This window comes from Panicum virgatum, chromosome 6K, assembly GCF_016808335.1.
Source record: "Panicum virgatum strain AP13 chromosome 6K, P.virgatum_v5, whole genome shotgun sequence".
Taxonomy (NCBI): Eukaryota; Viridiplantae; Streptophyta; class Magnoliopsida; order Poales; family Poaceae; genus Panicum; species Panicum virgatum.
Genome location: NC_053141.1, coordinates 6,691,362 through 6,830,805, shown reverse-complemented (window position 1 = coordinate 6,830,805; position 139,444 = coordinate 6,691,362). Strand labels below are relative to the sequence as shown.

The 139,444-nt window shown below is 46.7% G+C and overlaps 14 protein-coding genes and 2 non-coding genes across 19 annotated transcripts; 7 read left to right on the top strand and 9 right to left on the bottom strand.

Annotated features, from left to right (window-relative positions):
* Positions 1–4,366: 4,366 nt before the first annotated feature.
* On the top strand, positions 4,367–5,260 carry LOC120711496. The gene is made up of 2 exons (XM_039997052.1): positions 4,367–4,642; positions 4,714–5,260. Exons 1-2 carry the CDS (start codon positions 4,492–4,494, stop codon positions 5,028–5,030), a joined length of 468 nt encoding a protein of 155 aa, XP_039852986.1. The 5' UTR covers positions 4,367–4,491; the 3' UTR covers positions 5,031–5,260.
* A 541-nt stretch (positions 5,261–5,801) lies between these two features.
* LOC120711495 (MOB kinase activator-like 1A) lies at positions 5,802–9,736 on the bottom strand. The gene is made up of 7 exons (XM_039997050.1): positions 9,568–9,736; positions 9,076–9,124; positions 7,902–8,010; positions 7,625–7,718; positions 6,581–6,714; positions 6,298–6,461; positions 5,802–6,181 (listed from the first exon to the last, which is right to left on the bottom strand). Exons 1-7 carry the CDS (start codon positions 9,588–9,590, stop codon positions 6,107–6,109), a joined length of 648 nt encoding a protein of 215 aa, XP_039852984.1. The 5' UTR covers positions 9,591–9,736; the 3' UTR covers positions 5,802–6,106.
* A 3,646-nt stretch (positions 9,737–13,382) lies between these two features.
* LOC120711494 (40S ribosomal protein S3-3) lies at positions 13,383–15,757 on the top strand. The gene is made up of 5 exons (XM_039997049.1): positions 13,383–13,571; positions 13,661–13,980; positions 14,977–15,031; positions 15,108–15,239; positions 15,381–15,757. The coding sequence occupies exons 1-5, from the start codon at positions 13,542–13,544 to the stop codon at positions 15,528–15,530; spliced, it is 687 nt and encodes a 228-aa protein (XP_039852983.1). The 5' UTR covers positions 13,383–13,541; the 3' UTR covers positions 15,531–15,757.
* Positions 14,219–14,388, top strand: LOC120639378. The gene has a single exon (XR_005661383.1). It is a non-coding gene; the product is annotated as a small nucleolar RNA snoR143 (small nucleolar RNA).
* On the top strand, positions 14,584–14,752 carry LOC120639377. Its single transcript, XR_005661382.1, has one exon. It is a non-coding gene; the product is annotated as a small nucleolar RNA snoR143 (small nucleolar RNA).
* An 830-nt stretch (positions 15,758–16,587) lies between the features above and the next one.
* LOC120711492 (probable polyamine transporter At1g31830) lies at positions 16,588–20,489 on the bottom strand. Of its 2 annotated transcripts, none has more exons than XM_039997047.1 (2): positions 20,220–20,489; positions 16,588–18,422 (listed from the first exon to the last, which is right to left on the bottom strand). In XM_039997047.1, exons 1-2 carry the CDS (start codon positions 20,220–20,222, stop codon positions 16,944–16,946), a joined length of 1,482 nt encoding a protein of 493 aa, XP_039852981.1. In that variant the 5' UTR covers positions 20,223–20,489; the 3' UTR covers positions 16,588–16,943. The 2 variants fall into 2 exon arrangements, with proteins under 2 accessions (XP_039852981.1, XP_039852982.1); XM_039997048.1 differs by lacking the exon at positions 20,220–20,489 and adding an exon at positions 19,722–19,859.
* Positions 20,490–36,145: 15,656 nt separating this feature from the next.
* Positions 36,146–41,651, top strand: LOC120711491. Its single transcript, XM_039997046.1, has 4 exons — positions 36,146–36,316; positions 36,399–36,493; positions 36,582–36,975; positions 41,116–41,651. The coding sequence occupies exons 1-4, from the start codon at positions 36,237–36,239 to the stop codon at positions 41,393–41,395; spliced, it is 849 nt and encodes a 282-aa protein (XP_039852980.1). The 5' UTR covers positions 36,146–36,236; the 3' UTR covers positions 41,396–41,651.
* A 7,659-nt stretch (positions 41,652–49,310) lies between these two features.
* On the top strand, positions 49,311–52,893 carry LOC120711490 (acyl-CoA-binding domain-containing protein 1). Of its 2 annotated transcripts, none has more exons than XM_039997044.1 (4): positions 49,311–49,467; positions 50,056–50,173; positions 52,413–52,475; positions 52,621–52,893. In XM_039997044.1, the coding sequence occupies exons 1-4, from the start codon at positions 49,456–49,458 to the stop codon at positions 52,695–52,697; spliced, it is 270 nt and encodes an 89-aa protein (XP_039852978.1). In that variant the 5' UTR covers positions 49,311–49,455; the 3' UTR covers positions 52,698–52,893. The 2 variants fall into 2 exon arrangements, with proteins under 2 accessions (XP_039852978.1, XP_039852979.1); XM_039997045.1 differs by lacking the exon at positions 49,311–49,467 and adding an exon at positions 49,492–49,853 and having other exon boundaries at positions 52,621–52,887.
* Positions 52,894–52,995: 102 nt separating this feature from the next.
* On the bottom strand, positions 52,996–54,402 carry LOC120711488. Its single transcript, XM_039997041.1, has one exon. It carries the CDS (start codon positions 53,709–53,711, stop codon positions 53,124–53,126), a length of 588 nt encoding a protein of 195 aa, XP_039852975.1. The 5' UTR covers positions 53,712–54,402; the 3' UTR covers positions 52,996–53,123.
* Positions 54,403–54,529: 127 nt separating this feature from the next.
* On the bottom strand, positions 54,530–59,636 carry LOC120711487 (protein MET1, chloroplastic-like). Its single transcript, XM_039997040.1, has 6 exons — positions 59,423–59,636; positions 59,148–59,336; positions 55,350–55,516; positions 55,129–55,213; positions 54,964–55,032; positions 54,530–54,837 (listed from the first exon to the last, which is right to left on the bottom strand). The coding sequence occupies exons 1-6, from the start codon at positions 59,522–59,524 to the stop codon at positions 54,667–54,669; spliced, it is 783 nt and encodes a 260-aa protein (XP_039852974.1). The 5' UTR covers positions 59,525–59,636; the 3' UTR covers positions 54,530–54,666.
* Positions 59,637–59,773: 137 nt separating this feature from the next.
* On the bottom strand, positions 59,774–66,974 carry LOC120711489. 2 transcript variants are annotated; one of them, XM_039997042.1, is made up of 8 exons: positions 66,667–66,974; positions 66,461–66,529; positions 65,183–65,212; positions 61,853–61,885; positions 60,779–60,849; positions 60,539–60,620; positions 60,179–60,268; positions 59,774–60,085 (listed from the first exon to the last, which is right to left on the bottom strand). In XM_039997042.1, exons 1-8 carry the CDS (start codon positions 66,754–66,756, stop codon positions 60,053–60,055), a joined length of 498 nt encoding a protein of 165 aa, XP_039852976.1. In that variant the 5' UTR covers positions 66,757–66,974; the 3' UTR covers positions 59,774–60,052. The 2 variants fall into 2 exon arrangements, with proteins under 2 accessions (XP_039852976.1, XP_039852977.1); XM_039997043.1 differs by lacking the exon at positions 65,183–65,212.
* Positions 66,975–89,864: 22,890 nt separating this feature from the next.
* Positions 89,865–95,167, bottom strand: LOC120711486. Its single transcript, XM_039997038.1, has 5 exons — positions 93,787–95,167; positions 93,045–93,616; positions 92,718–92,937; positions 90,300–91,642; positions 89,865–90,216 (listed from the first exon to the last, which is right to left on the bottom strand). The coding sequence occupies exons 1-4, from the start codon at positions 95,065–95,067 to the stop codon at positions 90,323–90,325; spliced, it is 3,393 nt and encodes a 1,130-aa protein (XP_039852972.1). The 5' UTR covers positions 95,068–95,167; the 3' UTR covers positions 89,865–90,216; positions 90,300–90,322.
* A 1,797-nt stretch (positions 95,168–96,964) lies between these two features.
* LOC120711485 lies at positions 96,965–99,250 on the top strand. The gene is made up of 2 exons (XM_039997037.1): positions 96,965–97,293; positions 97,505–99,250. Exon 2 carries the CDS (start codon positions 97,507–97,509, stop codon positions 98,962–98,964), a length of 1,458 nt encoding a protein of 485 aa, XP_039852971.1. The 5' UTR covers positions 96,965–97,293; positions 97,505–97,506; the 3' UTR covers positions 98,965–99,250.
* Positions 99,251–101,820: 2,570 nt separating this feature from the next.
* Positions 101,821–106,214, bottom strand: LOC120711484 (pentatricopeptide repeat-containing protein At1g07590, mitochondrial-like). Its single transcript, XM_039997036.1, has 4 exons — positions 105,718–106,214; positions 104,966–105,071; positions 103,574–104,023; positions 101,821–103,256 (listed from the first exon to the last, which is right to left on the bottom strand). Exons 3-4 carry the CDS (start codon positions 103,892–103,894, stop codon positions 102,006–102,008), a joined length of 1,572 nt encoding a protein of 523 aa, XP_039852970.1. The 5' UTR covers positions 103,895–104,023; positions 104,966–105,071; positions 105,718–106,214; the 3' UTR covers positions 101,821–102,005.
* Position 106,215: 1 nt separating this feature from the next.
* Positions 106,216–107,817, bottom strand: LOC120713183 (pentatricopeptide repeat-containing protein At4g22760-like). The gene has a single exon (XM_039999188.1). The coding sequence runs from the start codon at positions 107,815–107,817 to the stop codon at positions 106,216–106,218; it is 1,602 nt and encodes a 533-aa protein (XP_039855122.1).
* A 2,593-nt stretch (positions 107,818–110,410) lies between these two features.
* Positions 110,411–119,869, bottom strand: LOC120711482 (protein TOPLESS-RELATED PROTEIN 2). Its single transcript, XM_039997035.1, has 25 exons — positions 119,276–119,869; positions 119,002–119,181; positions 118,800–118,913; positions 118,562–118,720; positions 117,668–117,848; positions 117,460–117,586; positions 117,266–117,375; positions 117,029–117,167; positions 116,836–116,945; positions 116,661–116,730; positions 116,444–116,517; positions 116,267–116,362; positions 116,094–116,189; positions 115,703–115,830; positions 115,351–115,585; positions 115,081–115,248; positions 114,525–114,629; positions 114,304–114,453; positions 113,371–113,481; positions 113,110–113,289; positions 112,709–112,837; positions 112,077–112,172; positions 111,752–111,937; positions 111,175–111,350; positions 110,411–111,096 (listed from the first exon to the last, which is right to left on the bottom strand). The coding sequence occupies exons 1-25, from the start codon at positions 119,353–119,355 to the stop codon at positions 110,880–110,882; spliced, it is 3,417 nt and encodes a 1,138-aa protein (XP_039852969.1). The 5' UTR covers positions 119,356–119,869; the 3' UTR covers positions 110,411–110,879.
* Positions 119,870–139,444: the final 19,575 nt, after the last annotated feature.

Here is a 139,444-nt window from a genome sequence, read left to right as displayed (position 1 = left end):
CTTAGGTATGTATGTTTTTCTTTATTGTCTCTAATTCTTAGGTATGTATGTAATAGGTGCAAATGCCCCCTCCCATTTAGTTGGGTTAAATGTGAGCCCGTTGCCACAATGACTTTGATATTGTAATTGCACTCTCTCGCATGGTGCGCACCTAACAAATTGGATAAATGGAGTCATCTCAGGTCCGATACTATATTGCTAGTAGACACTCCCATGATAAATGTTTCAACGGTATAAAATAATTACTTTTTCATATCAAGAAAATGAATTTTTAAAACTATATGAACTCTGCCTATACAGTTTTAGACGGTCAACATGAGACAAAGTGTATAAAGACCACACATTCCTATAGTGTAGCATATAGCAGCAAATGATAACTTTCCCTCATCACTCAACCATAAGGAAGTAACAATCTCCCTTCTTCTCCTGGTTTGATATCTATGTATGCAAGTTATTTTTTACGCTCCAACCACCAAGAACATTGTAAAGCTCATTGACAACAACGGGCGGAACCAGGGGGCGAGCAGGGGCCATTGCCCCCCTCCCCTAACACCGGTGAAAATCTTTTAACACCCTATCTATATTCTAAGGGATTATCATGTTCTTGCCCCTACTTCGATATCCAATTGTGATTTTACCTCCACTTTTATTCTGTTTGTGATTTTACCTCTACTTTTTCAATATAAATCCTCCGTTTACCTCTATTGATAACTCCGTCTGTTGCATCAACAATTAGTAGAATTTTAAAAAGGAAAAAGCCGCATGGAATATGGAGAAAAGACCAAACTGCCCATTATCCCTTCCATCCCTCACCTTGCGATGGTTCCTGACTCCGGAGCCCGTGCTCTCCCCAACCTAGCCAGCGAAAGCGATGGCGAGCGGCGGGGGCGTGGGCCCGCGGCGGGGCAGGTACGGCCTGCGTGCTCGGCGGGTCCCACCAGCAGGGGCAGGCGTGGGAGGCGCGGCCAGGTGCCGATTTGGTCGGATCCAGATGGTAGGTGCGCGGCTACGGGTCCGTCGATTCGCTCTCTTCTCATGGAGTCACAGAGTAAATAAATAGCTGCGCAGAAAGTCCTCCCCTCCCTCAGGCCCTGTTTAGTTGCATCCAAAATTCCAAAACTTTACAAGATTCCCCGTCACATCGAATTTTTCAACGCATGCATGAAGTATTAAATCTACACGAAATAAAAAACTAATTGCATAGTTTGCTTATAAATCATGAGACGAATCTAATGAGCCTAATTAATCTATGACGGGATAATAATTACCAAATACAAACGAAAGTACTACAGTGTTTTACACCCTAAAATTTTTGCAACTAAACACGGCGTCAAATGCAGTCCTGTACAAATTCATGAGCTAAGGTGTCTTAGATCCTGTACAGATTCACGAGCTAAGGTGTTTGAGATCGATGTTAATCTGGAGCCTGATATTGTTGTCCTCAACTTCTACGATTTCTCAGGTTGGGTCATGGTTATATTGATGGATGATAATAATCACTCTGATGTTGAATGCTATATATAGACTAAAGAACCAATTCACTTTTGGAACATTATCCTCACACCTGTTCTGTTGGAATCGTCAAAGTTGTTCTCTTACTTTTTTTCTTCTTGTTTAGTGTTTGTGTGGTGTTATATAACGGGGTGTTAATAGGGCCTCATGTTATTTATGTGCTATTGGTTGGAAAATTTCTTTTAAACAATGATCTCCAAATATTTCATGTCAAACAGGGGTAAAATCGTAAAATCTTTATAAAAGTAGGGGCATATTCGTAAGGGTAAACTTGTCTTTTGTAAGGCCATTTGATACCGTTATCTGTTATTCACAGAGTAGAGGTAAGAAGAAGATTCGCAGTGAAAAAGTAGGGGCAAAATTACAAACAGAGCAAAAATAAGGGTAAAATCGCAATTGCATTTTAAAGTAGCGGCAAGAACACAATTGCCCCGTTAAACATACATGTTATCAATGCAACGATTATTAACGGTGCATGTGATACTCATCTAGCAAGGCAGGCAGCTAAATACTTTATAGGCCAGGTCTCGAAAACTGCTCGACGCTCGCGCGCATGACAAGTTTTGCGTCGGCTTCCTGCAGGGCTGTAGCGGGAAATGCTGCGAGCCAGCACACCCAGCACAGGCCAACACCCCGAGCTTGCCATACAGTCATGCAATTTAGAGCAACTCCAAAAGAATATGTATACTACCCCTAATATCTTGTTTGGGGAGAAAAATAGAAAAAAAGCACTCCAACCAATCCCCCAAACCTCCCCCAATCTATTCGGGGTGCCAAAAACAACCTGGCGACCATGTAAATCTTAGCACTCTGGTTCCTCCCCAATCCCACAAATCCCGCCCTCCTCTCTCTGTTTCCCGGTCGCGCGAGCAGCCAGACCCTTCCGGCGCGCGCGGCGGCGGGGCGAGGGGTGGTGCCAGCGTGTCAAAGGGACGCCGGCAGGGACGGCAGCGCCGACGGGTCGAGGGGTGCCGGTGGGGCTTCCAGCGGCCGCCGGCAGGTCGAGGGGTGGCAGCAGCGGCATTGGACGATGGACGCCATCGACCGTCGGGGCACCATCGTGCTTGCCAACACCTTCTTGATGGCCGTCGTGCGGGCCATGTCGATGGGTGGCAGCTACGGGGCGTCCTTGGTCGCGTGCTTTGTCACCAGCGTCGTCGGCGTCGGGTTCGGGATCGCCGGCTTACCGCTGTGCCTCGGCTGGCATGTCATGTTCGCCCTCGGCGTCCCACCGCCGTTGGTCCTCGCCACCGGCATCCTCACCAACGTCCTCATGCTCTACAGCCTGCGGGTGTTCAAGGTGGCGGGCATCTCGTCGAACTGCACCTTCCTGGCCGCAACCGTCGCCATCGGGTCAGTCAGGACGCTGTCCATCTTCGTGCCCACCTTACTCGCCGACCGCCTCGGCCGCCGGCCACTCCTCCTCGCCAGCGCGCCGGCATCACTGCATCGCTCTCCACACTCGGGACCAAGCTGCGCCTGTGTGGTGATGACTGACGACAACCGCCAGCGCAGCGGCATGCATGGCATCCGTGGTTTCGCCTGTCATGGTGCTCTCGATCGGCCTGGGGCCTGTACGCCAGCGCAGCTGTGGTGGCGTGTGTGTAAGTGTGTTCGTCTACGTGCAGCTGCCGGAGATGAAAGTCCGGAACTTGGACATAGGCTCTTGGCCAAGTGATCATGAAATATTGAGTCAAATGCCAAGCCCAAGTAATGGGTCCAATTACAATGACGTGGCCAGTTTTGAAATATTAAGGATAGTTATTGGCATTCTGCTGTGAGTTTATACATTTTTGGGGAAAGAAAATTTTAGCAAGTCCCCAATACATTGTTTTGGGGGATAACATTTCAGCAACCTCTTGGAGTTGCTCTTAGCGCTTGAAAAATAGGCAATGCACATGCATATGATTGACGCATATATAGGCCATTAGGCACAGTAAGCAATTGTTATTCTCAAATGCCAATATTCACTTTTCTTTATCTTAAATACACATAGTACAGGCTCTCGTGTTACGTTAAATTGAGAGGACGCGGAATTTTTCTCGTGGTGACATCTTGAGGCTGTTTGGTTGGTAGCCATAATCTGCCACCAGAGTGTGGCGCTCGCCACAGCTCCGTGGCCAAGGATTTGGCCGCCACAACCGTAGCAAGAAAATGAACTAAGGGTTTGTTTAGTTTATTTTGCAAAAAAAATTTGTAAAGGAATCTTGGTCATTTGAAGTACTAAATGAAGTTTATTTGCAAATTTTTTTGCATAAATAGGTTGTAAATCGCGAGACGAATCTAATGATGCTAATTAATCCATGTTTAATCAATAATTAGCGGATGGTTACTGTAACATCACTGTTGCAAATCAAGGATTAAGTAGGCTCATTAAATTCGTCTCGCGATTTACAGCCCATCCATACAAAAAGTTTTGTAAATAGACTTCATTTAGTACTTCAAATTAATAAAATTTCATTGCAAAATAATGTGTTTACGGTGTTTTTGCGTTTACATGTAAAGACTAAACAGATCCTGAACATGTGGCCGCCATTTTTTACGTGCAAACTAAACACTAGCCCACCATAAGGGGCAGCCGCATGTGTGGCGTGGCGGATTTTGGCGTGCAACCAAACAGCCTTGGAATCCGCACGAAGAGCACCAAGCATCACGGCCGTCGGGGCTCCATCCAGCCGCGACGGACGGCCGGATGGGAGTGGATTCTCCGAGAAGGAACCCACCCACCCCCATCCATCGGTTCCCGTTCCGCCGCCACCCCCGCTCGATGACAACTGGACCGCGCCGTGCCCACGCCCCCCAATTCAAAATTCGAATCGCGTCCACAACGGCCGCACCGCCGTCGTCGCCATATAAACCTGCCCCCCCCGGCACCACTCCGATCCCCCCCTCCGCCGCCGCCGTCGCCGCATCCCCAGCCCACTCCAATCCCGCCCCCTTCATCCCGACGCGCCACCGTCTCCGTTCCGCCGGGGAGCCATGACGAGGGGCGGCGCCGGAGGCGACATGAAGTCCTTCTTCCGGCAGCAGAAGGCGCACACCAAGCCCACCGGCGGCGTCTCCAAGAAGGCGGCGGCGGCGCACCACCACCCGAAGGCCGCGCCCGCGCTCCACGTCCACCCGGTCTCAGGTAGCAGTTTCCCCGTCCATCCCCCCACCCGATCAGATTCGATTCGGACTGATTCGTCTCCGTCACCGCAGACAACGGCGCCGGCGAGAGGGGGCGCCGGCAGGAGGCGGAGGAGGAGCGGGAGCGGGCGGCCCGGGAGTTCTACATGGACATGCGCTACGGGCCCTGCCTCGGCCTCACGCGCGCCCAGCGCCTCCGCCGCGCCGCCGCGCTCGGGCTCGCCCCGCCGCCGGCGCTCCTCGCGCTCTGCGCCGCCGACGACCAGCCCTGCCTCTGGGAGGGCCGCGTCTACTCCTCTCGCTTCGCCTGCGTGCTCCGACCGACGCCATCAAGCAGCAACCGCGTTCCCCGTTCTCTGCTTTCCGTCGTCTACCGCACTTCGTGGTAGCACTACTAGTAGTTGTAGCCTGATGTGTTATCTCTTGGATCATGGTGCCAACCGAAAAGCTTTTCTGTCTCCTGTGGATCTGTGGTGGCATGGTGCCATGGCATGGGAAGTGATGTGTTATTTGGTATCTCTTGTGGCTTGTATTCTTGTCTTGTGTATTACTGTGAACCTGTGATCAGCGCGGAAATGGCAGTGTCTTCCATGTGTTCTTGTCACATCGGCACGGCATCTCTTTCTTGTGTTCTATTGCAGTTGCAGCAGCTTTCATTGGATGCAAATGCGATGAACTTTTCATTTTTTTTTGTGCTGGGAATAATCGCTGTTCGCGTTAATAACATCCGGAAATGAGAGAACAAACCTTTGGTACCTGACGCTACGATGGGTAGATGAGTCTGATGGGTTGCAGAACAACCAGCAAAACAATTAAGAGCCCGTTTAGTTATTAAAAATTTTCATCCAAAAATTTTCGTCTCCCCTTTGAACACATGTATGAAGCATTAAATATAATTAAATAACAAAACTAATTACACAGTTTGGATGTACACGACGAGACGAATCTTTTGAGTCTAATTAGTGCATGGTTAGCCATAAGTGCTACAGTAACCCACATGTGCTAATGACGCGGTCAAAGGCCTCAAAAGATTCGTCTCGCGGTTTCCAAGTGAGTTCTGAAATTAATTTTTTAATTAGTGTTCGAAAAACCCTCCCGACATCTGGTCAAACATTGACATGACACTCAAAAATTTTCACAAAAGGGAACTAAACACCCCCTAAACAAACACTGCATGCATACTGATTGGACCAAACTGTTTTCTGTTTTTCTTTCTTAGCACCTCGCGCAGCTGATACAATCTTTTCTTACAGGCACACTTACATGGCCAATATAGGAATCAGGGAGAAAACACGGGTACAAGCAAATACAGCATTAGCAATGTCAAGTCTCCTTTCTTTTTATATGCCTAATAACTGGAACAACAAGCTCTATGCCAGTGAAGTATTGTCACAAACAGACTAATATCTCAGCCATCAGCATCGAGAGCTCCAGATCCGTTTTTAGCACCGTCCGAGCATTCCTCTCAGTAAGGAACGATGATGGATTCGATGAGCTCCTGGAGTGGAGCCAACTCCTTTTTGTCAACCAGGCCAAACTCCTACATCAGAAATGAAGGCATGTCAGTTTTTATGCCACTTTCCTTTCTACTTGGCCAAGAAAGTAAGCATGCAACCCGAAGCCAACAGCATAACCATGAGTAATGAGGAGACCTACATTTGTGAACAGAATGAAGTGCTTGAAGCAGGTGTTAAGATGAGCCTCCTCCTTGAGGCTGACAATCTTCTGAAAGTGAGAGTGATATATGTGGGCATAAACACGAAACAGGCGCTTGAATATTGTCTTCACTACTTCCTTGAAGTTTGGCGGGAACGGTGTGCCTTGACAAAGGGAAACCAAACTCCAGATCAGATACCAATATACCATTCTTGATTGCTCCAACATCATGTGTTCCTAAGAAACTGAGAGTGCACCACAAATCCACAAGAAAGTACCATACCAAGTTTTTGAGGAAATATGGATTCATCATCAAGTTGGCCTTCAATCCAATCCATTAGATACTCCACATATTTTGGTGCTGATACCTCTATGGGTTTCTTTATCTGTACACCATCAGCCCATCTGTACTCATATCTGCATAAGACTCATGTCCATTCAGTCATGATGCCCCCTAACACTCAACTAATTCTGGAGAAAATGCATTAAGTGATTATGGGCACCAATTTATAATTGTAGTTAAAGAACAAAATAAGACTAGCTATCAATGTGCCTGAACCATGACCTTTATTTCTTTTGGGTTTCATCTCTAGCCTACCCCAACTTGCTTGGGAAAAAAGGCTATGTTGTTGTTGTTGTTGTAGTTAAAGAACAAAATACTTTACATGCCAAATGCTTAGTCACAAATAAAGTCTTTTTGAAATGTCAAATGCTTAGCAGAAAAAAAATGTCAGGGTCACTATCTATTATCAAGTTTCAATATAATTATAGCATGCATGTGAAATGGGTCTGGCATTGCAGGAAAATCCAAATGTAAAACCAAAAAAAATGTGAGGCATACATTTATTCAGTACATTAATCTTTTTGAACTATTGAGCTAGTATATCATATTCCTAAGCTAAAAACTTCCTGATAACTAATAGATACATAAGTGCTAAACCGTTATTCAACAACAGAACAGTTTTACTACATTTCAAATACGATATTTCCAACTTGCATAGCCTCTCTGCAGAAAGAGATTAATCAGTTTTCGAAGACTGCTGATACTGTGTCACTGTAAAGCCAGAAACAAAAAACGAGTCGCTACTAGATAGTACTAGTAGCAAATATAGGATGGATAATCAATTAAACAGGCCAATGGTAAGACCAGATCATATGACACTTAGCCTCTAAAAGTCAACATCAAATAACAGCCTTGTGAAACAGTTCCTCATAGGTAAAATTGCAATTGTGCGAACAGACTAATCACTGATAAACTTCTTGGACAATTGTTTCATATTTTCTAATTTTGACAATTCAAAAGAATAAAATTTACAGAAAGGTTTACTTTGGGCCAGCAGTCATTGTTGGGCAGCTCTCAGGTGTGCAGAATTCCGTGAGCGTACCATACAGCAGATTAACCTGGTTAAAGAAATCCACAGCTGCAATTTGCAAAAAAAACTAGTTAGCTTCAATGAAATAATTGAGTTTCAGAAACATCAGAGATTCCTACATGATTCAAAACTAAGCCCCAGGTCACTGCTACATTCAACAATTCCCGGAGGGAAAAAAAATGAAACATGGCAAGTGCAAGTAAAGGTGAAAAAGAAAGGGAAGGGCATTACTATTCACAGCAAGCCATTCATTAATGTCCTCTCCAGGAGGCAGCCTCACAGCTTCCCTAAGGTTCCCACTGCCGAGAGTGGCATCTATGTGCTTTCGGAGCTGTGCACCCTGCAGACAGAAAGGAAATGTCAAGGTGTAATTATGGCTTAGCATTTGTGCATTCTTTTTGAGTGGCGTGTATAACATGCAAGCTCTGCAGAAGAGTGGATAAAGGCCTAGAAGTTTTCTCATCATAGAATATTTAAGAGCGAGGGGCATGTACTGAAAATTGAATGTGATAGAAATAACTACTCAAAGTCTTCAGTTAACAAAGTTCACAGTTCAAGAACCAATATTGCATGGGTTAGCACCAGTATTCATTTGCTATAACAAAACAACCATAGATGAGGGACAACATCATGTATTAGACCTTTCAATGAAAATATAGTGCAATGGATTTAATTGGCATATGGTATGGTAAAAAAAAGGATTATTGGTAGCAGTGTGTCAAAATGTTCAGTACAGAGTGTTTTGGTATAGATGAATACACCAAAATACTTTTCACTCATCTGAACAGAAGTTCAGCAATATATAGATAACTCTCTGCTAAAGACAATAAGGATGCCAATCAAGCAATATGTCCTTTGTTATGGACATGGCTGGAAACAGAAGAACTGAAGTAGAAACAGATTACTTAAAGCTTGTCTACTTCCAGATGATTCTGATCAGATCCATCAGCAATTCATGTTTCTGAAGTTAGCCCCAAATCCTAAACAACCCAATTGCATTAGCTCTATTGCATACTTTTTGAACGACAAGCAGATCCCGCATGACTGATGACCCCTAAATAATTCGTGACAACTGACCAAAAGCCTTGATGTAATTATCATTACTGTGGGAAACGGCCCAGAAATGTAACAGAGAGACAGGCACCTACACACATTGCTCACATATTCAGTCATGCTCCTACCAATTGCAACAGCAGTGCCTATCCAAGCTACCACGCGTGATCAACTGATCATCCAGTCACATCGAATTCTGATCGATGACCCAGAGCAGTGTGGGCAACTGCCACCATCCAAGAAACACGCCTTGCATGTGATGTGCCTCGCCAAACAATGGCACAGGTACAAGTAGTTGTTGCTAGTACAGCCTAACTGCCTAATGTAGGAACTGGGAGGCCGAGATTCTTACCTTGCTGCCTGACGGAGCGCTCTTCTTGGGGCGGAATGTCCTCTGGTTCCTGCCAAAAACAACGAAACCACTCAGAGCGATTGCATCGGAACTCACAAGGCAAAAAAAAAAGCAGAATCTCGGAGCAACGCATGGACGAAGCAGATGACAGAGCCCAGTGGACTCAGCACGATCTGAAACTCGAGACCATTTTTGCCGGTGAAAAACAGAAATCAAGCCCGCGAAAACGGAATCGAGGACAGCGGGAGCTCCGACACTGATTAGGGGGGCATCAGAACGAAGCAGCACCCAGCTGGACAACGGATCAAGCAGGTGAATTCCCCCTTCCCCCACAAACCCCCGAGCCGGACCCCAATTCCGGCGGCGGCGGCGCCGGATCTCGCCCTGCCCAGCTCATCGGCAGCGAACCGCCCTAGTTCCCCAGCCCCGAAACAAAGCAAAGCGACGAAGCAGGAGGAGAGGGGGAATTCGGTCGGGATCGCGCGCGCTCACCGTCCGAGCCCGAAGAGACTCATCCCGCCTCCTCCCGGTCCGCGGCGCTCCCCCTCCCTCCCTCGATCCGGCGCGGGGCCGAGCAGCGGCGACGGCGACGGCTGCTGCGACTGGGGGAGGACGAAGAGGCCGAGGCGGACTGCGACCTGCGGGGCAGCGAGCCAGCCAGGCAGGCAGGCGGGTGAAATGAGGGGGCTCGGGCAGTCGGGCTCGCCCGCCCGTCAGAGGCCGCGTGGGCCGGCGCGGCGCGCGGCGGCAGGAGGGCCGTCGGATCGGGTGAGCGGACGGCGGGGCGGCGGGCGGAGGCGGCTGGCACCCATGATCGGCGGCCCCACCGGTGGGGCCCACGCCCGCCCCCGAGAGAGATTCCCGGGTCAGATCAAGATCTATCTAGGTTTGCGTTGCGTCCCGAACCGCGGCCGCGGCAACGTGCTCGACGCGATCCACTGTAGCGCAATCGTGCACGGGTGCGCCAGTGCACCGCATGGATGGACAACTTTTTCCCCTGCTTCGAATTTTGCTCTATCGACTGTAATTGCTTCACGGGCTTATCTATATATTTTCTTTGAATTTAGCTCATACTTCCACTAAATGTATATTGAGATCGTATGTACTATCATGTAATACTGGGATGATTGAATCTATCTATCTTCGAAAAGAATCGAAAATGTTTCTCACCTAAATCGGACCGTCGAATCTCTCATGCTAGACTCACATGCCAGGGTGGAAGGAGGTGGGAGCAGTGTAGACCCATAAAAATCACAAGTTAGAGAGTATTTTTGCACCCAAACTTTTTTTTTTTCACCTGCCGCAGTTCTACCCGCCCGGCCACTCGCCGCATACCCGCTCCAAGCTCCCTCCAGCAACCCATCCCGGCTCCGACCGTTGCAGTGCCCTTGTCCCTACTCCTGCTTGCTCGACCATCGTGGTGCTTGCCCTTAACCACCTCATCATCCTCCGCCTGGCTGCTTCTTCCGGTGATGTCATTGCTATCACCGCCACCGGCCGGTGCGCTGGTGCTACCGATATCGGAGATTCGGAGCACGAGGACATCGTCAAGCGGCTCGAGCAAGAGCACCCAACTCTCTCAGATCCTCCACTGCCGCGGATACACCCGCCGGGATGCCATCACCATGCATCACCCAACCCCGCCGCGTCGCCGCCGTCTTCGTCTCCAGGTTCCCGCACCAATACCTCTTTCGGTTATCCAGCGCGCTCGCGAGGGCATGTTTTCTTTTTGTTACGCAGAGGACGTGCATGACTTCATCTTGCGGATATTTATTATTGCACTGTATTGCTCCTGGATCTACCCTATGTGTTGCTTTTGCTTTGTGTTACTGTCGATTTGCGGGTTGCAATTTGCAATTAAAAGAATTTTTGAATTGGAATTGGAACTACCTTTGCATTTAGAAAGGAGACTGCCTGTCAGATTGGAAGGTTTTGCAAGCTATTGACAGCTTCGGATGGCCCCATTCATTTCTTAGCAGAAGTGTCATGCAGAACAAGCTTAGAAGGAACTATTTTTTTAATGAAATTAGAAGGAACTGCTACATGAGGGTGGTTAGGTGGTACTTCCTGTTTGACCAACTAGTCTCAATTTTGAATGAGTTTCTTCCTGGTTGCTCAGCTAGCTGCTGTCAATTTAACAGCATGGGATTCTATGTTGTTCTTTTTCCTCACTGCTAAAGTTATTTCGTCACTGTGCTGTTTACTTCCTTTAAATACCAAACATACATGTAACTGATTTTGTGATTTAAGAGCACTTTTGTTTGTTATTTCAGAGAAGAGTAGCTCAGGAGCTTGGTGTCCCACTCGGGGATGAAGTTAGTTATACAATTCCATTTGACGACAGAACTTCAGAGAGAAGATCCATAAAGTAAGCCTCATAAACATGCAGAAATACTGCACTCCAAGCTCAATATCCACAGGAGGTGTGTCTTGTAATAAACTTTTTTATCCATAGAGTGTTTGGAGCAACCAGTGTTAAAAGGGAAAAATAACAAAAAAAACATCTGTAGCCACACCAAATAAGATATTAGTTTCCATGGAATACTAAGTATGCTACAAGATTTTTATAATAAAACTATTCAGATTTGTATTTTAGTGTTCACTAGATATATTTGAAAACACATACTTGCCGCGTGTTTGCTCTACTTAGCCTATTTCCTATTTCAAAAGCAAGCATGGCTGTTTCATCGGCATGAAGTGAACTTAGGCATCGAGGTTAAACTTTGATTCAATAATATAATCAAAGAAAAAAAAATCGTGTTCAACAGTATATTACATCCGTGTCGCACCTACATCTTGCCAGTTGAATAAAACTATCCACAAATTTACGTATTTAAATTTATTCTGTTACATCCTTTTTTTAGATCAAGATGAAAAGTGGCGGACCGTTACAACAGTGGATCCAAGAGTTGAACTAAGAGGACTTATTTCTCCTTTTTTTTCTCCCTCCTCTCCTTTTCTTTTCTTCCTCCTCATTTTTGTCTTTATCTTCTTCATTCATGGCTGAAAAATATTGGAAAGGCTTCATAGGATGCATGGGGTAGGGGGTAGGAGGCTCCGGTCCCTTTGCCACACTTTGGATCTGCCCTTGGGCCGTTGGACAGGTAGCCATGGACTTCACAACTATTAACCTAAAAAAATTGAGAAAACAGATGCTAAAAAGGTCGCGTGGCTATTATTTATTGCATTATTGCATATCTAAGCTTATATACACCATGTGGACTCGTCCATGTGGCTTACGAACAGGTCATGTTCGAGATTCTCAAATCTTACATTATATACACCATTTCTTTTGATGTATTACATCAATTATATATTGTTTAGACATACGGGCTATAACATGATCTCTGGCAGCTCCATAATAAATATATCACGATAAAGTATTTATTCTAATACTATTTTCATAGATTATGGGGGAGATGCTTCTACATTTCCCTAATAATCTCATCGTAATACAACTAACTTATTGGAGGAGCGGAAATTCTTCCTTTATTTGAGAGGAGTCGGGATGAAGGGCGTGTTGGTTGCCACGCCCGCCACAAAAACGAGCTGCTGCTTGGTTGGTTCTTTAAGTGCGGCACGTCACAACTTCCCCGTGCACACTTGTGGCGCCAGATTTCTCCACCACATCTTCGGCGGCGCCACAGATGTGCTATGGAAATTTATGGCGGGAAACCAAACTACCTTGAAATATTAATATAAATCAATAATTATTGGAGAAAGGGAGAAGTATTGAAAGCTAGTGGAGTATGTGTTTTTAAATATTAATAATTTGTTGGAGAAAGAGATGTGGCTAAAGATGCTCTAACCAAATGTAGCATATTGCAAAGGTGGTGGGTGTGTGGAATGACATTAGTGTATAAAGTCTTTTTGCTTCGAAAGCATCGTTTGACGATTGGAATATAGAACCATCGTTCTCAGCATTGCATAAACTTTTTTTTATTAGACGTCAAAGTTTGTTCTCAGCATTGCATAAACTTTTTTTTATTAGACGTCAAAGTTTGTCCAAGCTCGCCAACGTAAAATTTTAGCGACGTTATTTGGTCTTCATGTTCAATTCAGCCAGGTTCATTTGACACCAGATTTTGACATGGCATAATTTGGCTTGGCCGAAGTATAAAAATAAAAGGCTTCACTTGCATGGTTTTTTTTAGATTAACTTGCATGGGCTAGTAATTCAAAAACAGACTAAATTGTACTATTCGCTTGAAAAAATGACCCTGCAAAGCCCAAAACACGAAGCCCACAATCGCTCTCGATTACTCACAACACAAATGGGCCTGAACAGCCCACCCACTCCCCAGCGCAACCAAACCCTACTCCGGCGCGCACCTATAAAATCCCTCTTCCACCTTCCCCGCCTCCTCTCGCGCCGCCACTTCCCTCCCGTTCCACTCGCCCAAAACCCTAGCGCTCCCCACCGCTCGCCGCCGCCGCAGCGAGCGCCTCCTCTTCCTCCGTCAACCATGGCGACCCAGATCAGCAAGAAGAAGAAGGTACGCGAGCTCCTCCCGACCCTATCGCCATCCTCCCTTGCCCCCCCCCCCGCATCGATTGGATCTGACAGGGGTGGTTGCCTTCGCAGTTCGTCAGCGATGGTGTGTTCTACGCGGAGCTGAACGAGATGCTGACGCGGGAGCTCGCGGAGGACGGCTACTCCGGCGTGGAGGTGCGCGTCACCCCGATGCGCACGGAGATCATCATCCGCGCCACGCGCACCCAGAACGTGCTCGGCGAGAAGGGCCGCAGGATCAGGGAGCTCACCTCCGTTGTCCAGAAGCGGTTCAACTTCCCCGAGAACGGCGTCGAGCTCTACGCCGAGAAGGTCGTGAACCGCGGCCTCTGCGCCATCGCCCAGGCCGAGTCCCTCCGCTACAAGCTCCTTGGAGGCCTCGCTGTCCGCAGGTATAGCGTGATGAAATCCGCCCTATTGTACCTGCTGGCTGTGTTATTTGCTGATTTGTATGCAGTTGGTAGATATGTGATTTGCGTAAGATGCTGCTCCGAATAGTATATGGGTGATGCACGAATTTTGTGCTTCTGCTAGTGAGATCTTAGCTGCAGATGCTTAATTTTGATGAACTGTTGATTGGTTTGTATTCTAGTTATGTGGAAGTTGTGAAAATTGTGATGAGTAGGATTATTGCACCATCGATTTATGTTCTGCCTTCAGTCCTTGTTGGTGGGATATTGTACTGGTGCAAAAAGGAAATGCTACTCTTTGAAGTGGCGGCGGCCAGACAACCGTTGGGACAGATCCACAGATAAATGACTAATCTCCTGTTGTTTGTCTACTAAATCTGTCTCACATTTCTTCAGCTCCCTTGAGCTAATTAAGTTTAGAAGTTGAGTTTATTAATTTTTTGACTGAAATAGTCTTAAGTGTGCTTTAAGTAAGTTCATGGTTCATAGTTTGTATAGACCTTGTTACAAAATCAGTTGCATCATTTATCATGTTTTGGTAGTAGTGTATGTGGTGTATATATGATAGCGTATGATTTCTCATTTTTGCACCTGTATTTGTTGTTTCCTGCCTTCTTTTATGATAGTGGGAAGTTATGCTGGTGCACAGATGAAATGCTGCTCTTGTAGTGGCGGCGGCCAGACAACCGTTGATAGATAGATCCACAGATGAACATTCTTTCTGCTGTTTGTCTACTAATTCTATCTCACATTCCTTGTGATGTCAATGTTAAACCACATGTTCCTTTTTTTACATGAATTTTTCTATATAATATACCGGTTAGTCAGTAACTAGTTCTGTGCTCTTGGATTATGAAATGTTGTTTTAATGCTAATATTGTGTCATTTGTAATCCTTGTGTAAAATGTGACAAGGTTTCTCTCCTGAGTTTATAGTGCAGAGTTTTTTTTTTTACTAACATACTTGTTTACATGACAGGGCTTGCTATGGTGTTCTTCGCTTTGTTATGGAGAGTGGTGCCAAGGGTTGTGAGGTGAGTTTTACTTGTTTTACCTAATTCATTTTTATATTAATTATGTATCTCTAAAGTTGTATGCATTCTCGTGTAGGTCATTGTGAGTGGAAAGCTCAGGGCCCAAAGAGCCAAGTCCATGAAGTTCAAGGATGGCTACATGATCTCTTCTGGTCAGCCTGTGAATGAGTACATCGACTCTGCTGTCAGACATGTCCTTCTCAGACAGGTTTGTGTGCTGTACCACCTTTGTGCTCTATTTTTAGTTTCTCGTAAGGCAGGACCATTTAGCTTGCTGGATTGCTGGTCAGTTAAACTTCTTAAATGTTCTGTTGTTTCTCAAAATGTATCATTGATGTGTGTTGTGCAGGGTGTTCTTGGCATCAAGGTTAAGATCATGCTCGACTGGGACCCGAAGGGCAAGCTTGGCCCGGTCACCCCGCTGCCAGACCTGGTGACCATCCACGCCCCCAAGGAGGAGGATGAGCTGCGCCCTCCAGTCCTGGTCCCAGAGCTCTAAGCTCCCAACATAGTCCATGAAATGGCAGTTTGAGCAGTCCTAGCTAGGTTTCTATCTCATGACAAGGGCAATGCGAAGACACTTGGTTACCTTAAGCTTTGTGGACAGAGGCTATGTATTGGTTCTGTGTTACTTTCGTTTAAGCTAAGTTTTGCCGAAACAGCTACCTTGATATGTACTGGATGTGAAATTATGGTTTCTTGTTCTCAGTGCTCTTCCTTTGACAATCTCGTCACATGCCTTTGGCCCTTAACACCTCTGCTTCTAAGGTGATGGGGTCAGATGCGAGATTGTTGGGTGCTCGACATAATTCTGGTTTAGGTTTATCGGTCGTTGTTGAACATTGCTTGGACACAGTACTCGCGCGTCGCGCCTTTGTTAGCATCTTGTGCGTTTGGTAGCAAACATTGGCTGATGCATCCACATTGCTTTTTTTTTCCCGGAGGAGCAGCTGGTCTGTATCAGTTTAGGCCTCGCTCATTTTCTAATTTCTGCTACTGTCAAAGCTCTCGCTTTCAGAAACTATCATTACCTCATACGCAATAAAGGCGTAACACAGAAACTTTGTATACTGTAGTACAATTATGTGTTCCTTAAAGAGGCTTCTGCAGTCTGATCAACGTTCTCCATCAACGCGGACGAGGACTGGGTGACACCGGGAGCCTGATGGAGGTTCACATCTCCTCAAGCTCGAGTACGAGGAGGCAAGATCAATGGCGAACGATGACAATTAGGGGCCGGACGGATCACCATGGCTTGGAGCAGAGATGCCAAGGAACGCCCATGTTGGGATGGATGAGGAATCCCTCATCACCCTAAGCTCCATGGAGAGGGCGAACAGCCGATTGGAGATGGTTCTTGCCATGTCCATGAGCAAGCCTCGCGGAGAGCCCGAAACTATCGCCGGATGAAAACAGACAGAAATGCAGTATGCTCTAAGCATTTCCGACCTGGAGGATGGAACAATACAACCAGGAATCAAGTATATCAAGGATGACAATTAGCAACCAAGTATCAACCGCGGTATCTAACTGCAGTTTCAAGAGTATGTCATGTATTCGGTTCTGAAAGGGTTCGCGATGTTCTATTCTCATAGTCATTCTCACAAGATCCCGATCCTCACGTCTATTTTCCCCTAAAAAAACCCTCATGTCTATCAACAGTGTAGCGTAAGTGCAGGAATAAACGGCAGTCCACAGCTGACGACACATCTAAATCGAGCTCCTTTTACCAACACTGGCTTTACATTTTCAGCTGATGCCAACATGTTATTTGATAACACCATGATGACAACGGAAAGCAGCATTAGACACGAGATCAGCTTCGGAACTCATCAGTAGATACAACTCGTCAAACCCAGTACATTCCATCCTACAATTGGGAACTACACCTCCAGAGCACGGCACCAGCGAATCAGAACGTGAGCGGGACGGTGTCATTTTCAGCAGCTTCCTGCGAATCAGACAGATCAGGCAGGTCCGCACTGATGGAGAACCTTAGCCACCGCTTCTTCTCCACGTACACCAGACACGGCTGCAGCACGAACCCGACGATCATCGCCATGATGCTTACTGCCATCACCTTGAAGGACGCGAGGGCCATCACCACCACGATCAGGAGAGCAGGAGAGATGATCATCAGGACAGCACCAATGGTGCCCAGAGGGATCTTGTACGGCCGCGAGGCATTCGGATGGGTCATCCTCAGCTTGATGAAGGCGATGAACTCTAGGATCATGCCAAAACAGTAGAGGTAGTTTTCGGCAGCGATGATCTCCTGGAAGCTCATCCAGGACAGCAAGATCACGCCAAAGGCGGAGAACAGGATGCCGATCAGCGGGGTCCCGTAGCGTGACCTCCTGGCGAAGAACTCAGGGAGCATGCCGCGCTCGGCCATCCCAAGGAGCTGGTAAGAATCGCTGCTCATTTCAGTAAGAAAGTTACCCATGTTTGACAATGCAGCAGCTCCTTGAATCCATGAGTGCAACCAGATGCCACCAAGAATTCTTGCAATGTCTGAAAAGTACCCATCTGACCACTGCTCCCGAACAACTGGAATTGCTGCTGTACAAGTGATCAGAGGGTAGAGGTATCCCCCCACCACTAGAACTAGAGCATAAGAAAGAGCTCTTGGGAGGGTTCTCTTTGGATTCTCAACTTCTCCAGCCAACGTACTGATCGAATCCCAATAGTTGAGGTTCCAAAACAGTGTGTTCAGATACAAACCCCAATTCACACTCCCCAAGTCCATTTGAAGCCACCTTGAAGGTTCAATCCGGGGAATAGCTATCACTCCCATCACAAAGAATGGAAGGAGAGAGAACACCCCAAGAAAGACTGCCACCCAGCCAACTATGGTCAGACCTCTGTAGTTCATGTATGTAAGTGCAACTGTGAGGATAAGCACCGCCAAGGTCCTTGGGAGCCCACCTCCAAGAGCTGGAACACTGGACTTGACATAGTCAAGAAAGAGGACTGGATATAGAGCATTGTCTATGACACCACTGAGCCACTTCGCCCAGCCTTGCTGAAAACCCCAAAAGGGGCCAAGAGCAGAAGAGACCCAGACAACATAACCACCATTCTCTGGGAACATGGTACCCATCTCTGCAGTGATTAGAGCTTCTGGAATGCTCCATATGAGCGCAAACACAAGAAATCCCACAATTGCTAGCAGTGGCCCAGAAGCCTTGACACTATCCTCAATCCCAAAGGGCCCCCCAGAAACCTCATAGAATATGAGGAAGATGAGGGGAACCATGGAAACCTTGGGAATGCCATGGCCTCCCTTGCGCTCGTCGCCCTCATTGACACTGTTGTACTTGAAATCAAGACGATCCCCCATTGGAAGACAGGCTGAATTTGCACGTGTTATTGCTGTGTTCCTCAATTTCTGCAATCGGAAAGCCAGACAATCAGTAATATGCAAGGCATAAGGTTGTTGCTTGTTCCAACATGCAAGATGGATATGATGAACATAAGTAATGATATGTGGAAAAAATTGATGCATTTCATTTCTGTATTCCGCATGCGAGTACTTTCTTATTTATACATTATACAATACTAAGATCAGGCTTTTATAGTATGTTCACTGGAAACAATGGGGCACTAGTACTAGTCAGACTGTACAAGTCCTAAGAAATCAAATTACCATTTTGGACATTGCAGAAAAATATGCTCACTCACACAACATTCCATCAAAGATAAACATTGATAATAAACATCTAAGTGAAATAATGATCACAAAAAGCTAATATTAGTTTCGAATTTCTACAAAATAAAGTGGTTGATTTGACCTAATATTAACAGCCTTGGTCAAGATATTATTAGATTGTGTCAATCATATTATACTCACTGCTGCATAGTTCAGGCGAAGGATCCTAGCAAATTTGATATGCCCTGAAGGCCGAAGGGGTCAGTTAAAAACTTAAAAAATGTGCATGCACTCAAGAAATTAGGCTGTGATTCTGTTATGGGTTCATAACCGGAAATAAAAGGTGGTTGATGTGCAAAATTTCTGGGATAGAGCAGAGTGAAAAAAGGGCAGTGACAAAAGGGAGGGTGATATGCAAATTATATTGAGTGTCATGAATGCGACTCTACATCATGGTAAACAGAATTTCCTGCCCACATACATTAAACCTACTTTGAATGGGAGTTTCATTCCAATTAATTATAGTGCCATGTTAGCATTTGTGATGGAATTTCCTGCCCACATACATTAAACCTACTTTGAATGGGAGTTTCATTCCAATTAATTATAGTGCCATGTTAGCATTTGTGATGATGTGACAAAGAGATAATGCAGAGAGAGGGAGAAGAGAGGGGTTTCATCTAGATGAAGCCACATGGGTATTATTTGCAACAACATTTACAATCTTCCATGTGTTATCCATGAAAAAAAAAACAATGCATTCCAGTCAACAATAAACCAAATGCACGTATGCTTGTGTGGCACTCTTGGAAACACAAATAGGTAACCTCCCAATAGGATTGGCCTAAGGATCACATCAAAACACTATAATAGAATGAGAGAAACCAAGAATCTCTACTATACTACAAGTACAGCAATGAATGCCAAGCTTTACTTCATAATTTCCGCATGGCATAAGAGAATTTACTGTGCCTACAACTCAGTACAACGTGCCACACAGCTCTGCAAACTGAGAGGATGGGAAGAAACACATCTGACCATACTTGGCGCAGAAGTTTTTTTTTTTAATTTAGCTGGGATGAAGACTGCTGACTTTGCGCAGGGTTTAGAAGCGTGGAACCGCAACCGCTTTCTCCCCAACGCAAAGCCGGAATCCAGAAGGCGCTTTGCTTCTGTTCACAAAAGCGAAGCACTGAAGCAAGAAGAAGCACCGCCGCATCTTCCGACCCGACTTTGCGCGGAAGGAATGAAGCGGCTGTGAGGAAACGGAAGCCGAAACGGCGCCGGATCAGGGGTCGGCCGGGGCGGGTGGCGCTGGGCCCGATGCGGCCGGCCGGTCGCGCCGGGATCGGCCGGGGAGGCGCTGTGGATCGCACGAGGCAGCTCGATCGGGATCGGGGAGCACTGGACTCGAGGAGGCACGCACGATCTGGGGGCGGGGATTTATTTATTTCAGCAGGTAACAACCGCGCAGGAGAAGGCAGCAGCGGAAATCGGACGGAGAGAGGGGTCGATCATGAGTCCGGACATGCTCACCATCTAGCGCCGGGCGGCGGCCCGCTTGCTCGGCGAGCGGGCGAGCGGATCTACGCCCGCCCCTCCCCCTCCGACGGCGCGAGCGCGGGCCCCCCGTCCCGCGCCTCTCCCCCCGTCCTCCCCCTCCCGGGACGGAAACCGAGCGCCCGGGGTCTGGAAGAGAGAGAGGGCGGCGAGGCGGAGGCGGAGGCGGTGGAGGAGAAGAAGGCACGGCAGCAGCAGGGCAAAGGAGCTGGGGGGCGGCGGCCGGGTGGGGGAAGTAGTAGCCTGGCCCCACGAGTCAGACGGGAACGCGAGGGGAGACGACTTTTATTTCAGTATTTTTTTTATTTTTTGCGCGGAATGTTCGGGCACGCGGCATGCGCACGGCGGGCTGATGGCTCCGCCGCGCCGTCGGGCTTGGTCTGGGATGGCATGCTGCTGACCGAGCCAAGCATGCACACACCTCCGCGCCATGCACGCGGCGCGCGCACACGTGGCCTCGTGCGCCTCCGGCTGGTGACCTGGCGAGCTGCCAACGTGTCATCCCATGCCAACAGAGCGGAAATAGGCGGCACACCGCCCGGAGGGAGTAGGAGAGTGGAGAATCTGTCGCGCGCGGGCCGCGTGGGGGCGTGCATGCCCCGCGCTAGCCACGGCCCATGTCCACGTCACTGCCCTAAGGCTGTCCACAATGGCAAGAGCAAGAGCAAATTTGCTCTTGCCTCGTTTCCCACGCTCTCTCTGTCTACAGTGCCAAACAGTGCATCTACAGTGTCAAACAGTAGATTTACTCCTCCATTTCCTCCTATCGCTGTGGACGGTCTAAGGCCCTAATCTTTTCCTCCTTGTTTTAGCAATTCATTTTTTTTCCTTTTTCTTAAAAGAAATTCTCTCTCTTTCTCTCCCTTCTCTCTCGTTATCATCGAAGAAGCCCAGGGTCGATCGATCAAAGGCCCTTTTGCATGAATTTGCGTGTCGTCTGCCCATGTTACAAAACATAACATTAAGGGTGTATTTAGTTCCACCCCGTAAACACAAAAAAACCGTAAACGCATTAAAGTGAAAAAGAATCTTTCTAATTTGAAGTACTAAATGAAGTCTATTTATAAAACTTTTTACATGGATGGGCTGTAAATCGCGAGATGAATCTAATGAGCCTACTTAATCCATGATTTACAACAGTAATGCTACAGTAACCATCCGCTAATTATTGATTAATCATGAATTAATTAGCATCATTAGATTCGTCTCGCAATTTACAACCCATATGTGCAAAAAAATTTATAAATAGACTTCATTTAGTGCTTCAAATTAAAAAAATTCGAAACGCAAAAAAAATTTGCGTTTACAACCTACCGAACTAAACACGGCCTAACATGCCATGCGCCCCACGAAACTGACATAAACATGGAAATGCCAAATCACTTGTACTCCTGTTCCGTTAGGCGGCGCTAATCGGAATCTAGGCGCTGACCCTTATCCTAGAGACTAGTCGGGAGTAATCGCATCTAGGCGGTCCTAGACGTTTTTCTAAGCGTTTCACAAATACACGTGTATACACGTATTACATAAAAAAATGAAAACAAATAGAAGACTACGTATAGTCTGTATAGAGATGCATAGAAAGTCCCATCAAAAACAGCCCAGCCCACCTTATCCATTTGCTGTCCTATGCATCTCCCTAGTGCTCTGCTTCCAGCCGCACGCCCGCTCCCGCACGAGAAACGCGTGCTCTGCTTCCAGCCGCGAGCCGCCCGCCTCCACCACCGCAGGCCTCCTCCCTGCCGCCTCCACCGGCTCCTCTTCCTCGGGATCTGCACGTGGGACCTCACCGGCAGGAGCAGCTGAGCAGGGCGACCGGCGCGACCTCACCGGCGGGAGCAGGACGAGCCTCAGGCTGGAGCAGGGAGGCTGGCGCGCCGTCGCAGGCGGAGCCGCCGAGGAGGACGTGCGGGAGCGGCCGTCTGCAAGCGGGTGCGGCCGTCTACGCCCGCCTAGGGGTCCGACTGTCACATAACAGTCCAAATAATACCAATCAAGTGCACTAATTAACCTTTTAACTTAAACCCCCGCTACTGCACTTCACCAGTACACCCAGACTGCCTGCTATAACCAGGATCGATTACACGGGAACTCTCGCCAAAAGACGAGCACAGGTGATTACAAGCAACAACAGTTTTCAAATTTAACTTACAACCAGAGTTAAACAAAAGTCATCAAATTAAGTTACAATTAAGTTTTACAAGCCAGGGTTACATTTCGAATACAGAGTTCAAACGCAGCGGAAAGTACAACTAGTTTGAAACAAGCTTCAAAAATACCATACGATAGATAACGTCGATGACAAAAGACGAGCTTCACATCTTGCCCACTGATGTGAGGCTCACCTGCCTGCACTTCACGGTAAAGACGGATCCCACTCGACCGTCCAACCTGGAGGAAGAGGCTGACCAATCCAGGACGCACCAATCTCTTCGAAGTCTTCCGGAAAATAGCCTGCTCAGAAGGGTTACAACCAAACCCTGAGTACTCTAATACTCAGCAAGGCTTAACCATCGATGGGTATACTTAGCCCATTAACTAGACATGCACAGCTCTTTGGCTCTGGAGTTATTTTGCTGAAAAGCTACTAATACTGGATCCTTACTTTCAATATTTTAGCTCCAATTGTGTTGCTAACTAGAAACTAGGTTTGCCTAGTTCTCTAGAGCATACATGGTTAATCATATTATCTTTTCAAGAACATCAACATAAATCCATCTTTTCTCTTTCTGTCCTTTCAATCCTTACTACGATGCGACGCATTGACCAAGGCTCTCATATCCGCGAGTCACGGCGAATCGATCCGATTTAACCTTGCAAGGTGGACCTAACTCACACGACACGTGAAAACCCCGTCGGGCCACACACGTCAACTGTTCCCATAATCACCCCGAAGTCTGAATCAAGCCCGCAAACACCCGGATGATGAGCCCCGCACGTGCGAACGCCCGGTGAACCCGTGGGCCACTTCACCATCCGTCAACCCTACCCAGCACCACAGGTCGAGACTCAGATTCCGACACAATTAAGGTAATGAGCTTACCGGTTTCGACTACCTCCTACTTCCGGCATGTGGTAAGTACTGTTCAATCCTCAGTCAAAGGGCCAACAATGGAACGGTCCTCAATCGACACAGGCGGAGACTCAATTTTCTTTACTCAACAACCATGTCCAACTTTCCCTCTGCCCGGTCTCCAATTTCCCTTCTCATTGCATTATTTCTCATAACACTGCCTGAAGTAACAACCCTATATCTCGCGGGTGACAGGAAATCACCCGTCTTCTACCGCGTTTACTTAAGCATAGCGGTGCTAGCGATAACTGCACTAGTATGACACTGGGTATTCTAGATTATGCATCTATGGTTCCAATCAATTCCTTGAACGTAAATGCACAATACCTTAAATACAACATGGAGTAATTAAAATAAGGGATATGCTCCGGGGCTTGCCTTGCAAGTCAGCGGGGTTAGCAATTTCTTCAGGAGCGTGCTCGACTGCGTCCTCCTGCTGCTCTCCCGCTTGCGGCTCCTGGATCGGCTCAGCGATCAGCTCGTAGGCGACTTCGGGTTCAGCGTCTATACGAATAAAATATGCCATGCAAAAGTTAAAACGGTGCAATGAAATGATGCAAGGCACTCAGGATGCAAAACACCAATTAAAAGAAAGAAACGACTTGACAACGATTTATTAAAGATTCAAAAAAAATACGACAAGCAATCAGAACCAAATATTTCTCAAGGGTAACCTATTTTGATCCTACTGCAAGAACAAAGGTTAAACTGAAACCAAGCCAAAATTAAAATATACAAAGCAGAAAGTAAATTATTTTGGCCCTAGCATTATAAATTGAACAACAACAGATCCACGAACATGCACAGAGGCTATGCACCTTGAAATTTTTCAGTGGACTACACATGCAAGGAGTAGGTTACCATAAAATTTTCAGTATTTTTAGACAAACCAAACAACCGATACAAAATAAATTAGCTTAAACGTAAACCATAATTTTAGCAAGGGCAAAAGTGACATTTCGCCTGCACAAGTATTTTTCTTCTAAAGATCTCGATTTTAGAAAACTAACAAAAATTTATTTTGCATTTTTAGGATTTTCACCGATTTTATACAAAATTTCAATGATTTTAGCTGAAACATCACAAAAAGAATAAAAGAAAAACTATCCTTAACCCCCCTCTCTCTGACCCGTGGGCCCCACTTGGCGGTGGCACAGAGAGAGAAAAGAGAGGGGGCTCCCCTGCTCTGCCTGCCTCGGCCGCGCGGCGGCGCTGGGCCGGCCGGCCGGTGGGGTAGCGCAGGCTGGCCCACGCGCAGGGCTAGCACACCCGCAGCCGCGCAGGGGCGCGCGTGGGGGCAGCCCAGGGTGGAGCCAGGCGGCGGCGTTGGCGTGGCGGCAGCAGCTCGCGGTGGCGGCGGCGGCGGGGCCGTTCCGGACGTGGCGGCGGCGGCGGGGCTGTTCCGGCCGTGGCGGAGCAGGAGAACCGCGGGATGGGGCAGCGCGACGGCGAGGGAGGCTCGGCGACCTCGGGGCGTGCGGCGGCGCTGCGGGAGCTCGCGCATGGCGGCCCCGCGGCATGCGCCGGCGGCGAGTAGGGCCTCCGCGGCGGCGCAGCGGCGCTCCGACGGCGGCAAGGACGGAATCGAAAGAGGAACGGCTCGGGAAGCATGAGTGGGTCGCAAGGAAGCTCACCGGGGGCTCGATTGGAGCGGAGGGAGGCCGGAAGGTGGAGCTCGACGGGAAGGGGGGAAGCTCGACGGCAACAATGGCGACCGGCGGTGGCGCAGGCGCTGATTCGGCCTAGGGTTGGCTCGAACGAGCTCAGGAACGGGCGGAGGAGATGGAGGGCGAGGTGGAGCGGCTTGGAACGCGAGGAATCGAGGCACGGCGGCGAGAGGTGGCCGGAATCGGCACCGGCGCGGTGAGCGGCAGGGCTAGGGTTGCTCGAGCTCCACTGCGTGCTCTGCACGAGCGAGGAAAGGGGAACGGGGAGGCGAAATCCAACTTGGCGAGCTGAACGGCAACGGAGAGCGCTTAAGCGGTGGTCGGGGTCGTCGGCGTGACGCGTGGCGACGCCAACGTCGATGGCCGGCGGTGAACTGAGCAAAAAAATAGGGGAGTCACAGTTGACCGATATTGAGTGATTTTTAGCCGACTTTGACCATCCAAAGCTCCAAATTTTTCATTGGAACATGAAATTTGGGGAAAATAAAAGTTGTAGAGGACGAGAAAATCTACAACTTTGCTTTTGGGCGAAAGTTGAATTGAAGCTCGGATCAGAGACAAAAACACGATCGAACACTGCTAAATCGATGTTTACCGCGCGAACACAATTTACACTAACGACAAGATTAACTCCTAATTAGCGAATCTAAGCTCATGATTAGCGCTCAGTAACACTGGGGGTGTTACAGCCTTTCCCCCTTAGATGAATCTCATCCCGAGATTCACGCATGAGGAAAAAAATATGAAAGGCGAGCAGGTTCGAAGATGTAGTACCTGGATGAGCGCTTAAAAAGTCTGGATACTTGGATCTCAGAAATTCCTCGTTCTCCCATGTAGCTTCATCTTCGGTGTGATTACTCCATTGAACTTTGTAGAATCGATTAGTTGTGCGACGAGTAACTCGATTCTTGCGATCAATAATCTTGATAGGATGCTCAGGATAAGTGAGATCAGACTCTAGTTGAATTGAGTCACTATCAATAGCTTCAGTTGGAATTCTCAAACACTTCTTCAGTTGTGACACATGAAAGATGTTATGAATTGCCGAAAATTTTGCTGGAAGATTCAACCGATAAGCTACAGGGCCACATCTCTCCACGATTGGGTATGGACCAATGTACCGGGGTGCTAATTTTCCTTTTACTCCAAATCTTTGAACGCCCTTCCAAGGTGATACTTTTAAGTATACATGATCACCCACTTTAAAGACGAGTGGATCTCTCCTTCTGTCAGCGTAGCTCTTCTGCCGAGACTGCGCGATTTTCAAAATTTCTTGAATAAGACGGACTTGTTCTTCAGCTTCTTGAACCATGTCGGGGCCAAAGATAGTTCTTTCACCTGCTTCTGACCAATTCAAAGGTGTTCGGCATCGACGACCATATAATGCTTCAAATGGTGCCATTTTGATGCTCTATTGATAGCTATTGTTATAAGAAAATTCAGCTAATGGCAAACATTGATCCCCTTTCTGTGGATAGGCTAAGACACATGCATGGAGCATATCCTCTAAAACCTGATTGATTCTCTCTGTTTGACCATCTGTTTGAGGGTGGTAAGCAGAGCTGCGAATCACACGAGTTCCTAAGCAAGCATGCAATTGTTCCCAAAAGAGAGCAGTGAATTGGTTTCCACGATCAGAGATGATAGTCTTGGGTATACCATGCAGGCATAAGATACGCTCAACATATAATTCAGCATATCTTTTTGTGGAATAACGAGTACTGACTGGAATAAAATGTGCTGACTTGGTTAGTCTATCAACCACAACCCAAACAGAGTCATAGCCCTTCTGAGTCCGAGGCAATCCGACTATGAAATCCATACTAATATCTTCCCATTTCTATTCAGGAATACTTAAAGGCTGCAGGGTTCCTGCTGGCTTGATATGACTAGCTTTAACTCTACGACAGATGTCACATTCGGACACATATTTAGCGACCTCTCTTTTCATCCGAGTCCACCAAAATCGTTGTTTCAGGTCCTGGTACATCTTGTTGCTACCAGGATGGATAGATAGTCTGGAAGTATGAGCTTCATCAAGAATTTGCTTTCTGAGTTCAAAATTCTTAGGTACCACTATTCGGTTCTTAAACCATAACACATTCTCACTATCTTGGTGGAAACAGTTTACTTTCGGATCTCCTTCTGATAATCTTCTCTGAATTTCCTTTACTCCTTTATCTTTCTTTTGTGCTTCGATGATCAGATCACGAAGAGTAGGAGTAAGTTCTAGATAAGCCAATGTGCCATGGGGTACAATGCTCAAGTTCAGCTTTTCCATCTCAAAACAGAGAGACTCACTCAGGGGTATAGCAGAGAGGCAATGACAATGAACCTTGCGACTTAACGCATTAGCAACCACATTTGCTTTTCCTGGATGGTAGTGCACTTCGAGCTCATAATCTTTAATCAACTCGAGCCATCGTCTTTGACGCATGTTTAGATCAGATTGGGTGAAAAGATATTTGAGGCTCTTGTGATCTGTATAAATGTTACACTTCGTGCCCAGAAGATAATGTCTCCTGATCTTCAAAGAATGGACTACAACTGCTAATTCCAGATCATGTGTGGGATAGTTCTCTTCGTGATGCTTGAGTGATCGAGAAGCATAAGCAATCACCCGATTCTCTTGCATCAGAACACAGCCAATTCCGGTGCCTGAAGCATCACAATAGACATCGAACGACTTTGTGGTATCTGGTTGAGCTAAGATTGGTGCTGAAGTAAGTAGAGTTCTTAACTTCCGGAAAGCTGCCTCACATTGGTCACTTCAATAGAATTTGGTACCTTTCTTGAGAAGTTCGGTCATAGATTTAGCAATTCTAGAAAATTCCGGTATGAAACGACGATAATAACCCGCTAAACCTAAGAAACTTCGGATTTCAGCCACTGAGGTTGGAGCCTTCCAGTTCAGTACATCCTGTACTTTACTGGGATCAACAGAGACACCCTCAGTTGTGATAACATGACCTAGAAATGGAACTTCCTTTAGCCAAAATTCGCACTTGCTGAGTTTAGCATATAGCTGATGTTCCCTGAGATGCTGGAGTACTATATGAAGATGTTGAGCATGTTCTCCCTCCGTCTTGGAATAGATTAAGATATCATCAATGAATACCACGACGAATTTATCCAGCTCTGGCATGAACACCGAATTCATGAGATACATGAAGTAGGCTGGAGCATTGGTTAATCCAAAGGACATGACCAAATACTCATAAAGACCATAACGAGTGGAGAATGCTGTTTTTGGTATATCTGATGGCCGGATTTTGATTTGATGATAACCAGATCGAAGATCTATTTTCGAGAAGAACTTGGCACCGGCTAATTGATCAAAGAGAATATCAATGCGAGGAAGAGGATATTTGTTTTTGATGGTGACCACATTCAAAGGTCGATAGTCCACACACAATCGTAACCCATGATCTTTCTTTTTCACGAACAAAGCTGGACAACCCCATGGTGAAGCACTGGGTCGGATAAAATCCTTATCCAATAATTCTTGCAATTGGATTTTCAATTCAGCCAACTCACTAGGAGTCATTCTATATGGTCGCCGAGATATAGGTGCTGTACCAGGCTGTAGTTCAATCACGAACTCCACATCTCGATCGGGAGGCATACCTGGTAATTCTTCTGGAAACACATCAGGATACTCACCGACCACCGGAATTTCTGCTGTACTTTTTCCTTTAAGGTGATTGATTGCATTGATGGGTAGTTCATGCTTAGAAAGATGCATATCCAAAATACCTTGTGTGGAAGAGTTGATTCGGACAATGCGAGATGAAGTATCAAGGATAACACGATGTTCCTCCATCCAATTCATTCCAAGAATGATATCTATTCCTTGGTTTGGAAGAACAATGAAATCGGTCTAGAAAACTTTCCCACCTAGGTCAAGGGATACACCCGAAACACATTGACCGACTCTTAACGGTGCACCCGGTGCATGAATAATATATGGTCTTTTCATGTGTGTTACTTGTAAGTTGAGCCGTGCTACGCACGCTTCGCTGATAAATGTATGAGATGCTCCGGAATCAAATAACACAACAACAGGGCGCTGGTCAACGGAAAACATACCCGTCATTACTTGAGTGCCCTCAATAACATCCTCCAGTGCAATGTAGTTCACATGACCCGTTTTGATAGGTACAGTCTTCTTCTTATTATGTTGGGTACTAGAAGTTGAAATTGGTGTAGGAGGCTGGTAATTGACTTGTTGGCGTGGCATGGGACATTCACGTGCAAAATGCCCAGGAAGCCCGCAGTTATAACAAGGATAGTTACTGGGGCGTACAAACTGCGAAGCGGAAGGTCTCTGCCCTTGCTGTGGTGCTGAGAGATGTGGTACCCACGGCTGTTGCTGTGGCAGCCTAACGACCCAACAGCCTTGCTGCGGTGGACGACTTGGAGCCCGCTGACTTCCTGTCTGTACTAGCTTGTACCTCTGGGGTGCACTGCTGGAAGATCCAATAGGTGCCTTCCTCTTTTTGTCGGCCTTATGAGCTAAAGTAGCATCTTCTTGAGTAATAGCCTTATTAACTAGCTCGGTAAAGTTGGCACATGTTGTTTGAGCTAGTTTTTCCTGCAGCTTGGTATTCAGTCCTCTCCTGAAGCAATCCTGCCTCTTTTCATCACTATCCACATGAAAACCACCATACTGAGCTAACTGGTTGAAGGTTTGAGCATATTGAAGAACAATATTGTTTCCTTGCTTCAATTCTAGGAACTCTGCCATCTTCCTTCTCATCAGACTAGTAGGAATATGATGGGCCTTGAATGCTGCCACGAACTCATCCCAAGTGAGACGCGCACCAGTGGGGAGTAGAGACTTGTGATTAACCCACAATATCTTCGCTGGGCCTCTCAGCTGTTGCGCTGCAAAGGCTGCCTTGTCTACTTCTGTGCAATTGAGGATACTGAACTTGTCCTCAATGGTGCGAATCCATGCATCGGCTTCAAGAGGATCATCTGCCTTGTAGAACAGAGGTGGTTGGGTGACCAGAAAACCGACATAGTCCGTTTCTGCTAGTGGTGCTTGTCGACCTCTGCCGGCATTGTTTTGCACCAATTGCCTCATCAACTCGGTCTGCTCATTGCGGTCAACGATAAGAGCCGCAATAGCTTGAGCCAAGGAGAGAGGTGGTTGTGGCTGTGCTCCGTGATTCTCATTTTCATGGTTGGCAGCATGGTTATCACTCATCTGCAAAATAACCACCCCTTGGTTAGCCATTCCGCTATCAGGACTAATTCATGCAAATAAAGAATGTGCATATCTAATATGAACACACGGCATGAATCATTTCCCTTGCGATATGGTTCACCAAGGGAAGAATAAACTGACTTGCTTTGGTTGAAACCGCATCAACTCAACTTGAACCGCGGATTGGTAACTCGGGGTTGCACAACTATTAACTACGAAGCAATGAAAATAACATTTTTGATGAGACGCAACCATAAAGCAACAAGACGATCAACCAACTCAAATATGCCAGATGCATGCACGTTCTATCGTTTCTTACCCAAGCAAGTACCAAATATGGTATACGAAGACGACTAGTGGCACAATTACATACTCTCCCTACATATACTAGTCGTTCCTACGATCAAGGATTTCATAACGCGCTTAGCGAACTTAGTGTTCCTGCAGACAAACCAAGACAACAAGAGAGATATAATTATCCATTTCTAGACCCTTCGTGCCAGCACACACGAACGACCCCCATATGTCCTACGCCACACGGGTAACGCATATGCAGTTTCCCACATATTCACCCATACATTACCGTCCACTATAGAGACGGCACCCAAACGTTCGACGCTGAATGGACAGCACTGCATATGTCATAACAACGTATTCACTTCCTGTACACTCGCCTTACGGGACATCCAAGGGTAGACGTGTCCCAAGGGTCACGGTCATGGCCAACCGCATGACAGGTTTACATCTCGTAACATTGCCTTACGAGATGGCCGTGATCACAATCACATGGTAAGAAATCCGCACTCCATATCAGGCGGCAGATAGCGACAGGCTCGTTTGAATTGAGCCTTATCACATCATCGTATGCTCATCATACGGGACCCGCGCACGTATGAAACACGTGGGCTATTCTAAGGACTACTAGAATGCTTACCTTGCTTACCTCAGCGTAGGTGCGTCGTTACAAAATAGGAGTTGTGCACAAAAGTAAGGTTTAACGAGAAGTAAATGCTGGAAGTGCTGGAATAAAATAGATACTTAGATGCCACCTAACTTATACACATAATTAGGGCATACGAACTATCTATTCTATTCCTTAGTGCATCTAGCGTCAACTTTTCGAAAAACCCAAAAAATTTTGCAGTTAAGCACTCAAGTAATCACCCCCCAGTGCAATTAGCTCTGATGCCAGCTGTCACAGAACAGTCCAAATAATACCGATCAAGTGCACTAATTAACCTTTTAACTTAAACCCCCACTACTGTACTTCACCAGTACACCCAGACTGCCTACTATAACCAGGATCGATTACACGGGAACTCTCGCCAAAAGACGAGCACAGGTGATTACAAGCAACAACAGTTTTCAAATTTAACTTACAACCAGAGTTAAACAAAAGTCTTCAAATTAAGTTACAATAAAGTTTTACAAGCCAGGGTTATATTTCGAATACAGAGTTCAAACGCAGCGGAAAGTACAACTAGTTTGAAACAAGCTTCAAAAATACCATACGATAGATAACGTCGATGACAAAAGACGAGCTTCACATCTTGCCCACTGATGTGAGGCTCACCTGCCTGCACTTCACGGTAAAGACGGATCCCACTCGACCGTCCAACCTGGAGGAAGAGGCTAACCAATCCAGGATGCACCAATCTCTTTGAAGTCTTCCGGAAACAGCCTGCTCAGAAGGGTTACAACAAACCCTGAGTACTCTAATACTCAGCAAGGCTTAACCGTCGATGGGTATACTTAGCCCATTAACTAGACATGCACAGCTCTTTGGCTCTGGAGTTATTTTGCTGAAAAGCTACTAATACTGGATCCTTACTTTCAATATTTTAGCTTCAATTGTGTTGCTAGCTAGAAGCGAAGGTAGAGTTCAAAGCCCAATCCACATTGAAGTCCGATTTATTCGCGAGTCCGGTTCGGACTGTAGGAGCAGGCCTCACGAAAACGGACGCCCAAGCCACATACGGGCTCCGTTTTGGGCGTTCTATATATCGTTGGAAAGATAAGGATATGCGTATTGGTCATGTCACATACGCCCAAGCCACATACGGGCCTTGGTCATATGCGTATTGGTCATGTCCTCATCACAGCACCACAGGTCGAGACTCAGATTCCGACGCAATTAAGGTAATGAGCTTACCGGTTTCGACTACCTCCTACTTCCGGCATGTGGTTAGTACTGTTCAATCCTCAGTCAAATGGCCAACAACGGAACGGTCCTCAATCGACACAGGCGGAGACTCAATTTTCTTTACTCAACAACCATGTCCAACTTTCCCTCCGCCCGGTCTCCAATTTCCCTTCTCATTGCATTATTTCTCATAACACTGCCTGAAGTAACAACCCTATATCTCGCGGGTGACAGGAAATCACCCGTCTTCTACTGCGTTTACTTAAGCATAGCGGTGCTAGCGATAACTGCACTAGTAAGACACTGGGTATTCTAGATTATGCATCTATAGTTCCAATCAATTCCTTGAACCTAAATGCACAATACCTTAAATATAACATGGAGTAATTAAAATAAGGGATATGCTCCGGGGCTTGCCTTGCAAGTCAGCGGGGTTAGCGATTTCTTCAGGAGCATGCTCGACTGCGTCCTCTTGCTGCTCTCCCGCTTGCGGCTCCTGGATCGACTCAGGGATCAGCTCGTAGGCGACTTCGGGTTCAGCGTCTATATGAATAAAATATGTCATGCAAAAGTTAAAACGGTGCAATGAAAAGCAAGGCACTCAGGATGCAAAACACCAATTAAAAGAAAGAAACGACTTGACAACGATTTATTAAAGATTCAAAAAAAATATGACAAGCAATCAGAACCAAATATTTCTCAAGGGTAACCTATTTTGATCCTACTACAAGAACAAAGGTTAAACTGAAACCAAGCCAAAATTAAAAGATACAAAGCAGAAAGTAAATTATTTTGGCCCTAGCATTATAAATTGAACAACAACAGATCCACGAACATGCACACAGGCTATGCACCTGGAAATTTTTCAGTGGACTACACATGCAAGGAGTAGGTTACCATAAAATTTTCAGTATTTTTAGACAAACCAAACAACCGATACAAAATAAATTAGCTTAAATGTAAACCATAATTTTAGCAGGGGCAAAAGTGACATTTCGCCTACACAAGTATTTTTCTTCTGAAGATCTCGATTTTAGAAACCTAACAAAATTTATTTTGCATTTTTAGGATTTTTCCTCGATTTTATACAAAATTTCAATGATTTCAGCTGAAACAAAAAAATAAAAGAAAAACTATCCTTAACCCCCCCCTCTGACCCGTGGGCCCCACTTTGCGGTGGCACAGAGAGAGAAAAGAGAGGGGGCTCCCCTGCTCTGCCTGCCTCGGCCGCGCGCCGGCGGCGCGCCTGCTCGAGCGCGGCGGCGCGCCTGCGCGAGCGCGGCGGCGCTGGGCCGGCCGGCCGGCGGGGTAGCGCAGGCGGGCCCACGCACAGGGCCAGCACACCCGCAGTCGCGCAGGGGCGCGCGTGGGGGCAGCCCAGGGCGGAGCCAGGCGGCGGCGTTGGCGTGGCGGCGGCAGCTCACGGCGGCGGCGGCGGCGGGTCCGTTCCGGCCGTGGCGGAGCAGGAGGACCGCGGGATGGGGCGGCGCGACGGCGAGGGAGGCTCGGCGACCTCGGGGCACGCAGCGGCGCTGCGGGAGCTCGCGCATGGCTGCCCCGCGGCATGCGCCGGCGGCGAGCAGGGCCTCCGCGGCGGCGCAGCGGCGCTCCGACGGCGGCAAGGCCGGAATCGAAAGGGGAACGGCTCGGGAAGCATGAGTGGGTCGCAAGGAAGCTCACCGGGGGCTCGATTGGAGCGGAGGGAGGCCGGAAGGTGGAGCTTGACGGGAGGGGGCGAAGCTCGGCGGCAACAATGGCGGCCGGCGGTGGCGCAGGCGCTGATTCGGCCTAGGGTTGGCTCGAACGAGCTCGGGAACGGGCGGAGGAGATGGAGGGCGAGGTGGAGCGGCTTGGAACGCGAGGAATAGAGGCACGGTGGCGAGAGGTGGCCGGAATCGGCACCGGCGCGGCGAGCGGCGGGGCTAGGGTTGCTCGAGCTCCACTGCGTGCTCCGCACGAGCGAGGAAAGGGGAACGGGGAGGCGAAATCCAACTTGGCGAGCTAAACGGCAATGGAGAGCGCTTAAGCGGCGGTCGGGGTCGTCGGCGTGACGCGTGGCGACGCCAACGTCGATGGCCGGCGGTGAACTGAGCAAAAAACAGGGGAGTCACAGTTGACCGAGATTGAGTGATTTTTAGCCGACTTTGACCATCCAAAGCTCCAAATTTTTCATTGGAACATGAAATTTGGCCAAAATAAAAGTTGTAGAGGACGAGAAAATCTACAACTTTGCTTTTGGGCGAAAGTTGAATTGAGGCTCGGATCAGAGACAAAAACGCGATCGAACACTGCTAAATCGATGTTTACTGCGCGAACACGATTTACGCTAACGACAAGATTAACTCCTAATTAGTGAATCTAAGCTCATGATTAGCGCTCAGTAACACTGGGGTGTTACACTGACTACCCCCCTAGGCCAGGCGACGGATCTCGACTCGCGATTAGTCGCGCGGAATCGCGCCTAGGCGAGCGCCTAGCGGAACAGGGCTTGTACTCCCTCCGTCCTCAAATGTAAGTCATTCTGAAGTTTTTAGATTAGATTATGTTTGTGTACAAAAGACTCTCCTACCCCTAATTATTAAGTATTGGAAATGTGCTAATTAAACTAGCATGCTATTTTCCATGCACCTCCCACACATGCACCTTCCCCTACATGGTTGCATGCATATTTTTTTATTGGGGAAAAACCGAAAATGATGCGCAATTAAAATGTTTGGATCCATTCTCAACCTAGAATAATTTATATTTAAAGACAAATTTTAAATCCCAGAATGACTTATATTTGAGAACAGAGGGAGTATGTCATATTGCACAGAGATGGGCAAGCAAGATTAAAATAGAAACCCAAAACAACCATCACTAGGCCCAAGTTCATTACAAACTACTAACAAAATGGAATTTCAAGAATCCCCCTCTGTTTAAACAACTATCTAAGCAAATAATCTGTTTCCTTGCTAGTCAATACACTATCAGTGTCGAATAATTAATACACCACTCAAAGCAAATGCTACTACCTAAACTTATCTGTCCAGCATTATTGTTCAAACCAAGTAAAACCCAGACAAAACCATCGAAGAGCCTTAACTACTCAAACATCCCAGTCTCTCAGAGCCTCAAAGTAGTAGCAAATTCTGGATATAAAAACCTTTAGCAAAGGTTTATCCACATAGCACACAATCAAACCTTGGCACTTTCTAGTATGGAAATAAACTGTTAAAAATCAGACCGAGGCTAAGTTTGCTTCGGTTTTGTGATGCCTCGTTCTTGGTGTTTCTATTATTGTTGGATTTGTACAGTTCACTTTGTTTAGTTGTGTCTTTGTTGTACTATTCAATTGATGTTTTCTACGTTGATTTTGTAACGCTCAGTTTAGTATACAGTCATAAATAGTTATATCTCACATCAAATCATCACCAACCATCAGCCAGTCAATAATATTTTTCTCTCACATCAAATCAGCACTAACCACCAGCCACAATCAGTCGAACATAGTGATACTATCGGTTGCAGGAGCGGAGCGGGATCGGTTCAGTTCGCCTCATGTAAATCTTCATAGTAATTATTACATCTAAAAGTAATATTACATAGCGTAATTTTAATCACTTATCCGGTGATTTAGCCCGGGCGGGAGGGTATTTTCAGCTCCACCCCTGATGGGTTGGTTAAAAAAGAAAAAGAAAAAAAAGAAAGATTGGCTCTCTTCTATCACTTGATTGGGGAAGAAGTGGATTTCTCAGGGGTCGTTATGAAAAAAGGATAACGGAGGATCCTGTACCTCGAATCGTGATCCGACGGCTCTCCCGCTCATCCTTATCGTTTCTCCCTCCCTTGCGGCTGCTGGCCCAGCGCCGCCGCCGTGCGCCTGACCCCAAGCTCCTGCTCCGGGAGGCCGGGAGCAATGCGAGGCTCCCGCCCGGGCGGGGCCGCTCCGGCGTCCTTGGCCCGGAGCTCCGGCTCCGGCTTCCACGCCATGATCTGGTATGACCTGCTCAAATTCCCCCCCCCCTTTCCCCACCTTCTCCCCACGGTTTCCCTCCGTTCAGAGCTAGAGATCTCGCAGGCCGGCGACGGCGAACAATCCAAGTCGGATCGGCCTCTCCTCCATCGGAGCAGCCCGGCGGCGGCCGTCCCGCGCCGGCGACAGGGCCACGGGAGGTGATCGATTGATTGGTTGATTGAATTGCCCGCGCACGCGACAAGATCCGTCCCCCCTTGACAATTTCCTTCGTTTCCGCTTTCCCAGGAGTCTGCTACGCGAGCCAGGCGGTCGAGCTGCTGCCGGCCCTGTGCCCCGAGATCGTCGTCCGGGACGCGCGGCTCGAGGACTGCTGGGAAGTGGCCGACACCCACTGCGGCTCCTTCTTTCCCGGCTACAAGTTCCCACTGGACCTCGTCCTGCGGATCGACCGCTACATTGCCCTGCTGTCCGGATTCACAGTCCCGCCCGGGTGCATGAGGACGTGCCTGGTCGCGGTCAATTCCAATTCTGTAAATAACAGCTTCGACGTCGAGTGTGGAGATGCTGGGGATGCCGATTTTCAGAAGTACGCTCTCAGTAGAGGCTCCATAGCTGGCATCCTAACAGTTGACACTGTGGCGGACTATCTTCCGAGGAGGGGATCCCTCAAACAGAGAAGGTATATATTTGGTTACTCAAACATATCAATTGAAATTTCCTAAGACTGTCAAGATAGAAGGATGCGGAAGCCATAAATTTTTCTGTAGGGCTCACCTCAATAGCGTTACTTACTTTTCTGAAGCTTGTCTATTTATCATTGCTGGTTATACGCATTCTCCTTGCTTGACTTGCTCAAAGAAAATCAATCACTCCATTTAAGGTTTCCGAATGTATTCTTAGATTGCATTCTGCTTTCCATGTTCATCCAAGGCCAGAAAATAAAATTAGTTATGATCAACTAATTACAAAATATGGGAATGCTTGAATTCACCATTAGATTTTCAGAAGTTGAAAATACATCACAAACTAAAGATACAATAGTACTGTACTATATATAGCCTTTGTACTTGCATGCATCAAGGACAAAAATATGCTCTGTCAAACTAGTTTTACATTAGACTTGCCAAACTAGTTTAGGACAACATAGATGGGTTTTGCAAATTTTGCTCTAACTAGGAAAAGGCCGAGACTCTGTTCTGTTTTACTAAACATTGTTTTTACGGCGGTAAGGCGAGGCGAGGCGACTCACCCCCTTCCAGACGCCTAGGCGAGTATGGCGTGCGGCGAGGCGACGCCATACACATACCTTAACCTAGATGGAGGGATAGAAACATACCTTGTTGCTGCAAGTTTTGGAGCCCATGTAGCAGACATCCTCACACTTCCAGTTGCCCTTGTTCCTTGTAACAGCAAGTTAAATATTTTTGTAATATGATTAATTGAATAAATATGGATGTGGATCAACTGAAATACCTTCTTGATGGCCTGAGCCTGACTTCTCTTTTCTTCTTGTCCCAAGCAGCAAGCTACATGAGTTCAAAAAACAGAGCACTGAGCAGAGCACATTGCACTAGCACATAGCAAGCAGCCAGCAGCAAGTAGCATGAACGAAAAGCAAAGAAGGGGGGGGGGGAGACATACCTCTGTCTGACGTGAAGGAAGGGCGTTGGCAGAGAGGCAGAGCAGAGGAAGGAAGCAGCCACGAATCGATGGAGGCGTCAATCTGCAGGTGGAGGCTTCAATCGGCAGTCGGGCGGAACGCAGGTCGGGCTCAGGAGCAGCAGCAGAGGATGGTGGTGCGGGAGCCGATCTGCAGCGTCAATCGGCGGAAGGGGCGACGGGCGGAGCAGATCGGGCTCGGGCTTCAATCCGCAGACGGGCGGACGGCCGGAGCAGAGGGGGGACGGCCAGAGCAGAGGTGGACGGCCGGAGCAGAATCGGCGGACGGGCGGACGGCGAGCTGGAATTCGGCGGCGCGCTGCCGAATTCCAGGTTCGCCCTGTTCTCTCCCCCCTCCCCTCTCTTCTCTCTTTCCTCCGCTCTCTCTCCCTTCCCGTGCCGAAGCGATGCGGCGGCCCGCGCGGGAGTATAGGCACGCGATTTCCCGCGCACGCCCGCTCTGCTCCTTTTCCCCTGCGCGTGCAAGGCGCCGGCGTGTTTTTTTCAACCTTTTTCCCGCGCACGCAACCGCCTTACCCTCCGTGTGGCGTCCTCCCGACGCCTTAGTGACGCCTTGGCGCGCGAGGCGACGCCATACGAACGACGGGCGTGGTGGAGGAGACGCCCCAATCCGAAGCTCGCCTGGACGCCAAGGCGACGCCGTGAAAACCATGTTACTAAACACACACAATGTGCTTCTTTACGTGATATAATGAGTGATGGTTGAAGGAGTTTTCTTGACCCATCATAGGCAATGATAATACCCCCATGGTATTATATTAAGACTTTGTTGCAATTTCATCTACAAAGCAAGCTGTACAAATGGTACAGTTCTTTTTGAAAAATTGAACTACTTAAATCAAGATATGAATTGTTCTTGATCCTAGTCTGACTATAAAGGCAATCTCCGTCATTCTTCAGTGCTAATTTATATTATATTTGTTGTAGACTACTCCATGGAAAAAAAAATGTTGAGTGTAGACTACTCCATGGAACAAAAGTGTAGCTTCACATGTCAATTGCATTGGATGGGGAAACATGAGGCCACATTGCCATGTTACTGTAATCGTCTTCTGCTCATCTGAGTAGTCTGGTAGCTCTCTGTTGAGCTCCCAGGTGACACGGACTTACATTTCCATGGCATGCAATGCATGCATTACCCTATTAGATATTTAGGTAGACTTTACATTGCCACGCACGCATGTATTACCCTTTTAGATATTTAGGTGGATTACACATGGCAAAATTATGATTTAAGCATAGTTACTTATGATCTGGTGTCCAATGTATTTGTTGATTAGATTGGTAGCTAGTTAAGTCAATTCTGTAGTATGATTAACACTTAGTTGCTCTAAAGAAAGCTGTGTCATGATCTCAACCATATTACTTTGTAACTGTGCTCCAATCTTCTCCATCAGTCTGGTTATGACATTCTCACCTACCCTACCCATTTCATTGTTGGAGAAACCATAGTTGTTTATGCTTGTTGAGATGCTTATAAATGGCATCTTTTGTATGAGTTAGAGCGCCCCACCTAGCCAACCCGACCATAAAACCCAGGTGTTATAGTGGGAGGGGTGGGGGCTTTTATCCTCAGTCCAACATTCCCCCTACGGCGTGCGAGCCCGGCGTAGCCCGCAGCAGGTCTCAGCACACGAGAGACGCAGGGGAAATCGCGCAGCGGAAATTGCGTGGCCGGGAGGGATCAAACCCAGGACCTCGGCTCTGGTACCAAGTTAGAGCGCCCCACCTAGCCAACCCGACCATAAAACCCAGGTGTTATAGTGGGAGGGGTGGGGGCTTTTATCCTCAGTCCAACAGTATGGATGGGACAGTAAAGGGTTTGGACTTTTCTTATCCTTTTATGGACTATGGTTGCTTGACTCCTTTTCATGCTTGATTGACTGAGAACTAAAAGGTGGCCAAGCCTCAAGGTAGACAAAGGCAACTCTGTCCAGCATTCCTGTCAATCACACAAGTTTCCAGATGTAGTGGTGTACTGCAGATGCCCCTTCCTTTATTGGAAATAAATGGCATGGCTCAGCTGCAACTTGAACCAGTGGACCATATCTAGTTAATATAAAATTTGAGAAAAACTTGATCGCCTAGCTTCCTAAAGAAATTGTAACACCTGACCAATTTAGTGGCAAATAGAATGACACATTTCAGGTACTGCTGCTTATCTCAAGAAAGTCTTCTGATTCTGATCTTCTGATTTTTTCCTTCTCGAACATTAAGGAGAGCTCCATATCAGGAGTAGCTAGGTACAAGGGCGGATCAAAAGCCGCACACCATCACACACAAGTATACTAAAAAAAAATCAAACCCGCAAAACAGCGTGGGCACCAGAGTAGGTGGCAACTCAATTGTGAATGGTGAATCGTTCTTTGTTTTTTATTTGATTGGGTTTAGAGGCAAAACCATGTGTTTTTCACCTTTATTTTTTTTGGGGGTAAATTAAGGGTAAAGGGTATGAAATCTGATAAGTTATGTGGAAACAAAAAAAAGGAAGATCTGATTTGGTCACTGAAACTAACATAGTTCGAGGAAACACTTCCCAACTGAAGCAAGAACAGAAAACTCGAGTGTAAAGTGTCTGTAATGAAGTCTTTGAAGTTTCAACACAATAGAAGTTTTATTTAATTTTGACAGATTGTTGATTCTGTTCAATATTACCCTAATTAAATCGTACGGTGTAACTGAGTGCTGAATGCTCCAATAAAAGGTGGAAACTGGGGAAGGGAATTTCTAGCAGCCTTGTTTTGCTTATTTTACAAGGGGGCTGATTCGGACCTAGGACCTCCCACATTTAGTTTGTAGCTACAGGAAGAAGTATAACCTCATGAAATTCTCGGTTCAGCATACGTGTTGTTCATATCTTCTAGGAAGTTTGAGGGCATGAAATAACCACAATTACTCAAGTCACTTCACATTCTGAAACAACCTTTTTCTACTTTTGGCTATAGTATACAGTGAACAAGTTATATTAACTTGGTTACAAGTCAGCCCATACCCTTGTTTGTGCTATGCTTCAGTCTCTATCGGATTTCAAAAGATGTTCCTTTTTCCCTTTCAATGATATTGTTTTAAACGTGTGGGGCTGTGGGCACAAGTGTTATCCCCTTACAAGCTTCTCAAATGTCAATTCCATCTTTTGCAGAACAGGTATTGCATATATAGCAAACGTCGCGGTTCGAAAGGAGGAACGGCGGAAAGGAATCGCTAAAATGTTGGTCCAAGAAGCAGAGGCACGGGCAAGGAGTTGGGGATGCCGGTCCATGGCATTGCACTGTGATGTAAACAACATAGCTGCCCTACGCCTGTACAAAAACCAAGGCTTCAAATGCATCCGTGTACCGGAAGGGGCTAGATGGCCCGAGCCCAAGATAGCTGAAGGAGTGCGATACAGCTTCATGATGAAGCTAGTGCCCAAGACTTGAGCAGTGTAAGTTCTGATCTGATCAGCGATCAGGAATAGAAAAGGTTTAAGTTTGTAGATTCTGCACAGATGACAGATGCACCATACACATGTACAGCAGTTGTTATATAGTCGAGGCTACTTTGTAAATGGTATATACCAGCTACATGTTGTTCCAAAGTGGCGACAGGCAAGGGTGAACTAAAACATGTTCTCCTGCTCATGATTAGTAAAGAGGGATTGGATTACCATATTAATTTGGGGTATCCTTTAAGTCATCTTTTTTAACCTTTGCTTGTTCTGTTTCATGGTTCTTATTTTCCCTGCCTGTTCAAGAAAAAATTATTTTCCCAGCCTGTTTTTTATGCACACTACATTGTACATTTGTGTTATATACGTATATATTTGCTTCCCACACCTGTTTATATATATATATATAGGACAGGGCTAATCTCTACCCTGGGTATGGAATAACTATTCCATACTCGAGCCAGCCACCGTCACCCACGCGAGCGCATCCCAAGCGAGCGCAGCGCCGGTTTTTCCTTGGAGGCGCCCCGCTCCCGGTTTCTGCGCGCGCTAGCCACCTCGGATGGCGCTGGTGACTGCCGCACGACCCTCCCCTCTCACGCCACCGGTTTTTTTTGTCACGCATGCAGAGATGGGTGGCCCCGGCCCCTCCATTCAGTTCGGGTCCCCTTTTCTGGTTTTGCTCGGTTTTCTTTTTTTTGGACCTGGATTTTTTATTTGCATGTGGGGTACGTAGCTGTTTTATCTTTTGTTCGCTGTTTTTCCTGCGTGAAGGGAGGTAGTACCGTCACAGCTATGTAGATACGGTTTTGGCGGAGGGCAAGTTAAGATATATGAAGCGAGATTTGAAGAAGATTATTGATCACACTAGCAAACAATACGTATATGAGTAAAGAGAAAATAAGATGTACCGCATGAATCTGCCTTTTCGCTGTCTTCTTCCCATAGTTGGAACCACATGTTTGTTTGCAAAAATAGTAAATTTTCCAAAGTTACCTCTTGACAACAGGACATGTGTTTGTTTGCAATACAATACTTGACATAATTGAACCTTGGATTAATAACCAAACTCCACCTAGTACTTTACAATTGTACCACAATCAAATCATTGCCTAGTGATAATTACAAGTGGTAGAAAGAACCAGCAGGTACTAGCAAAGTCTATACTATGCTGAACATCCAAACTTGTGATTCTTCTTTCATAAAAGATTAGACCAAGGATGCCCCCGAGTTCTCTTGCTACTTTGAGGCTAGACAGAATCCTCCCCTGCAACAGTAGTGAACACTTGTGTTGACTCAATGCAACAAAGCAAAATCACATCCCAGAATACACAATGAACCGGCAGTGCCTCTGTTAGTTGCCTCTGTTTGTTGTTCTCAGCTAGCCAGCCTGCTTTCTGTGAACCTCAACCCAATCAGATGTTCCAGTTAAAATGCAGTAGGGCATGTGAAAAGAAAAGAAAATAAGAAGGAACAACATTAAAAAAAACAAAACTCCCGCAATAGCATCCATCAACCCAAGTTCATAAAGGTGCAAGATTTAGATGCAAAAGTAGGCAAGGCAAAAGAAGTCTAACAATTGGAATGGACCTGGTCAGGGAAGAAACAGTGGCGGTGTGGCACTAAAAATTCCAAACATGCACTTAGAGAACCTGAAATATAAATTCAGAAGATTTTGCGACACCAGTGGCACTCTATGACAATGCACAACATCATAGCCTAATAGGTCATAGTTAGAGTAGGACACAAGTAGGTAAGCACCATGTGTATAGGCCTCAACACATATATCTACCTTGACATGAGCCTAGACTTCAGATCTCATTGGTAGTAATGCATTGCTTACAGGTTTCAGGTTTATTGTCTGAAAATTCCATCGGTAGTATTGCAGTGTGCGTTGCCTACAACTGGTTTCAGGTTCATTGTCAACAAATTTGATCAGCAGCATACGACAACTTAATTTTTTTTATTAGCTGATTTGATCAGTAGAAATTATCTGTGCAAATCTAATTCCCTATTTGTGTATGCATTGCGTACAATCAAATAGCCTTTAAAGAGCTATGGATACTATTTAGGCATATGCTGGAACCCTTCATATACAAGGGCAGCATGTCATAAAACAATTGTATCCTGGACTGGCTCTGAAACTCTTCAGTATGTGATGCAAGAGATCCATAGATTTTCAAAAAGAAGGGAAATAGAAATGACATTTTGACGCAACCTAATTAGAAATGGTTGAGGTACCGATCGAGGTTGAATTCAATGTAAGCGCCACCAGCAGTTATTTGAAGGACCAAAGCAATTAAACTCCTACAAATAATAGCAATTTCATTCAGACCGTATAGATGATTCAGGTGCTTTAAAAAAAAAAAGATGATTCATAGCATATAGGAGCTTTACTAGAATATAGTTACAGTCCTAGCTGAAGAAATCCTCCTTCACTATCTGCTATAATCTAAGGGGAAACCTATGATCCAAATTGGTGTACGTGAACCAATAAATCTAATGAGAAGGGAAATAACATTCTCCTGCAAAATATCTCCACCAATGAAGGCTATACTAATCTATGTTATCCTGTAATTATTATTGGAATTCCTAGGTCATTTTCACAGATAAGCCAATGACACTGCTAATCAATTAACCAAAATGTGGAAATCAGAATGCCCTAGCCAGTTTGCTTGCTGTAACACTGAGCGAATCACAGGCGTGAGCATTGTTAGTATAAGTAGAAATCTCCATCCCGATTTTTTTACTGTGATTTACTAGAAAGAAAGTGCTCAGGCGTAAATCCACAACCTAATTTATCTGTAAGACCTACATCAACGAAGTGATGATTGCCGTAACTCGCTGACTATAATATGGTGGAATCGACATAATGTTGAAAAAATTAGTAAATTATATGGTTAATTTACAACATGAGTTACTAGACAAAAATTTATAGTAACATATCAATTGCGGAAGTGAATTTTTAAAGTGTGTTTCTGAATATTTGGTACAAAATTCAATACAGTCAAGCACCTAAGGAGTGACCTCCCTGTAGCAAAATATATATGAAAACATGGACCATCTGCTACATGTGGTAGTGACATCCCTGTAGCAAAAATATATTAAAATGTAGACCATTTGCCATCTGCGGCTATCTAACTTGGAATGAATCAAACAAGGCTACGAGATTTTCATGAAGGCATCGTTCAGAAGATTTTGCTACAAGAGAAATTCACATTGCAACACGGATAGGCAAACAATTAAAAGTAGGCTAAAAATCATCACCAGATTGAACGTGAGTGCTTAGCTTACCTCCGCTGGTTTAGATGAGGGGGTGATTCACCAAATCACTAGGAACTCCTGCAGGCACGGTGGAGGCAATCTCAGAACAGATTGCATAGATCGGCCGGCGGACACCAATCCAACTTTGGGGATGAGGATTGGGCTGTCTCCGATGGCGTTCTTATGGAGGTCTGTGCTGCAGAGGAGGAGCTCGTTCAAGCTCAGGAGGTGCCAAGAGCTCGGAAAAGCCGCAGGGGCCGCCGCTCGAGGAGCTTGCCGGAGGCCGCAACGGATGCTGCGCGAGCTCACCGCACCTTTGCAACACCGAAGCGGAGAAAGCAGGGGGAGGAGGCCTGGGTCGTGAAGAAGTCTATCGGGATGAGGGTGCAGCGCCGGGAGGATAGCGGCGTCGGGAGGGTGGAGGTGCGGCCTCGGGATTGGGTGGAGCGTCGGGGGAGGGAAGCGCCTGGATTGGGGGAGCGGGGAGCGCCTAGATTGGGGGAGATGACCTGCCGTCGCGGATGCCGTGCGAGCTCGCCGAAGCTGCCCTCCGCACCACCGCAGCGGAGGAAGGAGTGGGCGGCACCGGTGGTGAGGAACCCCGTCCGGTGGAGGGTGTGGACCTGGTCACCGACGGGAAGCCCGCCTATGGCAGCCGGCGGCGCAGGGTCCGGCAGAGCAGGGTGTTGCAGGGGCGGGACGATAGCCGACGAAGCAGGAAGGCACGGGGGAGGGCGGCGCAGGAAGGCACGGGAGAGGGCGGCGCCCGGCGCATCACCGTAGGATCGCCGGCGGGAGTACGGGTCGGAGGATCGTGGATGGGGGCACGATGTATTGTGATGCGAGCTGTGGACGGGGAGGTGGGGAAAAACCGACGGCCAGAAAAAAAAAACCGAATGGAAAAGGTCGGGTCCGACGGGTTGGCTCGGGTATGGAAGGGCTTATTCCATACCCAGGGTATCCAATAGACCTGCTATATATATATATATATATATATATATATATATATATATATATATATATATATATATATATATATATATATATATATATATATATATATATATATGACGGATCTAAAATGCACATTGTTGCATTTGCTATAGAAAATACACAGACCCCCGAACCAACCAACCCGATCCCGCGCGCCTCCCCCGCTCCCCCCCCCCCCCGCCCCCGACCTTGATCCCCCACGCGCCTCCCCATCCCGCGCGGCCCCCTCCCCCGGGCCCCGCGCGCCCTCGGTGCCCTCGGTCCCGACTCTCCGCTCGTCTTCTTCCCGTTTCTCTACGTACAGAGGAAGCTGCCCCTCGTTGATCTCTCGCTTTAGGCCACTACAGCTCGATTCTTTCGACGGTGAGCACCCAATGACCCTCTTCTACCATCCCCAAGCCTAGCCTTCTCCCTACGAGCTCCAGAATATCATCCATGGCCCCCTCCTTTTCCAACAGCAGCCCCTATCGGGAAGCCCGAAAATCGAATCCACTCGTCCTCCTCTCTCTAACTATGCCCTCGGATTTGAAAACGGTGGATTGTAGCTCGATTCCGGCGAACTGCCATGGGTTGCAGTTCCGCGAAAACTAATTGCAACAACGAAAATAGATCAATTGCAACGACGACACCATATCCATTGCAACAAGACGGATTTTAATTTCTCGTTCCTCTGTTCATGTACAGAGGAAGGCCGCCCTCGTCGATCTCCCGGATTAGGCCACCAAAGCTCGGTTCCTTTGGTGGTGAGCACCCTAAGGCCCTCCTCTACCTCCCCCCAAGCATCGCCCCTTGCTATCCCCTCATGTACAGAGCTCCCCATAAGATCCAAAATCATCATCCATGGTTGTCCATGGTCCCCTCCTTTCCCAGCAGCAAACCCCATCGGGAATCCCCAAAACCGAATCCCCCACCCTCCTCTCTCTAACCATGCCCTCAGATTTGGAAACGGTGGACTATATCTCGATTCCGCCGAAGCTCCGATGAACTGGCATGGGACTAGTACAGTAGCAGTTCCGCAAAGACCAATTGCAACAGCGGGAATATACCAATTGTAACGAGGACACCGTATCAATTGCAACGCGACGGAAAGTGCACTCTAAACAGTAAATGCACAGACCGCGGCGGTTGCAACTGCACCAATTGCAACTCGATGGACAAGTTGCAACTGTACGCCAATCAGACCCAACCCAATTGCAACTAGAGACGGACCAGTTGCAGTTGCGTGCAACCAATTGCAACTGCGGCACTAGAGCAATTGCAACAGCGACACCATACTAATTGCAACTGACGAAACTATTGCGACAAATTTGATCCTGTTGCAACTAAATATGAATCAATTGCAACTGGGCCCGACCCAGTTGCAACCTGACATGAACCAATTGCAACTAGAGGCGACCCAGTTGCAACTACACGACGAGCTCAGTTGCAACCAGAGGGTGGGTGCATTCTCTGCTGGATTTTAAACCGAATAACATGGAATCAGAGTACACAGTGACCTTAACAATCAACATATATATAGCCTGGCTGGAAGAAGGGACAAGATCACATTCCCAGGCAAGGGTGATGAGCAACCAAACAAGGTACCTCTGCCGACCAGTCGACCACGTCTTTGTGATCGATGAGAAGGCGCACGATGTGTACAAGAGAGAAGGCAACCTTAGTCGATTCCACTCGATCCGTGCTTTATAGGATGGGGACGCCGGCATCTTATCTGGTCATCACAAAGAGAGGTGATCGATGATGTCGAATCTATGCCCATTGTCACGGCACCACTAGCTCGCAGCAGCATATTTTTGTTTGCGGCAGCCACTTTCAGAAGATGGAGGGATGGATGCATTTGCTGCCGTTCTTTTCGTCCTCTGACCGGTGCCATTTGGGTGTAGTATGCCAACGTCTTTCACATCACTACTATATTTGAATGTTTGGCATATACATGTTTTTTTTTGTTTTTCACATCACTACTATATTTGAACATTTTTTGCATCACTGTAGCCAATCATCGATTAATTACTGTCATTAGATTCGTCGCGAAAAGTTACACTCATTCCTGAAGAGGTTTTGCAAATAGACTTCATTTAGTAGTCCTTGCATACAAGATTTTTTCCTAGAAGTTCCTAGAATAGAAGGAACCAAGCAGGGCCGATGTTTTCATATTGCCTTCCTGTCTAATATTTAGTCCTATGCTTACATCATACTGCATCATGCTCCGGCTACCCTATGGTTCAAGACAAGGTAAGACGACCAAAAGGGCGTGGATAGGGACAAGGCGTGAACATGCATAATTTCAAGTCATGGTTCCAACACAAGGCAAAACAAGAGTGGTTTTGGTCATTTGCCTCTGTGAAAATGTAATCCTTTTGGGATGAAAAAGGGTTGCTGCTGTAGGCCAATGGCTACTCTCTCCGTCCCTAAATAACTGTCGCTTTCGCTTCCCGAGAAACAACTTTGATTAATTTTATATAAAAAATATTAGTATTTATGATACATAATTGGTATCATTAGATAGATCTTTTAATCTAGTTTTTTAATAAATTTATTTGAAGATACAAACGTTGCTCGTATTTTCTACAAATCGAGTCAAACTTGTGATACGCACATCGAAGACGACACTTAAAAAGAGAGAATGTAGTATGGTCAATTGTTGGAATCTAACTGTGGTTGCTTGATGATTGAACTCCATGCATGCAAGCTCTGATCAATCGATTGTAGGATAGGGACGCACGCCAGTGGTGAGATTCTAATTCTGTGCCCACTGTCATAGCGCCAGTAGCTAGCAGTAGCATGTTTTGCAGCCACTTGGCTGGTGCCATTTGAGCATATGCTAGTTCTGTTCCATCTGCTTCTGCTGGCACGCATCCTGATCATTGCTGCGAGATGCTCGTCATCTGATCTTTTTGGGCAATGTACTCAACCATGACAATGGCAGAAGCAGCTCACAATATGTGACAGTTATTTGTTTTGATTTCAAACACTCGATGCAAATATGCTTGAACAGGGCAGTAATTCGTGCACAAATCCATATCCCAATGAGAAAACTGTTGAGTACAAGTTGTACTGTACTGTACTGTTGTGTCTGCTGCTTTAGCCTGTAGGCTCTCAGTACCTGTGTATCTGGCTGGGAAAACAGTTGCATGTTTGCAAGCTACTTGTTTGTGATGAATGTCTGTGCTGCGTGGCCTACCATGTGCAATGTCTTGACTGCTACCCGTTAATAGTGTCAGGTCCCCCTCAAAAAATAGTTAATAGTGTCACTTGGGGGTTAGTTGATGCCTTCAATGCCTCCATGGCCAAGCAGTAGCTGCTAACTTTTTTTTTTTTTTTGAAAGGAGCTGCTAACTGATTCACATTCAGTTACCAATGCGCTTCCTCCTGTTTTTATCACTCCCTTCAGTGAACCTTTATAATTCAATAAATTCCAGTGCCGCATTAAGAACAATGAGAAGTTCTCTGAATAAGGAAAAGTAAGAACTGTTTCGAGTAATAGAAAAAGGCAACAATTTCTTTGTTAATAAATGGCTCATCCATGATGAGCATATATTCTTCAACAATTTGCGTTCTTTTCTTGACCTTACTTTTTTTTTGTTAAAATTGTCGAAATTATTATGAGGGCCTCTCTGCAAAACTTTGCCCAATTTCAGGGGGCCTTCGTAATTAAAATTTGAAACAGGGGGTCTGTCACTACGTAGTAATTCCAGCATTGCGCTATAAAAAGCAGATCCGATCTGGTCGGCAGTCATCGTTAAAACCGAGAAGAGACCAAGGCCAAAGGAAAACAAATCTTAAAACCTCGAAGCCATGGGTCTGCAGGTACACGGCTCACTCCATTATCTGTTACTGTCTTGTTATCCATTTAATCATCTCCATGATGTGTTCTTCTTATCATCCGGTTCTGAATTCCCAGCTCCGTTTATATTCTTGCCCTGTAACCCAGTGTTGGTAGGAGCTCCGTTAGATTATCCAGTGAACCGATCTAGACTTGGGAATCCGGTGCTGCATGGTCTTAATTTCTGCCCAGATTTGTATGCGTAGCCAAGATCTGGTGGGTTCAGACAGTGGATTCTGAAGCACTTGGAACTGTAGATGCTTTGCCCTTTGATGTGTTCATGCTAAGAGGGGATCCAACAGATTTAGGCCGTCGTGGTTCCTGACTCCTGAGCAGCAGCTATTGTTGAGTTTTCGTGATGCCTTCGGATGTAAGATGTGAAATTCCCTGTTAGTTTACATAAGTGGGATCTCTGCGTTTTCTATAATTCCGTCGAAAAATAGTGAGGAAACACGTGGGCCAAAGAGTTCTTAAAGAGATTGACACGAAAGATTAACTTGTCAAATAATTGAGCCTGATATTGTAAGCGAAGCGTTCATAAACATGACCCGAGAGCTTTACCCCTGTTGCAGGAGGAATTTGAGGAGTATGCTGAAAAGGCGAAGACCTTGCCCGATAGCACGAGCAATGAGAACAAGCTGATCCTCTACGGACTTTACAAGCAGGCCACTGTTGGAAACGTGAATACCCGTAAGTATATATCAGACAGCTATTTTTGTTTTTCTTTTTCCAGTTCTCATTGTAAGTTTGTAGCGTGGATGAAATTCTTAGTTTGCACAAACCCAATTTATTATAATGCCATGGTTCAATACTATTCCCAGCATGGATAGTGCGTAACTTTGTGTCATCCTAATTCCATAGAAGTTTGACAATTTAAAGATCCAAATATTGATGATAATGCAATTTTGAGACTGTACCTAAGAGTATAAAAATAAGGGAAAACTCCTATAGCAAGCAAACAGAACAATAAACAATAATATGAATTATTTAATATAATCTCTTTTATTCTCCCTAGGTTTAGAATTTAAATTTCAACGACAGTATTGGGATGTGTTAAGTAGGACAGAAACAAAAAGTTATGCAAGCTAGTGGATCACCTAAGCCCGCAGTTCCTTATTTGTATTCTTGAATCCAATAGTGTTGAATGGGATTGCCAAATGGTGGGGATGCAATGCCCTCATAAAAAATGGTGGGGATGTAATAGATGCTAACGCAATCAACTAATATTGAAGCACATTTTTGTAAGCCCTATCCTGCACCAGCAAGAATAGAAATGCCCTATTCTGCATATCTATTCAGAGGTGAAATTTTTCTGCACTGAGCTGCTGATGAATGGTAAACTCGTGTTCATAGTGTTTGTCTGAGTAACTGAGTAATGCAATTAAAGAAATGTATTGTTTGTAGAATTATATGCTTCAATTCGTTTATATGCATTTTTTTGGCTTTCTGTGCAAAAGAAGTGTACCCAGTGATAGTCTAGATCTTATTTGAGTAAAGTCCATTTTTGGCCATCCAACTCTTGCCTCGGTTTGGTTTTAGCCATCGAACTCCAAAACCGGGTATCCTTGGCCATCGAACTCTCAAAACCGTTCATATTTAGCCATCCCGGTGGTTTTGGATGTGGTTTTGCTGACGTGGCTGCCACATGTTGGTGGGACCTACCTGTCATTTTTTTATCTCTCTCATATTTCTCTCTTTCTTCCCCCTCTCTCTCCTATTTCTCTCTCCGCCGCGTGCAGGGCCCTCCCTCCTCTCCGGCGTGTGCGGCCCTCCACCCCCTCCCTCCTCTCCGGCCCCCTCCCTTGCTCCCACGGCTGGTGGCCTGCGCGGCGCGGGCGTGAAGGCCGATGCGGGAGCGGCGGCCGGCCTCGCGAGGAACGGCGGAGAGCCTCGGCGGGCCTCCGGTGGCGCTGGCCCGTGGTGGGGCTGCAGCTCGCTTGCTTGGCGGCGCTGGCCCGCGGCGGCGCTCGAGCTCGCCAAGCCGGCGGTGCAGGCCCGAGGCGGAGCTCGAGCTCGCCCGGCCGCCTCGCATGCCTAGGCGACCATCGCCTCCCTCTTCTCGGCCGCCTCGGCACGAACCGATCTCGGGAGCTGCCGCCTTCTCCGCGACGACGTCGGCGAGCTTCCTGTAGCGACTCCGTCCGCAGGTGGTGCCATCCCCTTGCTGCAGCACGTCGGCGAGGCCCGAGTGGCTGCGCCCCTCACGCGCCATGGCCGCCGCGCCGCCGCCGACTGGACCAGCAACGGCGCTCGCTAGCTCCATCCGAGCTCGCCCGCCGCGCGCTGCAACAGAGGGAGAGGGGGGAGAGGGAGGCGCCGCCGGCTGAGGTCGGAATTGGGTCGCCGGGCACGAGGAGGAGGGAGAGAGAGAGACCGGCAGAGCTCCGAGGACGCCGCGCCATGGCCTCCGCCGGCGAGCAGGAAGGAGAGAGAGGAGGAAGGAGATGAGATAGGAGAGAGAAAGAGGGAGATAGAGAGAAGAGAGAGGGGTTGTAATGCTGACAAGTGGGCCCCACTGCCACGCGGCGTCCACGTCAGCGAAACCGGCCACCAAAACAGCCGGATGGCCAAATGTGAACGGTTTTAATAGTTCAGTGGTCAAAGATACCCGGTTTTGGAGTTCGATGGCTAAAACCAAACCGAGGCAAGAGTTGGATGGCCAAAAATGGACTTTACTCATCTTATTTATACAGACTCATGGTCATGTTTCACTTATAACTAAGTCACAATTATGCTCCGCCTGAAGTTCTAGTTAGTTCTATATCTGAATTTAATCCGCTGCTATTAATACCTCACAGAATGGTGACATTTTTCTCGCAGCTCATAGTCTGTTATTGTCATTGTGTTCTTTGTATATCTTCTGTGTTTACGGTAATACTTATTCATCACAACTGTGCTTACATGTTTGTTTGTTAATAAATTTCTGAAGCTCGTCCTGGCATATTACACCAGAGGGACAGGGCCAAGTGGGATGCATGGAAGGCTGTTGAAGGTTCATATACTTATCTGATCCTTGTATTTTGGGCAACTTAAATTTTGCTGTCTACCACAATACTAGTGTTTTACAAGGGCACATATATTCTAGTAGTAGCATAAGTTAGCGTATAGTAATTGCTAAAAAATTGCGATGTTTGCAGGAAAATCCAAGGAAGAGGCAATGAGTGACTACATCACCAAGGTGAAGCAGCTCCAGGAGGAGGCTGCCAACTGCTGAACCAAACAGCTGCTGTCAGATGAGCTCCTATGCCATCTGATGATGATGAAAGCTTGATCATTTGATCCACTGGGGATGTGAAATATGTACCTGTTTATGTATTGTTTACCTAAGTTTCCCATCCATCCATCTATCTATCTGTGAAGACTTTAATCTTCTATTTATGATATCTGTGCCTGTGTGATACTGAGTTGCATAGTAAGTCTGTTTCTGAGACAAATCTAAGCAGGCAAAATAACAGTAGGTAAGTCTGCCGAAGTTAAATTAAAAGAGCAAAACTACTGATTAGAAAGCAAAATAACGAGCTTAATCTAACGATATATTAGGCTAGTAGCACTGTGATGATTATATACTCTTGGGGATATGTTCCTTCTACACATGCTGAATGCCAAGAAACAAGACACTGTCCTGAAAAGCATGACATGTTCAGAAGTATTCATATCCCCAAACTTTCCCGCCGGAGAAGCTGTTCAGGCAAAGCACGCACGCGACCAGCAGCACAGCTGGGATCCACCAGCTGCCGCCGTCGTCGGAGAACATGGCGCACAGCACCAGGCACAGCAGCAGCAGCATGTAGAACCCCAGCCCGGTGCCGCCGCTGCCGCCGGCACCACCGCCCCACTCACCGCCGAAGCCGCCGCCGCCGTACCCTCTGTCCGGACGGTAGTAGTATATGCCGGCGAAGTAGGCCGCCACCAGCAACAGGAGCGCGGTGAGCATGATGTTCTGGATCAGGAACATGACCACCAGCAGCGCCACGGGCACCAACACCACCTCGCTCTGGCTGCCGGCGACGGCCAGGGCGAGCAGCAGCAGCCCGGCGCCGAGGACCAGGACCACGGCGTTGTCCGTCACCGTCTCCTGCACCTCGGTCACCTGCTCGTACCACTCCATCAGGGTCTCCTGGCAGATGACCCAGCCCAGGGCCACCACGATGAGGAGCGGCACCACCGGTGATGGCCCCCGGCTTGCCGCCCACGCCGGCGGCTTGCCCGGGCTTCCCCAGTGGCTCATGATCAATACCTCCACTGCTCAACTGATGATCTGAACTCTGAAGATGTTTTTTTGCTGTTCTATGCAACAGCAGATTACTTGTTGCCAATGGCAATGCAGGCCGGATCAGTTCCTGGTATATATGGATGCGTGCTCATCCTGTTCCAACTAATTTTAACCACCAGATTTTTGTATATGTAAAGCTGATGTGTGATGTCTGGATTGTAGTTAGGGCAGGAGCCAACTTTGATCTGGTAGATGAGCTGATCTCAGAGAAAGATGACACACAAGACAAGGATTTGCAGGTCAGGTCATTCTCATGCTTAAGTCACAATCACAAAATAAACTAGGGCTTAATGAGAAAAGTATTCTTTTTATCGACTCCATTAAGACGTAAAAGTCGACTGAGTAACTGAAAGCGATGGCTGATATCATAAGCCGGACCATGGATCACTTCAACCACAAAAACTGTCAAACCATAGTGGGAGTAGTTATGAGCCTCAGTACAATCACCTTTATTGTAATGTAAGGTAGTGATGAACCTGAAGTTGTCGATCACGAGGGAAATTTGCGGCTTGTTCAGATTGTCCACAAAGTTCAGTGAATTATAGCACATCATTTTCTACAGGTCATAAAAAATATGATTCTGCTGTAGGTTCTAGAATCTGTGTATGACGATGTATTGATCTTTGAAGTTTGGATTAGGCTTGAGTAGCAGAAACCTTTTGCAAAAAATCCCTATGCTGACGAGAGCAGCGTGACAATGGAAAGATTTCTGAAAAGTGGGCTGTCTTTTGGTAATTAAATTGATTAACTGTCCAAAGAACAGTGAGTGAAGATTAGACTAGCTAATAACCCCAATCATAGTATATTTCCTTTCCCTTTGATATATCAGTGTTTCGTGAGATGGAGTACATCAGCATTCAGCTGAGCTTCATGTGCACAGCAAAAATTTAAGTTCTGAAGAATGAACAGCCTATTGCAGGCCATACACAAGAAGAGCCCCTACGCCAGCGATGCCGATTACCAAACTTACGATCACCGCAATAGGTGGCAGCGCACCACCGATGGGCTTCCCTGTGGCCACATCGTACCTGGCAAATCGCTTCTTTGGCGCATTGCATTGTGGGCAACCGTAGTCGTCAGGCTGCGAACATACAGAACATGGTTAAAATTCATCAGAAGGAAACTAAAATACAGTTAATTAGACAAAGTAAAAGAAAAGTAAACACTAATTATGTTATTGATTTAGGGAGAGCTATGCATTTGTTACCTGTTCTTCAAAAGGCTTGGGTAGGAAGTATATGTATCCACAATCAAGGCAGATGTGCGTTGCTCTCTCCTGGAAGAAAAAGAGGTATTTGCAGTTTATAACATGCATGCTGAGGCTTCAAGCTGAAGGAGGGAAAAAAAGTAGCTAAGGCTATCTTGATCCTGCCTTTTGTGACTCAGTCAACTTCCGTCCAAACCGGGGCGGTGCCGGCCTCTTCGGTAGACGCTTCACATCAACATCGGCACCTCCCCTAAGATCACTCAAAATGAGATTTTGGGGAACATACACACACACAAGAAGAGTCCAAAGTAAACTCCAGGACAATCATTTCACTCAGCTTTAGTAATATCAGAAGTCGCATCACAACCATACGGTCATATGCCTACCTGCTCACTACAAAGTAGACGGAGTCTGGCTTTGCTTGGATGGCTGTCTTGGTGAACCCCAGCTTGTCTGCAGGCCACAGCTCATCTCCGAAGAAGCTGCTTGTGTACAGCACCTGGTCACCAACTTTCAGACCGGCTCTTGCTGCATTCCCTCCTGACTCCACAGACTAACCCAAGGCCAAAACCAATAGTCACTAGTCAGTAGCTGCAACACCAATCTGAATTTGCAATTTCAGTCAATACAACAACAACATAGCATTTTTTTCCCAAACAAGTTGGGGTAGGCTAGAGATGAAACCCGAAAGAAATAAGTTTAAGGTTCAGGCACATTAATAGCTAGTCTCCAAACGCTCCTATCCAAAGCTATATCTTTAGAGATATTTCAATCCTTAAGGTCTCTCTTAACCGACTCGTCCCACGTCAGTTTAGGTCTACCTCTACCCCTCTTTACATTGTCGACCCGCTCAAGAACCCCATTACGCACCGGCGCCTCAGGAGACCTTCGTTGCATATGTCCAAACCATCTCAGCCGATGCTGGGTAAGTTTCTCCTCAATTGGTGCCACTCCGACCTTATCCCGAATAACTTCGTTCCGGACTCTATCCCTCCTTGTGTGTCCGCAAAACCACCGCAACATCCGCATCTCTGCTACACTCAGTTGCTGGACATGTCGCCTTTTTGTAGGCCAATATTCAGCACCGTATAGCATCGCCGGACGAATTGTTGTCCTATAGAATTTGCCTTTTAGCTTTTGTGGCACCCTCTTGTCACAAAGAATGCCAGAAGCTTGCCGCCATTTCAACCAGCCAGCTGAAATTCTATGCCTAACATATTCATCAATATCGTCATCCTTTTGTAGCACCGATCCTAAATACCGAAAAGTATCATTCTGGACCACCACTTGTCCATCTAGACTAACGTCTCCCCCCTCATGCCTAGTCGCGCTGAAATCACACATCATGTACTCGGTCTTGGTCCTACTAAGTCTGAACCCTTTCGACTCTGACGTGCGTCTACACAGCTCTAACTTCCTATTAACCCCTGCCCTACTCTCGTCAACTAGCACCACATCATCAGCAAATAGCATACACCAAGAGATCTCACCTTGTATATCCCTTGTGACCTCATCCATCACTAAAGCAAATAAATAAGGGCTCAATGCTGACCCCTGGTGTAGGCCTATGTTAATAGGAAAGTCAGTGGTGTTGCCATCACATGTCTGGACAAACGTCGTCGCATCCTTGTACATATCCTTAATGAGGGTAATGTACTTAGTTGGGACTTTGTGCTTCTCCATGGCCCACCACATGATATTTCTCGGTACTTTGTCATATGTCTTCTCAAGGTCAATGAAGACCATGTGCAAGTCCTTCTTCTGTTCCCTATATCTCTCCATCAATTGTCGTATTAAGAAAATCGCCTCCATGGTTGACCTTCCAAGCATGAACCCAAATTGGTTTTGGGTCACACTTGTCACTCTTCTTAGGCGATGCTCGATAACCCTCTCCCAAAACTTCATCGTATGGCTCATCAGCTTAATCCCACGGTAGTTAGTACAACTTTGAACATCACCCTTGTTTTTGAAGATAGGTACTAATATACTTCTCCTCCATTCTTCCGGCATCTTGTTTGACCGAAAAATGAGATTAAAAAGCTTAGTTAACCATACTATTTCTCTATCTCCTAGGCATCTCCACACCTCAATGTGGATACCAGGGCCCATCGATTTACCTCCCTTCATCCTCTTCAAAGCCTCCCCGATCTCTACCTCCTGAATTCTCCTCACAAAACGTCTGTTGGTATCGTCAAAAGAGTCATCTAACTCAAGGGTAGGGCCCTCACTCTCCCCATTAAACAACTTGTCGAAATACTCTCTCCATGTATCCATGATCTCCTCATCCTTCACTAGCAGTCGATCTGTCCCATCCTTAATGCATTTGATTTGGTTGATGTCCCTTGTCTTCCGCTCGCGGATCCTAGCCATCCTATAAATGTCCTTCTCCCCTTCTTTCGTGCCTAGCCGCTGATACAGGTCATCATACGCCTTACCCTTTGCTACATTCACAGCTCGCTTTGCAACCCTCTTCACTAATTTATAGCCCTCGATGTTGGCTGCACTCTTGTCAAGGTGGAGACGCTTGAAACACTCCTTCTCCTTAATAGCCCTTTGCACCTCGTCATTCCACCACCAGGTGTCTTTCCCCTCCTGTTTGCCTCCCCTACTCACGCCAAACACCTCTGAGGCCACCTTCCGAACACATGTTGCCAACTTTAGCCACATGTCATCTGCGTCTTCTCCTTCTTCCCAAGGCCCCTCACCTAGCATCCTTTCCTTAAACGCTTGTGCCGCTTCCCCTCTAAGCTTCCACCACTTTGTTCTCGCAATCTTGGCATGTTTGTCCCGGTGGACACGTACCCGAAGACGAAAGTCCGCCACCACAAGTTTGTGTTGGGGGACAACACACTCCCAAGGTATCACCTTACAATCTAAGCAATCACGTCTATCCTCCCTCCTAGCAAGGATAAAGTCGATCTGGCACGAGTGTTGTCCACTACGAAACGTCACAAAATGGGATTCTCTCTTCTTAAACACGGTATTCGCTATCAACAAGTCGTAGGCTAACGCGAAGTTCAACACATCCTCCCCCTCTTGACTCCTGCTACCATACCCAAAATCCCCGTGCACTCGCTCGAACCCTACATTAGTCGCACCCACATGGCCGTTGAGATCTCCTCCTATGAAGAGCTTCTCGCTGGTAGGCACGGTACTAACCATGCTATCTAGATCTTCCTAGAACTGCATCTTGGTGCTCTCACTAAGGCCTACCTGAGGGGCATAGGCACTGATCACATTCAAAACCGAATCTCCAACTACCAACCGGATTAGGATAATCCGGTCGCCTTGCCTTCTAACCTCTACGACTCTATCCTTAAGGTTCCTATCAATCAAGATGCCTACATCATTCCTACCCGGAGTTGCTCCCGTGTACCAAAGCTTGAAGCCAGTATCCTCAACCTCCTTCGCCTTCTGGCCCTTCCATTTAGTCTCCTGAACGCATAGAATATTTACACGCCTCCTAATTGCTACATCAACTAGCTCTCGCAACTTACCCTTTAGGGACCCTACGTTCCAGCTACCTATACGAATCCTAATTGGCTCGGCTAGCTTCCTTACCCTTCGCACCCGTCGAGGGAAGTGCGAAGACCCTTGCTCATTTTTCACTACACCCGGGCATAGATATAGCGCGTCATTCAGGTGACGACCCGACCCTTGCTCACTTATCATCGTATCCAGGTCATGATACGGCGCGCCCTTGGGGGATGGCGACCCGGACCTTGCCCATTTATCACCACACCCGGATTCCGATGTAGCGCGTCGCTAAGAGGGTTACGCCCCAACGAGTTTCTTGTGGGTTTCAAATCCATTAGAGTGGCTATTTTTATGCTAGTTTGCCAAAACCTAACGCAATCCTCCTCCTTTATCCGAGCTTGGGACCGGCTATGCTGAGACGACTCAGGAGAGAGAGTCTTCCAGTCAGTATAGACGGAGTTTGCAATTTCAGTCAATCATACAAAAAATGTTGTTTACACTAGATCTTCAGCTAAAAATCATTTACAAAAATTTTGATCACATAGTTTCTCTCTGAATCATATATACCGACTCTTATCCGTATTCTTGAAAACATCAATTCAGTGCAGAAACTGAAATTTCCAATGGAGGATCATGCCCGGGGAGACAAGAACATGAGCTATTCGTGTAATGAAATCAAGGAAAACGCAAGAGAGGAGAGGACTGACAGTGATGACGACGCCACCGCCGGGCTTCTGGCCCAGGGCCAGTCCGAGCGGCTTGTCGACCTCCACCTCGATGTTCTTGGCGGCGGTCGACCTCGCGTTCACCTGCAGCAGCCTCCTCCGCCCGCCGCTTCTCCGGTGGCCGGCCGCCCACCTCGTGTCCACCAGCGACACCCCATGGAAGCCGCTCTTCTGCACCATAATCCATAAGAACATCAACAATGGCTACGATCAGAGGAAACAAACCAAACGGCAAGAACTGATGCATTCCTACTCACAGTTGAAGCCGAGATGACGGAAGGTGTCTGCAGCTGAGCTCTGACAGTGGAGCTGCGGCTGGGGAGGGAAGGGGCAGCCACGGAGGAGAGCGTGGCAGCCATGGTGTGGGGCTGCGAGGATGGTGAGGATGGTGGGAGGTGGTGGTGGTGGTGAGGAGCCGGAGGAAGGGGATGGGGCCATTTGGTTGGAGATCAGCACATGCTGTCTGTGGCTAAGGCAAGAGTGGTGCTCGTGGCATCTGGTCGTGTGGAAACTGTGAGACTGACACTGACATATGGGGACCCCATGCACTCTACCTTGATTGGCACGAGATGGCATTACAAGTAAGCTACCAAAAAGCACAAGTCACATGGAGGATCAAAAACTCTGAATGCTGATTTTAGGAACTGAAGCGATCCAAAAGTGATGCGTGACTTAAGAGAAACAACTGCAGGATCTCTAAGGTTCATATCCAAAACACAACTGTGTTTGTTACACGGTACATAGAATTCATAACGATTCTTGAATCATCAGATAGCATCCTGGTTGATTCCTGAAACACTTATCATCCCATATATGAGTAACATCTACCACACCCCTATACAGAAGATCCCATTGAGTGATCATCAGACAGGCTCAACCATCATTGTTCACGCACCCAATGCAGAATTCAGTTGGGTCAGCTGTAAAAAAACGTGCAAGAAATCGAACCAAAAGTGAGAATCATAATAGAACGAAACTGATGATACAATTGAGGAAAAAAAGGGAGAACAAACTTTATTGAGGGCATCTCTTGATGCGGTTGAATCCTCTCCTTTCTTCAGAAGTTCAATTTGAGCTCTCATGACATTGTTACCTTCTTCAACCTATGTGGTTAACAGGAAACAGCTCACTCAAACTATTCAAGATTTTTACCTAAAATCAAAATGCTAGCACAATGATACTAAATCTGACTGCATCTTGTAACATATTTTAGCAACAGAAATTACTATAGTCTGACAGTAGCCATCCTGCCACTTGAACAGTGGTGAAATGAACCAAAAATGTTCTTAGTTTCTTTTTCAAGAAAACAATACTGGAACCTTGATTTGATAATAAACTAAGTTTATCACAGCCATAGTCAACCAACAAAATACCTTTTTCAGTAAACCTGTCAAATGTTCAATTTCATCTTTCTTTGCCCTTGATACCTTTTCTTCGATTTCTTCAATGCTGGTCCTACAATTGAACGAACTATCATCTCAATAAACTACATTGGGTAACTTTGAACAGGGAACAAATCAAGGAATGATACGTTAAATTTGCCAAAGGAATATCTTCACCTACGTCCAAACCCCCCCAAAAAAGGACTCCAAGGCAAAGGATATGTTGCTTACTTCTCCAAAGCTAATGCATCCAGATTTTGCTCTTCATCAAAGTCATCTATCTTTTCAAGGGCAGCAGCAACCTAAAAGAATAAAAGTGATGATGTCGCACATCATAAAACAGAGTACCCCCTACCGTGCACACTCCAAGGTACCAAGGAGTATTACTTAAAACTAGCCTCTTAATTTACCAGGGTTATGACTTAGAATTTAAATACCTATTTTCTAGAAACAATACATGGATTTTGTTCTAATCCCAGGTGTTCTTAATGGCCTAGCTTTCCTGAAAGCATATCATTGTGAATCAATGGCTATTAACAAGCAGCACATGGTCATAATCACCTTAAAATTGTCTGCCCTATTTTCTCTATTGCTGTCCCAGAGACTAAAATGCTAAAACCCATTCACTCTCATGTCCAATTTGTGAGAAGCTACCAACTGCACAGTGTTTGCACTTCACCTTTCTTAGGAACGAATCTACTGCATTTGCTTCTCTGTTAAATTGGAAATGTGCCAATGGGGTTATGTGCTAGCATAATATGCCATTAAGAGCAAGAAGAATGTCTTCTTAAAAGAAATGGAGCAAGAATATGTCAAAGAAATGAAATGATTGGAAGAAACAAAAAAATACACAAGAATGCTGGGGCACCGTCTCCAGCTAACCTAATATATGATGTGGGACCATTAGTTTATGACTGCTGGATCGACAAAATGAGTTACTGAGGCGGAACATCTGAGTGGTAACCTTTGTCATTCAAACACTGAAGGCAGACGATAAGATGCAATTGAATTAAGGATTTAACAACAGATAGTACAGTTTTACCCCTTTGTAAATGATACAACTATAATACTTTGTGGTGCAAAACCAAATCCCAACCAACCCACCCCATTGAATTTAAAAGAATTCCCACAGTAAATGGTAGGTGAGAGCTCCATTTACATTTGCAGTGCTGTTATAAGCACAAGCATGCAGAAATGGTAAATGTCCACAAACTCTTAATAAACTAGAAAAAAATCTTTTGAAAATCCACAAACTGTGCTGAATATGCTGTTAACATGGTTGGGACACATTGATTTCAAAATTACCTGTCTTTCTTCGCAGACTTCGTCAAACTCCTCCTGCAGTATAAAGAACAAAATATGATAGACATACTGGATTCAATACAATGCTGGCACATGCAAGAAAGGAAGACAAATATATAATAACAGCAACAGGCTTGGCAAACATAACAGAAGCGATATCTGTATTGTAATTCAACAACGCATGCTTATATACAAGATACAAATTGTTAACTGTGCAAGTCAGCAGCAGAAAACATTGTGACTGACAGCAAGTCAGCGCCAGAGAGACAGAAAGGTTATAGAGGAAAGCAGACATTAGCAAGTAGGCTCAAAACATCAAGGCACTGTATAATAAACAGTTAACATAACATAACCATTAGCTCAGATTATGTTTTTAATCAATGGAGTGTCCTTGTTAGTTGTTAGTAGCACTATGAACTATGAAAAGGAGGTGTACATACGAAAACCAATGGTGCAAAGGCAGCAAATGTAACACCCGAGTGTTAAACTTGGGTTTAACTAGCTAACTAGTGATCCGATTCTCTCGGTTACAAGTCGAGTCACAAATCGACTCAAAACTCGATTTCAAATTCTAGAGCCAGAGGAACCCGGATACTCCGGGTTTGAATCCGGAAATTCCGGATTTACCCGGATACTCCGGATATTTTTCCGGATAGTCCGGATCTGAAGTGCTTAATCACGTGTTTTGGCCTTATGACTGTTCCCACACGTTAAAACACCGTTCACTTTTCCTCTTTCTCTCCCTCACGAGCTCTCACTTTCCCCCTTAGCCCTAAACTTCAAATCCTTCCTTTCAAATCCCTTCCCAAGACCAAGGAAGCTCCAATCAGCGTGGGGGATCATCTTGTCCAGGTATTCCACCATGGGGTGGCTTCGTTTTTGAGTTTTCTTGCAAGGAGAGCTTGCTCAAGGTACTAAGAGCTAGGGCAAAAAGGGATTGATCGATCTAGGGTGTTTAAAGCGATTTCTTTTGGGTCAATCATCTCCCTATGAACCATTCTATTAGAGCCTGAAAGGGTTTCAAATTTTGTGGGTTGGTTTTGCCAAAACCAAGATTTCAGTTTTTGGGGGCAAAAATGGTAGGAAACCCTGAAACTCTGGGTATTAACCCGGATACTCCGGAAAATCCGGATATTCCGGATATAAAATCCGGATATTCCAGGTTTTGCAGAATTTTGGACGTCGGGTTGTCTCGGGTAGTGGTGTGTGTATACGGTTTAGGCTTGTTTCAAAGTTACAAATCATAATCGCATTTCTCATATCATATGCATACGTGTAGCAGCCGCGACAGAGGGGGTGGTGTACGAGGTGGTTGCGGAGCCACAGGAGCCGCTGGAGCAGGCCCAGCAGGCAGAGAGGCGTGAGGATCCGGCCCAAGGCCCAGTTCACCACAGTACCGAGCAGCAGCCCGAAGGCAAGCCCCGGTGCACATCCTACTATTTTAAATTATGTCACCTATATATGTCTCTAATATTTGTGCATTAGGTTTAGAAATTGTTTGAAACCTTAGTTGCATGATTCCTAGGTTTTCCTGGGCCTTATACTAGTATGAATAGGTCGTTAGCACTGCTATGCTTAATAGGACTCGATAGAAATCGAGTGATAATTTTGTCACTCGTGAGATATAGGATGTCTTTGTATTACAGGATATGAATCATTATATTCAAGATGGAAGGTATGGGTTGGGAGACCTGATGTGGGAATGTGTAGCCCCATCTGTGTTGATTAAGGACCGTTCCGTTGTCGGCTGTGCTGATCGGGGATTGAACTGTACTAGCCGCATGCCGGGAGTAGGAGATAGTCGAAACTGGTAAGCCGAGTACTGCTTCGAATCGAAAGTACAGGAACCCGCACCCAACTCCTGGGGTGGTCGAGTAGTCGCGAAGAGTTGGGGATGCATATGTTTATTTTTGGTGGTCTCACGTTGAGCTCGGCTGACCATATGTCGTTGGGCTGGTTCCTGTAGTTCGAGGCGGGAAGGAGAAAGGTTGGTGCGTGGGGTCCGACGGGGCTTTTGCATGCCGTGTTGGTTAGGTCCACCTTGCAAGGTTAAATCGGATCGATTCGCCGTGTCTCGCGGTCATGAGAGTCTTAATCTCTTGGTCACATCGTAGCAAGGAAATGAATTAAAAGAGATGAGATGCGGGCTGATATTATCTAATTATTGATTTGTTCACCATGATTGCTGTAGATTTGCAAATCATAGAGGATTAGTAAATTGTTTACTTTATATTGAAGCTAAAATATGGAAAAATAAGGACTCACTTGTAATTGTTCTTTTCCGCAAAACCAACCACTAGCCAAAAAGCTTGCATGTCTAGAATATGTGGGCTAAGTATACCCAATAGATGGGTAAGTCTTGCTGAATATTAATATACTCAGGGTTTGTTGCCACAATTCTTTCAGGACACCCAGACGTTGACTTCTGCCCCTGCTGTGTCAAGTTCATCTGCCGGGATGCAGAGGGGTGGGAGGTGGTGGAGCGAGACCCTTAGGTTAGGGGATTGTCGGGTTGTACACTTGAGGGCAGAGTGTTCAGCCTTTCTGTTTTGCGCAGACCGGTCTGACCGGTCCGTGGGACCGGTCTGGCCGGTGGTGTCGGCAGGGTAGTGCCGACCGGTCCAACCGGTTGGGTGTACCGTTCTGACCGGTCATGGTTAATCAGGGCTTTTGCAGGCTAGTGTAGTTGTAAGATCTAGTCTATTCGAACTTCAGTACATCGGTTGTAAAGTTTGTAAATTATGCAACTCTTGTAAATTATATGTATATTTGAACTCGGGTTATAAAATCTAATGTTTTGTACTCATATGGTGTTTGTATTTTTAAGTATTATGTTGTGCTTGTACCATCTGCGCCCTCCTTCGCGTGTGACTACCGGTGATGTTTCGATCGGGTCGTGGGTTGAGAAAGGATCGTCAAATTAAGCCATTAAGCGAATGTGCCTGATGTGTTCAAATGACGGCCATTACGCTTAATTAGAGTTTTAATTTGGCGGTTCCGTCACAGCAAAGTTGTGTAAAGAAATCTTCATTGTAGAATTACATGTATTTGAAACAAAATTCGACTGTTAATCTGATATTATTCAGGAAGGGGACCCTTCAGGAATTGAGGGAGTGATGAAAGAGAGGGCTGATACGAGTTGAAAGAAACATTTATTGTTCAAGGTAAAGCTAGATCCTCCCCAACTGCCATTGTATGCAATTGCAGATACAAAATTTCCTTAGAAAGTTAGTGTGCAATCTTTCCATTCAACTCATATTTTTAAAAATTCCATTCAATCTTTCCTCCTTTATAATATCAGGGAACTGAAAGCAGCCTGGTGCAAAAGGGTACCTCTATGTTGGCATGCATAGCCTTCATCACCTGAAAAACACACACACAAAAAAAATGAATAACTGTACAGGAAACACACTAGCTGGAAACGAAAACTGAACTTTACACGCGATTGAAATTGGTAGGCATTAATCGTATTGGGGCCGAAGGGATAAGGTCGCGCTACAGTACAAAGGCGTCTCCTTCCAGGCGACTTCGAGGCGACTCCGTCGCCGGCGTCGATCTCGCTGGCTGGCCTCTCCTCTGCTTGCCTTTTAGGCACCGGAGGAGTTGGAGAGACAGCAGATCGACGCCCGGCGGTTGTAGTTCAGTAGGTTTGAGGTAGGTATGTAGAATAGTGTAGTTGTCTAGAGGTTAAATAATCTGTGTTCTCCGGGTGATGCTGTCCATGGCGGCTTCTCGCCGGATTTGGAGCTTGCTGAGGGTGCAGTCAGCGACGACGCCGTGGGATGTTGCTGCAGCATCTGTTGTTGGCGACTCCACCCTCTCTAGGTGGGACTTGGATAGGGTTCGCCGGGAGGGGCTTCCTCTGTGGCTTGTTTTCCTGGGTGGCGTCGACGCGGCGAAGGCGGCGGCGTCGCTGGGGGAATGTTGTCTCCAGGCTTCTTCCTCGCTCCGGTGGCGCTTCCCTCCGGCGTCGGCGGTGGAGTCGTGGAGTTTTGAGCTGGAGGTCGGGACTGGAGCTTCTTCGCCTTGGTCAGGTGATGTTGCTGCTGGTCTCCTACTTCTTCAAGAGTACGGAGCATGCTTTAGGGTTGGTGGGCGGTGGCCGGCTGTATCTGAGCCAACCTTTCCTCGGCGGCGACGGTGGTCGTCACTGGCGAGCTCAGATCCAGGAGCTGAAGGAGGCAGGGCGCGGCCCCGGTCGATGGGCGACCGCCGACGACTTCTTCAACTTCGACTCCTCTCAAAGCCAGCGTGCGATGGGTATTCTTCAGCTCAAGGGGGTGCTCGTCTTCCTCTCCGGTGGCGGTGGCTGGTGGCGAGGAGGGCGGCCAGAGGAGGTTTGCGGAAGATCCAGGAGCATATCTATAATTTTTGTTTTGGTTGGGTCTCTCGCGACATTTGGTTGGTGTAGCTGTTCCTGTATCCTGTCCGTGCGTGTCTGTATCCGTATTTCCAGCTGTATGTTTTCCTAAACTAGAAATACTGATGCATATTATCAAAAAAAGAAAAAGAAATTGGTAGGCATTGCCAGGATTAACTGATTTGCAAGCTATTTGTAAACCCTAACTAGTGGATTGGGAATACTATTCTGGAGTAGACGAGGAGACTCACGCGGGTGAGCATTCGGTACAGACGCTCCCTCTCAGCATCCGTGAACGACGGGAAAGCCCTGTTGACAACCTGAAACGCCGCAACAGCACGATTCAACCAACCAAAGCGCCACAGGAAATTGAAAGGATGGAATCCCCGTCCAGGATCCGAGCTCCAGGAGCCGAGGAACGGAATGGGGGAGCGCGCGGACGAAACCGTCAGTTTACCTCGCGGGAGCACGCGGTGAGGAGGCACCTGGAAGCGCTCTTGAACGACTTTTGGAGGGCGTCGAACCTCCCCGGCGCCGCGGGGTCCATCGGCGGCGGACTCCGGACTCCGGCGGGGAGGAGACGGTGGGAGGAAGCCGCTGGAGGGTGGTCGAGAGGGAGGGGGAGGGGAGGGGATGACGCGGCGGAGGAGCGCGGCAGCAATGGCGGCTTGGCTTGGCTCGCCGCGGAGGGAGGACGAAGAGAGGCGGCGACGGCGAGGCTCTCCTTTCGAATTCGGAGAGCGGCGAAATGGTTGCTTGCTTTGGAATCGGACGTGTGGAAGGCGTGAATGGGCTGGTAGTTGGGCTGCTACCGAGATGGACCCAAGTAGTATTTGGGCCAATGTTTTTTTTGAGTGGGAGTATTTGGCCCAAATGAAACACATTCGGCACGAAAAGGCTTTTGAACGGCCCACTTTGCTGCCTTAAAATCCACCCAGAGACTACTAGTGCGTTTTTTTCATTTCTATATTAAAAAATAAAAAAATCAAAAATATATGTTGTTTTTGTAAAATTTCAAAAATGGGGACCTGTCGCCCGTGTAGTAGGCGACAGAATCTATATGTAATTTTTTTTACAGATAGGTCCCTATACAGAAACGTTGCGCTATGGGGGGACCGCCCCCCGGCGACAGGGGCCGGTCGCCCCCCACAACGGCGACAGGAGCTTTGGGGGCCGGTCGCCCCCCACAATGGCGACAGGAGCTTGGGGGGCCGGTCCCCCCCGAGTGACAGGGAGGCCGATCGCCCCCCCCCCCCCATCGGGCGATCGCCTCCCCCTCCTCTATATAAGCCGTGAGGTCCTATTTTCTCCTCATTTGAGCCCAAAAAATCCAGAAAAAATCCAGAAAAAAAAGAGAGGGTGAGGAGAAGTGAAGCGGCGAAGCCCTGCCGGATTGCGGCCTTTTCATCTTCCGATGAGTAAATTTGAGTTATGTTTTGTTCGATTTAGCTTATGTATTGTTCCATTGCTATTATAGAGTAATATGATTTAATTAGTACTATACTAGAACCATTTAATTACGAAATATAATTTAAAAACTATTAGAGATGAATTAGATTTGGAATCTAATTGCACATATTTATTATTATAATTTAAGTACTATTAGCGAAGTATTTCTAAAGTAGTTATGAATTAGAGTAGAAATATTTTTAGATCGCATACCTCGTATATTTTTCTATACAGAGCGGTCGATAAATTGAATCTTAGTTTCGACGAATTAGATTTTGAATCTAATTGCATATGTTTATTATTATAATTTAAGTACTATTCGAGACGTATTTGTAAAGTAGTTATGAATTAGAATAGAAGTATTTTAGAATCGCATACCTCGTATATTTTTCTATACGAAGCTGTGCATAAATTGAATCTTGATTTCAACGAATTTGAGTGTCATCACTTAGTTATGAATATTTATATGTTGTAGCTAAAATCCGTACTTAGTTTGTACAGATTAGTGGACAATGTAGTGAAATAAAGAATATGACTCGATAAGTATTCCGTGATGTACAGATATGTCGAGCAAGATGCAGTTTCAAGTGTTTTTTTGTGACTACAATGTTTTGTATGGACGAAATGGACTACAATTTTGGTTCTATATATAAGTGGCTACAGCGTGGTTTCCGTGTTGATCCAGACTCACATGTGATGACCGTCCAGGCTCCTGTGAACTAGGAGGTCGAAGGTGAATTATGAGAATTAATGATGATAAACAGCACACATGACTGGCGGAAGTATATGGAAGCAGCTTTAGAGCGTAGGTGGCCTCTGATCCTTTTGGTTCAGACTCGAGCGAAAGCACAACATCAAACCCAACATGGTGAAGATGAAGCAACTCCGAGTACACAACGAGAGGCAGTTTATGTTGACGAACATACATCAGAAGACTTAGTGAACCATAACATCAGACCACAGGGCCTCGCTGACGAGGGAGAGCGGATACATAGCATCGTTGATGAGATGGAGGCAGAAGACCAGGCCGCAATGGAGATGGAAGAATATGATTGCTCATCTGATGACGAGCAGTACTTACTGCCAAAACAGTGGAAGGAGCATGGTTTTGGCGTGCCTGTTGTAGAAGATGTACGACATCAGGAGTGGGAGTACAGAAACAATGAGGTAGTGCAGGTTGCTACCTATCCTAACATTGAAGCTATTAAAGATGTTGTGAAACTATGGGCCGTATCTTTGAATAGAGAATTTAGAGTCGTGAAGTCAGGTCGTAAAGAATATGAGGTAAAGTGTGTCAACGATGGCTGCCCATGGCGAGTACATGCATTGAAGGGAAAATGGAAGTCGAACTGGAAATGTTCTATTGTGACAGAGCATACATGTTTGATTTCAGAAGTTCAGCAATCGCATCGCAACATTTCATCCGACTTTGTGGCAAAACAAATGTATGGGCTGATTATGGATAACCTAAATTATAAGCCAAAAATGATTGTTCGACATATTGAGCAAACTTACCAATACACCATCAGTTATTTGAAGGCATGGTGGGCTAAACAAAAGGTGTTCGAGATGAGGTTTGGCACATATGAGGCATCATATGATAACCTGCCTCGTATGTTGTCCCAAGTTGCAGCTAGGAATCCTGGTCATGCGGTGTTGTCGTGCCTTCTCTCTTGTGGGAATTGTTGAGTTCATCATGTATGGATGCATGAAGTATTTCAGAGAGCGGTATATGGCTGCTAGCATAAACATCAACAACCCTCAGATTCAGTTCTATAGAAAGAGTAACAGAATACATGAAAGAAAAGATAGCAAAGGCCAAACAGCACCGCGTCATCTCAACAGGTACAATGGAGCATAGATTTGAGGTTTTGTGCAAGGATAGAACAGGTCATGGCATCCGTCGACACAGGGTGGTCCAAGAGACTTTGATTAGACTCGATGGCAGTACCTCCTGCTCCTGCATGAAGCCTATGTTATTGCATTTGCCATGCTCGCACGTCATTGCGGCCTGTGCAGAGTCGGGGTTGCAGCCAGGAATATTTGTTTCACCGTACTTTAGCAAGGAGGCAGCTACAAGCACCTGGGGACATGAGATATATGGGATTAGCATAGTAGGATCTTTCATTGTGGACAATGAGCCTAAGACTTATGTTCCTAACCCAGATGCTAAGAAAGGTAAAGGCCACCGCCAGACACGTCGTATTCGGAATGACATGGACGAGTCGGAGGCAAGCAAGGCTCAAAAGCATTGCAGCCAATGCGGAGCTTTAGGTCACAACTACAAGAAGTGTCCTCAGAATGCACTTCACGATGACGCTGAAGCGGGTCCTTCCGGAAATCCCACAGATGGAGCACCTCCTACGTTCAGACCACCATTGGCGAAAATTGCTCGTGGAAGGCACTCGGTGTCATGATCCAACATTGTTTATCCATCCTTCTGTAGCTATGTATTCCTGTATTGATGATATGTGTACCTAAGTAATAAGAGAACAGAGCTTCGATGTATTCAACAGAACGTATTAACTCTCTGTGTACCTATGTAGTAATCATGCGTCGGCTTTTGTACGAAACCTTTGTCTTATCTTGTATCGAACCTTTTTTCCATTTATTAATGTAGGTATGGATTCGTTGCTAGATCCAGTTATCGACTCGAGCCACCGGTCTTTCTTCACAGCAGTTGAGCACAGAGCACTCCAAGTGCTACGTCCTCGTCCACCAGCGGAGATTGTCTCTATACACCCGGATTGGGTTGACAGGTATGTACTGAAATATTATAGTTCGTTTCATTTCTTTACTCCTATTTCCATATTAACTTTTCTTTTTTCGGTAAAATATTTTAGGTTACACAAGACAGGTCTACTGACTCTAGGCCGTCTTGTGGAGGGTGGGCTTTTTAAGCTCGACCGATCCCTCCTGACGGCGCTCGTCGACAGATGGAGGCCGGAGACACACACGTTCCACCTTCCGTGCGGAGAGATGGCTCCGACGCTGCAGGACGTGGCCTACCTGCTCGGTCTCCCTATCGTGGAGGGGGGCTGTAGGTCCGTGTGTGGTGCCTTCTTCGTGGAAGGATGATCTGGAGGACCGTTTTGCCCTGGTACAGCGCGTGGAAGAAGCGGGGCCGATCATGCCGCACCCGCGAGCAGCAGGCCCTTCCAAGACCTGGTTGCTACAGTTTGCAGTACGTATTCTATTCATATTTATGTTTAATTTTTATAATTTATATGATTCTTTGTCAGCTGGAACCCTCCATCTTATTTGTTTATGCAGCCCACCCAGTTGGATCCGGATGCCGACGAGAACAGTGTGACCAGATCCTTGGAGGCCTATCTGCTTTGGTTGTTCGGTTACATCATGTTTAACAACACACATGGCAACTCGGTGGACAGGATTCTCATCCCGTATGCACGGGAGATTGCGGATGCGGACGAGGACTTACCGCCCTACAGCTGGGGTTCGGCGGTACTTGCCGCCACGTACTGTGGACTCTGCGACAGCTGTACTAAGACACGTGGGGAAGCTATCCTGACAGGGTGGCCACTACTGCTTCAGCTTTGGTCCTACGAGAGGCTAGCGGTTGGTCGCCCCATCGTCAGCCACGCGCCTTATCACGAGGCTCTGTACGGCGATCTCGAGGACAACAGACCCACGATGGGGACTCTCTAGAACTAGCGTCAGGTACGTTCGTCAAAATTCTTCTTTTCTTATGCATTGGTACACCATACATTAAGCATACCTTACTGTTACCTTTTGGTTGTGCAGAGGTCATGGGCGCATGCGCAGGTTAGACGCGCATGTCCTGAGTTTGTTCAGGAGCTCGACATGCTGACGCCAGAGGACGTTGTCTGGAAGCCGTACAGCCCAGACGCTGTGGCCACCCGTGCACCAGGAGGCCTGTCTTCGCACTGCTCTGCAAATGCGGGCATGTGGCTTACTACAGCCGTCCTGGTATATGACTTCGCGGTTGAGGAGCATTGCCCCTAGAGAGTCATGAGACAATTTAGGCAGCGCCAGGAGTTTCCGGAGCCCACCGCGTTGGAGCTTGTTAGTCGCCACGACCACATGTATTTCTAAACGTACTTGGATCATACATTCGTATCGAATCTAACAATTCTTCGTCAACAACATTTGCAGGTTGTCAAGAAGTGGCATGCCGTGCTCAGCCATTTGGCTCACCATGATGGAGCCGTGGGTGGACAAATGGGCGCATGCAGATGAGCACTTGGTCGATCCGACAGGACCACACACAGACAGCTCCTTTAGGGCATACCTGACTTGGTACTTACCGCGAACTCGGGCTCGTATGGTTTATGTTGACACTAACCCGCAGGCACACGAGGCGAGTCCTCAGGATGACTATGCCCATCACCACGCGGAGGCACTAGCAGGCGCGGTGAGTTTATTCATCATGTTTCCTTATACATAATTCATAAGATAATTCATGTGGCACTAAATGTCCCTTTACTATATCATTCGCAGTTTCGTCTTTGCAACATTATGGAGGCGGACTGCACGAGTTACCTGATGAGGGTATGTCACGGATCCGCTATGACCCAGACTGAGCAGGCAGATGCATGGTCGAGGACTCGAGACCATCTGCGTTCAGTACTGCACAACTTGGGGAGCCGTGTGCAGTATGAAGAGAGTCACGGATCGTCCCAGGCCTCGTCGTCGTTCCAGTGTCCAGCTTCCACACACGAGACAACCTTTCAGCCAGATCTGCCACACCAGTACTTCAATACTGGAGGTAATGTATATACCTCTTTTCAATCAAATGAATTGATGTTATACATTTACTAATATCACAAATAGGATATGGTCCCTCTTCTGCGTTCGGCCATACTGGCTATTGGGGCCAGCAAGGATCTCAGTTCGTTCCACAGCAGGGGATGGGAATGTTTGGAGGGCTACCACCAGTTGGGGGACCGTACTCAGGGATGGGACCACTGACACACACACACACACACCACCCTACACAGGTTAGTTTATGTTTCTTATTTTACTTTCTACATGTTATGACGAGTGATAGGAGTATACACTAATATCCTAATTTCAATCGTAGGATTCTATCCAGATGCGGGCGTCAGACCTTCCTCCTTCTTACGACCTGGTACAAAACAATCTCTCAATACACTCACTATATTTGTAACAAAACATATGTTGATTTACTTTTATATGTTACGCAGGGTTCGTCTCGGACACGTTCGTTCCAGATAACGCTGGCGTGACCTTAGAGGAACTCAACAACTTGACTTCAGAATCACCTAGCGAGCTAGGTGATCCCGATATCTTGGGACCTTCTGTAGGGTCGAGATGGCAGACTAGAGGGGGGGTGAATAGTCCTTTCTAAAACTAATTGCGCCGGCTAACCGAAACTTATGCGGAATTGAAACTATTCGCTTAGCCAAGACTTCACCCCTCTAACTATGACTCTAAGGCACCTCCAAAAAGATCCTACACAAAGCAAATGGAGTGCCAAGCTAGCAAGAGCTCTCCTAACAATTCTAATGCTGTCGGTACCCCAGAACTGGGGTACCCCCTCTTGCTGTGTCTAGGCAAGAGCCTTAGTAGTCATCCTTGACTACAACCAGACAGCCGGACCCCTGCGGTCCGAAGTCCTGTCCTCCCGACAATGGTCCGGACCCGTTCCACGGCCGGGGAAGGTCCGGGGAGAGACAGGCGCTCAAGCGCAAGCAGCCAGGGCTCCGGACCCCCCGAGGAGTCCGGACCCCCGCGGGGTCCCGGACCCCTCATAGGGTCCCGGACCCCCAGCATAGCAATCGGACCCCCCTCCAAGGGAAGATTTCGACGTCCCGCCTCAGGATGGTCCGGGGCCGACACGTGTATGAGGCCCTTGGTCTCCATATTGAGGTCCACCTACCTTCGCATTCATTGCGGTAGGTGGACGTCCGCATTGATATAGCAGAAGCCGAGGCGTTTGACTAGCCAGGGGACACTATTGATCGCGTATTACCAAGGTAGTGGGGGCATTGGCGCCGCCCACGCCGCGTCTGCCAGTCTGCCGTAATAGATGGATACGACGGCTCGGCTTCGCCCTTTATGACGCTGCATAATAGCCTCAGCAGGCCACGCCGCAAGCTACGCTACTCCAACGGGCACCTAGCTGACGGGACAAGAGAAGACCCCCCTGTGTCAGAGGAGCAGCAGTACGCATATCAGAGGAAAGATTCGCTACCACTGTAGCCACAGTCACGTTGGGCCCACCTGTCGGGGCATCAACGTTCTATGTATCCGCTCCCCCTTGATCTATAAAAGGAGGGGGCGCCGCTAGAAAACCTCAGGCTGCGCAAGAGCCAAGGCCAGCAGAGGATAGGTTGATACACACCACCAAGAACAATACATCTCCCAGTGGACGTAGGGTATTACGCTCCGGCGGCCCGAACCACTCTAAATCGTGTGTTCTTGAGTCCTTGTCCCAGCATAGATCCAGCCCCATCGCCTAGTACTTCCCCGAGTACTCCCTCACTGGGAATAGGCGGGTGCGTTCCGCCACCCGGCTGTGGGTACCCCTAGAACCCCCACAACATTTTGGCGCCGTCCGTGGGGACGACAGGCGTTGGCTGGATCTTCGGGCTTCTGGGCCGTGTTCATCCTCTGCAACGACGAGCAAAAAGATGAAGGAAGGCAGGGCCACACTCACTCCACCTGTCTTGGCACCGGCGCGGCAACGCCCTCGGTGCGGCGGCGCACGACAGCGACGCCTGCTGTGTGTCGCCACTGCGACACCTCGGAGCCGGCGTAGCGGCGCACAGCGGAGGCGCCGCTGGGCGCTGCTGCCCCTACGTCGACTCAAGGTTTTCTCTCAAGCAACGGCCACACCTCCTCTGCGGTGGCATGGTGTCGGCTCAAGGCTTCCTCTCAACATGGAGCCTGGAGCCGACGGCCATCCCGGAGGAAGTGGACCGTGTCGTCCTGCCGTCTCCAGCACCGGAGATCCACCTCAGCGTTGCTCGGTGCTGCTGCAGACAGGACCCCGCCGCCTCGCGCGGGGGCCCCTGGCGCTAGCACCAAGGACAAGCCGGCGAACGACCGCACTTCTCCACGCGTCGCACCGGTCCATCTGCTGCGCAAGGGCTCTGGTTTCCATCGGCAACGGCGACGACAGGGGGAGGGGGCCTCTTCCATTCAAAGCCAAAGAATTTGTCTCATGCCATGTAAGCATGTGACAGCTCTTAGGCAAGGAGGGGTCCCCCGAGCTCCCGAGGTGATGCTGGATGATGCGGTTCAGGCACGTCCAGGACGCCTTCACCTCCAAAGAAGAACACGCTGTATAGCATGCAGCCGTAGGTTACTCCTAAGAAAGGAATGAGAGATTTTCTCCTTTGTAATAGCGTGGCGTCTACGTGTGTGTCCAGAGCGGTCAAGGTCCGACCTTGTAAACCCGACCTCTGGCCCTATCACACAAACAGGCAAAAGCGGTCCGGAGCGGTGGAGGTCCGACCTCGTAATCCCGACCTCCGATGTATACCGTGACAACCACAATAATAAAGGAGATTTTCTTTCTCAGTTTTACCTAGGCTCCACCCTGATTACATTTATTCGCTTTGGTTTAACTATTCTTTCCTCTTGACCGGAGTTTCCCTTATTGCTAACAATCCAAGTTAAGTTGCTGACTTGTGGTCAGGCGAAGACACCCCTTCTAGCTGGAAGGCAGTCCGGACCCCTAAGGACCTGCTCTGGAGAAGTGGTATTTGTATCCTGGGGTAGAGAAGCTCCACGTGGCTTAGCCTGGTAATGTACCCTAAGTTTACGTACTTCACTACCCTGTTACAAGTACTCTAGTATCCAGGACTGCTGTCTTTAGAGGTCCCGGGATCTCTTCTAGTATAAGGCTTGGTTTCTTTGCACCTTACTATGAGGTCCGGTAACATGCTTCATCGGATTGTCAGCAACGGTCGCTCCAAGTCCACTCCGGTGGCCCGCTCCGGCGGAGACCGCTCGCCACGGTCGCTCCAAGTCCACTCCGGTGGCCCGCTCCGGCGGAGACCGCTCGCCACGGTCGCTCCAAGTCCACTCCGGTGGCCCGCTCCGGCGGAGACCGCTCGCCACGGTCGCTCCAAGTCCACTCCGGTGGCCCGCTCCGGCGGAGACCGCTCGCCACGGTCGCTCCAAGTCCACTCCGGTGGCCCGCTCCGGCGGAGACCGCTCGCCACGGTCGCTCCAAGTCCACTCCGGTGGCCCGCTCCGGCGGAGACCGCTCGCCACGGTCGACAAAAGCCGGGTCCGGGAAGTGGTGCTTGCTCCCTGAGCGATCCGAAGTCTGTGTAGCCGCTTAGCTTGGTTCCGTACCCTAAGCCTACACCTTCGTTGCCCCATGGAGAGCGCTCTAGTACCTAAACCTGGCAACAGGCATACCGGCCTCAGGGGTCCGGGATGCCCGCACTCTCCAAGAGCACACCAACGCAATCAAGTTGCGTAGGAACACATCACGGTGGTGGCCCCACCCGCGGGTTCATACCTTTCCCGAGGTGGGCCCGGGGGCCACTGTCGGTACCCCAGAACTGGGGTACCCCCTCTTGCTGTGTCTAGGCAAGAGCCTTAGTAGTCATCCTTGACTACAACCAGACAGCCGGACCCCTGCGGTCCGAAGTCCTGTCCTCCCGATAATGGTCCGGACCCGTTCCACGGCCGGGGAAGGTCCGGGGAGAGACAGGCGCTCAAGCGCAAGCAGCCAGGGCTCCGGACCCCCCGAGGAGTCCGGACCCCCGCGGGGTCCCGGACCCCTCATAGGGTCCCGGACCCCCAGCATAGCAATCGGACCCCCCTCCAAGGGAAGGTTTCGACGTCCCGCCTCAGGATGGTCCGGGGCCGACACGTGTATGAGGCCCTTGGTCTCCATATTGAGGTCCACCTACCTTCGCATTCATTGCGGTAGGTGGACGTCCGCATTGATATAGCAGAAGCCGAGGCGTTTGACTAGCCAGGGGACACTATTGATCGCGTATTACCAAGGTAGTGGGGGCATTGGCGCCGCCCACGCCGCGTCTGCCAGTCTGCCGTAACAGATGGATACGACGGCTCGGCTTCGCCCTTTATGACGCTGCATAATAGCCTCAGCAGGCCACGCCGCAAGCTACGCTACTCCAACGGGCACCTAGCTGACGGGACAAGAGAAGACCCCCCTGTGTCAGAGGAGCAGCAGTACGCATATCAGAGGAAAGATTCGTTACCACTGTAGCCACAGTCACGTTGGGCCCACCTGTCGGGGCATCAACGTTCTATGTATCCGCTCCCCCTTGATCTATAAAAGGAGGGGGCGCCGCTAGAAAACCTCAGGCTGCGCAAGAGCCAAGGCCAGCAGAGGATAGGTTGATACACACCACCAAGAACAATACATCTCCCAGTGGACGTAGGGTATTACGCTCCGGCGGCCCGAACCACTCTAAATCGTGTGTTCTTGAGTCCTTGTCCCAGCATAGATCCAGCCCCATCGCCTAGTACTTTCCCGAGTACTCCCTCACTGGGAATAGGCGGGTGCGTTCCGCCACCCGGCTGTGGGTACCCCTAGAACCCCCACAACAAATGCCAAGCCACACAAGTCTAAGCACTAGTACTTCACAAATCGGGGGAGCTCCTACACAATTCTAATGAGCAAAAGCACAAAGCCAAACCTAAGCTCACTAGATGCTCAAGGACAAGGATATACAATCCAAATCCAAGAGCTCAACTTGCTTAGCTACACAATCTAAGCAAGAGCAACTAATTAAGCTACACAAGCTAACTAGTTACACTAGAGAGCAACTACACAAGCATAAGATATAGATGAATGTAAATACAAGGCTTGTGATATGGAGAATGCAAACCACCGAGAAGAGTAGACAAAATTGACACGGTGATTTTTATCCCGAGGTTCACTTGGTTGCCACCAAGCTAATCCCCGTTGAGACAAGCTCCAAGGTTGCCGCCGATCCTCTTGCTAGTGGTGACTCTCAAGTCACACTCTCCCACGTGGAGTGCTCACACCGAGCTCTAGCACATGATCCGGCCGAACCACTTGTTGCTCTTCAAGTCTCGCTCAACTAGAGTTGCTCTTCGCGGCTGCCGCGGGGTGAGCACAATACCCCTCACAATCTCTTCTCCGGAGCACCGCACAATCTTCTTGCGGGCTTCAACGGAGCCTCTTGCCACCAAGCCATCTAGGAGGTGAAAACATCCAAGAGTAACAAGCACACCGGCTTGCAACACGATCACCTAGTGCCACTCGATGCAATCTCTCAAAGCAATCGCACTAGAATCGCTCTCTCACTCGATCGGATGATTACTATCAAGTTAGAGTGAGTAGAGGGCTCTCAAGCACTCCCACACATGGACACAAAGTCCCCAAGGTGCTCAGCCCCTTCAAATGGCCGGCCACACCCTCTATTTATAGAGGGAGGCCCCAAACTAGCCGTTACACTCAAATCCCGTGAAAACAGAGTTTTCGCGGACTGTCCGCCTCACAAAAACCGGACTGTCCACCATTCAAAACCAACGGCTAGAACTGCAATGATTATGTGTCAGAGTCGACCGTTAGAGCCCCGGGCGGACTATCCGCACCCCTGGGGCGGACCGTCCGCGGTTCAAAACTTCGAACCAACCGATTTGCAAACGTCTCTGACTAAATCTGGAAGTGACCGGCGGACTGTCCGCTCCCCAGGGGCGGACTATCCGCCGTTCAAAACGTGAGCACACACAGAAACCGCAGTGTTTCTGTCCCAGAATTTTCAGTAGGAGGCGGACCGTCCGCCCCCAAGGACCGGACCGTCCGCAGTACATTTTGGACACCCAAGACAGAACTACCAAGTTTCTGCGCCCGTTTCAGCTTTTAAAGGCGGACCGTCCGCCCCCATGGACCGGACGGTCCGCAGTTCATTTTGGACCACCAACAGAGCCAAAAACAGTTCTGTTCGAGCACATCCGAGATAACAACGGACCGTCCGCCCCCTAGGAGCGGACCGTCCGCAGGTCTATTTCCAGCAGAAATGTACTTTGGTAAAAAGGTCATAACTCTTAGCTCCAATGTCCAAATTTGGTGATTTTGGACTCTATGGAAAGCTTATTCAGAGGGCTACACAACCCAACTGAATATTTGATCCAAAACACAATGAATCAAAGCATTATTTCACTCCAAGAACCAGCCTAATCTCCGAAGAACACCGAAAATCCTTTCTTGCTTCTCCAAGTTGATAAACATCAACTCCAACTGTTTCTCCTTTGCAAATGTGCCAACACCACCACGTGAACCACCATGTGCATGTGTGTTAGCATTTCACAAATGTTTTCAAAAGATTTTCACTTGATCTCACCACGCCACTTGATCCTAGCAACATCGCAATGTTAGATCGTTCAAGTGGCACTAGATGACCGATATGCAAACAAGTTTGCCCCTCTTGATAGTACGGCTATCTATCCTAAATCCGGCCATGCACTTCTCTACACAACCTTTGACCGGTGAAATGAAATGCCCTACAAGTCATACCTTTGCCTTGCGCATTCTATTTCATCTTCCCAAATATTGATGCCACACAAGCACCAAACTACATCAAGCCTTTTGATCATCATCATGAGTCAACACTTGACTTGATCTTTCTTAAGTGATATGATCTACTCCATATCATCACATGATCTCTTTGGTCCATCGATCTTGACCTTGCTCGCTCTTCACCGTTGCCTCGGCCCATCGGCGCCAAGTCTTGCCCAAGCTTCACCGCCTCGCGGTCCCTCGCTTCAAAGCCTTGACTTGCCCCTTCTCCATTGCAACCAGTTCATCAAGCAAAGCCTTGTCTTGATCTTCTCCACTTTGGTCACATAACTCCATGTCATGTCTCATATGCAATGAGCTCCTCGATCACACTATATGAGCATAGCATCAAACCTTAGTCATTTCTCCTCCATGGCACATGTTGCTCATACTAGTGTCTTTGTGTGGACTAATCTCCTGTGTATCTCAACATAAACACTTATTAGTCCACCTAAGTTATCACTCAATTACCAAAACCAAACAAGGGCCTTTCAATCTCCCCATTTTTTGTAATTGATGACAACTCTACAAAGATATGGAAATTAAGCATATTCCAAGCTAGCACTTCACACATGTGTAAATAGCTAACTTGGTTTGGATTTTATGTTTCTTATCCACCATTAAGACCACTTGTAAAAGATTGGATAAGCACCATAAAAATCCGACTTGGTAGTGATAACTCCCCCTACATGTGTGCTCAAGAGATTTGGTTTTAAACTCACACACATGCGTAAATATAAAATTTGTGGGATTGTTATCACTACTAAGTGATGCTAAGGTATATAGGATAAACGTTTGAAGCGTGATACCAATTTGAGTTGCATCCTTGAAGTTCATTCCTTAGCATCAATGAGTAACTAGACATTCATCAAAAACTCATGATACCTCATGAGATCAACAATATTAGCAAGGCTCTTGATTCACTTGTAAAAAAATGTCTAGCTACAATCTATGCATGCTAGTTATCAAATCATCAATCAAGTTCTATGACTAGCATACATCACACACAAGCAATGCATATATAAATTTTAAAACTTATGCAAATGCAAGCAAGCACATGAATATGCACATATCAAATGCAAACAACCAAGTTCATGAGCTTGCTCCCCCTACTTGTGTGCTCCTCTTGTCCAAGAATATTGATCCTCCTCAATATTGCTCCTCTTGATCCATGTACATGATCGCACTCTCATCTCATCTCCCACTTAGTCATCCAAGGATAATTCATATCTTTGTTCATTCCTCTCCCCCTTTGTCATCAATGACCATAAAAGGGCCGAAACCACATGAAATTGTCCATGTGAAGATCAATGGCTACCACTTGAAGTTGTACCTCTTGTACTTTTAGGGTTACCACTTGAATACCCCTCGTAGGTAATCATATGAAGCGCTTGTGGTTTGATACAAAGAGTTGGACTTAGGTAGATGGTTGAGTCTTGAATCTTCATTTTTGATAGATACTTTCAAGTTGATTGGAATTGACACCACTTGTAACAACAACATGTGGAAGCATGAAGACCACCTTGAAATGCCACATGTAGGATACTAGTAGGATTTTTGACCTTGATACCTTGTAGTAGGGCTCCTCCCCCTATGTTAAAGTGTTTGTCAATCTACTTGAATCTTGAGCTCTTCTTGATGAGGGTAGCTTTCTTGATTTGAATTGATCACATAAAGTTGAGGATCACTTGTGGAACCACCATTATTGCACTAGATCTACTTGATTGAATACCACTTGTATGACCATGTATATCACTTGTAGAGATATAATGATATACCTTTTGTTGAATCTAGTATCACTTGTAAAATTATGATAGACCACTTTGTTGAATTTGACATTGATAATCAATTCTTGAACTAGATTGTTTCCATGAGCTTCTTTCTCTTTGACTTGATCTAGACTACTTGCCCAAATAATTCAACTCGGTTTGAACCAATGGCAAGCTTCTTCACACCTCAGTCTAAGGGTTATCTTGACAATGTTGAGTTAAACACTTGAAAGCTCATTTTCTAGATCAACTACTTGGGTTTACTAACTCATGAACATGTCATATGTTACCACTAGATCATATCAAGTATAGAAGCAATAGTGGCATTATAAAACATTTAAAATTATTTATTTTTCATGAATGATCACTATATATGACTATATGCACTAATCATGTTCTTAGCATAGTATGAATGCGTATGTCAAGCAATTTCACCTTGCTATGTTGGAGTAGAGGATAGTCATTAGATTCTAATTTAGCTCTCCAACTAGCATCATGAAGTCCAATTATAATAGCTTAGTGAAGACAATGAATACCAATATGAAAACCATTCTTCACCCATATGAAATGAATACCACTTATCATCAAATACACTATCTTGTTGTGGTTGGCTTGCTTCATCTCTTTGATTTTTGCTTGCATGAGAGAATACCATATGAATATCATTTGAATTTTCATGAATCTCTCTACTTTGGGTGTTGCTTGCTTTTCTTGATCAACCCATTTGATATCTTCAACTAAGCATCTCCAATAACTCTAGATAACCACTTCTATGTTGCCCTTCCAATCACCTTGCTTGTCAATCCCACTCTTGGGCGGCTCGCCTCTCTCTAGAGAGAAGTGATCTCTCCAAGAACCAATCTTGACACTCACTAGAAATGAATTTAGTTGAATGATCAAACAATGGACTTGTAAGTCTGCTATAAGTCTTTTTCTTTCTCCTTGAGGTTGGTCTTGATTCTCAACTTGAGTTCCAAAAGTGTGCCAAAAATACTTCTCAATCAAATTGCCTTGTACCCAATACTCGTCATGCTTCTAGATCATTTCAAAACCAAACCTTGGTTCCTCAACCACTTGTAAAGATGATTTCAACTTGAGGACCTTTCAATTTAAGTGACTCAAGATCAATCTAATATTTGTCACTAGTCTGGCAGATTTTGTACCTCTCAAAGAATATATCATATCTCTTAGAGTACAAGTTGAATTGCCATAAAATTTTGTGGAGATGTGTGACACTAAGTCATATAGCAGCCATAAAAATTTGAGCTTCCAAACATTTCTAGATTGCTACTAAATTTTGACAGTGCTAAGATTGTTTCTGGGCAGATTCAACTTATCTCAGGCGGACCGTCCGCGGTATACTGGGCGGACCGTCCACGCTTGCATAGTGGACACATCATCGGTGTAATCGAAGATTACCGGTGCATCTGGCAGACCGTCCGCGGTCCATGGGCGGACTGTCCGCACTGCAATTTTTTGCTGATCAGAGCCTCTGCTAAAAAACATCATGAATGGCGGACTGTCCGCCTCTTACATGCGGACCGTCCGCGCTACCAAATTTCAGACAGTTCAGAATTTTACCAACTTTCATAATTTCAACTTTGAATTGGGATCATTGCTCAAATAAAATTCCAAAAAACTCAAAACTAGCATGAACACCATCCAAAGACTCATATGAGTGAGTAAGAACGAGAAATCAAAAATAAATCAAGTAAAATTAAGGAAACTCATAAATAGCCCATAAAAGCTTTGAAAAATCAAAAATTTGAAGCAAAGAGTGCACATAAGAACCAAATGTCATATGTACTAGTTTTCAAGCCACATTTGAGAAGTAAATGACATTTAGCTCATTTTTCAATTTGCAAAAAGATTTTTCATCCAAAAGCAAGATTTAACACAAATAAGTTTGCAAGCCACCAAATATTTCCAATGAATTTCTCAAAACTAGAATAAGATACTTGTATGTTGTAGCACTTGGACTTCATTGTTTTGACTTGGCATTGGGTGGTATATATGCAAAGAAAACTTCAATTCTTTGATTCAATCATAAGATCACAAATATGAATTTTATTTGAATCAAGCCTCCAATGCCTTTGGTACCTACACATATTCATCCACGTTTTGATGACACCCAAACTAGGTTGGGTCCTCTCAAGTTAGGAGCAACATACTTTGGCAATGCCTTAGTATGAATAGCGGGATGTTTTGCAATAATAACAAATGAGGTACCATTACCATCCTTTCTAAGCATAATATTTGCATCAATTGAAATAGGCTTAGAATTGTTACCTAAGGGACATGAATAAGCAATGTGTCCCCTTTCCCGGCATAAGTAGCATCTTCTCTTTTGTTGAGCCTTTTCTTCCTTACTCATTTGATGCTTCTCATTGCCTTGCTTCTCATAGTTTGCTTGAGCCTTCTTCTCAAGCTTGTTTGGGCAACCCGAAGCTAGGTGACCCAATATTGCACAACTATGGCACTTGATGTGAGCATGTGGATTCTTCTCTTGAATTTTGTTCTTGCTCAACATCTTGGCATCTTGAATGTGATTTGGATGCCTTGCTCTTGCCTTGCCACCCCTTCTTGTTCTCTTTTTCATCATCTTCAAGTCATCAACTTGATCATCATGGTTGATCTTGACTTGAGGTTGGGGTACCTTCTCTTGCTCAACTTGTGACTTTGGTTGAGGTTCTTGCTGCTTCACCAATTGCTTGGTTGGGCACATTGAGGTGAGGTGACCCCAAGTGCGGCACTTGAAGTATTTGACATGTTTAAGCTTCCCTTCTTCCTTCTTCAACTTGAACTTTTCTTTGTTGGGGCAACTATTTGCAAAGTGTCCCATCTCATGGCATTGAAAGCACATGAAATGAGATAGCTTTATTTCTTCTTGCTTCTTCATCTTCCTATTATATTTATTCTTGCCCCATTTCTTGCCTTTGACTTTGCTCTTGTTGGAACCAATGCCACTCATGTCACCGAAACTTCTTTGGTTTTTTATTATGCTTTCAAGTGTGACTTTTGATTTTGTCCATCTCTCTATCTTGTTGCTCAAATACTTCACTTGACTTTGGAGCTCTTTGTTTTCTTCTACAAGGTTAGTCTCATATTGCATAGTAGAAGAAGAACAAGCATCTATATTTGAAGTACATGGCATAGACAATAAATCATCACATGAGGTGGATACATGTTTCTTGCCTACATCACAAGGGTTAGAAATATTTTGCAATTGATCCTTTGATCCATGTGATGAGCTCTCAATAGTTTTAATTTCTTTACTAGAAAATTTATTAGTGAGTAAAGCATGGTCTAGTACCAAATTCTCATGAGCAACACTAAGCTCCTCATGAGTCAATTTTAGCTCCTCATGTGAACAACTCATGACATAAAGTAAATGCTTTTGTTGTTCACATGTGTCTTTGAGAAATAAATTTTCTTTTTCCAATTTGGTTGTTTTGACTAATACTTTCTCAAATAATTTGGTCATGCTAGCATGTCTACTCAAGAGCTCATCATATGAATTAAGATCAATCACATTGCAATTTGATACCTTTGTGTCACCTTGTGACATGAAGCAATGTGGCGATGGAGATGAGCTTGACGTAGCAATATCATCCGTGCATGAGCCAACTTGATCATCAAGTGTGCTTGGAGTAGAATCATAATTTGCAACACTTGAATCATCATCATCATCATCATCATCATCAATCATGTCAAGTGAACTTGTTGTAGATTGATTATCATCATCATTACTTGACCATGAGGTGGAGCAATCTTCCACAACCACCATGTCATGGATGTGCTCATCATCCTCATGCACTTCCTCCTTGGCCTTATAATCATCATGATCATCGGAGGCCGCCCCATATTTCTTATTTAGATAACTTGAAATCTCATGGGCAGTTTCCTTGTCCATGATCTCACCAAGAATGCAATTATGCAAAGATCTAAACAAGATGTTAGTAGCTTGGATGTCTAGATCTAGGCAATTCTCTTGTGTTGGAGTTAGATTTCATTCATCTAACACATGAGAAAAACCTACATCCACCATCCACCACATTTGAGGGCAAATAAATTTAAAATTACATGTCATCCAATTTCTCCACCGTGCAAAGTGTGTGCCATCAAAAATGTGTGGACACTCAACATCTAGTCTATAAGTCGTCATCCTCTCGGGTCGGTAAGGACCACAAATGAGAGACATCGGCTCTGATACCACTTGTAGGGTCGAGATGGCAGACTAGTGGGGGGTGAATAGTCTTTTCTAAAACTAATTGCGCCGGCTAACCGAAACTTATGCGGAATTGAAACTATTCGCTTAGCCAAGACTTCACCCCTCTAACTATGACTCTAAGGCACCTCCAAAAAGATCCTACACAAAGCAACTGGAGTGCCAAGTTAGCAAGAGCTCTCCTAACAATTCTAATGCCAAGTCACACAAGTCTAAGCACTAGTACTTCACAAATCGGGGGAGCTCCTACACAATTCTAATGAGCAAAAGCACAAAGCCAAACCTAAGCTCACTAGATGCTCAAGGACAAGGATATACAATCCAAATCCAAGAGCTCAACTTGCTTAGCTACACAATCTAAGCAAGAGCAACTAATTAAGCTACACAAGCTAACTAGTTACACTAGAGAGCAACTACACAAGCACAAGATATAGATGAATGTAAATACAAGGCTTGTGATATGGAGAATGCAAACCACCGAGAAGAGTAGACAAAATTGACACGGTGATTTTTATCCCGAGGTTCACTTGGTTGCCACCAAGCTAATCCCCGTTGAGACAAGCTCCAAGGTTGCCGCCGATCCTCTTGCTAGTGGTGACTTTCAAGTCACACTCTCCCACGTGAAGTGCTCACACCGAGCTCTAGCACATGATCCGGCCGAACCACTTGTTGCTCTTCAAGTCTCGCTCAACTAGAGTTGCTCTTCGCGGCTGCCGCGGGGTGAGCACAATACCCCTCACAATCTCTTCTCCGGAGCACCGCACAATCTTCTTGCGGGCTTCAACGGAGCCTCTTGCCACCAAGCCGTCTAGGAGGTGGAAACCTCCAAGAGTAACAAGCACACCGGCTTGCAACACGATCACCTAGTGCCACTCGATGCAATCTCTCAAAGCAATCGCACTAGAATCGCTCTCTCACTCGATCGGATGATTACTATCAAGTTAGAGTGAGTAGAGGGCTCTCAAGCACTCCCACACATAGACACAAAGTCCCCAAGGTGCTCAGCCCCTTCAAATGGCCGGCCACACCCTCTATTTATAGAGGGAGGCCCCAAACTAGCCGTTACACTCAAATCCCGTGAAAACAGAGTTTTCGCGGACTGTCTGCCTCACAAAAACCGGACTGTCCGCCATTCAAAACCAACAACTAGAACTGTAATGATTATGTGTCAGAGTCGACCGTTAGAGCCCCGGGCGGACTTTCCACACCCCTGGGGAGGACCGTCCGGGTTCAAAACTTCGAACCAACCGATTTGCAAACGTCTCTAACTAAATCTGGAAGACCGGCGGACTGTCCGCTCCCCAGGGGCGGACTGTCCGCCGTTCAAAATGTGAGCACACACAGAAACCGCAGTGTTTCTGTCCCAGAATTTTCAGTAGGAGGCGGACCGTCCGCCCCCAAGGACCGGACCGTCCGCAGTACATTTTGGACACCCAAGACAGAACTACCAAGTTTCTGCGCCCATTTCAGCTTTTAAAGGCGGACCGTCCGCCCCCATGGACCGGACGGTCCGCAGTTCATTTTAGACCACCAACAGAGCCAAAAACGGTTCTGTTCGAGCACATCCGAGATAACGGCGGACCGTCCGCCCCCTAGGAGCGGACCGTCCGCAGGTCTATTTCCAGCAGAAATATACCTTGGTAAAACGGCCATAACTCTTATCTCCAATGTCCAAATTTGGTGATCTTGGACTCTATGGAAAGCTTATTCAGAGGGCTACACAACCCAACTGAATATTTGATCCAAAACACAATGAATCAAAGCATTATTTCACTCCAAGAACCAGCCTAATCTCCGAAGAACACCGAAAATCCTTTCTTGCTTCTCCAAGTTGATAAACATCAACTCCAACTGTTTCTCCTTTGCAAATGTGCCAACACCACCACGTGAACCACCATGTGCATGTGTGTTAGCATTTCACAAATGTTTTCAAAAGATTTTCACTTGATCTCACCACGCCACTTGATCCTAGCAACATCGCAATGTTAGATCGCTCAAGTGGCACTAGATGACCGATATGCAAACAAGTTTGCCCCCTCTTGATAGTACGGCTATCTATCCTAAATCCGGTCATGCACTTCTCTACACAACCTTTGACCGGTGAAACGAAATACCCTACAAGTCATACCTTTGCCTTACGCATTCCATTTCATCTTCCCAAATATTGATGCCACACAAGCACCAAACTCTATCAAGCCTTTTGATCATCATCATGAGTCAACACTTGACTTGATCTTTCTTAAGTGATATGATCCACTCCATATCATCACACGATCTCTTTGGTCCATCGATCTTGACCTTGCTCGCTCTTCACCGTTGCCTCGGTCCATCGGCGCCAAGTCTTGCCCAAGATTCACCGCCTCGCGGTCCCTCGCTTCAAAGCCTTGACTTGCCCCTTCTCCATTGCAACCGGTTCATCAAGCAAAGCCTTGTCTTGATCTTCTCCACTTTGGTCACATAACTCCATGTCATGTCTCATATGCAATGAGCTCCTCGATCACACTATATGAGCATAGCATCAACCCTTAGCCATTTCTCCTCCATGGCACATGTTGCTCATACTAGTGTCTTTGTGTGGACTAATATCCTGTGTATCTCAACCTAAACACTTATTAGTCCACCTAAGTTGTCACTCAATTACTAAAACCAAATAAGGGCCTTTCACCTTCACAGCTAGGATCAGCACCACTTGGGTACTCCCAGCACCAGACAGCACAACCCTCTTTGCGTCCTGAGCGACATGTGAGGTCTCCGGATCGTCACACCTACTCTCAGGACCATGTCCATGCCCAGCAGAGGGTGAAGAGGGTCCGACAGCGTAGGGGTGGTTAGATGTATCCGATATTTCTATTTCTGATGTTTATTTGTACCGAGATTGCACCTATGTTGACTTCTTATTATTATCAATTACTTTTCATGCTTACGCATCTATTCTCTCTCGTATTTTCTACTACGTACGAATTACCGACATTGAATGCCCGAATTTACAGTTAGTTATACGAACAAATAGTATAACATTAACAATACTAAATGCAAATACATCTTAGATAATCTTTTATGGACAATATAGAGAATCTTCTAGCGACAATCTAGACAATATGCTATATATTATAGCATGAAATCATCTAGGTCGTCATCCCAGTCGACAGATGCTGGTGCAGCAGGTGGTGTAGTATGCCTTGAAGAACCTCGCGACTTTCCCTTCCTCTCTTTTTGGGTTCTAGGTTCATGTACAGAGGGAGGTACATCAAATGTTGGCGGCCATGATTTGGGGGGCATGAAATCATCTAGGTCGTCATCCCAGTTAACAAAAGTAGGTGCTGGAGGTGGTGCTGAATGACTCGACGAACCTTCGATTCTCTGTTCATGCGGACGCCAAGTACTATGACCCGAAGATCTTCTCGACCTCCTTCGTCTAGTTTGCGGCATAACTCCACCAAAGATACATACCAATTTACGGAAATTTGGTATTGATTTGTTAATCACTTCCGTATCGTCGGGGTAATCCTTGCATATAATTACACAATAATTTGAGAGTTTGCTATATATATTTTCCAAATAACTATAAAGATTAGACATGAATGAGAGTTACCTTGATGTGCATATCATACACCTCGGACTGCATCCATATCTTCGAATCACTTTGTATGAACCCAATAACATTAGGATGATTCGCAAGTTCACATACCCTCATGTATATCTTACAGCATTCTAGCAGGTGTCCCTTCACATCTTGCGTTGTTATACCTCGAAACAATGTCAAATCTTTAAAATCTAGTACTTTGGACACTACTAAATCTATCGTACCATCCGCTAACGGATCAAACTTCTTCTTCAGTACAAAATGTGTCATAATTTCAAGTATTATACTAGATTTTTCTTCGGTTCATAAAAATCCTCCAGAATTGGAGGCATCCATTAGCTTATGCTGCAATATCAATAAACGAGTGAAATTCAGAATTTACAATTCTATATTTAACTACTCAAAAAATTATACTTACCTGCAGGGCTTCGCCGCTTCACTTCTCCTCACTCCTCTCTTTTTTTTCTGGATTTTTAGTGAATTTTTTGGGCTCAAATGAGGGAAGAAGGGGGCTCACGGCTTATATAGAAAAGGGCGGGCGACCGGCCTCCCTGTCGCCCGGGGGGAGGACCGGTCCCCCCACAACACAACGCTTCTACATAGGGACCTATCTGTAAAAAAAATTTACAAATAGGTCTTGTCGCCTAATACACGTGCGACAGGCCCCCATTTTTGAAATTTTACAAAAACAACATATATTTTTGAATTTTGTTTTATTTTTAATATAGAAATGAAAAAGATCGACGACTAGTAGCCTAAAAAAACAAAAGGCTCAGAGACACACCTGGCACGGAGGTAGAGCCGAGCAAATCAGCAGCCGAACAGAATGAGTAGATATAAAAATGTCATTATCATAAATCATAAGAAAGGATAATAACAGACGCGTCAGACATAAGGCCATGCATATTTGTCCGTACGATTCCGCGTACATCATAGTCACTTGCCTATCAATCGGTTCAAGCTCTCGCAGCCTCGCTGTAGGTTAAGGGACCAAGAACAACAAATACAGTCACAATGTTGCCAGTCTTCCGCAAGCCACATTTGCTAGGGATCAGAAAAGCTAGCTCGTGAGGGAGAACCAAACGTAACAAAACCAGGCATCTATATGGAGAAACATTCACATGTCCTGCCATTCTGGATTAAGTCATTTAGACAAGAAAGAATCTACCAAGATGTACAAAGTCTTTAGCTCAGGCCAGTCAAAAAGTATTCGTCGCAAAATGTTGCACCATCAAAAGTTCAAAGTAAATGGCCCAAGGTGATGGCATCATATGTGCAGGTCAACATCATCTATATATGCTACAGCACCTTTGGGGTGTACACTCCGTATACAGATCATTCAGTACAAAAGCAAAGGCATTTTCAACCCTTGTTTATCTCTGGGAAGCTACCTCCGAGCCGACCAGGCAAACATGTCTCTATTCCTGAGCTTCTGAAAGTTGATGTATGATAGCCTGCAAGCAATGCATTGAAAGTTTGCTTCAGGAACTGGAGGCTACTGACAGCAATTGTGCCAAAGCTTAAAAGATTTATTTACCTCAAAAAGTTACATATCCTATTTTAAATGTATTTCATCCCAGCAATTCTTATCCGCCTTGATATCAGGTACTGGGCAAGAGAGTACATAGCTCCTAGCAATCCTAACACCCGAATAGTAAGTATGTCTGTCATTATAATCGAGGGCAAGTTGAGAGGTAGCGTCAACAATAGCTTTGCATCTGTCTGTCTGACATAATCCCACATGAAGCGGTTGAAGAGAATGTGATTGGGCAATGTCAGAACAAGAAGAGCAATATTCTTCACAGCGAATAGCCAGCCTGGGCCCCCAATATCAAGAGCCCATCCTCCATTGCCAGGCCAAGTCTCCTCCCATATCCTATACAATGCTGTCAATAGCAAATACCCGGAAATAGAAATTGTTACAGGGAAATAGCGCTGCCTGTCACCAAATCCTGCAAAGATATCTGAATCCTGGTTCAAAAGCAGAAGGATGGGTGCTAGGAAGAAGATGGCACGGTTCGAGCCACCAGTAAGTGTTATATTGAGAACAAGGCAGATGATGAAGCACAGCACAGTAGAAACGTTGCCAATCGCAGGCAACCAAGCTGCCTCAGCTGCCAATCTCTTGATGGTGAATGTTGGTGCAGCATGAGCTCTTCGTTGCTGGAGCAGCCTTGCTTTGGGTGGGAAGGCAGAGCTCCGACTAGATGGACCATGTGTTACGCCTCTGTCTGCAGCCTTGTCACGCAGTAGCAAAGCGAGTTCAAACTTAATCTCCAATGCAATAATCATGAAAATAGCAGCATAGAGACCCAAAAGTGACATTCTTGCCCCTTCTATAGCCAACATGTTGGTGAACTTCTCTGCTTCATCCTCATCTGCAAAAGTTTTGGCTCTTAATTGTCCTTCAAGCAGATAGGTGACTGGGAACAAAGCTACCAAGAAAGAGAACACCCATGGCAACACCCTTGTGCTGGATTCAGAAGGGAGATGGGTGAATACAACGAAGACTGCCGCAGAGACAATTGTTGCAACAAGAAGAGGATACAGAACAATTGCCTGGAAGAAGTACTGAACAGATATGTAGATGCCTAGTGTGACCCCAACCGCCACTCCATACAAAGCCCTCAACTCAACAACATACTTCACTGGGATGATGGATGTAACTGCTGCTAGCGTAAGTACCACAGTTGCGATGAGCAACCATGATGGCCACGTGGGCTTTGATGCTACAAACCCATATATTGAAGTGTCATCATCAGTTAAATGTGCTGCAGTGATTAATTCTGACCGGTATACCCATGATAGCTTAATAGGAGGCTGCATAATAACAAAGAGAAGGCCTGTAGCCACAACAAGGACCAGGAATCTCTTTGCTGACTGCAAGGAAATAATGAAATATGATCAATCGGTGCAGCACAAAAAGAATTTTTAAGGTGAAGACTGGTATAGAGCAAACAGTAACATAAGAGCGGGAAAGCACAATGTATTAACGAGATGTATGGTCAATCATTAACTTGAAGATGCTTTGTATAAAGGGGAATTACATTCAGTTACAAAAAAACAAAAGGGTAAAATATTGCTTTTCACAGACTGGTCATAAAAATACGTGGGAAATAACTTGATAACACCACCTCGTAAAATCAGAAATTATGAGGACCATTTCTAATGTTTGGTTATGGAAGCAAAACCAACAGGTGAGAATTACATAATTAAAATTCCAGAGATAAACCTAGAGTTCAAATTTTAAATTATGGTGCCAAATCCATAGTTATTTGTTGTGCAAGCATTTACAGCCGTTTCAGGTAACTGATATCTTTTAGCATCATGAAAGTCACATGCTTATCATTTGAATTGAACTGTTCAGTAAAAGATAGCCTAACCTAGAATACATTGCATGAAAGGATTTGGATGTTCATTCTCTTTTAAGGAAACAAAATAATGTCAGCTATTAAGATTATACATACCTAATCTTTAAAACCATTAAGTGTTTCAGTTCAAAGTTCAGAATGCGCATCCCATAAATGAACTAAATTTTTTCTATAACTTTGCTAAGTTCATAAAATTGCTGGGAAAGCAAGATAAATTTGAACTTGCAGATTGCAAGTGAGATTTTGATACATTTTTGTCCGACCTTGCATCTATGAATTTAGCCATGTGGGCCTAAACAGGTCCACATTCTGACACTAAATATGGCCACAAGTACGATATGATGTCTTTAAACACATTTATAACTTCTTTTTGCGAGGGATAACTTCTATTTCTAGCATTAAGAATGAGTGAATTATCCATAGCGAGAACTCCTAACATCATGCTATAGCTCTGAAAATGAACAGACCTTCACGAGATATTCGTTAAGAATACAAACAATAAGCAGAGCACATAAATATCACAAGGTGCTCTAAGAAGATGGTTGGTCTTTTTAAACCAGAAAAAAGAGGTATCAATCAACTACCTGAACATGAGGGAAGTGGAGAATGACTATCGGGATGCAAGCGACTCCTGTCAACAGAATATATGAACCCAGTAACAGACCATCCGGAGGAGGTCTTCCATTCCACCACTGTAAAGCTTCAAAAATTGTTTCCCGACAGAGCCAGGCAGAAAATGCTATGACAGATGCATGGAAATAAGCTTGCCAGGCCTTCATCCTAGCAGCTCCTTTGGAGTTGTCTCTGAAAGAGACGAGCAAGAAGATTTTATAAACTTATAAAACTGGCAGCAGTTTAATCGATACAGCATATGGATGATCCAATAACAACGCTAGAGTTGCAGTGAATACCTGTAAAGAAGTAAAGGGGGGGTAACAGCAAGTAGCAAAACAGCTGAAACCCATATAACAGATCTTGATGTCATAAACAACATTGATAGTTTTGATGAATATAGACAAGTCAAGATCCAAGTTGCTTTGGGCCCAATCCTCTGATCAGCATATAATCTCCTCACAAGAGCCAAGCCCAAAAAGGTTGTAATCAAAACCATATAACTAGGATAGAGGATATCCTCTTCAAATCCAAAGTAATACATGGAGGCATAGTTGAACAATCGGTTCTCGATGTAGCATAGTAACAATGTATGACCAATAAGACCAAGTTCCAGAAGAAAGCGAAGTTTTGTTGGGAGAAGTGCCAAACCAGGAACAGCCATTGCCATGATAACAGCTGCAACAACATACTTAGTGAAGGACTTCAATGGCATGCCGGCAAGCCAAATATTCAGATCCCAATAATTGTGCACCACGAACCAAAGGACCATCAGGCTTGCAATTGCCACAAAGGTGAAGTATGATGACAAGCTTTTCTTAGTAAAGAACCTTGCAACATAATAGCCAGAAATCATCGGCAGTGGAAGGACCTGCAAAAGAATTAACCAAAAAATTAAAACCTAGCATGGTCAAAAAATCAAAAACATCAAGGATTTGTTTTAAGTCTATACTAGAGAACTCATTTAGGCACTTGCTAATGTTGGAAAAAAATTCACAATTGCAGATACCAGTTGCTATAGAGGAGGAGGCTGCAACATACCATCACAGGGAATCCAATGACTACAGCTCCTGCTCCACTGACTAGCACTGCCAACACTGTAAAAGCCGCTGAGCTAGCCGCATCCCCAACCTTGCCCGCAGCATGTGCTGCAAGGCCCAAAGCCCCACCAAGCATTGTGACCGTGACAAGCAGGTAATTCAGTGGTGGCGGAGCATGAATGTACCTTCCAAACGAGTAGAACACAACTCGCACCTCAAGGCACAGCACCACCACGACCAGTGCAACCAACCCATTCACGATCCTTATCTGATCCATTGTGCGGGCATCCCTTGTGATCCACCACAGTGCACCCCGAGTGGACGCATAGAGCTGGAACAAGAACGGTATGAAGAACAGCAGCAGCAGTTCACACACACTGCCCCACGACGTGAAGAGCGTGGCATGATGGGATGCAGCGTGGAACAACACTGGCACGAACAGCAGATACAGCGAATGCACACAGCTTTCCAAGGGGCCCAGAATGCCATCACAGTCCTGCACCGAGGCGTCCAGCTTTCGGTTATTGAAGCTGGACGGCCGAGGTATGGAGAAGAGCCAGTAGAACAGCATGCAGAAGGCGGCGAAGTAGTAGGACGCGCTGGCCATCCCGACCGCGGACACGAGAGCCCAGGTGAAGAGGGCAGGCGCGGCAATGGGCACGCACGCGAAGAGCAGGCGCTCGAGCGCGGCCACGATGGTGGGGTTCTCGAGCTGGATCCATCGGAACTGCAGCGACGCCCAGATCCCGATGAGGAAGGAGGTCTCGGCGCAGAGGAGCAGCGCGAGGATGGTCAGAGGCAGCGAGACGGCGGCCGCGGAGGAGAGGGAGGCGGAGAAGAAGAAGGCGACGTCGGCCGCGAGCAGCGCCGCCCAGACGGTGAAGAAGGCGCCCTGCCGCAGCTGGAGCGCGTCGAGGAGGTAGGCCGCCGCGAGGCCGACGGCGAGGACGGCGAAGACCGGGAGCCCGCCGAGGTCGAGGAGGAAGGCCGCGGCGGGCACCAGCGCCGCCGCGAGGCGCGCGTTGTGGGCGAACGCGGCGGACGGGGCCGGCGCCGCGGCGCCGCCGGTGGAGGAACGGGGCCTGTAGGCGGCGGAGGCGGAGGAGGAGGACGGGAACGGGACGAGGGGCTTCGGGGAGGAAGTGGAGTTGCGGCGCTCGTGGTGGTGGTGGTGGTGTTGCAGCGCCGGGGACGGCGACGGAGAGCGGGTGGAGAAGGTCGGGGTGGAGAGCGACGGCGAGATGAGGAGGCGCCCGTGGCGGGACGCGGATCCGGAGGACATGCCGGCCGGCGGCGGCGAGATCTAGGTTTTGCGGCGGGACTTGACCTGGTGGTGATCAGGCAGTCAGCGACGGCGAGGGCTGCAGGGGAGGGAGACAGAGGCCCTGTTTGGATGAAGTTAGCACAAGTAGCACAAAAATTTTGACCAATAATTAGGGGTATTAAATAAAGGTAATTTACAAAACTAACTCCACAGCGCTGTACTACTTCGCGAGACGAACCTAATGAGGCCTTTGACCGCACGATTCGAGGATGGTTACTGTATCATCACTGTAGCCAATCATCGATTAATTACTATCATTAGATTCGTCGTGAAAAGTTACACCCATCCGTGAAAAGGTTTTGCAAATAAACTTCGTTTAGTACTCCATGCATTGAAGATTCTTTTTTCGGGAATTGTGTGCTAGTAGTACTAGAGCTAAACCAAACAGGGCCAGAGACACGGAGAGTGTCTGACCGGTGGCCCCGGATCGGGCTGCATTTTAATGGGCCGGGCTGGGTTTGGACGTGGTGCACGAGGCTTGGCAGCCCACTTGCTTTGGTGCGCCAGGATTTGGGGTAAGGGTCAGTTGGATCCATGCCACTCCAATTTCTTGAAATTGGATCTCATGTTGAAATCCATGCCATTGAGTGGTATGATTTTCAACATGACACCCAATTTCACGGAGTTGTGGTGGCATGAATCGAATTTTCCCTTGGGGTAAATAGATCTACGTAACCCTTTTTTTAAAAAAAATTTTATTTAACACCGTTAAGGGCATCACTGCATCAGTAATGTTAAATCAGGTAGTAGTCTTTATACATGGGACCCGCATGAGACAGTTACTCATGCATGTGTATGTGCAAACCAGGCTGGTGAGGAGAGAGGGGAGAGAAAAAAATAATATTTTAGGCCTGTGGGTGAGTAATAGCGTTGTGGATTGCTTTATGTTCGTTCGCTTCATGTACAGGCGGTACTGTGATTGTGCGAGATGTTGAAAAATTTTGACTCTCCAAGATTCTTGGAATGACTTATAATTTGAAACGGAGGAAGTACTTCCTGCGCAGGAGGCAAAGGCGGCGATTCGCTCGCTGCAGACGAACAAAGTTTGTTGATGTCTTCTTCTGCGGTTCTGCCACAATCTATAATTACAACTCCGATAAGAAGTCTCATACCCCAACGGCGGTGCCGATCTTTTTACTCGACTCAACTATTGACAGCCGAGATGAGACTGAAAAATATGGGGAAAAAAGTTACATGAGATCTGTGTGTCAAAAAAGAGGAGAGTTGTGTTGTGGGGATATTTGAATCCGTATGAAATTCATGTATCGGTGAACTGGCTTGTATTTGGACCAAATGGGCATTAAAGACGTAAAAATAGAGGTAGGGAGGATAGCCTGACTGACTTAGATGTCAATCAAGGAAGGCCGGAGTTTGAATCCCAGGCGGGAGGCGGCGCATCTCGCTGGGAGTGAGGGCGTCACTAGCCAGACATATCGTAGAGAGAACCTAGTTTCTCATTTAAGATTTCAAAGAGCATGGGGGCTAAGCGAGCCTCTATCCTTCGAAAGATGTGGAAAATAGAGTGATTTATTAAGTGCCACTAAAAATGCAATACCGATCTTAATAGTTCGTTTTACCAAATATTTTAAAAAGATTGCGGTTCTTTACCATCGAAGCTATACAATTTATCTATTTTAGAAGGAGATATAGTCATACCAAATAAATATTGATTGGTGACAAAATCGTCTTAGACTGACTATACATATGAGCATAACTTGATGGCTATCACGTTTTTATACTTTCCAATTTAACACCTGCCAAATCATTTCTTTATAAATGCATCGGATCTTTTTGGTTCGAGAAAAATAAATAATTTATTTTGTGCTATATATAATCAGCCTCCAGCCAGGTTTTTCCGAGACAACAAAAACGAGGGAGAAATAAAAACCCAGCGCCAGCGGTTTTCCCTTGTTCCTCTCTTCCTCGTCTCCTCTGCCCGCGGCGGCCTCGCTATCCAATCCATTCCTGCCGCTTCGAATTGTACCAGAAATCCCCAAATATAAATCCCATCCCTTTCCGATTCCTCCTTCCATATGACTAAATCCCAGATTCAGTTTGGCATGCTCCTCCAGCGATTTCCTACCGCTATCACCGCGCCTCATGGGGTCTGAAAAAACCCCCGTCGTCCTCCAAGATCCTAGCGGATCGCGTCCGGCGCCGTGAAATCCCTTCAAGTCTCTGTAGGTTCGTGCCAAAGATTCGATTTTGTTCGGGCCCTTTTGATCCTACACAGATCCGTACGGTGCTCCGGCTGATTCCGCCGTTCCCGGGGGTCGAAGACCCGTTCTTGCTGTTCTTGGATTGGTGTCTCGTTCCATGGGGAATTCTGCAGGCGTAAGAGTGTTTATTTTGTTTGATTAATCGGCGGAAGCAATCGGCTTCTGTGTTTGCGCAGGCATGGCGGGCGAGGAGGCTGCGGAGGGCAGCCGGAGCAGGAGGCGCATGGATCTAAACCTGTACCTCGGCCTCCCTCCATTGCCGCGGCCTCCGGGCCGGCTCGACGCCGCGCTCGATTGCCCGTTGTTGATGCCCAACTCCACCGGTCCTGCGCCGGATGCCCCAAGAACGGGCGAGCCTGAAGAATCGCTCGCCCCAGCGGCGGCCTACTCCCCGTCAAATGCGCTCTCTACCCCGGAGGAGCAGCCGATGCTTGATCCCATAGTTTATGCCTGGCTCGACGGCCATAGCACCGATGGTGAAGAGGACGCTGATGCTCCTGAGCTGGCACCCGTGGAAGGTGCCAATGTCGCGCGGCCACTGGTGGCTGCCTCTGGGTTGGAAGGGGATGATCTTACACCATGGGTGGAAAGGTTTGTGCACCCTGGTCGTGTGGCTGCTGCTGGTGCTGGTGCTGGTGGTGGAATGGAGATGGTTAGCACAAGCATACTGCGTCGGTCCGCTCGAGGGGCTGCTGCAATTGATGCAGGGACTCCTGAGCTCCACTTTCAGAGGGTGATCCAGATTAGCCAGCAGCATAGCATTGTGAGGCCAGGATCAGCTAACCGAAGCCAACGGGCAGCTAGTCCGGAAGCGGATAGGCTGGTCTGGGCAATCCAACGCACCCATAACTCTTTAGAAGCAGCAAGGCGGCAAAAGCTGGATGGCGACAATAAGGTGGGTGGAAATGGTGCTGCTAAGAGGGATGGATGCTGCCAATGCAGCTCCAGCTTTGAGTGCAATATCTGTCTTGACCCGGCTAAAGAGCCCGTGGTTACACCTTGCGGTCATCTCTTCTGCTGGCCATGCTTGTACCAGTGGCTTCATTCTCATTCAGCACACTCTGAGTGCCCTGTCTGCAAGGGCGAGGTGCTTGAAGTGAATGTCACTCCGATTTATGGAAGAGGCGGTGAAGAAGGCGATTCTGCTAACCTTGACATGCCACCCAGGCCGCGAGCAAACAGAAGGGAGAGCCTGAGACAGCAGCTGCAAATGACAGCAGACACAAGAGGAATTGCAACAGTAGTGAGGCAGTTGATAGAAAACCAGGGCATAGTGAGAGGCCTCCCGAGCCCAGCAGCGATTGAGATGACCGTGGTTCCTGGAGGCCGGCAAAGGGCTAGGGCTCGGAGACAGCAAAGGCAAGATAACAATGCGTCGTCTATCATACCTGCAACTGCAATAATGCTGAATACGGGCAATGCTGCCTCTGAGAGCAGCAATCAAATACCATTGCCACCTTCTAATTCTGACAATATTGCACCAGCGGCTCCTGCAGCTCCTCAGCAGTCATCATCTGTGGAGCAAATGTCGAATTCTAGCACCAGAGCTGTTATCATGGGAGGGCCTGGGTCAAGTAGGCGGTCAAGACCTTCGGAGTCCACAATCACAAGAAGAACAAGGAGGCGGCAGCAGTAGGTACGAGAGTGCTGTCACTCTCTTCAATAAAACCTACAGACCATGCCCCATTGGTGGTTAATACCATGATTTGCATCAATAACATCTCAAGGTTAATAACATTAGGAATGTATAGCCATCGCTTGTTCCCACCTTTCTTTTACATACCATGTATGTTGCTTCATCATGGAAAAGGAGTCGAAATTTCAGTTCCAACATCGCTGATGAATATTGTTCTTTTGTATGATTGGAATATAAATTCTGATTTCGGCTCTGTTTTTGGTATATCATTATAACTTCCCTGACACATCTGTAGCCTTGTGGGCATTCCTGATTTGAACCACAGTTTTTGTTTATTACAAGCATGCCAAATTAAGAAGTTATTCTAGCATAAGAAACATTATTGAGTCTGCTTGGGTCTCTCTGTTTTCTGTTCCAAATTGCCAGCGTCGCTGTGACCAGGGCAGCATTGTGACCCAAATCAGAGTGCAGCACAAAAAGATTTGTTGAGATTATTGTTCAAGTTTACAATCTCTTCTATAGCAAGCCATATTGAGAGTTATGATATCTCTTATGCCACTGGGAACTTAAATTTATACATATATGATGTGCAAAATGAGTGCTCCTTTCTATAAGATATTTCTGTGTTGACATCTTAACTGCATAGAACACGGCTAGGTTGTCACATAGAATAAAGAGAACTGGTAACATCCTCAAACAGAGATAGGATTTTCTTACTTCTAGCATAATCTTTTATATGACATTGACCTATAATCAGCAGCTGCACATCACAAAACAGCTCTATATATTGAAAATGGAGACGATAAAATCAGTGCACATTTTATGTGTCGGCCATTTACATATCAGCATTGTCATTTGACTACCTGAACATTTGTAAAGGTTAGAACACCCATTCTATTATTAAAATTGATGACATTTTCCAAGACCTCCAAATCGTCCACCTTTGACCTTCGTTGATGGAGAGGCAGCTCATTTCTGGAGATCAAGAAAGCCCAATGTAGAATTGTCAGGCTCCTTTTCTTTTCCCTTTTCTGGAGGCAGCAGTAGGGGACTTCCCTAAACATATTTACAAAATAATCAAATGTACGAAATCCACAAGACCCAGAACTCAAGTTTTAAACAACAACAACATAGCCTTTTTTCCCAAGCAAGTTGGGGTAGGCTAGAGATGAAACCCGAAATAAGTTCAAGGTTCAGGCACATTGATAGCTAGTCTCCAAGCGCTCCTATCCAAAGCTATCTCTTTAGAGATATTCCAATCCTTAAGGTCTCTCTTAACCGACTCATCCCACGTCAGTTTAGGTCTACCTCTACCCCTCTTTACATTATCTACCCGCTCAAGAACCCCATTACGCACCGGCGCCTCAGGAGGCCTTCGTTGGACATGTCCAAACCATCTCAGCCGATGCTGGGTAACTTTCTCCTCAATTGGTGCCACTCCGACCCTATTCCGAATAACTTCGTTCCGGACTCTATCCCTCCTTGTGTGCCCGCAAAACCACCGCAACATCCGCATCTCTGCTACACTCAGTTGCTGGACATGTCGCCTTTTTGTAGGCCAACATTCAGCACCGTATAGCATCGCCGGACGAATTGCTGTCCTATAGAATTTGCCCTTTAGTTTTTGTGGCACCCTCTTGTCACAAAGGATGCCAGAAGCTTGTCGCCATTTCAACCAGCAAGCTGAAATTCTATGCCTAACATCTTCATCAATGTCGCCATCCTTTTGTAGCACCGATCCTAAATACCGAAAAGTATCCTTCTGGACCACCACTTGTCCATCTAGACTAACGTCTCCCCCCTCATGCCTAATCGCGCTGAAATCGCACATCATGTACTCGGTCTTGGTCCTACTAAGTCTGAACCCTTTCGACTCTAATGTGCGTCTCCACAGCTCTAACTTCCTATTAACCCCTGCCCTACTCTCGTCAACTAGCACCACATCATCAGCAAAGAGCATACACCAAGAGATCTCACCTTGTATATCCCTTGTGACCTCATCCATCACTAAAGCATATAAATAAGAACTCAAGTTTTAAAAGAGTTGCAAAAACCACAGAGTTCCTCAGGCCTACAGGACCACTTGACCAATATGTAGACTTCTAACCTGAAACCTATATAATTAATTTAGAATCCATATTAACAGATTATATGGATTCCACTTTCCATAACAATCATTGATTCTTCTTGTAGTCATCTCCAAGGACATTGTCAGGCTCCTTAACATCAGAAGTGGACTGTATCTGAACCGACGAGATCATGAGCAAACCATTCGGAAATGGGTGCTAAGTTCACATACTTGGTGACACTGCTTTTTGTGCATCCATCAATACCCTGTCATATGGAGTGCATGACTGCAGGAGCATGGTTGTCTTGTATATTGGGTGTGGGGGGGGGGGGGGGGGGGGGAATGCTAGACTTGAGTTGGATGTGCTCAGGTTTGTGGGACAGAATAGCACTTGTTTCTTCAGCTTGGGAAGAGCTTCTACTGTTTTCTCATCTGTGCAGATATAACCCCTATACAGCAGAATGTGGGGGTCTGCAAAGACTGTTACAAGTAGTACAATAAATCAACGATGCCCATAGTATGTGTAACATGCCGTGCGTCATGATAAGGACATAATCCATCCTTTCTTGCTGGAGAGTATGTGTTCCATCTAATGCAATTTTGCCCTTCTCTTCTTTTCTACTTGAAATGAAATGCAGCTCTCCTATAATGTTCGCCAGGGGGAAAACATTGGATCACAATTACGATTCCAACATTCAATTGAACCAGTTGATCATTTTGTATAGTTTGTTCATGGAGGGGAAAGGAAATTTCCAGAGCTTGGAACACACAGGTTTATGGCAAAACTGTTTAGGATGCAAAAGACAGCTGTTGGGATCAAAGTGCAATAAATCAACCACCAAAAAGGCAATTTGGTCATCATGTTCTCCAAATAATTTATACGAGTTCATTACAGATTGTTGCATGGCTATATTGACCACCTGTTTTCCTTCTAATCCTTGATCTCCTTGAAAGCAACAGCAAACAGATGCCTTCATATCTTGAACTGTTCGATCAGTCTGAGAAGGCTATATGTCTCAGCATCAGGCATTGCCCCTCTCAGAATCATTGTCCTCAACAAATCTGGCTCATAAACTTTTGCCTTCACATAAGCTTTAAGAAGGGTGTTGTACACAAAGGAATTCCTGCAATATTTGGATTCACTCAGTTCTCCATACACTCTCTTTGCATTTTCCAAGCCACCGATTTCTGCAAAGTTCTCAAGCAACATATGGGTAGTCTCCAACCACGGTGTTGAACTTCTCACCTTCTTAGTGACAACTTCTTTCTTCCCCATATCCATTGTGTTTAAAGCTTCTTTAACAAGACCCGATTTCAAGCAACCTAAAGCTAAGTGGCGATAAGTAATAGCATTTGGCTGGCATCCGCTTGCTCTCATTTCTTTGAACACAGCTGATGCTTTATCCACAATACCATGCCTGCAGTAAACTGATAAAATGGAATTGAATTGTTCTGTAAGGCTTAACTTCTTTGTTGAATTTATATTGACCCATATCTTTTCTGCCTGTTCAATGGACCCAACCTTTCCAAATGCTTCAATTGCTAGTATGAAGCTTTTTGATCGAATATGAGGGAGACCTTGCGTGATCTCCCATGTTCTCTTTAGCTCCTTTTCCTTCCCAAGGTATCCATATAAGATTAAAAGAATTTCCAGTGTAGACCAATTAGTACCTGTCATGGAATTCTCAATGGCTTCTACATATGTCTGGCAAACAGTATACAGTCTTGCTACAGCATGTGCAATAGCTAGAATGCCATAAGTGATCTCACTGGGCTCTATCTTTGCTCTCTTCATATCATTGAACACCCTCGCTACTCCATCAATGTTGTGCTCATTGGCCTGTATCTTCAACAAGATGTTGTAGGTTGATGTGTGAGGGGTTACCCGATCAGCTTTCATCTGAGAAAGGATCTTGGATATAGTTTTCCTGCGCCCAGGTGAAGAATGGAGGATGATCAAGCGGTTGTAAACATATGGCGAAATTGGCAGGGACAATTCCCTCATTTTCCTCATGTACGCGTAGGAATGCTTGATCAGACCCAGATCCAAAGCAGCGATGACAAGGTTGTTGTAGAGCAGCTCTTTCTGGTATTCCTGAGGTACGCGGAGGAAAAGGCTCTCAGCTTCAGAAATGCCATGGACTTTAGCCGTGAACTCTAGGAGATATGAGTAATCAAGCTCACTCAGCTTGTAGGGCCTCTCTCTCATGATCCATTCCATGACCTGCAGCAAGAAAATAATTGCACAAAATGAAGTGTCAGTTCTTTGAATAAATAAAAGGTAAGGAAAATCTTGCCAAGAGCGACCACTATCCGTACGGTGTTAAGCAAACAGAAGCTGATAACACGGTAATTGGCCGAGTGGTTATATCAGAAGTGATTTTTGGTATAACTGAATCATTAAATGAGCATTTTTTTTTTCTCACAGCAGCTAAACTGCAGGGATCACAAGGAAGATCTTATTGAAGGCGATGGGATCCCAGCCAGGAAGACCGGGAATGCGAGAAAGGGAAAGAAGAAATTGGGGGCAGGACAGAGTACCTGGAGGGCGGTGCGGTGTCGGCGGTGGCGTCGGAGGCGGTTGACGGCGTGGAAGACGTGTCCGCGGTGCACGGCGCGGCCGTCGGCCATCCACCCCCGCATGGCCGCGCACACCGACGCCGCCCGCTCCACCCGCCGCGCCAGCGAGCCCTCCTGCCCCGGCTCATCGCGGGGCCCCTCCGCCGCAGGAGGAGGCTGCGGCGGCGGAGGAGGAGAAGGGGCGAGGGCGTCGCACCCGGAGCTGGTGAAGAATCCTGCGGCGGGGACGGGGGCGGGCAGCGGCGGCCGCCGGCGCCGGAGCAGCGTCCGTAGCAGCAGCATCGCGGCGGAGCTGAGCCGGTGTGCACAGGAGCTCTGGACACTTCCCGCGTCCGCAGCCGTCGGATCGGAGATCAACGCTCCAGAAGGCACCCAAGAAGTTTTATCATGGGGAGATGGCCGTCGCTACCCCTGCGAATGCATATGAATCAGGGCCAAACCTGACGAATCGATCCTCTCAATCTCAAAAGATGAAAGACTGACAAATCGATGGAAACATTTGAATTCACATCGCTTTTAAGGTGTCGAATCTTGAATGAACATGACAAAAGAAATACCATATCAGATCAGAAACATTCAAAGCCCTTAGCAACACATTACACATTCAAATGTCCCCGGTCCACCATATTCAGGTGAAGCATTCAGTCACCATATCATTCAACATGAAAAATGTCACCGTAACAAAAAAACAGAACGTCCGGTTATGCAGAATGGTTTGCCGAGTGCTTGAATTGATTCTGTCGTCATTCATAGGTTACAGAGAAAGTGTCACTGCATCGTCTGCTACAAACAGCTGCCCCAAAGGACAAAATGAGATACATCTAGCATGTTAAAAGGTTTTGCAGAACCGATCCAACAGCTTCACCGTGGAGTCCAGCATAAATCAAGAGGCGAATGAGGAGCTAGAGGCGTCTTTTGAGGGTACAGCAACATCAAGGATCAAACGCAGAAAAAAAAGTAAAATAGGCTGATCGCAACAGCCAGCACCACAACACAAAGGAGAATCATAAGTAATAATTGCAGGTTAGAAGGGAAAGCGAATAGGGCACAGCGCAAATATGGTAAATAAAACACCTGATGATATAGCAGATTCATTACTCCCTCCATTCCAAAATGTAGGTCGTTTTAGCCTTTTTAGATTTATAATATTTGCTAGAATGTACCTAGATATAATATGTCTAGGTGCATAGCAAAATCAATGAACTTTTAGAAAAGTCAAAATGAACTACATTTTGGAAATGGAGGGAGCAGTTGAGAAAATGTCAACCTGATGCAATTTGATGAAAATACATAAACATTGTCCCTCAGAAGAAAGCAAAAAAAATATGGCCAGAAGAAAGAGCAATAATTTACCAGCCAAGTATTGTTGCTGATTGTGGTATGTACACCACTCTGTCCAGCAGAATGGAGATATCATGGTTAAAAGCTTTGCAGCAAATACCTTCTTCAACTATGATTCCTGAAAATTTAACAAGATATAAGTAAACCTATAAAGGATTTTATATTATAAGCAAATCTCTAAGGGACTTCATATTTCCTCACTTCACAAGCGAACCTCTAATAGAGAACAAACAGTTCACTGCCACAGTTATGCAATAGTATGGAGTACTGTTTGTTTCATGACATTAAAACTCTTCCAGAAAGAAGAAAAGTCACTAGAAAGCCATATCCAGAATGAATTTAAAATGAAAGGGTAACCTCATGCTGTTTACACAGTGGCAACACTAATTATGAATTTGGAAAATACTTTTGTTATTTCACTATTTGGAAAATATCCCCCTTTCTGTATGTCAACAAGCAACTAGCCCTGTGGACAGCAATTAAGATCAAATATGCAAGGCATAAGGCATCACTTCGGTAATGCGCAGCTGCAAAGTAAATTGTGTTGATACAGATGTGGAGCAATGAACATCAATTACAGAACGAAACATTACATAACTAATGCACAACTGCAAAGACAATTGTGATAAATACAGGTACAATCAATGCACACACCAGTTAGCATGAATTATGAGGTGTAAGGCAATGAGTAACTAATGTACAGTTGCAAAGTGTATATATACTAAAATAAACATATACTTGAGTAAAAGTTTATGGCAACGGACCCATTATGAATTTCCTGAGGAGTGCTTGAATGTTTCAAGGTGGCCAGGTGACATAAGGGCATCTCCAATGGCGCATCCACATCGCCTAGGAGACAACATAAGAGGTAGTCATAGTTTCTCAGCCCCTTCATCACTCTCATCAAAACATGTGCTTGACAATCTTGCACTCTTTTCCTATTGAGTCCAAACCTTCATTCTCTTCTTCTCTTCTCCACATAATGAAATCCAGGGGTGGCAACAATTAAAGATAACTGGCGCATGCCATTACACATGCTCCAAAGCTCCAGCACAATAGCAAAAGGAACAACTGGTCCCATGTAGAGAAGTCACGAAGCATGAAGAATGGATCTTCTGTGAAGATAAGCAACTAAATAACCGGTGTTATTGGCTCCCCCATCTTCTCACTGGTGCCCAAAAACCTGAGTTGTATGTTAATTTGTCAACTAAGTAACTACCCCAATTGATCCGAATGAAATATGTGAGACCCACAGAATGGATTTACGCAACATGTACCCAGCTACTCCCAGGCATCTTACTCAAACCTCTTTCCACCATTAGCTTCCTTAACCTCTTAACCTTTTCCCACTTTTTTGCTTGTGCATAAATGTTACCCAAGAGAATGTAATATCCAGTCTCTTCAGGCTCCAGTTCAAAGCACTTTGAAGCAACAACCTCCCCAAGCTCAACATTATTGTGCAACCTGCAAGCAAGAAGCAAGGCACCCCAAACACTAGCATGTGGCCGCATTGGCATCTGCATGATCAGCTGGAATGCTTCGTCCAACTTTCCGCTACGCCCAAGAAGATCTACCATAATAGTGTAGTGCTCCACTGTGGGATTAATCCTATACTTGCTTGACATGGAAGTGAAGCAAACACGGGCTTCTTCAATCAGTCCTGCATGATTGTATGCAGACAACAACCCCACAAAAGTCACCGCATTAGGATCAATCTTAGCATCAGACATTTCCTTGAACAACCCAACAGCTTCACTTAACTTTCCATGCATCCCACAGCCCACTATCATTGCGCTGTAAGACACCAGGTCTCTCGTTTGCAAGCATCTGAACAAGTTGAAAGCTCTATCCATCCGCCCGCTCTTTGTGTACAAATCAACCAGAGCGGTGCGCAGGTGATCATCCAGCTCAACCCCCACTGACCCCATGAAACTCTCGACCCAAAGGCCGAACCTCAAGTCCCCCAGCTGCGAGCAAGCAGAGATGACAGATGAGAAAGTCTTCTCATTGGGCAGCACCCAAACATGCGGCTTCAGCATCCGGTTAAAAATACCAAGCGCCTCCCGGGCGCAGCCATTCTGCGCATAGCATGCAATCATCGCGTTCCATGCGTAAAGGTCCTTACTTTCCATCCTCTCGAACAGGTCAGCAGCAGCTTGGACGTCCCCAACCTTGGCGTACCCTGAGATCATCGTGATCCAGGAGACATTGTTCCTGACGGGCATTCGCTCAAACAGCTCCCTCGCTCGAGCAAGCTGGCCCTGTGCGATGAACCCGCACACCAGGGCGTTCCAGGACGCGGCGTTTCTCTCGGGCATTTGGTCGAACAGCTGGATGGCCTCGTCGAGGTGGCCGGCCTTGGCGAGGCCGGCGACCATGGAGTTCCACGACACGACGTCCCGCGCGGGCATCGCATCGAACAGAGCGCGGGCGGCGGGGACGTCCCCCGCGCGGAGGCGGGAAGCGAGGAGCGAGTTGGACGCGACGAGGAGGGAGTGGCGGCGGCGCAGCGCGGGCGCGCCATCGAGCAGGCCCGGTGCGTGCGCGGGAAGGAGGCGGGAGTAGAGGTGGGCGAGCGCGGCGTGCGGGTACGGGTGGGAGAGGAGGCCGAGGCGGAGGAGGTGCGCGTGGAAGGAGGCCGCCGCGGGGAGCGCGGCGTGGGCCGGGAGGCGGGGCACGGACTTGAGGACGGCGGCGAGGGCGAAGGGGCAGGGGCGGTGCGACGCGCGGAGCGACGAGAGGTAGAGCGCGACGGCGCGGCGGGGCCGGCCCTGGTCCGCCGCGGCGCGGATGGCGAGCGTCCACGGCGAGTTGAAGCCGCCTGCGGCGGCGGCGGCGGCGGCGGCGGCGGGAGGGGCGCGCATGGCCAGCGAGACAGGTGTCAACTGGCAACGAGTCCATTTCCAGAAGCAGACGGCTTCGTATTCACTTGTTTCAACTGCAACGAACTTACAAATTATCTATAGGGACCATGTCAGGTGCACGAGAGGTTAGTTTGCAGCTTATATGTTCTCTTATTTATATCATACAAGAAAGTGAAAAGTAGCACAAAATAATATGAAAAGCATGATCATCTCATCACAGACGGACAGACAGACCACGCAAATATCAGCATCCATCATGCAACATTGCAACTACAGTTTTACCGTGCAAATTCCTGCCCCCCAAACAGGACAGAAATAAGGGAGGAAAAGAATCCAAGGTATCACAATCTCAAGAGCACGAATGGATTTACAGAAATGAAGAACAACCTAAGCTACTTTCTCAACTTTTGAATGTTCTTTCTTCCTGCTCCTAAGCGCTACTACCGTTCTATGGGCTAACAAATCTCAGAGCTACCGCCGGGCACTGGTGATGTTGCTGGGTCTGCTGCAGTCTGCTCCATTGTCATGAGTAGATGTTCCCCACCTTGGGTCCTAGTCCAATGGCTCCAACACATGAACTGCGCCGTTGCTCATGCCGAGTGCTATCTGGTTACTTGGTTAGGCTTCGAGGGATGCGCAGCAACGACCATGGGGTAAATGTGTCCAGCACTGTTGAGTAAGACACGGCAGGAGTGGGACCATTGGTCACTTAAAATAAGGTAGCCTGATACTTGAAATGCAAAAAAAAGGAGAGAGTAGCAGACTAAACATACCGAGATATTAGGTGGGATGTAAGCAGAAGGCGCTATTCTGCAACGTAAACTGAGAGACTTTGATTCGAGATTCCGGTAAAGCCGTCACAAAATCCAGCGTAAACCAAGAGACCATCACATGAGGATACTGCTCTTGAAATTGGAGCTGGGAGTGTATCTCTTGGGGACCACTGGATATAATCAAATATCAAGAGAAAATCAATGGGATGTTCAGACCACCCAGTGTTCCAATTTAACTAAGAACCTCATGTCCAAGTATTTATTACATCCTTTTGTTTTTGTGAAGTGAAAACAAGAATGGCATAATGTAATATGTCCTTTCAGAAACAAGTGAAGCTGATTATTAAGTAATACTACAGGTACTGAGTATATGAATTGTAATAAAGCTCAGTTCTCATATCATTCTAAGTTGTCCATTGTAATATATATTGTTTATAGCGCATCAATCATGATAAATATATGTGCATCATCAATGATAAACAGCTCTGAGATACGAATTTATTATTTTTCATGTGCAGTGCATCCTGACGTGCCACCCCTCTCTCTTCGAGATTCCATCCCTCTCTTCCCACCACGTGTCACGAATCCATTATTCCAAAACTGCATATTTGACGGTCATCGAGATGGGAGCTGGGAACCGAGTTCCGCGTTGCTCCTTCCCCTTGCTAAAGGCTGGGGGCTCTCTCCACCCCTTTAATGTTATAAATAGTTTCTCGAACAATAGTGGAAAACAAAGTTATTTGTGAATATGACGGTTGTATGCGTGTTGCCAATCCTCATGCAGCATACCAGTATATATATAGAGATAAGTATAAGAGTTTCTCAAATAATAAAATAGTTTTCCAACAATTTCATATTTTTTCCAACAATTTTTTTAATAGTTAGCCTCTACATAAGTTGAAATACTTTCTTCATTCCAAATTGTAGGTCGTTTTGGCAAATCTAGATACATGGATTTTGCTACGCATCTAAATAAATCTATATGCATAGCAAAAATTATACGTCTATATTTGCTAAAACAACCTACAATTTGGAACGGATGGAGTACTACTGTGCATGCCCAAAAAATGTAGACGATTTAGCCTCATTTTATTTGAAACAGTCCTTTACATACAGTGAAACAGTTAGCCTCGAGATCAATGTCTAACCACTGGAGAAGGCTTGGTAAGAATTGGCTGACGATCATATATGGCGTCAAATTTCAATATGCCATTCCATAATCTGGTTCTCCCTCCTTCCACTTAGCGTGGTCTTCAAAACTACATTTTGATTCTTTAACCCCCCATATAGCATACCATAATATCAATCTTCTTGTAAAATAAAATTTGCATTAAAGAAGTCTAATTGTCGGCAAAATATCGTAAGGTCCGGATCTTAAAATACATGCACCCTATATTTTGAAATGGAGAGAGTATCATGTAGACAATTTCACAATCACAAGAAACACTACTGTACATGCCCAAAAATCTAGGCAAACACAATTTATAATTTGCTAGTGAACTGGCAGTATCTGTGATGTCGTCCAGTAATTGAAGGAAGCATATTTTCAAGCTACTCGTTGCAAAGTCCAGCATAGGGCATACAGAGCAGTGCGCATGATTTGGGATCTCAGGTGAAGATGAGACAAGTCACAAGTGTGCAGCGTGCCCTCATGGCAAGAAGAGATTGTGGCCGTAGAATTTACCCATTTGCGTCGCATCATGTACAATAACGCACCGGACGCCAATCGTTTCTCAAACATAGCACATCTAGAAACTGGTATGTAGGTCGACGAGACACCAGCAAAGCTCAAGATGATTGTGTCATAGACACAAGATAAATCAAACAATCCAGAGCCATGATCAGCAAACACCCACCAAATTGACCCTCAACTTGCTGGAATCCATCATCACCAGGACACGCAAAATATCACCATCCAACAGACCACCATATTTGTACACTACAAATAGCTGCCGCAACAACAGGGCAGAAAATCAACAATCTAAGGTACCACTAAGCTCAGAGCAGGAAAAGCTTTACAAAAGAGGGAGATGATGCCAGCAGACAATCTCCACGGATGTGCGGCGGCGCCAGGTGCGGTCAGGAATTTCAGGGGCGGAAAAGAACCAAAAAGACCTAACTTAGCAATGTCACCATCAATCAACTACCTGCGCTGCCGCCACGAGCAAGGAGATGCTGTGGACTTGATGAATATGACCTCCTCTCATAATCTAACTGTTTGTCTTTTCTCCCTATCTCCTACAGGTCCTACCATTTTTTGCGCTAATGAATCTCAGTGCTGAGACCGAGTCACCTTGTCGGCTGATCAGATGCCTGGTTGCTAGCAGCTGACGGTGCGGCTGATATCGCTGGGTGTGCTCCGTTGTCCTGAGGCGGTGCTGTCCCCCACTTTGGGTCCGCGTCCAATGGCTCGACCACATGGACTTTACCATCGCTCATACCAAGTGCAATCTGGTTAGGCTCCACAGGATGAGCAGCAACCACCAAGGGGTAAACGCGTCCAGGACTGTTGGATAAGATAGAACATGTGAGAAGCAGCAAGCAGAACATTGGTCACTTGCAAAACTCTGGTAGTTATTCGTACCCAGGTAGTATTGAAGGTGGAATGTATGCAGAAGGTGCAATTCTGCAACGCAATCGAAGAGATTCTGCTTCAAAGACTCCAATAGCACCATCGCAGAATGCAGCGTAGACTAAGAGACCATCACAAGAGTATATTGCACTCGAGATTGGAGCTGGGAGTGCATCTCTCGGGGACCACTGCATATATTCAAATATCAATAGAAATTTGAAGGCAGTATGACAAGACCCAATGTTCCAATTCATGGAACACTAAAAATAATTAACCATCTTTTTAAAAAATATAGAGTTAAGATGAGTAGTAGCATAGCATTACTAAGGCACAAACAGTGCAGCCTACAATGCATTACTTTGATGTATGATTATGGAATGGATGCAAATGGATCATGCGTTAGGTGACAAAGCTCAGTTTCGAAATCATTTTAAGTAGTTAATGTCAGTAAACATTAGTGAAAAATGTGATATCCACAGTACAAAAAAAAATAAATGTCGATGGAAATGATAATAAATGAACCATGTCCCCTAGGAAAAACGGAAAAGTCAGAACACTACTGGATTTACAGAAGTTGAAAGGAACTAACCGAGCGCAAACATTCAAGATTTCCATCATAGATCGCCAATTGACTCTCATGAACTACCAAAAGATGTGTCTGGTCATTGTGGAACTGCACCCTTGTATCGCCAACCAAAGTGCCAGACCGGTTCGCTGGGGGTTGGATATATCTTGATTTCTTTTTCTCCCAACCATCAATGCTCCATACACATAACTGCAACATTTTAAATCAACAGATAAGTGATCCGTTAGAAATTGCAAAGTATAGAGAAGAGGAACAAATAAGCAGGCAGATTTCTAGCATTTAATATATACTCTTAGAAATTGATAGAGCAAAATCCATATTATCATACCTGAGCATCAGCGCCTGACGATACTAGCACATTCATAGATTGAGAAAAGGCCAATCCAGTAATCTTTTTCTGATGACCCTTGAGCTTACTTTTGACCTGATGTGATTCGATAAAGGAACATTAATACTAAGACTAACAATAAACATGCACTAAAGGATAACAAATACATTACAAAGTGTAAGATTCAATGTAACAGGAATCAACAGTTAATGAGAACAAATTCCCAAACCTATAATCAACAGTTAATGAGAATAAATTCCCAAACCTAAACTCTTAAGGTTAGCTAGATGATATTTGATTGAAATATAAGTATGAGAAATATCATTTACAAGGTCTACCAAGCTCCATTACAGAACACCAGAAATACTTATTACTCCTTTTTAGTTGACTCGCTAAACAGTCTCCAATAAATAGGTTTGACTAGAAATCTCCACGGTAATATACTAATATGTTGGTAACAAAATGTAAATGCACATAATTCATAGCAAATTTTATAGTGTCATTTTCACAAATCAAATTACGTATGAAGCAAGCTTTCCAAGTATTAGCAGTCAAATATGTCCTGTCGCTGAACTAAAATCTTATAAATTTTCAAATGGAGTAACAATGAGCAAAAGGAGAAAATAGCATACATCATCAATGCGGACATTGTAGATTTGAATGGTAGAGTCCTCCATTCCAATAGCGATGATATTATTGTCTTGTGGGTGGAATGCAAGGAAAGTTGCAGCAGGTGGAGGCGCCATGAAAGTAGTCATGACCTGTGAGAGATCCCGGATTCAAGCCGAAGAGTCAGAAATCAGTAATGGTGCGATCAAGGAATTACACTTTTCACCTTAAGTTATCAGCAAAAATATGATGTGTTATAGTAATTCATACTCATGGACATCTACGGAACTAACAAAATTGGTAATGGACAATCAAGGAAGAACCTTTTTCTTTGAAGTTATCAGCACAAAATGACACATAACCCATGGACATCTATTTATGGAGCTAACAAAGTTGTTGTGATAGACACTGAAAGGGCATCTACCTTGAACGTCATCATATTGAACAAAGACACTTTGCCACCAGACGCAGACATAACGTAGGAGTCATTTTTGGACAATGCAATGCAAGCAGTTGCTTCTTCCGGGTTGCCATCATTAGTGTCGTTTGTCATCAGAATCCCATTTGCTGGTTGCCACAATTGAGGTGCAACAGATGCAGTAGACTAAAAGGACATAAAACAACAAACTCAGAAAACAAGCAAACAAGATTGCAGTTAAATTGAAGCGAAGTTCTCCAATCAAACCTTGCCATTAGGATTTCTGTCACTCCTTTGCCATTTCCACAACTTATGAACAGCATTGGAGCCAAGAGCCAACAGTGCAATCCCATTGTTTGTATATAACAAACGGACAACCTGAAATAAGCACATCCATTATCAGAAATTTCCATAACTCAGAACATCAACATACTTGATTACACTATCTATCATAACACATAACATCAAATCACACTAAAGGCAACTTTATGCAACAGTACTTATTCCTATTTTTAAAATAAATGTTGGAAATAATCTTGTCATAAGAAATGTGTAGATGCATCTACATGCATCTATGGGCATAAGTTGTCGAAGTCAAAAGGAAATTGACTTGTTCCTTAGCTAATGCTTAGCTAGCATTAGGTAGTAAAGTTGGATTTGATTACTTGAAGTTTTTAGGTTGTACTTTGGTTATCTTTGGGTGGGTTAGCCTTCAAGAGATCAAAGTCAAATTGGATAGGTTGTGTAGTAGTCCATGAGTTGCAAAGTGAGTATGCTAGCTAGTGATTAGCTAGAGATGAGCTGTGCTCTTGTTTGTATGACGGTTTGTAAGTCCTATAAAAGGACATGTACCCCTCATGTGTTGAGTATGAGATATAGACAAGTTGAAGCTATGTGAGCCAGATAGAAAATGTAGTGCTTGGTCAAGTTAGTTAGTAGAGCTTGGTTGTGAAGATCAAGCTATTGTGAAGCTTAGATGTGTAGCTTATTAAGTTAGTAAGTTCTTCACTGTGAAGATCAAGTGAGTGTTTGGTTGTGAAGACCAAATTGAGTTGTAAGCTTGTAGTGTGAAACTACTTGTGTTACTGAAAGAGAGAATTTCCAACAATAAAGAACACCAGATGTGTCAGATTAATTATGTCTGATCAAACTATATAAACCAATCACAATACTGTGATACAAGAAGACAGATTAACATACCTTGCTTGGGTTCGTGTCCGTGTCTGATAAATGCAGGGCTCGAAGATGTCCATTATCCACAATGTCAGCCAACTTCCAGGTTTTGACCTTTTCAGATTCATCTGTTATTCTCGGTTTAACATCTGGAGTTCTGCTTGCGTCCATAGGTGCCTGTGGTTTCTTTAACTTTAGCAAACCTACATAATGAACAGCAAGAGAGACCAGCAGCAGAAAGAACTTACCAAGCCACTCGTTGACACTGCAGGCAATATCCGATCAGGCCGCTCGGCATTCACTGCTATAGGACAAGAGACATTTGAAACAGGACCGAGGGCAACAATTGGAGGCTGCATTAAAACCAAACAAGAGTAAGATAATAACATACCTTGTCAATATTCACTAAAATCCCAGCAAAAGTTAAAAGAAAAGAAGGCAGCTAAGTGGTGAAGCTTCAAGGCAAACGAATCAGCTGACTACTTAACTCGAAACCCTTTCTAGTTTATCTTCTCAATGAACCAGAAGCAAGAAAGAAACAGTTAGCTTTTGCCTGCCACAAATGTGGCAACAATTTCTAAGTTATTATGCCCAACGGGTAGCTCATCACAACTCTAGAAGCAGAAAGCAAGATACTAGCATCCGATAAGCATGTGTTTGCCTGAGTTCTGGCAAATGCAGCACTGAACCAAGTAGGTCTCATAGGGTCTAACAAAATATTTTCAGCATGACACAGAAGAACAGAAGTAAATAGAGCCAAATTATGTAATATTCGATGAGAGGTTAAAGTATCACTATCACTACCTTGGAATTTATTTGTTGAGGAGGTCCTCTAGATCCCTCAAATGCTCTACTCTCGAGCATCCTAAGCAACCGCTGCCCATCAGTGTTGGCAAGTATTTTTATTCCATTATCACTAGTCGTAACAGCGAGTAATGAGCCTTCTCTATTGAATCTCAAACGAGGGCTTGCCTGCAAATTATCAGTAAAAGAATGTTAAGCAGATCCTCAGCACGGGCAAGTCAGATATTTTTTTTGTGTGTGCGTTGTGGGGTGGGGGGGGGGGTAACTAACAGGAAGTCCGCCATCACAATCTGCTGTTGTTAGTATGTTGGTGCTATCCATGTCCCAGAATTTAACAAGAAATTCATCTCCAGCCGCCAAGAAGCGGTTTCTGGTTGTGTCGAACTGTACAACACCAAGCGAACGTTTTCTGAAGCCATTGTATGTCCTCTTAATAGCCCCTTCAGTTTCATTCCACTCAACCAAGTGAGAATCACCTTCTTTACTAGTACCACAAGAGAACAGCCTGCAAGAAAAATTCATAAGTGAACAGCTGAAATGTGTGAAAACTGAAGATAAATCATGATGCTCTTGTTACTCTTCAGCAGCTTTTAAACTCTATATAGCAAGTGCTACGTCTCACCTTGTCCCATCAGCACTGTAAGCCATAGTAGTACACCAATGTCCAGGAGCATCATAGTCAACTCTTGAGCCCAAGCAATCATATAACCATGCCTTGATTTTTCCATCAATGGCAGTAGAGAAGATAAACTACAGAACAATCCAGAAAGCAAAAAAAGAAATCCATTCAACAGATTGCAACTGGTAATGATAATGTATAGCAGAACCTTTGCACATCAAACATATAGCTAATGGAGATGAAGTAGTTGGTGCTAAAAACGAATGCAAATGTCTATTATAAAAAAAATGGAAGAGTTAGCACAATGGCCAGAATATTAATAAATATGATCTGCAATGGCAGTGCAAAATAAATATTAGAATTCAAGAATATCAGCATTGAAGTCGTTCCATACCTGAATGGACTCCTTGTAGTGCGGGCAAACAGAATAAACTGGAGCTTCATGACCTTCAAATGTGTATTGCTTTTGTCCTGTTTGAGCATCCCACACCTGCCAAATCCAATGTGCAAATATACTTAAGACCTAGTTCGTTCTGAGAAAAAGAACAGATCATACAATATGCTCACCTTAATAAGTTTGTCATCCCCACACGTAATGATAGATAGAGTCTTGTTGGGGTGAGAGAAGGCTATGTCATTAACCCCACCAATGTGTGCGTCAATCTGTTACATTTGGAAAAGAGTTAAGAGACCTTAAATGCGGTCATTATTTATTCCCTAATCAGTATCAGAATATGCACGCACCTCTGCTTGCTGCCGTAAATCTCCATTAGGTACGAATGTGTATGTCTGAACAATATGCTTCGAGAAAGCAACTCCTGGAAATCAAATCACAAGTATGCCATTAGTAAGATCCAAGTGAAAATAGAACGCCCCTAAGTATGCCATAATGACCGGTGTCATATTGAAACAATTGCATGCTCAAATGTGTATAGTAGCACTGAAATGAACTGCTTGGTACCTAGAATATTTCCATCAGGGCTCCACAGACATCTATTGACAGATATTGCAGCATCTTTCATCAGTGCAGCCTGCACATAGAACACAAATTGTGCATGAGAACCACCACTTGAAGACACTAAGCTGCTACTTCAAGCAGCATAAAACATGGTAATAACAGTAACTTAAGTAGTCACCTGCAAAGGCAATGTGCAGGAACCAATATCCCAAACTTTGAAAGTCTTGTGAGCTATCCTTTCGCGTGAACCAACTTCCCATACCGCAATGTCGCCCACATTTGTTCCAACTGCGTAGATCAGGAAGCTAAATATAACGGACAGTTGCAAAAGTAACAATTCAATGGTCAAGTGGCGTGTTTCCAGCAAGTACCTAAAAGGATGGTTTGTTGAACAGGATGGAAATCCAGGCTCATAACATTAGAACCCTGATTAAGGGTACGAACCACTTGTTTGGGAAGGTCTTCTTGTGTGTACATATTGGCAGGATGGCTTGCACCAGAGAACGATACCTGCCGTAGTTTTCATGAATCATAACTTATCTGGTTATGGAAAATACAGAAAAACAAGTGAGGCTAAACGCAAATATGTCTTTGAGTTCATCCATTACCTCATCTGGCTGCCCTACACGCATCCTTTTCATGAGATGTTCTGAATCTGCAGACTGGTAATCAATGCCAGGTGCACTTGTAGGGGTTCTTGGATGCTTTAGAAATGCCGCTGCAAACAGATAGAAAGTTCAGAAAGGGTCAAACACTGCCACTGATGACAACCTATCATTTAGTTCAATCACTTTCAACTTACCTGTGTTTGGAGCCTGAACAAGGCCAGGCGGTCCTTGTGCAACAGCAGCATGAGGCAAAGAGGGATTGGCATTTGTCATCCAACCTGCAATTGCGTTCGGAGATGGCGACACCAGAGGTTGAAATGGCTGCAAGATTGAAGCATGAAAAGCATCATAAGTAAATGATGGTTAGGGTAAATAAAATGGCCTACTTGTGACAATACTTACAGCATGAGCACCCATTGGTGGAAATCCAGCTGACTTAGGGATGGATCCAACGAGGGGCCCATTGGCAGGCGGAGGAGCTCTTGCTCCATTGGTAGGAGCAGCACACGAGTGATCAGTGAAGAGTGTCTTAATGTCTGGGTTTGGCCTGGGGTTCTTGCAGAGCTGATGTTGCCAGTTCAGACTGGAAAAAGAAAAAAACAAACCACGGTTAGCATCACCTTTTAGGAGCATGAAATGTGTTTATGGAAGCATTTTTAGACTTGAACTGCATAACAGACAGATATATCCCAATTATGGCATGTATGGATAAGACCTTTGGATAAGCAAAGGATGTTGTCTGCTACATGCACCTAAAGCTAGAACCCCTATAAAAAGACAAAAAAAATTGTTTGTACATTGGCGTATTTGATAAAAGATATTAGGATAAAGATATTAGGAATGCTTATTTATTATGGAGCCTGTGATACGACCAAACTCTTTATTCCCAGGTGTTGACCGGGGCATGCGCAATGAAAATCAACCAGTCTGCTCCGTCAAAAATCCTTTAATGGTTCAGTGCTAAGACTTAACATTCTGATCCCTAATACCCTACTCAGCCATCATAACTAAGGGAAGCCACATAAACATATTATTTAGCATCGGAATAACCAGAAAGAAGATGAAGAACAAAAGTCGTAAACTCTCACGTGTAGCAGTAACGTGAGAGAGCTCTTTCGATTTACCTTTTTGCGCCCGTGAAAATTAAATGCTACCATACAATCTAAATAAATTGATACCAAAGAATACAATATCACTTTTATTCACCAATTTCATCCCTGGTATATTAAAGAAGTGCAATATGTGTGACAGTGTGACTAAGTATATCAAAATTAAATCAACCAAGCACGGAAGCACCTTTGATTTATCAATGTGCGAAGTCTCGAAGCTTTGAATGGTGGGAAATTCAGCTTATCCCGGAACAATGGGTTCGCCTCAATGAGCTTCTTGAGCTCCAAGAGCATGATATTCCGAGCAGACTTTGTGTCCCCATACTTAGATAGCTGCTCATTTTGCCTGTTTTCATCATCCATAATCACAACCGCATCGACCAAATGCATTAGACATTTTGCTTCCAAAAGGAACATTGCCATACCTAAAATTCTCCAAGGTCAGCAGCTGTGTTATCTCCTTGAACAGCTCCTCATTGAAGGAGGCGAACACCTTGAGATCCTTCACGAGAATCTCCACAGCCTTGGTCCTATCATGCCTGTGAAACCGACAGCAAATTCAGCTCAGCACAGATAAACCTTGACAATGACCAAGTACCCAGAGTAGCTTAAAGATGAGCCAGTCACCTATCAAGGGCCTCGAGGTACTTCTGCTTGCGGATCTCAAAGAAGATCTTCATGGAGTAGCGGTTGTCCTCCACCTTGGTGAAGCCGCTGAGGTATTTCTCCACCTCGTCCCACTCGCCGCCCTGCACAAGGTCCTCGAAGTGCTTCATGTTGAAGTAGAAGCCAGACTCCTGCTCCAACCTGCACGAGGAACCGAAAAGGCGTCAGGAATCTCAAGCCCGCACAACACGCCAAGGCTCCAAAAGCCCCATTCGCTGTCATGGCGGATACTCACTTGTGCACCGTCTCCTTGAACTTCTCCTCATCGAGGAACTGCAGGATGAGGAACACCAGCTCCCTGCTCAGAGACGACATGGCTCCCCCGATCCCACCCGGAGCCTCCAGCTCTCAAAAACCCGCCTAAACCTCCGGCCTTCCCGGCAGATCCCCCCAAATCCCCCCACAAAACCCGCTCCAAACCGCGGCCAAAAGACCACAGCAAACACACACCAGCGAGCTCAGAACCTAGCCCGCGAGCCCAGAGGCAGAACCCACGGGCCAAGCAAGCTCACAACCAAAGCACGGGCCTCGCCGCGCCCATGCCGCCGGGATCCCCGGCCGATTCCGTCGGCGTGACCGCCGATCTGCAGCTGCCGACGCCGGCGGCTCGAATCCGGCCGCCAGGCGGCGCCTCCAGCAGCTCCCTGCTCAACAGCACAGCCACCGCCTAGGGTTGGGCCGCGCCGCCTCCGTCTCCACCCCTCAGCTCCAGCCGCCGCGTTACCCTTTCTTATCTCTCTCTTGCTTTCTCTCTCCGAAAACTTCTCTCACTCTATTTTTTCCCCTCTCTCTCTCTCCTTTGAGTTTTTTTGGACCGCGTTTTATAACCACTTCGGCCAGTCTCCCCATTTATAGCAACCCAGACAACCCTAGAAATGACGGTAACACCCAACGAAAGCCACTGTATTCACGCAACTGCCACTGCAGAGGCGGGGGTACCAGGGGTAGTCTCGTAAATTTCTTGGTGAGGGCAGAAGCGGAAGTGGGGCGGTCGCGCGGTCGCTTGCAGGCCAGGGAGGGGCGTTTAGGTCATTCGGCGCGGGGGGTTACGGGAGCATCTGGGGGTGGTGCGGGGCCCACAAGGATCGTGGGGTCGAGGAGGGCTGGGATGGTCATTTGGGCCCGTTTAGTTCCCAAAATTTTTCGTACAGTACCCGTCACATCAAATTTTTCGACACATGCATGAAGTATTAAATTTAGTTGAAAAAAATAACTAATTACATAGTCTAACTGATTAGCACGAGATGAATCTTTTAAGCCTAATTAGTTCGTGATTGGACATTATTTGTCAAGTAACAACGAAACATGCTACAGTAACTTTTCACCCTACTTTTTGCAAACTAAACGCGGCCTTGGGAGCCCGTTTTCCCTGCTGCCACGTCATCCTTCCTCGTACCCATTAACTCCTTTTTCTTGCCAGTTTTTTTCCCTATCTCTCTATTTGGCTGTGTTCACTTCCCCAAACTCTTCCAAACTTTCCAAATTTTCCATCACATCGAAATTTTAAATATAAAAAATGACACATGCATGGAGTACTAAATGTAGGTAAATAAAAAAACTAATTACATAGTTTTGATGTACGTTGCGAGACGAATCTTTTGAGCCTAGTTAGGTCATGGTAGGACAATATTTACCACAAACAAACAAAAAATATTACATTGTGCTACAGTATCCGCTGTGTCTTTTTCTACCAGCTTTTCGCGGATCTAAACACACCCTCTATTCCTTTCTGGCGCATCGCCGGTTTCGAATTTTGAACGGTACACGCTCGTGGTAGGCGCACCCAGTACACCAACCCAACTTTTCAGGTGTGTACTCAGTTTGATAATGACAGGAGATAGATTAGAACTAGAGGGGAGTGTGCTTTTGTGGATAAATGTAGTTTGTTGGTATTATGAATTTTATTAATGATATGAATTAAATATCTGTATCAACCCACTATATGTAATTTTGCGTTGAGGTTCTCTTTTTTCACTCAAAGTCCTCCTTTCCCATGGAAAATATCCTTCTTTACTGAACAAAAGTTCTCTATTTTTGTATAGTGTGCAGAACACAAACACCGTTTTGTAAAATATGACATAACCTATGTGTGTTCTCTTAGCAACAAAAGATATTTTCAATAAGAACACAATGATGTTTCTTAAAGCAACATTTTTCAACCTCTATTGATTTCCCACGATAACATGGCAAAAAGACAAGAAAGACAATTTGTGACATTGCCACAAATACCTGCATGCATATCTGGGATGAGCTAACATGGCTATGATATTTATGATATTTCTTGTGTTAGTATGGTGCATTGACAAAAATATATTTGCGTCATCTGGAACAACAACCCTTGCAAAATACCGACTGCTAACCATGCATGGGGAATAATGTGTTTCAATGCAATCCTACTATTGGCTTTCTTGCACACCTACACCTCTCACCTAGTTGATTCATGTGCCACCCTATGTGCAAAAAACCACACCACGTGCGAAAAATCCCATGACAACCAGCTAGCATGCACTGACGAGTAGACAAAGCTGCAGCAACCAGCCACCTAGTCTGCACCGACATGCGAACAAATAAAATTGTGGCAGCCAACCAACTAGTCTACACTGACGTGCAAACAAACCTGCCATGACAAGCCGATCTACATTGATGTGCGGACAAAACCACGGCCGACAACCAACTTGCTTTTGTACTAATGTGCAAACAAAACCATGTAGCAGAAAACTAGCTAGCCTGCACAAGGTGTCAACAAAACTGCGGCGCTAAATGGTTTGCTCCAAATGTAGATAAAACAGTTGCAACCGGTTTATCTGCCCTAACGAGTGACAAGACCGTGGGTGGTAGCTTGCCTGCGCCGATGTAGGGACAAAACTATGATGACTAGCATGCCAGGGCTAACATGGTGTTGAGATCGCGACGGCTAGCTTGTCTATACCGACGTAGGAATGAAATCGTGATAGTTGGTGTGCCTGCGCAAATCCTAGGGATGAGATTGCAGCATCCAGCTGGTCTGTGTTGACTTACGAAATATGTGGCCGCGAGGCTGGTAAAGATGACCAGCAGGTGGATAACAACGTGGTAGACAGCTTTGTCGTACATACCAACATGTGAATAAAACGACCACGGCAGCCAGCTGATTAGTGCCTACATGCATACATAGCATTTCAGTGCAGGTCGAATGTTGGAATTGCCCACATGCTTTTAACCCTCACAATAATACGTGCAGAACTGCCATAATTGGCCCGTCAAATTTCTATGAAGCTAATAGTTTGGTGGGCTACTTCTAGGAGCATCCAACCGTACTCTTCGATTTTGGTTCTACCACCTTGACATGATTTAACATACAAACTTTTATTTGCACGTAACCATAATTATTCAAAACGGGGTATAAAAGTGTATAAATTATAATTGTGCCTTTTTAGGTTGTGCAATAATGTTCAAGCTTCATCACAATCTTGTCACATCTTGAAACAAAAATGTTTCATTTTAAAAGTGTCCTTCACACTTCAAAATTAAGTAGCACAATACACACATTCTACACATGTAAGAGCAACTCCATCAATGCCCCCTAAATCAAATCCTCTAAATGCTAAATGGGGGCTGCCTCTATTTAGGGGTTTCCAAATTTATTTTAGCTTCATCAATAGCCCTCAATTCTAAGTTATAATAGAGAGCTCCCTAAAACCCTCTAGGAATAATAGAGGGAAGAGGAGGAGATTTGGAAGTCTCCCCAAGATAGAGGCCCTAGTAGAGGGCCCGCTGGAGTGCATTTTTTGTTTAACCTTCTAAACTTGAGATACGAACTCTTTAAAGGGTGTGTTAGAGTTGCTGTCACTACACGCATATACTACTATTCCATCCATAATTGTTAGGAAAAAAATAAAAAATGGATAGTCGCCTAAGCCTGCGGAGGCCTGTTTTACCTCGAGTTGGATGAGGTGTTGGATGAGGTGGCTTCTTCGTTTTTGTTTGTGGAACAACTGATTGACACGAGTTTGCATGCAGAGTAATTGTTTTGACAGGAGGTTGATGGAATAAAAATTCAGATTCGCTCCACCAAATGATTTGCATGCTAAATCGGTTTGCATGATAACGCAGGGAACAATTGAACTGTGGATGATGGGAGTTAAGCCCTCCATGGTCCGTGGGGTTAAAATGGAATAACATGGATCAAAATTGAACCGGTACAGTACTAGATAATGGAATCTCAAGTTGGCAGGGATCCTCATCACAAGCGATCCAAAGGTGACGGCAAAAAAAAAAGCAAGGATATGTGTGGTTCTCAGAAAGCTGATCGGGGGCAAGAAAAAGGCACGCGGATGTCCCGGGTACGCATAGCGCTGTGAGATTCGGTCCCAATAATTCTCGATTTCCAGAGCTGTCGCTTTCCCTCTGCGCTAGTGCGCGAGTAGCTGTCGAACCACTAACAAGATAAGCGAACGTGCTTATAACAGCAACTTATATAATCGCATTGACATATCGGCCAACTGGCAACGCACCGGATTTGAGTATTTCACGCCCTTTTAGGGCGGCAGAAAAAAAAGAAGGAAAACGCCCAGATCCTCCATCCACGTCGTGCGTGCCACTCGCTACCCGACAGGTGGCTTGTTTGCTGACCGGCCCTGGTCAGGTGCCGCCCCTGCCTTTGACGCGGATGGGGATGGAGATGGGGGCAGGCCGCACCTTCCAGACGCGACGCGAGGTTGGCGGGTAATTACGGCGCCTGCCACCGGCGCCCGCGTGTGCGGGGCCGAGACGGGGGAGGGGCAGCGTCGGGAGCCGCGAGACCCACGTCCGGCCTGTCTTGGGTTCCGCGCGATCGCGGTCGTCCGTATCGCGGCGGCAGTGGCGATCACATGCGGCGGGGCCGCTGGATCTTCTGCGGGCGCACCGCGGGAACGGGCTGGACTGGACGCGTGAGGGACTCGCCTCTTGGGTCTGTGTCGCTCCGTACAGCAGCGTGGGATGGGTAAAGGCGGCCACTTCAACTTTGAAACATTGACTGTGTTTAGATCCGCGAGAAGCTGGTAAAAAAAGGTCACATCAGATATTATAGTATACTGTAGCATTTTCGTTTGTTTTTGGTAAATATTGTCTTATTATAAGCTAACTAGGCTGAAAAGATTCGTCTCGCTCTGCCCTAAAAAGAATGCAATCCTGACTTCCTTTGCTAAGAAGTTAAATAATTTTAAATTGATCAAACTTATAAAAAATAACTAACATTTATGTTATAAAATGAGAATTACTACATTATTCGTGTAACACATTTTTGTATTAAATCCATTCAAAAACATAAATATTAGTATTTTTATATAAATTTAACTCCGTGAGTTGCATTATTTTTGGTATTGGGAAAGTACAGGATAATTGGTGGTACCTCTAGATAGGCACAGCTGGTGGGGGCACCGTCATCATGTGCGTGCTAGTACGTACTCGTTTGTGTGCGCAGCGGAGGGGGCAACGGAGGATGGGAACTGCTACGCCCACACAAAAAAAAAATTGGATACATTTCTTATGCGAGACTAATCCACTCCAAAACAATATTTCCCGATCCATCAACAACAAAATCATCTTGGATGGTTGTGGTGAGTTTAGGGTTTGGGCTAATTAAGACATATTTTGTTGGATCTATGCTTAGGACAAGGTTGAGTTGAGACACATGTTCACGCGGCTATGGATCCAATTCTTTGTTGTTGGCTCAAAGTAGGCAGCAGATGTTGACAAGAAAAAGGAGAGCCTAGACCACGGTCGAGTCACTTAGCTTTTGTAGTGACTAGAAATGAAGGGGACAAAAAAAAATGTGATTTAGATCATCATTTCAAACTAGGCGACGCCAATAACTCCAATCACGCTGGTGGACAGAACGAACACCAAATTTGTCGTGGTGCTGCAAACCATAGCCGGGTGGCGGAAGGCACCCGCCCTACCCCAGAGGGTGTATACTCAGGGGGTAGCTAGTCTTAGATCGGTCTCACTCAAGAACACGAGGAACACAGCAGGATTTAGAGTGGTTCGGGCCACCGGAGCGTAATACCCTACGTCCACTGTGTGTTGTATTGCCTTCCCACGAGAGTGAGAAGGTTGCGAGAGCTTGAGTCAGTCTGGATTGTCCTGTGCATAGCGAGCGCCTCCCCTTTATATCTCAAGGGGGCGCGTACACAGCCGTTGGATCCCCGACAGGTGGGTCCGACGATGCAGTATAAAATAACGCACTGTTCATACATTATGGCGTCGCATGCAAAGGAGATCTCTCTCTTGGATTCTCTTGCCTGCTCCCGGAGCTCTTCGTCCATCATGTCCTGGCGTTGTCTTGTCAGGTCGGGCCTGTCGTAGCTAGTGGCATCGCCCGCCACGTTGCTTAACCGGGCGGTGTAGCTTGCGGCGTAGGCGGCATGATGGAAAAGCGTCGTGCTGTCGTATCCATTTAATGCTGCAAGCGGGCTCTGCGCGGTTGCGGCACATGCGGCTCCACTGTGCTCCTTGGTAATACGCGGTGCTCAGCGATGCCTGACAAGGCTGTCTTGCGTACCGCGGCGGCAGAGCACGCCTTGTCCACCACATTAAATGCGGCAGGTGGGCGAGTCTTCCTGCGGAAGACTCGCGCACGATCCCGCGTCTCCGGGACACGTGGCGGCTCCGGACCCCTACACGGTGAGGGGAGTCCGGACGGGCGCAGGAGGTCCCGGACCCCTCTGGGGGTCCGAGGCCTCGGCGGTCAGCTCGGAGCTTCCCTTCCTTAGAGACACGTGGCGACAGCTCGGAGCCTCGGTGGTTATCCTTGGATGTAGTCAAGGATAACTACAAAGGCCCTTGCCTAGACACAGCAAGAGGGGGTACCCCAGTCCTGGGGTACCGACAGTGGCCCCCGGGCCCACCTCGGGAGAGGTACGAACCCGCGGGTGGGCCACTATCGTGATGTGTTTCTACGCAAGCTCGGTTGCATTGGTGTGCTCATGCAGAGAGCGGGTGCCCCGGACCCCTGAGGCCGGTACACCTGTTGGCAGGCTCAGGTACTAGAGCGCTCTCCTCAGGGCGACGAGGGTGTAGGCTTAGGGTATGGAACCAAACTAAGCGGCTACACAGACCTCGGGTCGCTCAGGGAGCAAGCACCACTTCCCGGACCCGGCACTTGGAGCGACCGTGGCGAGCGGTCTCCGCCGGAGCGGGCCACCGGAGTGGACTTGGAGCGACCGTGGCGAGCGGTCTCCGCCGGAGCGGGCCACCGGAGTGGACTTGGAGCGACCGTGGCGAGCGGTCTCCGCCGGAGCGGGCCACCGGAGTGGACTTGGAGCGACCGTGGCGAGCGGTCTCCGCTGGAGCGGGCCACCGGAGTGGACTTGGAGCGACCGTGGCGAGCGGTCTCCGCCGGAGCGGGCCACCCGAGTGGACTTGGAGCGACCGTGGCGAGCGGTCTCCGCCGGAGCGGGCCACCCGAGTGGACTTGGAGCGACCGTGGCGAGCGGTCTCCGCCGGAGCGGGCCACCGGAGTGGACTTGGAGCGACCGTTGCTGACAATCCGATGAAGTATGTTACCGGACCTCTGAGTAAGGTGCAAAGAAACCAATCCTTATACTAGAAGAAACCCCGGGACCTCTAAAGACAGCAGTCCTGGATACTAGAGTACTTGTAACAGGGTAGTGAAGTACGTAAACTTAGGGTACATTACTAGGCTAAGCTACGCGGATCTTCTCTGCCCCAGGATACAAATACCACTTCTCCAGAGCAGGTCCTTAGGGGTCCGGACTACCTTCCAGCTAGAAGGGGTGTCTTCACCTGACCACAAGCCAGCAACTTAACTTGGATTGTTAGCAAGAGGGGTAACTCCGTTCAAGAGGAAAGAATAGTTAAACCAAGGCGAATAAATGTAATGAGGATGGAGCCTAGGTAAAACTGAGGAAGAAAATCTCCTTTATTATTGTGGTTGTCACGGTATACATCAGAGGTCGGGATTACGAGGTCGGACCTCCACCGCTCCGGACCGCTTTTTGCCTGTTTGTGTGATAGGGCCAGAGGTCGGGTTTACAAGGTCGGACCTTGACCGCTCTGGACACACACATAGGCGCCACGTTTTTACAAAGGAGGAACTCTCTCTTAGTCTTTTCTTAGGAGTAACCTACGGCTGCATGCTATACAGCGTGTCCTTCTCCGGTCGGAAGTGGTGCGACCACTCCCGAATTCTTCATAGTCGTTGGAGGCGAAGGCGCCCTGGATGTGCCTGAACCGCATCATCCAGCATCACCTCGGGAGCTCGGGGGATCCCTTCTTGCCTAAGAGCTGTCACATGCTTACATGGCATGAGACAAATTCTTTGGCTTTGAATGGAAGAGATCCCCAGCCGTCGTCGTCTGCCGATGGAAACCAGACGCCCTTGCGCAGCAGATGGACCGGACGTGGAGCGCGGAGAGGTGCGGTCGTTCGCCGGCTTGTCCTTGGTGCTAGCGCCAGGGGTCCCCGCGCCTGGCGACGGGGCCTTGTCTGCAGCAGCACCGAGCTACGCTGAGGCGGATCTCCGGTGCTGGCGACGGCCGGACGACACGGCCAACTTCCTCCGGGATAGCCGTCGGCTCCGGGCTCCATGTTGAGAGGAAGCCTTGAGCCGACGTCATGCCACCGGAGGGGAAGGATGGCCGTTACTTGAGAGAAAACCTTGAGCCGACACCGGGATGGCGCGGGGCGGCATGCGACAGGCGTCGCCCCCGCGCACCACCGTGCCGGCTCTGAGGCGTCGCAGTGGCGACGCACAGCAGGCACAGCTGCCGTGCACTGCCGCACCGAGGGCGCTGGCGCCTTAGAGCCACAGCATGCGGCGTGGGTGACGCCCTGCCTTCCTTCATCTTCTTGTTCGTCGTTGCAGAGGATGAACACGACCCCGGAAGCCTGAAGATCCAGCCAACGCTTGTCGTCCCCACGGACGGCGCCAAAATGTCGTGGGGTTTCTAGGACATGCCTTGTTGAGGCTGGTGTAGTCGATGCACATCCGAAGCTTCCCGTTGGCCTTTGGGACGACGACCGGATTGGCCAACCACTCGGGGTGGTGGACCTCCTCGACGAAGCCGGTGTGTAGGAGCTTACGGACTTCTTCGCGGATGAAGTTCTGCCGCTCCACGGACTGCTTCCGAGGCTTCTGGCGCACCGGCGTGGCGTCGGGGTAGATCCTCAAATTGTGCTCGATCACTTCCCTGGGGATCCCGGGCATCTGTGACGGTTCCCAGGCGAACACGTCGACATTTGCCCGGAGGAAAGCGATGAGCGCGTCTTCCTATTTCTCCTCCAGGTTCCCCGCGATGCGGGTGGTCCTGGTGGAGTCTGCTCCAATCTGTACCGTCTTCACGGGAACTTGGTCCGGATCAGATGGTTGGACCTTGGGAGCCTTTGCATGCGCCCTGGGTTGCGAGGTGGACGGATCCTCCTCGGAGCGTGCAGCCTCTGCCGCCAGAGTATGCAGTCTCTCAACTGCAGCGACGGCAGCGGTACGGTCGCCCTGCACGGTGAGGACTCCGGCAGGGGAAGGCATCTTCAAGACCAAATACCCATAGTGGGCAATGGCCATGAAGCGGTAGAGTGCCGGTCGGCCAATGATGGCGTTGAACGGGAGGTTCACCTCCGCAACATCGAACATGACGCTCTCTGTGCGGAAGTTCTCCTCGGTCCCGAACGTGACCAGCAATGTGATGCTCCCCAGAGGGAACACCGGGTGTGGGCCCACTCCGGAGAATGGGCGAGAGGGAGTCAGCTTGGACTCTGGGATCTGCAGCTGCTTAAACGCTGCATAACTGATGACGTTGAGGCCAGCCCCACCGTCAATCAGCACGTGGTAGAGCCTCACGTTGGATATGACAGGAGCGGTGACTAAAGGTAGCACACCAGCTACGGCCATATTCTCCGGGCAGTCGGATGGCCCAAAAGAGATGGTGGTGTTCATCCACCTCTGGTGCCGCGCCGCCCTCGGGACCCCCGGCTTCACCGAAAGGACCTCCCGGCGAAGGGTCTTCACGTCCCGCCGGGAGACGAGCTCCCAGCTCCCGCCATACATTACGCACAGCTTCTTGCGGCGGTCGCCGTTGTCGGAACCGGAGTCGTCGTCGTGATAGACGCCCTTCAGCTCTCGAGCGGGGGATTGGTACCCCAGCTCCTTCTCCCCGGCCGCGGCCCTGCTGTCAGAGGCCTTCTCCTTGCCGGCCCGCTGGCGAGGAGGGGATGAGCCATCCTTAGAGGACTGCTCACGCCGCCCACTGACCCGCTTCGCGAGCTTTTGGATCTCGCGGCAGTCAGCGGCGCTGTGGCGAGCGGTGGGATGCACTGGGCATGAACCTCCGCTTCCACCTTGCGGGCGAGGGCGTTTGCCGTGTGCATTCTGGCCTCCAGCCGCTGCCGCCGCTGCTGGCGCCGCTGCTGGCGCCGCTGCTGGCGCTACTGCTGCAACGACTGGTCCGCCAGAATGCGGCTCCCCGCGACCCCGGTTCTTCTTCTTACCACCGCCCGGTGCGGTAGCACTGGAGCCACCATTCTTGGTGTCTCCGTCTTGGGGGGCTGAGTGCCATGCACGGCCCTCAGCGGCCCTGGCACACTTGTCTGCCAGGGAGAAAAGCGTAGTGACGCTTTCCACCTCGTGCGTCGCCAGCTTCTCTAGCATCTTCTCATCACGTACCCCCTGGCGGAAAGCAGTAATAATAGATGCATCTGAGATACGAGGAATGATCCCCCGTACCTTGGTGAAGCGCGAGATGAAGGCCCGAAGCGTTTCCCCGGGTTTTTGCCTCACGGCGTGAAGGTGTGCCTCCACACCATGCTGCTGGTAGGCGCTGGCGAAGTTCGCTGTGAACCTCGCACAGAGCTCTTCCCAGGACTGGATTGTCCCAGGTGTGAGATTCATGAGCCAAGTCCGGGCTGGCCCAGACAAGGCTACATGAAAGTAGCTTGCCATTACGGCGCCGTTACCACCAGCCGCTGTGATGGCGGTAACATACACCTGCAGGAATTCTGACGGGTTAGTAGTACCGTCGTACTTTTCCGGCAGGTGGGGGCGTAACTTGGGTGGCCACGCCACGGCGCGGAGGTGCTCCGCAAGTGCAGCACAGCCCACCCCGGCCACCGGTGCGCCTGACTGAATCCGGGCGTTCACCGGAGGCCTGGGTGCCGCCACGTCCAGATCAACATTGAGGTTGCGTCCCTCAATGTTGAGACGGCGCTCTCGCGCCCTCTCGACAGCGATGCGGGCATCCTCCCCCGCGCGCCGGCGGTTGAGCTCCGCCCGCAAGTCTTCTGTTCGTGCACCCCTCACGGTAGGGGAGCGCACAGATGCCGACGCACCGCCCTGACGCTGGTGGTAAGGTACCACCGCGTTGCCAGGCGGAGGTCGTTGCCCAGTCTTTGCAGAACTGGGGGAGGCCTGAGCCAGGTGGAGGAGACGGTCGACGTCGTCCCGCCACTGCTTCAGGGCGTCTGGCGAGGCTGCCTCAGCCGGGGGGTTGCGAAGCAACTCCCTAGCCGCTGCCAGCGCTCCGCCGCTCGCAGCCTGTGAGGGGGCCCTTGATGGGCGCCCTGACTCTTGCCGGCGAGCGGCGCGCGCCGCCGCCAGTGGTGGCTGCTCCACAGGCACAGTTGCCCCTGGAGCAGGAACGCGAGAGGCATGTGGCGTGGAGGATGCCACACCCTCTGTCATCTCCACGTCGTCCACGCGAACCATGGGGACGATGAAAAGATGAACTGCGACCAGCTGTTCCCCTACCTGGCGCGCCAAATGTCGTGGTGCTACAAACCACAGCCGGGTGGCGGAAGGCACCCGCCCTAGCCCAGAGGGTGTATACTCAGGGGGTAGCTAGTCTTAGATCGGTCTCACTCAAGAACACGAGGAACACAGCAGGATTTAGAGTGGTTCGGGCCGCCGGAGCGTAATACCCTACGTCCACTGTGTGTTGTATTGCCTTCCCACGAGAGTGAGAAGGTTGCGAGAGCTTGAGTCAGTCTGGATTGTCCTGTGCATAGCGAGCGCCTCCCCTTTATATCTCAAGGGGGCGCGTACACAGCCGTTGGATCCCCGACAGGTGGGTCCGACGATGCAGTATAAAATAACGCACTGTTCATACATTATGGCGTCGCAGGCAAAGGAGATCTCTCTCTTGGATTCTCTTGCCTGCTCCCGGAGCCCTTCGTCCATCATGTCCTGGCGGGTCGGGCCTGTCGTAGCTAGTGGCATCGCCCGCCACGTTGCTTAACTGGGCGGTGTAGCTTGCGGCGTAGGCGGCATGATGGAAAAGCGTCGTGCTGTCGTATCCATTTAATGCTGCAAGCGGGCTCTGCGCGGTTGCGGCACAGGCGGCTCCACTGTGCTCCTTGGTAATACGCGGTGCTCAGCGAGGCCTGACAAGGCTGTCTTGCGTACCGCGGCGGCAGAGCACGCCTTGTCCACCACATTAAATGCGGCAGGTGGGCGAGTCTTCCTGCGGAAGACTCGCGCACGATCCCGCGTCTCCGGGACACGTGGCGGCTACGGACCCCTACACGGTGAGGGGAGTCCGGACGGGCGCAGGAGGTCCCGGACCCCTCTGGGGGTCCGAGGCCTCGGCGGTCAGCTCGGAGCTTCCCTTCCTTAGAGACACGTGGCGACAGCTCGGAGCCTCGGTGGTTATCCTTGGATGTAGTCAAGGATAACTACAAAGGCCCTTGCCTAAACACAGCAAGAGGGGGTACCCCAGTCCTGGGGTACCGACAAAATTTTTGGCGAGAAATACAACTGTGAAGCAGAATAGAGATGTCTAAGCGCTTGTGCCACGTCAAAAGTTTGTCCACAGAGCAAAGTGAGTGTGGCGCGCCCAACTTATGGCATGGTGATCTTTGGACGCCATCCAAGCACGCTCTTTGGTTTGGTGGTACTGGAAGGATTCTAATTCCCCATTTATTAGTGATTAGCTAGTTTTCAAGAGAGGAAAAGGGTAAGGTAACCCGTTGGATAAGCTATACCTATATTTTAGGAGATCTGTTACAATGATTGTAAAGTACTGTAGGGTAATATAGGTACTTTTATCTTGAATTTTTCCTGATAGTTGATCTATGAAAAATAAATTAAATTAGTATTCAGTCTTTTTTTAGTATTTGGTCCCACATTTTTGTACCACCAGGTACTTTAGTCTAATTACTTCCTATCTTGATCACCATACGATTCTATCAGATGGACAACTCTCATCTTATTCAATCATTATAAAAGTTCTGATATTTTAAATTAAAATTTTAGCTTAACTCCACATCGACAACTCTACACAACAGCAATACAACAACGAAATGCATACAGAACCATACGATGGCACGAAACCATGTAATTATAGCCATATGCTCCTACAGTCGTACTGTACATAGGGTGAAGCCGCAGAGAAGGCCCCAGCTTCCCATAATGCACGCCGTACACGAGCTAGTGGAGTACTACTACCAGTGCCTAAAAATAGCCAAGGCCCTAAAGACCTTTCTCTCCCCGTCCCGGCGTCTCCATCTCTTTATTTCTCCGCTTCAGAGTTCTACTAGCATGCATATCAAAATAGCTGAGGCGTTACCCCTTCACAGGGAAAAAAACATAGGAACAAGGAACCATAAAGAATGGTCGAGCTCGAAGCAATTTCTCACCTGTTTCAAAGGGCCCGCAGCATCCACGTGTACCCACCAGTCCGCCACCACACTTGGTTGCTCCCGGGAGCTAGGGATGGGCACGGTCAGGGTTGGAGGCTTGGAGCAGATAGGGACACCCCAGCAAATTACTAGCCTCCATGGAATTGGAAAGGGGGATAGCTCATGTTAAGTACTCCTGCAAATATTAGTGGCGCATGTTAGCTAATTTTTTTTATAATAAATGTATTCTCATTGCTTTCAACAATGGCGACACCATTAGATATCTTCTGCCGTCATAACATGTGAAAAATATTGAATTCTTGGCGTGTTATTGCGAGGCGAAAAGTTAATTTTATTTTCTGTGCAAATGAACTACGCTATTCTCCAAATTGTGAGATGCGTGTGTGTGTGTTTTTTTTACGAGCAGACATGCCTATTTGCATTGTTTAGTACTATCTGTCTGGAGGTGTATCTTGCTTGGGATGAGCAAGGAGCCAATTAGTGAAGCTTTTTTGAGAAAAAAATATTACTAAACAAAGAGCTAATCACCTGCTTAACAAAAGGGTACCTAGGGAGCTAGTAATCCACCACCAATCATTTAATAGCTGAATAAGCTCATCAATTGCTCACCAATTATTGGAAGTGATAGAGTGGCGAAATGGATGCCCGTCTATTATTGACAAGACAGAGCCCACCATGCCATGCGCAAAACAAATCCCACGTTTTCTCCTACTAAAAAACAAAACAATCTCGCAATATCTAAAATATTTTTATTCTCATGCACAAAAAATTTAGAACGATGTAGGAGTACTCTCGAATTGCGTGGGTGCACATCTCGACTGGTTTAAATTCCTGGCGGTATTTGGTTTGCTCATTTGTGCCCTTGCCCACACAAAGCCCAAAGCACATCACATGGCCGTCAATTCCGTCGGTGTGACGCCTACCTGTCCTGGTCTGTGGTCTACGGAGGACGAGTACTACCGGGACGGTTCTCTCTCCTCCGTTACGCTGTTCCCAAGAAGAGCACCAAGCCGGACAGGACAGTGAGAGGATGGAGGTGACACGAGTGGCGTCGACGCATGTGGACGGCCCCTTGCTTCTTTTGTCTGGCTCCTGTTTTTTTATTTATTCCTTTTTACCGTGCCGTGGTGGTTGCTTCCATCCGGCTTTTTTTTTAAATTCTTTTTTTACTGCCATTGATCGAGAGAGGCCGAGAAAGCGACGTGGCTTCTTCTTAGAGGAACTCAGGTGCCTCATCTCACCTAACCGTATTTATATGCAAATGGGAAGCGCACACCGGACGTGCACCGCCAAAAACGTGATCTCCCTTCTATTTCAAGGTATTGTTGTCTTTTTTATAAGAGGAGTGGGGGGAGCTCGTTTTGCGCCTAGATAGTATGAGGCCACATATTGGAAAGAGTCTTGGACACATTGCAAACATGTCTTGGTCATTTAATTAATTTCTCTACCGGAATTAGAAGCTAAAGAGAGTGATATGCAGACATAATCTGGGCTATGCGATGTTTGTCCGAAATAGGATGCAACTGGGCGAGTAGAGTCGCTAGAATTCGCGGCGTTTGAATGCGCTAAAATAGTGGTCTAAACTTTAAACCTGGATGTGCTAACTAATGGGAGGCTAAACATAGGCCAGCGAGAGCTAATTAAGGACTAATGATCTCTAACAATCAATTAGTCGTGACCTGTGTAACTAGATCAGCAATGAGCCCTGTTTAGCCCTATTATTTGGTAGTATGTAAATAAGTAGACTATAATTTAGCATTTTGGATCCAAACACCCCTTAGTTGGACAATGTTACTTGCAAATCGTACAAGCCAAGTTAGGTCGAGCCACCAGCTAGGTATCATCTACTAATAAATGTATAGTGCCATATTTGAGAGTGATGTGTGTGCATGATATCAAGGGATCGGATAAATAAACATCTCTATAACGAGGTGGTCAACCTTTTCGCCGACCACTTTGTGCACATTATTATTACTACTACTACTACTCAAATAACACTTCTATCTTGTACAGTACTTTAGAAAAACAAGGAATGCATTTTCTCACAGTATTATTTTTTGAATGGAGGGTTGGAAGTATCTAGCCTGGCTACTCCCAGCTGGGTGAAAGAAATCGGTACTCCCAGCGGCGAGCACATCCCCCTCTATCTCTCCTTCTTTCCCTTTCTCTCTCCACCGGTCGCTTTCGCCTCTCTCTCTCCTCGCGCGGCGGCAGGGTACTGCGGGGGGCCCGGACAGGCCGGGCGGTGCGCGGAATGACGGTTCTGCCCCCGGGGGCGATTCAGTAGTCCCCGCGCGGGGGCAGAATCGTCCGTCACGTGGGCCGACGTCCTTGGCGTGCCGGGACCAGCGGTTCTCCCTCTCTCTCTTTCCTCCCGCCGCAGGTATCTCGCGAGATACCCAGCCGCTGCCGCGACTCGCGCGGTTTCTCGCGGTGCGAGACGGGACGAGAGGGGAGGAGGAAGAGGGCAGCGCGCGCGTACGTGGGGCGTGGTGAAAGGGGGAGTCTTTTTAAAGGCTGGGGTTGTACGTACGCATCTTTCGTGTCTGCGGAGAAAGAGGCAAGAGAGAGAAACCAACCAGCCGGGGGAGAGGCTAGAGAGAGAGAGTGCCAGCTAACGGGTCAAAAGTTTGTGGCTCCGCGTTAGCATCATCTGGACGCTTCCTTTCTGTAGCCGTTGCGGGTGCCTCGCTTGGCCGCGGCCGGAGCCAGATCGTGGTCACTGCGACCTGGACAGGCTTCTTCCTTTGGTATACCAGGAAATGTTTTTTTTGGAAAGACGTATACCAGGGAAATGTCACCTCAAGTTTTAGATACCGGTTTTGTCGTACGTTTTTTTCAAGGCAAGTCGTAGCTTGCAAATCTGGTCATCAACATTATTACGTCCATTGGAGTTTCTTATGGACAAAAGGCCTTACAATTTATTATAGAAGTTAGTAAATACTAGCAAAATATAAGCACCACAAACACGCATTAGGTCTGGAGGGGCAGATCCAACTGTGGGTCTGGAGGGACTGTAGCCGGGGCTGTAGCCCCCTCCTACCACCGCCAGATTCATGGAGCCCTCCCTAAGTCTCCCCTATAATTTTTTTTTGCTTAGGATGCAATGCGAGAAGATTTTGAAATTTTCTAGAAGTGGAGGAAAGTTTCCCTATAAATTATCATGCATCCGCCACTAGGAGCCTGTTCGGTTGCTCGTAATTGGCTGGACTGATCCAATGGCTGGAGCTGATCCGGAAGCCCAGCCGAACGGCTGGAAGCTGTGGTGTCCGCGATTGGCTCCCCCCTTGCTCATTCGCGTCGCGCATTCTCAGCTAGGGTACCAACCATCTCAGTGGATAAGCCAGCCATTTTTTCCAGCCGGAACAGTGGTTACCAGCTGCAAATGTACGCCCAGCCACCAGCTCAGCCAATTACAAGCAACCGAACGGGCGCGCGTCTTCAGCACCCATAACCGAGGAGGGGTCCTTCCACGCGTCATGTATTGAGAGCTAATGCACCAAATTTCTTTCTAGTTCAGTCCACCATCTTTGAGTTCTAACTCAGACCGGGTCAAATATACACCTGCATGGCTTCCGCGCTTGATAGCAACCCAAACCTAACCCAAGATCGCTTAGCGGTCGCCCACCCTAGATCCTAGTAATAATGCCGGTCAAGCGACGCCGGCCACAGGGCGTGCACACTGGCCGCTGGACGCATAGAATTCTCGCAAGAGGACAATCCCGTCCGTACTCCGCCCCCCAGGCCACACAGATGACAGATCGAGAGGGAGAGAGAGACTGTGACGGGAGCTTAAGAAAAATAAAAATTAAAATAATAGGGACCGGTCCTGACAACGGCTCTCATTTTTCTTTTCTTTACCCGGAGCTCTCGCTCTCTACCCGACGACACGAGCGGAGAGATATCGCGCGCGCAGGGGAAACCGCGAGATCTCGGGAGCCGCGGCTTGGCCGATCGCGTGCTGCAGCTTGCCTCTCGGAAGCCGACGCCGATGCCAGGTCACCACTCTGCCAGGAGGTGTCAGGGCTAACGTGAGCTCCAGGACTCCCATCCCACTTCCCACCCTCCCACACACATCTTTCCTTTCCCATTTTTTTCTTTTTTTATACTATATTATTATTTCGCCCTTTTCTTTTTCTTGATCGCATGATTCAGGGGAGATTTGGGTGGACCATATTCATGGTACGCATGTGAAATCGGGTTGGCATAAGTAGTAGGCTCCTTGCGATTGCAAGGGAGACACAAAGCTCCTGTTCAGTTCCCACCCCATAAATCCGTAAACACAAAAAAATCATCACATCAAATGTTTCGACACATGCATGAAGTACTAAATGAAGTCTATTTACAAAACTTTTTACATAGATGGGCTGTAAATCGCGAGACGAACTAATGAGACTACTTAATCAATGATTTGCAACAATGATACTACAGTAATCATCTGCTAATTATTGATTAATTATGGATTAATTAGCATCATTAGATTCGTCTCGCGATTTACAACCCATCTGTGCAAAAAGTTTTATAAATAGACTTTATTTAGTACTTCAAATTAGTAAGATTCCAACGCAAAAAAATTTTTGCGCTGGAACTAAACAAGGCCAAAATTGCTCAAGATAAATGTAGGAAGTTTTATGTTCGTTCTAATGAGCTGAAGATTTTTTAACTGTGACCATAACGTGCTAAAAAAGTTGAAAAGTTTTGTATCGGAATTTTAATGTTGGTATAACCATCGTGAATATCTTTTTCTAATTTAAATAATATATTTCTATAAAAAGATAGTCAAAGTAGCGTCTTGTAAAGACTACGTCAATGTTCTGGACTGCTTATGCAGGGAGTATGATAATGCAGACTATACTTTATTATGAACTGCACGATTTATCCATCGAGTAAGTTCGATAGCTAATATATGACTCCTTGGTGTTTTATGGTGGGATCTAGATGTTCCACAAGTCGGGTGCGTCAATTTAAAAATGGCATAAAATTATATGGCGCCAAAAGCGAGGTGTGAACAACATCAAGAGAATCTCTAATGCTTTGCCTTTCCTTCAAAAGATGGGCAAAAAAACACGGTAGCATTATTGCTCTTTCGATTAGATGTGTGTTGGGACCCAACATTTCGCTTACCATCATGATCAGGCGATTAGATAGCGCATTAGTGCTCTGATTGGAGAGGTGTCGCCGTCGTCGGGGAACGGAGCTGGCCAACACACATGGCGCTTTCATCAGGACCATCAAAAAAAACAATCAAGGTGGATGCACTTATCGATCTGAGATGGACAATTGAAGTGGACGTGTGTCCTTGCTCTTGTCATGAATCCCATCAGAACGAGATGTATGAGAAAGGAAAAAGTCTACATCACCCCCTCACCTATGGGGTGGACTACATAACACCTCCAAACTATGAAACGTTCTATATCACCCCCTGAACTTTCTAAAACCGGTCAAATTATCTCCTAAAGCAGTTTTAAAAAATCATAGTAAATCACAAAAAAATCATAAAATAGAAAATTCAATTGTGTTAGACTCCAAATGAGTAGATCTACACAGTGAGTATATAATATGATATGCTTTAGTATATTTTTTGGCTGTAGCTTTAGATCTATGTTTTTCTTCATAGCTGTAAAAAAGGTACTAAATCATACCATATTATATGTTCACAGTGTAGATCTACTCATTTGGAGTCTAATACAATTGAATTTTTTATTTTATGATTTTTTTGTGATTTACTATGATTTTTTCAAAACTGCTTTAGGGGGTAATTTGGTCGGTTTTGAAAAGTTCAGAGGGGTGATATAGACGTTTTATAGGTTGGGGGTTATGTATTCCACCCTCATAGGTTAGGGGTGATATAGACTTTTTCCTATGAGAAATCCCATGTGTCGCTCGCTTCTCCTCCACTTCATTTTCGTACAAATTTCAATGATTTTGCTTTAAGCAAAAAATTCTCCATGCAAATGCGTTTATCGATCTACTATTTTGCACACGTTCTTTCACAGGAATTGAGTTTGAACCTTAAACTCTAAAAATTCTTTTGGTAGATATATGAAACAAACTAATCGAGCACGAGATTTGAGTATTTGGTTGTCACAATGCAAGTGGCACACCTCAAGAATCGTCAATATATATAGTGGGCCAATAAATGAAACAATTAAGATAATAAGATGAATGGTGGCTAGCTAGGAGAATTTGGAGAGAAGCTGCTAGCTGTTGGATTTTCCCCTTGCCTCTTATTCTTTATGTCCTTATCATTATATCTCTGAATAATTTTCCAATAAAGTGAAAGAGACGACCTTCATCAAGTGTGTGTGTGTGTGCGTGTATATATATATAGCTTGTTTTGGCTAGACAATGCATGGCTCCATTGAAAGCTTGCTATTAGTTGTCAGAAGGACAGATCTGTAAATCTGTCTCACGGTTACGTTTAGCATGCAAGACCCTGTCCCCAATAATTTGAGGATGAGAACAAATTAAAGCAAACTGTCATGGTACAATCACATATACATAGTGTGTTGCTTCCACGGCAGTGCAACCTCCTGAACTATCTTAGCTTCTTTGAAATTTCTTAGCCGGAGTGATGTTGTTCCTTTAAGGTGCTATCCGTATTAACTTGTGGAGAGACTTTCCAGTCGAGAGGAAAGATAATTCTGAATTAATTAATATTGACACAAGAAATAATTAGCATCATTGTCAGAGACTCAGGCTCTCAGAGTAGCATCCTCCACTTGTATGAACGGTTCATGCACCGTACCAGACGTCCTTTTCCAGATAGTCTGCTGAAAATATAGCTGAAACC

Bases quoted from the DNA above. Each gene is read 5' to 3' on its own strand.
- LOC120711496 (XM_039997052.1), top strand. From the start codon at position 4,492: ATGACGAGGGGCGGCGCCGGAGGCGACATGAAGTCCTTCTTCCGGCAG. The intron at 4,643-4,713 runs GTAGCAGTTTCC...CCGTCACCGCAG, and splicing joins CCACGTCCACCCGGTCTCAG to ACAACGGCGCCGGCGAGAGG.
- LOC120711495 (XM_039997050.1), bottom strand. From the start codon at position 9,590: ATGAGTCTCTTCGGGCTCGGACG. The intron at 8,011-9,075 runs GTAAGAATCTCG...TTCTGTCTGCAG, and splicing joins GCGCTCCGTCAGGCAGCAAG to GGTGCACAGCTCCGAAAGCA. The intron at 6,182-6,297 runs GTAGGTCTCCTC...TTTCTGATGTAG, and splicing joins ACTTCATTCTGTTCACAAAT to GAGTTTGGCCTGGTTGACAA.
- LOC120711494 (XM_039997049.1), top strand. From the start codon at position 13,542: ATGGCGACCCAGATCAGCAAGAAGAAGAAG. The intron at 13,572-13,660 runs GTACGCGAGCTC...TTGCCTTCGCAG, and splicing joins AGATCAGCAAGAAGAAGAAG to TTCGTCAGCGATGGTGTGTT. The intron at 15,240-15,380 runs GTTTGTGTGCTG...TGTGTTGTGCAG, and splicing joins GACATGTCCTTCTCAGACAG to GGTGTTCTTGGCATCAAGGT.
- LOC120711491 (XM_039997046.1), top strand. From the start codon at position 36,237: ATGCGAGGCTCCCGCCCGGGCGGGGCCGCTCCGGCGTCCTTGGCCCGG. The intron at 36,317-36,398 runs GTATGACCTGCT...GAGATCTCGCAG, and splicing joins GGCTTCCACGCCATGATCTG to GCCGGCGACGGCGAACAATC. The intron at 36,494-36,581 runs GTGATCGATTGA...CCGCTTTCCCAG, and splicing joins CGGCGACAGGGCCACGGGAG to GAGTCTGCTACGCGAGCCAG.
- LOC120711490 (XM_039997044.1), top strand. The intron at 50,174-52,412 runs GTAAGTATATAT...AAATTTCTGAAG, and splicing joins TGTTGGAAACGTGAATACCC to CTCGTCCTGGCATATTACAC. The intron at 52,476-52,620 runs GTTCATATACTT...CGATGTTTGCAG, and splicing joins TGCATGGAAGGCTGTTGAAG to GAAAATCCAAGGAAGAGGCA.
- LOC120711488 (XM_039997041.1), bottom strand. From the start codon at position 53,711: ATGAGCCACTGGGGAAGCCCGGGCAAGCCGCCGGCGTGGGCGGCAAGC.
- LOC120711487 (XM_039997040.1), bottom strand. From the start codon at position 59,524: ATGGCTGCCACGCTCTCCTCCGTGGCTGCCCCTTCCCTCCCCAGCCGC. The intron at 55,517-59,147 runs GTCAGTCCTCTC...GCCTTGGGTTAG, and splicing joins GCGGTGGCGTCGTCATCACT to TCTGTGGAGTCAGGAGGGAA. The intron at 55,214-55,349 runs GTAGGCATATGA...GAGTGATCTTAG, and splicing joins GTCTACTTTGTAGTGAGCAG to GGGAGGTGCCGATGTTGATG.
- LOC120711489 (XM_039997042.1), bottom strand. From the start codon at position 66,756: ATGGACCCCGCGGCGCCGGGGAGGTTCGACGCCCTCCAAAAGTCGTTC. The intron at 66,530-66,666 runs GTAAACTGACGG...GCGGCGTTTCAG, and splicing joins TCACCGCGTGCTCCCGCGAG to GTTGTCAACAGGGCTTTCCC. The intron at 65,213-66,460 runs GTGAGTCTCCTC...TGTGTTTTTCAG, and splicing joins TGTACCGAATGCTCACCCGC to GTGATGAAGGCTATGCATGC.
- LOC120711486 (XM_039997038.1), bottom strand. From the start codon at position 95,067: ATGTCCTCCGGATCCGCGTCCCGCCACGGGCGCCTCCTCATCTCGCCG. The intron at 92,938-93,044 runs GTATTCACTGCA...CGTCTCTTTCAG, and splicing joins CCCCCTTTACTTCTTTACAG to AGACAACTCCAAAGGAGCTG. The intron at 91,643-92,717 runs GTAGTTGATTGA...ATTTCCTTGCAG, and splicing joins TCCACTTCCCTCATGTTCAG to TCAGCAAAGAGATTCCTGGT.
- LOC120711485 (XM_039997037.1), top strand. From the start codon at position 97,507: ATGGCGGGCGAGGAGGCTGCGGAGGGCAGCCGGAGCAGGAGGCGCATG.
- LOC120711484 (XM_039997036.1), bottom strand. From the start codon at position 103,894: ATGCTGCTGCTACGGACGCTGCTCCGGCGCCGGCGGCCGCCGCTGCCC. The intron at 103,257-103,573 runs GTACTCTGTCCT...TTCTTGCTGCAG, and splicing joins GACACCGCACCGCCCTCCAG to GTCATGGAATGGATCATGAG.
- LOC120713183 (XM_039999188.1), bottom strand. From the start codon at position 107,817: ATGCGCGCCCCTCCCGCCGCCGCCGCCGCCGCCGCCGCCGCAGGCGGC.
- LOC120711482 (XM_039997035.1), bottom strand. From the start codon at position 119,355: ATGTCGTCTCTGAGCAGGGAGCTGGTGTTCCTCATCCTGCAGTTCCTC. The intron at 117,587-117,667 runs GTAAGTATTGTC...TCAATCTTGCAG, and splicing joins CACCAATGGGTGCTCATGCT to CCATTTCAACCTCTGGTGTC. The intron at 114,630-115,080 runs GTAGTGATAGTG...GTTTTAATGCAG, and splicing joins CTCAACAAATAAATTCCAAG to CCTCCAATTGTTGCCCTCGG.